Genomic DNA, 144,179 nt, shown 5'->3' with positions numbered 1-144,179 from the left:
GGCAGATTCAGAGTCAGATTCACATTCAGAGTCAGATTAACAGTCAGAGCCAGATTCACATTCAGAGTCAGATTCGCATTCAGAGTCAGATTCACATTCAGAGTCAGATTCACAGTCAGATTCACATTCAGAGGCAGATTCAGAGTTAGATTCACATTCAGAGTCAGATTCACATTCAGACTCACATTCAGAGTCAGATTCAGATTCAGAGTCAGACTAACAATCACATTCAGAGTCAGATTAACATTCAGAGTCAGATTCACATTCAGAGTCAGACTCACATTCAGAATCACATTCAGAGTCAGATTAACATTCAGAGTCAGATTTACATTCCGATTCAGAGTCAGACTAACAATCACATTCAGAGTCAGATTCACATTTACATTCAGATTCAGATTAACATTCAGAGTCAGATTCACATTCAGACTCACATTCAGAGTCAGATTCACATTCAGAGTCAGACTCACATTCACATTCAGAGTCAGATTCACATTCCCATTCAGAGTCAGATTCAGATTCAGATACAGATTCACATTCACATTCACATTCAGAAGGCCGTTATTATCCCAATGCTGGGCAATATGGTTGCAGCAGTAGAACAACGTCAAGGTGTGTACACACCAGAAACCAATCACATGTCCGTTACTCAGGTATGGAATCAATGAACTACACAGAGAAATTACATTTACCATCCACGAAGCTGGGGAATGAGGCGTTGTTCTGTGTTGGTTCAGGCTGAGGTGTGTTGTTGCTGTCCTTCTGTAGGGCCTGGGGCTCTGGGCAGTGGGGCCTGCCAGGCTGCTGCTCTGAGATATCGTGAGGCATCTGGAACAGACAGAGGGGAGATCTTACTAACAACTGGAGCAGACAGAGGGGAGATCTCACTAACAACTAGAAAAGACAGAGGGGAGATCTCACTAACAACTAGAAAAGACAGAGGGGAGATCTTACTAACAACTAGAATAGAAAGAGGGGAGATCTTACTAACAACTAGAATAGACAGAGGGGAGATCTTACTAACAACTGGAACAGACATAGGGGAGATCTTACTAACAACGAGAACAGACAGAGGGGAGATCTTACTAACAACTGGAATAAACAGAGGGGAGATCTTACTAACAACTGGAGCAGACAGAGGGGAGATCTTACTAACAACTGGAGCAGACAGAGGGGAGATCTTACTAACAACTGGAACAGACAGAGGGGAGATCTTACTAACAACTGGAGCAGACAGAGGGGAGATCTCACTAACAACTAGAAAAGACAGAGGGGAGATCTCACTAACAACTAGAAAAGACAGAGGGGAGATCTTACTAACAACTAGAATAGAAAGAGGGGAGATCTTACTAACAACTAGAATAGATAGAGGGGAGATCTTACTAACAACTGGAACAGAGATAGGGGAGATCTTACTAACAACGAGAACAGACAGAGGGGAGATCTTACTAACAACTGGAATAAACAGAGGGGAGATCTTACTAACAACTGGAGCAGACAGAGGGGAGATCTTACTAACAACTGGAATCGACAGAGGGGAGATCTTACTAACAACTGGAGCAGACAGAGGGGAGATCTTACTACCAACTGGAATAGACAGAGGGGAGATCTTACTAACAACTGGAATAGACAGAGGGGAGATCTTACTAACAACTGGAATAGACAGAGGGGAGATCTTACTAACAACAGGAACAGACATAGGGGAGATCTTACTAACAACTAGAACAGCCAGAGGGGAGATCTTACTAACAACTGGAACAGACAGAGGGGAGATCTTACTAACAACTGGAATAGACAGAGGGGAGATCTTACTAACAACTGGAACAGACATAGGGGATATCTTACTAACAACTAGAACAGCCAGAGGTGAGATCTTACTTACAACTGGAATCGACAGAGGGGAGATCTTACTAACAACTGGAGCTGATAGAGGGGAAATTTTACTGAAAACTGGAACAGACAGAGGGGAGATCTGACTAACAACTGGAATAGACAGAGGGGAGATCTTACTAACAACTGGAGCAGGCAGAGGGGAGATTTTACTAACAACTGGAACAGACAGAGGGGAGATCTTACTAACAACTGGAATAGACAGAGGGGCGATCTTACTAACAACTGTAATAGACAGAGGGGAGATCTTACTAACAACTGGAATAGACAGAGGGGAGATTTTACTAACAACTGGAACAGACAGAGGGGAGATCTTACTAACAACTGGAACAGACATAAGGGAGATCTTACTAACAACTAGAACAGACAGAGGGGAGATCTTACTAACAACTGGAATAGACAGAGGGGAGATCTTACTAACAACTGGAATAGACAGAGGGGAGATCTTACTACCAACTGGAACAGACAGAGGGGAGATCTTACTAACAACTGGAATAGACAGAGGGGAGATCTTACTAACAACTGGAATAGACAGAGGGGAGATCTTACTAACAACTGGAATAGACAGAGGGGAGATCTTACTAACAACTGGAATAGACAGAGGGGAGATCTTACTAACAACTAAAGAGACGGAAACATGACCGGACTTCAGATGAGACTTAGCCATGTAGGTCAAATCTGGTGCAATGTTTGTTGTACATGGTCCCTGTCCAGTAAACTAATAACATAAAACAAACCCTGTTGAGTTGGCAGCATCAGGCAGTTACCTGTGTCTGTGTCTGTGTCTGTGTCCTTGTCTGTCTCTCCTCTTGGGACTCCCTCTGTGGCTCTGTGTTCTGATGTGGAGCTGGTGATACATTGACAGCCCTTGGATGGCTCTCCAGGCTGGGAGTGGAGTTAGAAGTAGGCCTTGGGCTGGGGCTGGTGGTGCTCTCTCTGCAATGCTGCTGGGTCTGTCTGCCCTGGCTCTCGGTCTGATAAGAGTGGGCCTGGATGTGGGCCTGGTGGCTCTCCAGGAGGGGAGGGGAGTCAGAGGGGGCAGCATCTCTGCGATGCTGCGGTGTCTGTCGGGCGAGGGGAGTGTGGTCCTGTATTTGGGTCTTGTGGCTGGGAGGGGAGGCAGAAGTGGGCCGGGACCTGGGGAGACTCTCTCTGTAATGCTGCTGGGCCTGAGACTGGTCATTTTGGGTCTTACTGGGTGGGGAGTCGGAGTCGGGCCTGGGGCTGGTAAGACTCTCTCTACGGTGTTGCATGGTCTGCCAGGCCTCTTGCTGCCGAGGATGGTTCTGGGCCTGAGTCTGGTGGGTGGGAGGCGCGTCAGAAGTGATGGGACTCCCTCTCCGATCCTGGATTTGCCAGGCTTGGGTCTGGGCATCTGACTGCTGGATCTGGGCCTCTGACTGCTGGATCTGGGCCTCTGACTGCTGGGTCTGGGCCTCTGACTGCTGGATCTGGGCCTCTGACTGCTGGATCTGGGCTTCTGACTGCTGGGCCTGGGCCATTGACTGCTGGATCTGGGCTTCTGACTGCTGGGCCTGGGCCTCTGAGTGCTGGGTCTGGGCCTGGCTCTCCTGGCTGTGTGTAGGCTCAGTGGTGAGACTCTCTCTGCGATCCTGAGTCTGCTGGGTCTGGGTCTGATGGGTGGAAGGGCAGTCAGAGGTGGGCCTAGGCCTAGGGCTGGGCCTGACGGAACCTTCTCTGTGGTGCTGCAGTGTCTGGGCCTGTGTCGGATGGGTGGGTGCTTGTCTCTTGTGGGTTTGGGCCTGTGTCGGCAGGACCTGTCGGGCCTGGGTCTGGGCCTGTGTCGGGTGGGTGTGGGTCTTTGCCGGATGGGCCTGTTTTGGGCAGATCTGGTGAGGCTGGGTGTGTGTCCGCTGGGCCTGGCTGTGCTGCGTTTGGGCCGGGGTTTGAGGAGGGTGAGGGTGTGGTGTGATGAAGTCAGATCTAGGTATAGAACTGATGGCACCGTCTCTGCAGTCCTGTGTCTTAGTCTGCTGGCTCTGTCGGGCGTCGCTCTGAGCCTCTAGGTGGTGGTTCTGTGTTGGGTGGTTCTGTGTTGTCGGTCCAGTATGGCCCTCTGTCAGGTAGGTTTGGGTCTGGTAGGCCTGTTTTGGGCGGGTCTGGGTGTGGGATTGTGTCTGGTGAGGTTGTGGGGTGCTGGGGCTGGGCCCAGATCTAGGCCTGGGCCTAGGCCTTGGTGGTCTGGGCCTGATGGCAGCCTCTCTGCAATCTTGTGTCTCTGAGCTGCTACTACTGCTCATACATACCTTCATCTCAGATACTATCTGGCCAGTGTCTTCCTCCCTGTCAGTCTCCCTCCCGACCCTTCCTCCTTCCCTCCCACTCCTTCCTCCTCCCCTCTCACTCCTCCCACCTCGTCCTCCTCCCCTCCCCTGCCTCTTCACCTCCTTATGGGCCCTTTGAGGAGCATCACAAGTCCAATCCCTTCCCCCCCCACTTCCCCTATAGGGGGCCTTTTGTGGGGACTCTGAGACACATACTGAGATCATTCTGTCCTCAGGGGTGTCACAGTTTCTCAAAGAGTAGACCTTACCATCTTCCCTGTCCCTTTCACCCCTCTCTCCCTTTCTCATTCTCTCTCCCTCCCTCTCTCCCTCTCTCACCCTCTGCCTCTCTCTTACCCTCTCCCCCTCCCTTTCTCCTGCTCTCATCATCCTCCCCCCCTCCCTCTCTCCTGCTCTCATCCTCTCCTCCTCCCTCTCTCCCACTCTCACCCTCACCCCATCCATCTCTCCCTCTCTCACCCTCTCCCTCTCTCTCATCCTCTCCCCCTCCCTCTCTCCCACCCTCACCCCATCCCTCTCTCCCTCTCTCATCATCCTCTCCCTCTCTCCCTTTCTCATCCTCTCCCTCTCTCTCATTCTCTCCCCCTCTCTCATCCTCTCCCCTTCCCTCTCTCCCTCTCTCATCCTCTCCCCCACCCTCTCTCCCTCTCTCATCCTCTCCCCCTCCCTCTCTCCATCTCTCATCCTCTCCCCCACCCTCTCTCTCATCCTCCCCCCCTCCCCCTCTCTCATCCTCTCCCCCTCCCTCTCTCCCTCTCTAATCCTCTCCCCCTCACTCTCTCCCTCTCTCATCCTCTCCCCCTCTCTCTCTCCCTCTCTCATCCTCTCTCCCTCCCTCATCCTCTCCCCCACCCTCTCTCTCATCCTCTCCCCCTCCCTCTCTCCCTCTCTCATCCTCTCCCCCACCCTCTCTCTTATCCTCGCCCCCACCCTCTCCCTCTCTATCATCCTCTCCCCCTCCCTCTCTCCCTCTCTTATCCTCACCCCATCATTCTCCTGGTGGCTGGTAGTGATTTTCTTTTCCTGCTCTCTGTCCTCTGTCTCTTCAGACTCCTCTGTGTACGTGGTCACATCCCGCTCTTCCTCTGTTTCACCAGTTTCATCTGGGAAATTCTCCTCCTCCTGCCCCTCCACCTCCTCCTCCTGCCCCTCCACCTCCTCTTCCTCCTCCTGTCCCTCCACCTCCTCCTGCCCCTCCACCTCCTCTTCCTCCTCCTGCCCCTCCACCTCCTCTTCCTCCTCCTGTCCCTCCACCTCCTCCTGTCCCTCCCCCTCCTCTTCCTCCTCCTGTCCCTCCACCTCCTCCTGTCCCTCCCCCTCCTCTTCCTCCTTTTGTCCCTCCCCCTCCTCTTCCTCCTTTTGTCCCTCCACCTCCTCGTCCTGCCCCTCCACCTCCTCTTCCTCCTCCTGCCCCTCCACCTCCTCTTTTTCTTCCTTGTCTCCAGCCTTGGGTGTCTGATGTGGATTGTCATTGAACTGATGGTAATGCTCAGAAGATCTACAGGGTTTTCTATCTTTATCCTGCATCTCCTCAGACTCAGGGCCGTACAGTGGCCTTGTGGGTTTGTATTGTGCAGTGGTGCTGTTGTCCCCCTCCAGGCTGTCCCCCTCCAGGCTGTCCCCCTCCACACTACCCTCCACATAGGTACCATCCTCATCTTCTACATAGGTGGAATCCTTGGGGCAATAGGGTCCATCCTCACATTCTTCTACGTAGGTTTCATCTTCATGCCTCACATACGTTCCGTCTTCGTGTTCTATGTAAGTTCGGTCTTCACATTCCACGAAGGTTCCGTCTTGGTGTTTAATGTAGGTTCCGTCTTGGTGTTTCATGTAGGTTCCGTCTTGGTGTTTCACGTAGGTTCCGTCTTGGTGTTTCGTGTAGGTTACGTCTTGGTGTTTCGTGTAGGTTCCGTCTTGGAGTTTCGTGTAGGTTCCGTCTTGGTATTTCGTGTAGGTTACGTCTTGGTGTTTCGTGTAGGTTACGTCTTGGTGTTTCGTGTAGGTTCCGTCTTGGAGTTTCATGTAGGTTCCGTCTTGGAGTTTCATGTAGGTTACGTCTTGGTGTTTCACGTAGGTTCCGTCTTGGTGTTTCACGTAGGTTCCGTCTTGGTTTTTAATGTAGGTTCCGTCTTGGTGTTCCACATAGATACCATCCTGCGGCTCAGGGTAGTACCTCACCTCCATACCCTGGTCTTCCACCCGCAGCACCTGATCAATGTCTTGCTCCACACCTTCCACATCTGAACGCACATTGTCGTACTCTGAGCAGCTGTCCTCCTCCTCCTCCTCCTCCTCCTCCTCCTCCTCCTCCTCCTCCTCCTCCTCCTCCTCCTCCTCCATCTCCATGCTGTCAGGTGTGGTGGTGTCACCGGGCAGGTTCAGAGAGAGCTTGGAGGAGAGACTAGCTCTAGCAGGGACAGGAAGAGGTGAACTGGAGGGACTAATCAGACACGGCTGGTAAGGACTGGCACTGGTAAGGACAGGTGATGGTTTAACAGCCCTGGACTGTCTCTCCTGACTGGATGGGGAGTCAGAGGTGGGCCTGGTGCTGGGGCTTGTTGGACTCTCTCTGAGATGCTGCTGTGTCTGTCGGAGCTGGGCCTGGGCGTCTGACTGCAGAGGGTAGTTCTGGGCCTGGGCGTCTGACTGCCGAGGGTAGTTCTGGGCCTGGGCGTCTGACTGCAGAGGGTAGTTCTGGGCCTGGGCGTCTGACTGCTGAGGGTAGTTCTGGGCCTGGGCGTCTGACTGCCGAGGGTAGTTCTGGGCCTGGGCGTCTGACTGCAGAGGGTAGTTCTGGGCCTGGGCGTCTGACTGCCGAGGGTAGTTCTGGGCCTGAGTCATTTTGCTGTAGGCCTGGGATGGGCGGGCCTGTGTTGGACTAGCAGGGACAGGGACAGGTGCTGCAGGCCCAGGGGTCCTCTCATCATTGTTATTGTCCAGCTCCTCATTGCTGGTGCTCTGCGAGTGCTGAGGAGGACCTTCACTCTTCAGACTCTGAATTCCATCATGTAGTCTTTCAGTTGGGCCTTTGCTGCTCAGACCCCAGGGTTCTTCATCAGTAGGCTCCCCTGTGGATAGGGGGTCAGGGCAGGGTGGAGGGCCCTTACTCCTCAAACTCTGTGGTCTTTCTTTCTGAGGTCCTTCATCATGAGGTCCTTCATTAGACTCCTCTGTGGATCCTGTGGGACCCGGGCTGGGCGGAGAGCTGGGGGCCAATATTCTCCTAATAGTCCCTGGCTTCTTTTCTATGGATCCTCCTGGGCAAGACGAAGGGCTGGGTCCCAGGATTCTGGTGATCTTCCCTGGTTTCTTCCCATGAGCCATGGCTCAGGCTGGCCTATCCCAACACTATCCTCAGTCCTAGAATAACACAGCAATGAACCCGTGGTCAAATTATAATTGGAATTGCATATCGGGTTTACAAGCCAAACCTATGCCTAGGATATAGTTTACTAGTTCTATTTACACAGCTAGACCAAATAAGGGTGTACGGGAACGCATGCAATCCCCAAGTGAGCGAAATCAAATGGTTTATTATTCTAAAACTGCGTCACTACACATCTGTGTTCAATAATACCCGCCAAACACACACATCTAAATGCGAAATGTCCCTGTCCATGGTGTTGAACTGTACGGACGACTGATGCTATTTGTAGTAGGACTTTTTGTTGATCATTATGACGTGTTGCAAATGCTGTTGCTAGTGTGGATTTTATAAAATCTCACACGAGATTATTCAATTTGCACACTGCAGATAATCAGATGATAAACGATCGCGCCAAACTTTTGCCGCAACTGCAGGGGTAGTGTTGTTGGAAAACTGTTCCTCGAGCACAGGACAGGGAAACGCACGTATTCGTTCTATCTCCAACCTATTTCTTAAATCGGATCCGCGTTTTCACTGCACTCAGCATATTATCCCTGTCTTTCGTAAAACGCAGGGATGGTTTTCTCATCCATTCTCTGAAAATCCCGATTCGTCACATTGATCTATAGCCATGTAAATCGCAGACAGACAACCCGTTAAGTTCTTATAAGCACAATTAACATCGACCTTGATTTGAATGATTTCTCATTGAGACTGCATCACGCTGGTGTAGTGTTATAGGCTAATTAGGCGGTGGTGTGTGCCATGATTCCTCTGTGTCATTAGGACCACATCTTTATAATAAGGATCTCAGATGCAAACTGAATATGCTACTGATCTCTTTCTGTTTAAGCTTCCTAATCAAAACAATATAGGCTGATATCCGACTTACCAGCATCGACTGATGATAGGATCTTAGCTCCTTTGAAATTATTGCCTATGTCCCGATCAGAGATTTGCCTTAGAAACCCCGGAATATGGTGAATTTGGAAGCCAGGGGCAAGTAGCCCTGGAACCTGTGTAAGGAATACCCCATGCAGGCTCTATTCTCTCCTTAGTACGTGCGGGCAGCACCCTGATGAAATGGTCTGGTCCATCTGATCTCAATAAAATGATCCTTTATGCCACATGAGATTATACATACATCCTTGACAGAGTCAAAGTGAGTGGCCTATAGCAAACAAAGCACATAGATTTGTTTTATTGGGGTCAAAAAAACACAATACATTTTTCCAGATAGTCAATGCATTGTCTATTCATTTATTTTTTTATGTGCATTTGATGCTGCATTTATTTCTATAGAAGTGGTAGGCTATTTACACCTCATAGGCCTATTATCTTAATTAATAAGAGCCTTAACAATTCATATTTTAAAGTGTTTTATGTTGTGTTATTATTATTATTTTGTGAAAGCACACAATTACCTCCCTTTTCACCAATATATGAAAATCCATCAAATCTATGGATTTGTCATCTACTACTTGAGTCTACTAAACATCCTTTCTCGATTGCTCTAGCGTTGCGCGCGAACCCGGCTGTTCTGTAACAACAAAACACGGGATACTCAAAGAGCTTCATTTCTCATCTAAAACTCTAAATAATTATATTATAATACAATGCATAACAACTATGACCGTTTCTATATCATTCACTGACGCCTGCAAAGGTAACGTGAAGAAAGCAAGAGAACTAGCTAGCTAGCTAACGTTAGCTCAGCCACGCATTGCCCATTCTAGATGAATGATCGGTGGTGAACGGCACCGGTGACACTGGTGAGTGGGTGAGCTACAATGTGAAGGAATTATACGTTTATGATGTGACATTGTAATAAATAATATATGGTGTTAGTGTAGTCTCTATGACAACAATGTTCAGCAGAGAAGGTTTCTCTCACTGTCACATTACAGAAATACTCGGAGTATACCAAGCATTAGAAACACCTTCCTAATATTGACTTTTCATTTGTGTCGCTTAACTCAACGCGAATGTGCCAATTGAATCTCAGTTTACGTAACGGTTAGTACCAGCAACACAAATGAGGGGGAAATTCGGTGGTTGTATTCTATAGGTTTTTATTTTTAAAAAAAATATGAATTTCAGCACCCTGCGGAAGAACGGCAGTTGAACAGGACAAATTTAGGTACAGGTAACCGTTTTCAGATGTGATTTAAACATTTTTTTTTTTACAAGAATCGACTGATGGTGGGTAACTCAGTGTTATTGCTATCAAATCCCGCGACCGCGGTTATCAAAACTCAACTCTGCCTCGATATAAGAGAACGGAGTTAAGCGTTCCTCGGCTATGTGAACTGTAATCTATGCCTCTCTCACTTTACAGATTGGTGGTAGATCTACATTTGCAAGTTACTGTCAAGATAGCTACATAATAGAATATCAGCCCCTGTTTTTGTAGACAAAACGTGAAAACAATGGCAGAGAAAGGAAACAAACGCAAACAGAGAAGCCTGTCAGTAACAAAGAGAAAAGGATACGTCAGTAGTAAAGATGGTAAGAAGAGTGCCAATGCATGTCCTGGTACAGCCTCCATCTCATCATTCTTCAACAACGCCCCGCCACCTAGACTGCCATGTCCTCTGTGTGGTCAGCTAGTGCCACGGTTCAGGATAAACCAACACATTGACTCACAGTGTCAGAACTTTCAGAGGGAAGATGGTGCGTCCATTGATACTGCTTCGGCCTGTAACATTGTTACTACAACAAAGCTGGCATCGTCTCACTCTCCTTCCAGGAGGGCCAGTAAGGTCCATGATCCAGACACAGGGCCTTCCTGTCCAAAGGAGGAAAAGCCTCAGCGAGAGGCCAACACCAGCCCGTACTTTAAAAAGTCTGGTGCTTCTTCTCAGCAGGTAAACACCAGAGAGATGAGCAGTAAGACTGTAGTCAGGCCCATTGACATAGGTAGCAGGCTGTCCTCTAAGCTTTCCAGGAGGGGCCTGAAGCAAAGGCTGAAGTCCCCTGAGGACCTACAGTCGCAGGTTGATGACATCATCACCATCCAGGAGTCCCCAGAGAGAGACAAAAGGTCTGAGGAGCTGAGCAGCTCTCAGAAGGAGAACCACCTCCCTCAAGGATTTGGTGACCAGACAACATGCTTAATGGACACAGAGACAACAAATGTCACAGTGGAAAGTCACAGTACTATTTCACTGGGCAGACCTCAGGTAGAAAGCAGAGAAGAAACTTTGGAATGTTTAGAATCCAAATCTGAATCTAAATTAGAATCATTGTCTCCGGTAGTTTCTATGGCCCCGCGACCTCTGTCCTATGCTCCATCCAGACTGAACAAGAGGAAGAAAGGAGGGAAAGCGGAGGTCTCTGTTAAAACACAGAGGATGTCTACTCGCAGCAAGAAAGGCAGATGTGAGAAGAGAGATGGTGAAGAACCGGATGATGACCTTGCTAGAAACAAACTCCTTACGTCAACAACAACAGCTGATGATGATAAGCAACACGGAACAGAAGAATCTTCAACTGCTCTTTTGAAGAGCAGCACAGAGGTGCCTGAGGAGGAGTGTCAGAGAAGAAAAGTAAAACTAGAGGAAGAAGGAGAACAAGAAGAAGAAGAAGAATCCACAGTGACCGGTAGCAGTGATCAGCTGACAGAGCCTGACACAGACAGAATAACTGATAAGCAAGATTCAGAGTCACCGCGGTTACCGTACTACCTGGGTAACTTCCTGACCGTGCTAGAGGCAGTGCTGGAGAATGAAGACGATAGGATGCTGTTCAATCAAGAAGACCTTTCAGCCATACACGGCTTTGAGCGTCTGTCAGGTGTGTAGAATAGAACAAACATGACTGTCTATGACAAATGTTATGTTTTATATAGCTGTTATAAGGGCTTTATGAATGCATACATAAGGGCTACAGGAAAGTGTTCTGCAAATTTGTTTTTGAACACATATGATTTATAACGCAAGATAATATAAAATCACAATAGAATTACATTTAGTAGTACACGTTTAGCATTTTTGACTACTATTTTATCATCAACCAGTCTTGCTAATTTGCCTTTCCTTCCTCTCAGTGACAGGACAGAAGCTGTATGTGAGACTGTTCCAGAGGAAACTGAAGTGGCTCCAGGTCAACAAGCTAAACTATAATGAGATTAGCACTGACCTGGGACCTGTAGCTCAGGAGCTGGTGGAAGGAGGTTTCCTACAGACAGGTGAATGATTGGACTGGAATTGTTTTATGCTACATGCTAACTGTTGAATGGACTTGAATGGTGTTATGCTAACACTAGGCTGATCTAGGACTTGTATCTCAGGACCTGGTGAAAGGAGGCTTCCTACCAACAGTTGAATGAGTGGACTTCAATGGTATTATGCTAAATGCTAATTGTTGAAAGGTCTTGAATGGTATTATGCTAAATGCTAATTGTTGAAAGGTCTTGAATGGTATTATGCTAAATGCTAGTGTAGTGGATGGCTAAGTGCATTGCTACTGCCTTCCTGGGATCTAGAGGGGCTGAAGCCCTGGATGCAGACATGTCTTTACTGAGTGACTGTGAGTGCTTCTTGAGTGTGTTGTGTTAATGGTGCGGATGTCTGAATTTCCACTCTGTCACGCTAACAGTGGGAAGTCACTCAAATGTTCAACCCTAACCAACCCCTACCATCCAATGCCCAACATCCTCAACTGTTTTCCAGACAGTGACCTCCAAGAGTTGGAGGAAGTGCTGGACCTGCTGCCCGCCCCGGAGCTCCGTAGCCTTGCTAAGACGTTCCACCTGGGGGGCCCTGGGTCTGGTACCCAGAAACATCAGCTGGTGGAGGGACTCCTGAAGCTGAGCAGACAGAGGTCTCTGTTCGCCCTGGCCCCTGGACAGAACAACATTGGGACTGTCATACTAAAGAGGTGAGAGGGGAGGGGCTCTAGTGACATATTCTAGAGTCATTCACAGCAATATGTCCCACCCTTTTTTCTGCTGGCCTTTGATTTATTTTTAATTGAAAGGGATAGGCATTAGTGAATGGGTGACTGATGGAATGGGAGACAGATGGAATGGGAGACGGATGGAATGGGAGACAGATGGAATGGGAAACAGATGGAATGGGTGACTGATGGAATGGGTGACTGATGGAATGGGTGACTGACGGAATGGGATAAAGTGTACAGAAGGGCGTTACATTGGGACAGGCAGGGGATTGCATATGTGACGAGGTCAGCTGCCTTAAACACACAACCGTCCTCAGGCACACTCCTACACTAATAATCTCTCCTCTCCAGGGCCAAGCAGCTAGCTGGTTCCTGTGTACGTCTGCATCGCGGCCCCAGGGCTGTGTTCTCTCGCGTCCTCCTCCTCTTCTCCCTGACAGACGGTCTGGAGGAGGAGGAGACGGCCGGAGGGGGTCAAGGTCAGCTCTACACCATCCTACTGGTCAACTCTGGCCGACTGGCATTCCCTGACTACACCGTACAGCGCAGAGCCAAACTGTTCCTGGATAGAGAAGATCTTATCAGGTTAGAGCATAGACTTACAGTGTATTTGGGTCAGATCTCATTGGTCAGTGCTGTGGACACTGATTGATCAACCTCAAATGTTAATTGTTTATTTAGGTGTGCGTTTCATAAGCTATCTAAGTGTTATTATAAAATGGGATGTTTGGGTCCTAGATGCTGATTGATTGATAGCAGGGAGTTATTCACGACAATCCCCGGGTAATGCCTGTTAACAGTTCAATGCACATCCACTGTCCCACAGCTCAGGCCAGGCAATGCTTGAACTTCATGTCCCCTGGAAAAAAGTATCTCTTGTTCCGGAGTTCCAAATTAAGCAGCAGCAGCTGAAAAGATGAGCTCCTACAAATATTGAAATTTAAATGTTTTTTTAGAGTAAAGTACATCGAAAAAAAATCAAAAGAAAACTGCAAACTGAATAGGAGACCAAACAAGCAGCAAACAAAGAAGAAAGGCTTTTGAAAAAGTAACAATTTTTCATAAAATTATACCGTTTTCTTAGCTAGCTAAGTTGTTTACCTGTTGCTAGGCAGTTGCTAGGGACATTCCTGGAAGAAGCTAGCTAGCTAACAAGGAGTGTCTAGTTGGCAGAAGAGAAGAAGGGACAAAGAAGGGACAAAGTGGGACAAAATAAGGACAGAAGAAAAGGGAAAGGGGACATTAAGGTGAAGCAGTCCTCTAAAGACACAAAAGACAATAATACAAGAAACAACACTTCTATTGCCTCTCCCTCTACAATACGCACTTCCGGGTTGGAGCGAGTAGTTGCATTCCGCTTTGCTCCACAGGTAGTATTACATTTCATTTCATTACAGTACAACAGTTTGATTTGTTTGATCTTAGCTGGCTACATAGCCGTCTTTGTATCCAAGATAATTGTGTAGTCTAGAGTAATTGTCGAGGTTACCTAGCCAGTTAGAGGTTACCTAGCCAGCTACACTTTCAAACAAAGTCAACAACGCAGCCACTGCTAGCTAGCCTATTTCACCAGCCAGCAGTACTATATCATTTTAGTCAATAAGATTTTTTGCAACGTAAGCTTAACTTTCTGAACATTCGAGACGTGTAGTCCACTTGTCATTCCAATCTCCTTTGCATTAGCGTAGCCTCTTCTGTAGCCTGTCAACTATGTGTCTGTCTATCCCTGTTCTCTCCTCTCTGCACAGACCATACAAACGCTTCACACCGCGTGGCCGCTGCTACTCTAACCTGGTGGTCCCAGCGCGCACGACCCACGTGGAGTTCCAGGTCTCAGGCAGCCTCTGGAACTGCCGATCTGCGGCCAACAAGGCAGAGTTCATCTCAGCCTATGCTTCCCTCCAGTCCCTCGACTTCTTGGCACTGACGGAAACATGGATTACCACTGATAACACTGCTACTCCTACTGCTCTCTCCTCGTCTGCCCACGTGTTCTCGCACACCCCGAGAGCTTCTGGTCAGCGGGGTGGTGGCACTGGGATCCTCATCTCTCCCAAGTGGACATTCTCTCTTTCTCCCCTGACCCATCTGTCTATCGCCTCCTTTGAATTCCATGCTGTCACAGTTACCAGCCCTTTCAAGCTTAACATCCTTATCATTTATCGCCCTCCAGGTTCCCTTGGAGAGTTCATCAATGAGCTTGACGCCCTGATAAGTTCCTTTCCTGAGGATGGCTCACCTCTCACAGTTCTGGGTGACTTTAACCTCCCCACGTCTACCTTTGACTCATTCCTCTCTGCCTCCTTCTTTCCACTCCTCTCCTCTTTTGACCTCACCCTCTCACCTTCCCCCCCTACTCACAAGGCAGGCAATACGCTTGACCTCATCTTTACTAGATGCTGTTCTTCCACTAATCTCATTGCAACTCCCCTCCAAGTCTCCGACCACTACCTTGTATCCTTTTCCCTCTCGCTCTCATCCAACACTTCCCACACTGCCCCTACTCGGATGGTATCGCGCCGTCCCAACCTTCGCTCTCTCTCCCCCGCTACTCTCTCCTCTTCCATCCTATCATCTCTTCCCTCTGCTCAAACCTTCTCCAACCTATCTCCTGATTCTGCCTCCTCAACCCTCCTCTCCTCCCTTTCTGCATCCTTTGACTCTCTATGTCCCCTATCCTCCAGGCCGGCTCGGTCCTCCCCTCCTGCTCCGTGGCTCGACGACTCATTGCGAGCTCACAGAACAGGGCTCCGGGCAGCCGAGCGGAAATGGAGGAAAACTCGCCTCCCTGCGGACCTGGCATCCTTTCACTCCCTCCTCTCTACATTCTCCTCTTCTGTCTCTGCTGCTAAAGCCAATTTCTACCACTCTAAATTCCAAGCATCTGCCTCTAACCCTAGGAAGCTCTTTGCCACCTTCTCCTCCCTCCTGAATCCTCCTCCCCCTCCTCCCCCCTCCTCCCTCTCTGCTGATGACTTCGTCAACCATTTTGAAAAGAAGGTCGACGACATCCGATCCTCGTTTGCTAAGTCAAACGACACCGCTGGTTCTGCTCACACTGCCCTACCCTGTGCTTTGACCTCTTTCTCCCCTCTCTCTCCAGATGAAATCTCGCGTCTTGTGACGGCCGGCCGCCCAACAACCTGCCCGCTTGACCCTATCCCCTCCTCTCTTGTCCAGACCATTTCCGGAGACCTTCTCCCTTACCTCACCTCGCTCATCAACTCATCCTTGACCGCTGGCTACGTCCCTTCCATCTTCAAGAGAGCGAGAGTTGCACCCCTTCTGAAAAAACCTACACTCGATCCCTCCGATGTCAACAACTACAGACCAGTATCCCTTCTTTCTTTTCTCTCCAAAACTCTTGAACGTGCCGTCCTTGGCCAGCTCTCCTGCTATCTCTCTCAGAATGACCTTCTTGATCCAAATCAGTCAGGTTTCAAGACTAGTCATTCAACTGAGACTGCTCTTCTCTGTGTCACGGAGGCGCTCCGCACTGCTAAAGCTAACTCTCTCTCCTCTGCTCTCATCCTTCTAGACCTATCGGCTGCCTTTGATACTGTGAACCATCAGATCCTCCTCTCCACCCTCTCCGAGCTGGGCATCTCCGGCGCGGCCCACGCTTGGATTGCGTCCTACCTGACAGGTCGCTCCTACCAGGTGGCGTGGCGAGAATCTGTCTCCGCACCACGTGCTCTCACCACTGGTGTCCCCCAGGGCTCTGTTCTAGGCCCTCTCCTATTCTCGCTATACACCAAGTCACTTGGCTCTGTCATATCCTCACATGGTCTCTCCTATCATTGCTATGCAGACGACACACAATTAATCTTCTCCTTTCCCCCCTCTGATAACCAGGTGGTGAATCGCATCTCTGCATGTCTGGCAGACATATCAGTGTGGATGACGGATCACCACCTCAAGCTGAACCTCGGCAAGACGGAGCTGCTCTTCCTCCCGGGGAAGGACTGCCCGTTCCATGATCTCGCCATCACGGTTGACAACTCCATTGTGTCCTCCTCCCAGAGTGCTAAGAACCTTGGCGTGATCCTGGACAACACCCTGTCGTTCTCAACTAACATCAAGGCGGTGACCCGTTCCTGTAGGTTCATGCTCTACAACATTCGCAGAGTACGACCCTGCCTCACGCAGGAAGCGGCGCAGGTCCTAATCCAGGCACTTGTCATCTCCCGTCTGGATTACTGCAACTCGCTGTTGGCTGGGCTCCCTGCCTGTGCCATTAAACCCCTACAACTCATCCAGAACGCCGCAGCCCGTCTGGTGTTCAACTTTCCCAAGTTCTCTCACGTCACCCCGCTCCTCCGCTCTCTCCACTGGCTTCCAGTTGAAGCTCGCATCCGCTACAAGACCATGGTGCTTGCCTACGGAGCTGTGAGGGGAACGGCACCTCCGTACCTTCAGGCTCTGATCAGGCCCTACACCCAAACAAGGGCACTGCGTTCATCCACCTCTGGCCTGCTCGCCTCCCTACCTCTGAGGAAGTACAGTTCCCGCTCAGCCCAGTCAAAACTGTTCGCTGCTCTGGCACCCCAATGGTGGAACAAACTCCCTCACGACGCCAGGTCAGCGGAGTCAATCACCACCTTCCGGAGACACCTGAAACCCCACCTCTTTAAGGAATACCTAGGATAGGATAAAGTAATCCTTCTAACCCCCCCCCCCCCTTAAAAGAGTTAGATGCACTATTGTAAAGTGGTTGTTCCACTGGATATCATAAGGTGAATGCACCAATTTGTAAGTCGCTCTGGATAAGAGCGTCTGCTAAATGACTTAAATGTAAATGTAAATGTATCTAGACATTATTTTTCGTTTGCAACTGTAAGGGTTTGTATCAACCTTGCTGCCTGCCTCTCTGATCTGTGCAACAATGGTGCCATTTTTCGTTGTTGTTGCCATCTCCACCGTACTCCGCTTCCCGTCGTGCCTAAGAACAGCCCTTAGTCCTGTGGTATTCTTACAATAATCCCTGGGTTTTTCATGCCTTATTGCTTAAAGATCAGAAAGGAGAGAGGGAGATGCATGTAGAAGGGGCACACACAGACATGAAGGGCCTAGACACCAGGCGGATGTGTAGTCTGTAATCAGCAGCGCTACCATTAGACCAGACTCTGATGGCTCCGAAAACGACACAGTCACCCTGTTTCCAGCTCCTAGCCAGCTTTGCAGTATTTTTGTTGTTGTCATTGTGCTTCTTACATTATTTGCTCAGAACATTTCTAGTATTATTACCTACAGCCCAAAATAACTTTTTGGACATTAGATCGGCGGTCACACACCAGAAATTTGATTTCCCTGACCTGGATCCTTTGTTTCTGGATTCTCTGAGGCAAAACGTCGACGCCCGAGAAGTGGGGTCCTAGTCAGGCTCAGGTGGCGAGCAAACCATCCACTGCTTCCGAGTTTATTACTCGCTAACATTCAGTCCCTGAACAACAAAGTAGATGAGCTCAGGGCGAGGATCTTCTTTCAGAGAGACACAAGGGACAGTAACATACTCTGTTTTACGGAATCATGGCTCTCTCTGGATAAATTGTCCCCATCCCCATACGGCCAGCGGGATTCTCAGTTCATTGTCCGGACAGCAAGAAAGAACTCTCTGGGAAAAACAGAGGGGGAGGGATATCAAATCAAGTTTATTTTATATAGCCCTTCGTACATCAGCTAATATCTCGAAGTGCTGTACAGAAACCCAGCCTAAAACCCCAAACAGCAAGCAATGCAGGTGTAGAAGCATCATATGTCTCATGATTAACAACTCATGGTGTGATTGTGGCAACGTAAGTCCTTTTGTTCTCCTGATCTGGAATACCTCCCCATCAAATACCGACTGCATTACCTCCCGAGATCATTTTCTTTAGTTATTGTTACTGCCGTGTAAATACCCCCCCAAGCTGACACTGTGACGGCTCTCAAGGAACTGAGGAACTGAGGCTGCTAACTGGAAACCACATATCCTGAGGCCGGGGACTATTGTAGCTGGGGACTTTAATAAAGGAAATCTGAGGAAAACGCTGCCGAAAATCTATCAACACATCTCCTGTACTACACGCGGAGAGAACACGCTTGACTGTTGTTACTCTCCCTCCAGGGACGACTGCAAGGTCCTCCCCTGCCCTCCCTTTGGCAAATCAGACAACGCCTCCATCCTGCCCCTCCCCGCCAATAGGCAGAAACTTAAGCAGGAAGCACCCGTGGTAAGGACTGTTCAACATTGGTCTGACCAATCGGAATCTATGCTTCAAGACTGTTTTGATCACGTGGACTGGGAAAGGTTGCGGGCCGTCAAACTTATTCAAACCAAACCGTGGATAGATAGCGCCACAGTTTTTATTTAAATCTGCTTGAAAATCTATTGCAAGACCTGAAAATTGTTTTTAATAACCATTTCGACAGAGCTTGAGGAAATCTGAAAAGAATAATAGACACATTTTGCACAATCCAGTTGTGTAAAGCTCTTCGAGACTTAACCAGAAAGACTCACAGGTGTAATCACTGCCGAAGGTGCTTCTAACATTTTTGTTATTTACATTTTTTTTTACATTTAACCTTTAAGAACAATTTCTTATTTACAATGACGGCCTACACTGGCCAAACCTGGACGACGCTGGGCCAATTGTGCGCCGCCCTATGGGACTCCCAATCACGGCCGGTTGTGATACAGCCTGGATTCGAACCAGGGTGCCTGTAGTGACTTCTCAAGCACTGAGATGCAGTGCCTTAGACCGCAGCACCACTCGGGAGCCCTAACATGTATTGAGTTAGTGGGTGGACTACTCATCTAATCAACATATATTTGTGTTAGATGAAATTATATATATATTTTTTTTTTGTTTTAATGTTAGAATGTTAGTTAGAATGTTAGAATGTAATGTTAGTTTTTCTTCCGCTTTGACATTACACTATTTTGTGTAGATCGTTGACAATGACAATTAAATCTATTTTAGTCCCACTTTGAAACACAACAAAATATGTCAAGGGGTGTGAATACTTTCTGATGGCATTGTATATACTGTATTCTAGTTATGGCTCCTCCATGTTCAACTGGTGGAACGCGGTCCTGATGACACCCAGAACAGGGTCAATACGGACCGCGGGTCCCAATGACAATAATATATATTTTTTACTCGCTTCGATCCCTGGTATCATATCAGAATTGCAGGAAATTAGCTTTTAAAACAGCAACAACAAAAAAATCTCTGCCCAATGCAAAATGTGTAGAATTGTAGGACATTAACTTTAAAAACTGCAAAAATGTTCTCTCCTCCAACAAGAGGAGTGTGAACAGTTTGGGGTCGTGAGGTGGGGGTTTGTTACCACGTCGGTAATAGGTAAATAGTTCAAAGGCACTGTCACGACTTCCGCCGAAGTTGGTCCCACTCCTTGTTCACGCGGTGTTCGGCGGTCGACGTCACCGACCTTCTAGCCATCACTGATCCATTTTTCATTTTCCATTGGTTTTGTCTTGTCTACCATCACACCTGGTTTCAATCCCATCAATTACATGTTGTGTATTTAACCCTCTGTTTCCCCTCATGTCCTTGTCGGTGATTGTTTGTTGTATGTATGTGTGCTAGTTATGTTCTGGTGTGCGACGGGTTTTGCACCCTCCTATTTTATTTTGTACATTTTGGTTTTCGGAGGTTTTGAAAACTTATTAAACGGCTCCGTTTGTACCAAGTTCATTCTCCTGCACCTGACTTCCCTGCCACCAGCACGCACCCCATTACAGGCACTTAAATATTTTGTCTTGCCCATTCACCTTCTGAATGGCACACATACATAATCCATGTCTCAATTGTCTCAAGGCTTAAAAATCCTTCTGTAACCTGTCTCCTCCCCTTCATCTACACGGATTGAAGTGGATTTAACAGGTGACATCAAAAAGGGATCATAGCTTTCACCTGGATTCACCTGGTTAGTCTGTGTCATGGAAAGAGCAGGTGTTCCTAATGTTTTGTCCAACTCAGTGTAGATGTATTCATACTCTCACTCTGGGTCCTAGACCTCTGATATTTTCTGTCATAATGTCTTTGTTCTTTTTAACTTTTAGATTGTGTGTATTGTTATTGTGTCTCTAGATATTGCTTCATATTTGGGAGCTGGAAACAACAGCCTTTCCCTGTACCGGTGATAACGTCTGCAAAAAAAACGGTGTACGTGACCGATAAACGTTGATTTGATTGTGTCGTTGGACTCAGCGCCTCTCTGTCCTGTTGTGTCAGGTATGAGGCGGCGATGCGAGCGCTGCAAGAGGTGATCACAGCCATGCAGACAGGCCACTGGGAGGACGCTCTGGTACTTTACACTGCAGCCAAGACGACCTGGCAGGAGATGAGCAAGACGTACGACCTCAGGTGGGGACCACTAGCGTCATATTCATCCCTCTTTGTCAATCTTTGATCTGTGGCCATGCGGATCTCACATTGGACTGCAAAGCCAAATGCAACCCCCCCTCACACACACACACACACACACACACACACACACACACACACAATAATCGCTTGATAAGCAACGTTATCGTTGACATTGATCGACAGCCATAAGCCAGCTAAACCTAAAGTGTGTGTGTGTGTGTGTGTGTGTGTGTAGCCACCAGGAAGAGCTGCCAGTGTTCCTGCGCTGTTTCACCACAGGGTGGGCCTACACACGCATCCTGTCCAGGGGAGTCGAAGTACTACAGAGACTACGTTGCTACAAGGTGGATGCAGACACACACACATCATATACCTCGATACACACTAGGACTGTCCCAGACAAAAACTATATATATTAGTCGACCAAAAAATATATATAATAGTCTGTTCTTTCGACCAATCGACCAATGTGTATTTTTCCATATATAGACACATCCTATGTGTTTTAATCAAATCAACTTTATGCACTGAGCTTGTCTGATGCTTCAAGTGCACTGTTTGATGAAATAATTAATACGCACAGATGACTAGAGGGAATCCGACCTCAATTGATTTGATTGTGCCGGGCCGGGCTCAGACTTGCTGCGCTGTGTAAAAAAAGAAAAAGAGACAACGAGGGACTGTGTGACCCGTTGTCTCTCTGTTCTCCCTGCTATAGGGACCACCACAGAACATCAACAGTGTGTATCACGCTGTCTCTGCTGTAGCAACCACCACAGAACATCAACAGAGTGTATCACTCCTCTCTGCTGCAGCGACCACCACAGAACATCAACAGTGTGTATCACTCCTCTCTGCTGCAGCGACCACCACAGAACATCAACAGTGTGTATCACGCTGTCTCTGCTGCAGCGACCACCACAGAACAACAGCAGTGTGTATCACTCCTCTCTGCTGCAGCGACCACCACAGAACAACAGCAGTGTGTATCACTCCTCTCTGCTGCAGCGACCACCACAGAACATCAACAGTGTGTATCACTCCTCTCTGCTGCAGCGACCACCACAGAACAACAGCAGTGTGTATCACTCCTCTCTGCTGCAGCGACCACCACAGAACATCAACAGTGTGTATCACGCTGTCTCTGCTGCAGCGACCACCACAGAACATCAACAGTGTGTATCACTCCTCTCTGCTGCAGCGACCACCACAGAACATCAACAGTGTGTATCACTCCTCTCTGCTGCAGCGACCACCACAGAACAACAGCAGTGTGTATCACTCCTCTCTGCTGCAGCGACCACCACAGAACAACAGCAGTGTGTATCACTCCTCTCTGCTGCAGCGACCACCACAGAACATCAACAGAGTGTATCACTCCTCTCTGCTGCAGCAACCACCACAGAACATCAACAGAGTGTATCACGCTGTCTCTGCTGCAGCAACCACCACAGAACATCAACAGTGTGTATCACGCTGTCTCTGCTGCAGCGACCACCACAGAACATCAACAGTGTGTATCACTCCTCTCTGCTGCAGCGACCACCACAGAACAACAGCAGTGTGTATCACTCCTCTCTGCTGCAGTGACCACCACAGAACATCAACAGTGTGTATCACTCCTCCCTGCTGCAGCGACCACCACAGAACATCAACAGTGTGTATCACGCTGTCTCTGCTGCAGCGACCACCACAGAACATCAACAGTGTGTATCACACTCCTCTCTGCTGCAGCGACCACCACAGAACATCAACAGTGTGTATCACACTCCTCTCTGCTGCAGCGACCACCACAGAACATCAACAGTGTGTATCACACTCCTCTCTGCTGCAGCGACCACCACAGAACATCAACAGTGTGTATCACACTCCTCCCTGCTGCAGCGACCACCACAGAACATCAACCGTGTGTATCACTCCTCTCTGCTGCAGCAACCACCACAGAACATCAACAGAGTGTATCACGCTGTCTCTGCTGCAGCGACCACCACAGAACATCAACAGTGTGTATCACTCCTCTCTGCTGCAGCGACCACCACAGAACATCAACAGTGTGTATCACACTCCTCTCTGCTGCAGCGACCACCACAGAACATCAACAGTGTGTATCACACTCCTCTCTGCTGCAGCGACCACCACAGAACATCAACAGTGTGTATCACGCTGTCTCTGCTGCAGCGACCACCACAGAACAACAGCAGTGTGTATCACACTCCTCCCTGCTGCAGCGACCACCACAGAACATCAACCGTGTGTATCACTCCTCTCTGCTGCAGCAACCACCACAGAACATCAACAGAGTGTATCACGCTGTCTCTGCTGCAGCGACCACCATAGAACATCAACAGTGTGTATCACTCCTCTCTGCTGCAGCGACCACCACAGAACATCAACAGTGTGTATCACACTCCTCTCTGCTGCAGCGACCACCACAGAACATCAACAGTGTGTATCACACTCCTCTCTGCTGCAGCGACCACCACAGAACATCAACAGTGTGTATCACGCTGTCTCTGCTGCAGCGACCACCACAGAACATCAACAGTGTGTATCACACTCCTCTCTGCTGCAGCGACCACCACAGAACATCAACAGTGTGTATCACACTCCTCTCTGCTGCAGCGACCACCACAGAACATCAACAGTGTGTATCACACTGTCCGTGTTGCTGAACTGCAACATAATTACAGCCATTTCTGACTGAAAAGTTCCGTTACCCGAAATCCCTAATTTATTTAGGAAAATATCCCCTCAACCCTTGCTCTCTTTGTGTGACACGTGTGCATCGAATGCACGTGACCAATAGGGCCTGACCTTAAAGCATATCATAATCACATTAATAAATTGGTTATAACAAACTCTGAACACCGGAACACATGTGACAGCAAAATGGATGCAGAGGTCGTGACAAACCGGGGGGAATGTTTTACTTGTTGCTCAGGAGGTAAAGGGGAAGTCAGATGTGTGGAATAAATTTGACTAGTTGTGGAAAGTTCTGGAGATCAAGAAGGTAAGGAGAAAGAGCTGCGTGCGTATTATGTGCCAAACAGGTGCTGTTGCACCAATGAATGGTGGTTTGTTATTAATTGGAGTTTGCAGGGATCAATGCCTTTTCAAATTAGATATTGGAATTCAGTTCAATCAATGAGGGATGTCATCTCAATTAAACCAATAGTTTTTTTTAAAGTTCCTGGAACCTACTGTGTACACACACACACACACACACACATTCATATACCAAGATATACACACACACACACACACACACACACACACACACACACACACACACACACACACACACACACACACACACACACACACACACACACACACACACACACACACACACAGCAGAGTGTAGTGTATTGTATTGATTCAGATTGGTTGTGTTCCAGGAAGCGGTGAAGGAGCTGCGCTCCCTATTGGCCCAGTCAGTCTACTGTCCAGACAGCAGGGGGCGATGGTGGGACAGACTGGCACTCAATCTCCAGCAGCACCTCAAACTACCTGAACAGGTCAGTCAACGTCAAACTACCTGAACAGGTCAGTCAGCCACTCAACCTCCAGCCCAACCTCAAACTACCTGAACAGGTCAGTTAACCACTCAACCTCCAGCCCAACCTCAAACTACCTGAACAGGTCAGTCAGCCACTCAACCTCCAGCCCAACCTCAAACTACCTGAACAGGTCAGTCAGCCACTCAACCTCCAGCAGCACCTCAAACTACCTGAACAGGTCAGTCAGCCACTCAACCTCCAGCAGCACCTCAAACTACCTAAACAGGTCAGTCAGCCACTCAACCTCCAGCCCAACCTCAAACTACCTAAACAGGTCCGTCAGCCACTCAACCTCCAGCCCAACCTCAAACTACCTGAACAGGTCAGTCAACCTCCAGCCCAACCTCAAACTACCTGAACAGGTCAGTCAACCTCCAGCCCAACCTCAAACTACCTGAACAGGTCAGTCAGCCACTCAACCTCCAGCCCAACCTCAAACTACCTGAACAGGTCAGTCAACCTCCAGCCCAACCTCAAACTACCTGAACAGGTCAGTCAGCCACTCAACCTCCAGCAGCACCTCAAACTACCTGAACAGGTCAGTTAACCACACCGTCTCTTAAGTACTTTGTCCCATGGTTCTTCCTGAACTTATGGACTATTGCACTTTGTTAATGTTTGTCTGGATTTCACTTTGCACTGTTGTTATACGTGGTATTTATTAAACGTGTGTCTTTTTGTCTGTGTCCTAGCGGTAATTAGCATGAATTGAATTGAAATTCCCCATGTATCAATCCCAGGCTATCAGCTCCATCAGAGACGGTCTCTCTGACCCCTTGGTGAGGACGGGCCACCAGCTTTCACTCCACCAGAGAGCCAATAGGATGAAGGAATCCCCCAGCTACAAGAATTACCACCATGTACTCCGTGACCTGCCCACCATCCACGTCAACGACGTCACTCATGTGAGTCACTTCTGTCACTGATGAAATATACGTTATATTCAGAGATGGGTAAATTCTAAGCGATGATCGAGATGACAATCTTTGTTAGCAAGTCGAGATGACAATCTTTGTTATCAAGTTAAGTAAACGATAATGCAAAAAACAACAAAAAAAAAAAACGTTAGTTAAGAGGTGGGTCAATTATATTCCCAAAATAAAAAGGAGAGTAAACTGGGTTTACTTGAGTTCATTACATCACTTCATTACATCACTGATGATGTCTTTTGACTTTCTAAACATCAAGCCGTTTTAAGGGGCTCCCGAGTGGCGCAGCGGTCTAAGGCACTGCATCTCAGTGCTAGAGGCGTCACTACAGACACCCTGCTTCAGTGGTCTGAGGTGCTGCATCTCAGTGCTAGAGGCGTCACTACAGACACCCTGGTTCAGCGGTCTAAGGCACTGCATCTCAGTGCTAGAGGCGTCACTACAGACACCCTGGTTCAGCGGTCTAAGGCACTGCATCTCAGTGCTAGAGGCGTCACTACAGACACCCTGGTTCAGTGGTCTAAGGCACTGCATCTCAGTGCTAGAGGCGTCACTACAGACACCCTGGTTCAGTGGTCTAAGGCACTGCATCTCAGTGCTAGAGGCGTCACTACAGACACCCTGGTTCAGTGGTCTAAGGCACTGCATCTCAGTGCTAGAGGCGTCACTACAGACACCCTGGTTCAGTGGTCTATGGCACTGCATCTCAGTGCTAGAGGCGTCACTACAGACACCCTGGTTCAGTGGTCTAAGGCACTGCATCTCAGTGCTAGAGGCGTCACTACAGACACCCTGGTTCAGTGGTCTAAGGCACTGCATCTCAGTGCTAGAGGCGTCACTACAGACACCCTGGTTCAGTGGTCTAAGGCACTGCATCTCAGTGCTAGAGGCGTCACTACAGACACCCTGGTTCAGCGGTCTAAGGCACTGCATCTCAGTGCTAGAGGCGTCACTACAGACACCCTGGTTAGATTCCAGGCTGTATCACAACCGGCCGTGATTAGGAGTCCCATAGGGCGGTGCGCAATTGGTCTCAGTGTCGTCCGGGTTAGGGTTTGGCCGGTGTAGGCCTCCCATTCTGAATAAGAATTTGTTCTTAACTGACTTGCCTAGTTTAATAAAGGGTACATTTTTTTATAATTTTTTTAAACAGACTTGTTTTGTGTGTGCTATTGTGTCTGTGTGTTTGTGTCTACTAGGTCACTATCCGAGGGCAGCTCTTCCCCCACGAGGGGGGGACAGGGAAGAATGTGTTCCTCATGCCTGCTGAGGAGGAGGGGGCAGAGGGAGGATACTCCACTGTCATGTGTTCTGTGGAAGAGCTGTCACTGGCACACTACCGTCGTCAAGGCTTTGACCAAGGTCTTCTGCTTTACTTCTTTTCTAGTTTCCCAGGGTTTTATTTTTTATTCTTTTAAATCGTCAAGTTTTCATGTTTTAAGTGTATTTGACATATAAACCAGAGCTCTCACAGTAAAAAAACAAAACAATTGAAAACAGCAAGTTCAGTAAAGTTCTCCTGTTGTCACATGAACCTGTACTTAGAAATGTAATCAAATCTAATTGTATTTGTCACAGACTATTTGCATTGCCTCCCCCCCGTCTTTTACACTGCTGCTACTCTTTGTTATTATCTATGCATAGTCACTTTAATACCTCTACCTACATGTACATATTACCTCGACTAACCTGTGCCTCCGCACATTGACTCTGTACCGGTACCCCCTGTACATAGCCTCGCTATTGTTATTTTACTGCTGCTCTTTAATTATTTGTTACTTTTATTTCTTATATATATAGAATTATATATATTTTTTTTAACTGCATTGTTGGTTAAGGGCTTGTAAGTAAGCATTTCACTGTAAGGTGAATGAATACCTGTTGTATTTGGCGCATGTGACAAATCAAATTTGATTCAACAGGTGTAGAATTGACTGTGAAATGCTTCCTTAACACATGGATGGAAGTGAAGTTTGACTGAAACGTCTCTTGGTTATCTATAGGGATCCATGGAGAGGGCTCCACGTTTTCCACTCTGTTTGGTCTTCTCTTATGGGACGTCATTTTCATGGAGGGTATTCCAGACGTCTTCCGGAATCCCTACCAGGTAAACATGCTCAACCTGTCCTTTTGTGGTTCAGTTGGTTGAAGTGTGGCAGTAATGACGCCAAGGTTGTCGGTTCAATTCCCACAAGGCTCACGTATACCTGTACCTACATGCCCTCACTGTCTTGTCAGACTCTCTGGATAAAAGTGTCTGCTACGAGGCATATATTAATATTTCCTCACCCCTCTTGTTCCTCTCCTAGCCCTGCCCACTGGACCTCTTCACAGACTGTTTCTATGGGAACCGGAGGGAGGCGATAGAGACGCGTGTGCAGGTGCTCTGTGAGGCGTCCATTGAGACGCTGCACAACCTGATGGCTGAGGCCTGGACCAATCAGGAGGGGAGGGTGTGTTCACTGGTCAACTGGGAGCGCTTCGCATCCCTGCAGCGGGCACAGGTAACCACAGTTAAGGCTCACTTCAAAACCGATTGGATGACGCATTGTCGAGCACAGGTAACCACAGTTAAGGCTCACTTCAAAACCGATTGGATGACGCATTGTCGGTACAGACAATCTTGTTTGTCATTGACTTACCACGTGGACCAGTTAGGCTCAGTTGGTAAAAGTAGCTTCGGTGCTAGCAACGCCAAGGTTGTGGGTTCACTGGCCTCTTTAGTAATGGAACACTAGTCACTCTAATAATGTTTACATAATTTTGCTTTACCCATCTCATATGTATATACTTTATTCTTATTCTACTGTATTTTAGTCTATGCCATTCCGAAATTGCTCATCCTAATATTTATATATTTCTTAATTCCATTATTTTACTTTTAGATTGTGTGTATAGTTGTGTATTATTAGATACTACTGCACTGTTGGAGCTAGAAACACAAGCATTTCCCTACACCCGCAATAACATCTGTGACAAATATCTCGCCTTTAAAGTTGAAAAGCGTCTGCTAAATTTAATAAATATTGACTTTCAGATTAGGCATTATAAAGCCTATGCTATGATTTCACCTCCATGTATAACGATGTGTTAGTAACATGGTTATTGTGTAATGGTAAATCTCATGTAATTGTAGCCTGGTTAAACTAACCTGCTCTCACATTGAACAAAGTGTTGTTTACCTGGCTAATGTAATGCTACTGAGCTAGTCTAACCCTCGGTGGTCTCCTCTCTTTGCAGAGTCTCGTGTCTTGTCTGGGTGGATCGTTTCTGGGAGGGATGATCACTAGGATGGCCAAGGACTACAGACACTGTCGAGCAGGACTGCCTGACCTAGTGGTGTGGAACACATCCAACAACACCTACAAGGTGAGCTCACAGGACTGTCTAGGCCTGCCTGGGGCTGTGGAATTAAACACATTTATTTGAGATGACTAGAAGGTCTATCTATATGTCCCATGATGACATGTTGATGAGAGGTAAAGGGGCTTAGCGACAAACTGTGAGAAGCAGATCTACTATTCTGTTCTATGAATTCTATCATATTCTATTGTTCCAGCTGGTGGAAGTGAAGGGTCCTAGCGACAAACTGTCCCAGAAGCAACAGATCTGGCTGGATGAGCTACAGAGACTGGGGGCTGATGTAGAGGTCTGTCACGTCACTGCCACCGGGGCCAGAGGAGCTTGGCTGGAATAGGACTGATGAGCTTGGCAAACACCTGCCTTGACCTTTGACTGTCTCACTGAAGTACAGAATTGAATGAAATGTATTTTTATAAAAAATAGCACACTGTACCAGTTTGTCGCAGGACAGAGAAGGTTGAGGGGGGAATAAACACAATGAGCTTTAATGACTGGATTTTATACTATAACTGTCTAATATGTACCGGTAAATAAAATAATATCTCTAACAAATGTAATAAATCTGGTTGAATGTGAAAATGTTAACTTTCTTAGTGTCTGGTGATGCTGGGGGAAAAGGCTTTTTGTCCTATTTAATCAGCAATGAGTAGAAGAATGACCTGAACATTACATGATGTACTTGCGTTATACTTTTTGAAACATTACCTGAAATATCTGTTACAATAGTTGGAATGCATTCAGTTGTACACCTGACTAGGTATCCCGTTATCCCAATCTATCACTCCATAATGATGGGGGAAGGGAGAATCCTCATCCCTACGTCTGACGTCGGGGCGTGAAAGAGAGGGCAGGCGAGGAGGAGGAAGCTGCGATAAACACAGGCAGGGCGTCTGAGCCTAAACAAGGACAAAGTGATCACGGTATCAATGCTCTAACAATGGACTTAGCAGATATGCTTGTCGTCAAATTCTTCTGTTTCGTCTACTTAATAAATTACACCCAGGGTGAGTGAGAGCATTTGTATTTGTTCTGTAAAGCGAAGCTTTAGCGGGCTACATTCACGAAGGGAAGAGTAGCCAAGCAAGACAGCGTTCGAGCGAATGGCTAGCAGGCTAGGCTAAGAAAGCTAACATAGCGGTCCAAGGCCTGGTCGTTGTGAAGATGCCTTGTGTCCCTTTTTGACAGAAACTCCAAACCACAAAGCTATATAGTTGTCAAAATAGATTTTATGTTAAGCTTGGCAGAAGCTATTTTTTTTAAACGAGAATTTACTATTAATATGGATGGTTACGATAAGACTACTAGCTAACTAGCTTGCGGATGTGCCATTGTTATGAGAAATTAGGTGGAATCTGTTGTCTTTTGGCACGAACGAGCAAAGCTATTTGGGCAATCTGATTTAGCTTGCAATATTTACAGTGCTGTCAGTCAGTATTGTTTTTGCACCACGTCAATACTACATTTGCAATGATGGGCTGTACCACTTTCTATCAACATTAGCTAGCATGCTAGCTAGTTAGCCAGCTAATTTAGCATCGTTTTTAGCAACAACAGTTAGCTAACTAGGGATATTGCTAGGTAATTAGCTAACTATGCCTGTTGACAACTTAATATTTTTACATGTTTGACCCAAAGGCAATGGCTCCCTAGTAAGAACATATTCGATCTTTGTTAGCTAGCTATTAGCTTTCCAATGGCAGTAGCTAGCGCCAATATATTATGTTGTAGCTATTCGATGAATACAGTAGTAATGGCTGGAATGGAGTATTTGGAACGGAGTCAAACATGGATTCCATATCTGTGATGTTTTATACCCTTCCATTCCAGCCATTACAATTAGTCCGTCCTATAACTCCTCCCACCAGCCTCCACTGGTAGAACGATACAATAGTATTAATGTGAATACAGCAATTTCCTTATTTTCATGAACACATTCTGATCGCGTAATCGATAGAGGCAACACACTGTATGTTTTCAATGAAATGTTCTTGTTGACATGATGCTAATCACACATAGAATTGATTGAACAGCTTTGAATGTGTTTCATGGTTCACTTAATACTATATAGGCCAACAGCTGTGAAAAAGATGAGCAGAAGATAAGATGTCAAATTAATGAAAACTAAGCCATCAAAAGATGAGTTTCACTAGACCGCTGGTATCTAACAAACAGCATCCAGATTGGTGGTAGTTGGACAAATACAATCTGAAACTACTCAATACGAAATAGCCTAAGTCTCTTAAAGCAATTACAACCACAATGAAACATTTTAATGGTCAGAGTTTAATATTTTATCGTGCAAATGTAGGGAGCAGAAAATAGAAGAGTATGCCCAGGCCTGTAGCTATATAGCAGTGGAGGCTCCGGAGGGGAGGACGGCTATTAATAATGTCTGGAATGGAGTAAATGGAATGGCATCAAACACATGGAAACTGTGTGTTTGTATTTGATACCATTACGCTCAAGTCATTACCACGAGCCCGTCCTCCCCAATGTAGGTGTCATCGACCTCCTATCCTATGTAGTATTTGGCCTACCTACCTTGATGACATCATGAGCTCTACAATGAATAGCCCACGACAGTAGCTGGGAGCAGGCACAGGGATAAACACCTGCTCCTGTTAGTGATGGCAGACCTGGGTTCAAATACTATTCAAATACTTTTCAGCCTTTGCTCTAGCCTGCCTGAGGTGCTAGATGGGTGTGGTTTACACTTTTGGCACTATTTTATTGGTCCATTAAGCCAGGCAATCTCAATTGAGCACAGATGACGTATTTTGGAATAATTTTAAATAGTGTTTGAGCCCAGGTCTGAGTGATACTAATTCGGTTATAATCCATGTTAAAGCCTTTTATGATGACATCCAGTTGATTTATTTATAGGGTTGAGACTGAGATTGCAGTAATCGTCAGGCCTTTTATGGATGTAGACATAGAAATAGGCCTAGATTCTATTTCCGTAATAGATTCACTTTATTTGTTATCATTTAAGGACAGGCGCCACACCCTAATAGATGATGTTTTTGTCAGTTACAGGTGTACTCAGCAGCACCACCTTGTTGATAAATCCTTGGGAGAACCGTGGATGTAGACTAGGCTGTACTCTCAATGAACTACCACTTTTTTGCAACAATGTGATGGCACTTGCCGTCTTTGATAGTTTTAGTCATGGGGGGGGGGGGGGGGGGGAATCCAGACGTTATGGTGGCCTCCACAAATCAGGAATCCTATGTAATTCCAAACAGAATGTGCCTTTTGTTCTGAATAAGTAGAGTATTGTGTTTCCAGGCTTGGCTAGAATAATGTAGGATCATGGATGTTATGTGGGGCTAGTGTGCTATCACGTTTTCAGTCTTGTTTCAAGTAATAGGCTACTATCTTTATATGGCTTGTTGATTATAGCTAGGCCCTCGAAGAAGATAACGAATTATAGAATTGTAGTTTAATGTTCAGCTAACAGCCTGTGGTTTGAAGAGGTGTCCTGTGTGGTGTTGTTGCTCTAGTGCACAGGTGTCAAACTCATTCCACGGGGGGCCGAGTGTCTGCGGGTTTTCGCTCCTCCCTTATACTTGATTGATGAATTAACATCACTAATTAGTTAGGAACTCCCCACACCTGGTTGTCTAGGGCTTTATTGAAAGGAAAAACCAAAAACCTGCAGACACTAGGCCCTCCGTGGAATGAGTTTGACACCCCTGCTCTAGTGGGTCTAAGTTCCTCTGTGTTATCATCTCTCCAGGTTATCATAATGGGAACCCCCTGAACAAGTATGTGCGTCACTACGAGGGTCTGTCCTATAACACCTATGAGTTACATGACAAGCACCTGAGAGTCAAGAGGGCCCTCCACCACCAAGACAAATTTCTCCATCTAGACTTCCACGCACACGGAAGGTTAGTGTCCCAGACTTTTTCACTGTGCTTGTGTGTCCGTTTTGTGATTTTAGTTTATTTTGTTAAAAAGTCTAAATGAAGTACCAGGAGTGAACCTCATCTTCAAGATGAGTCTTGTTCCTCAATAACTGAACCGTTCATGTTCCTCAATAACATAGGCATTATTGTTGTTAAAACTTTTTTTTTTTGTTTAGCCTTGTTTTCATCTTTGATTCTTTTCATAGAATATAGCCTAATTATTAATATCCTGTACCTTCTAAACAAGCCTTGCCTGGCTTTGTGAGAGAGCGTAGTGTTCTGTTCTCTCCCAGCGCTGTGCCCATTCGAGACCCAGTCGAGACCATCTGGCTGTTAGTCTGACCTGGGTTCAAATACTATTTAAAATCATTTCAAATACTTTATCTGTGCTTGATTGAGCTTGCCTGGCTTAATGGCTCATTAGAGTAGGCCCCAAATGGCAAACGCTGCTTATCTAGCACTCCTAGGAGGCCAGAGCAAACGCTCAAAAGTATTTAAAAAACTTCAAATAGTATTTGAACTCAGATCTGTTGCTAGCTTGGCAGGGAGGGGACTAGGCCTCTCATTCTGCCAGTGGCAAAGCCTGGTGCTCCCATTGCTCCTAGCCTCAGATGCTACTGCTTAACAGGGATGGAAAAAGAGGCTGTGGAAACAAATAAATACAAAAGAAGGAGAGGAGGATGTCTGCAGCTGTTCTGAAAAGCAGGAGCCTCTAAATCTCTGAGTCCTGGCTTGGAATTAATTTAGCCTGGTACCAGGGCCCAGTTTCCCAAAACCATCTTAAGGCTAAGTTCATCGTTAGAACCTTCGTAGGAGCGTCGTTAAATCTCAGAGCGGCGTCCCAAAACCATTATTATTAATGTTGAATACGCTCGTAATCTAACGCCTGCCTCGGACCACCCATAGAACAGTTAAGTGTGTCGTTAGATGCCCCCCCCCCCAACGTCACTATATACACACAGATCTCTGCTAAACATAGAATTACATGGTTTATCCATCTCCCTGTGACCGCAGATAACTTCAGAACAGAGTTGACTACAAATACAAAGTTGACAATGTCTTTGCAATTGATACAAACAAGTGACGTATAGAAAGAGGTTTCAAATGAAATCCCCAAATATAAACAGTAGGATATAGGCCTATATCAATCAATCATATTGAAATACATTTGTTCAATCAATTGAGTTGTATTTCAAATAAAAGGTTACTGGTTTACACATATTATCGCAGATGTTATCGCAGGTGCAGCGAAATGCTTACATTTTTAGCTCCAAACAATGCAGTAATACCTAACAATATAAAGCAATATATAAAAGTCCCCAAAAATAAAAACAAAAGAAATGTAAGAAATAACAAGCATTGTCAGAATCCCTAATATAAGCTGACAGACTTACCAGATGAATCCAGGTGATCGGTGCCTTCAAATCTTTGGTATGACTTACTACCATATATGGGCATAAGGATTTATAAAGGCAGGCCCGAGCCGATGACCTCATTTTAAGATGGCTGCTACTTTTATTCCGGTTAGCGTTGTGAAGCATAAACCAAATAAACCCGGAATAGGTTGATTCACACCGAAAGCCGGGACTCTACAGATCATGAGGATGTCTTATTTGTCTGCCTGTGACCTACCGTTATTGATCACCAGCCCTGAGAGTCAAAATGTTTATTTTACACTACGTTTTCACCGAACAGCAAACATCTTACAAGGTAAGCTTTGGTTTGGTCTGTGTTTGAGCTATAGCTACATGGGAGGGGTATTAAATTAATCCTTAGGTTGGTAGGAACAAATCTAGCCTATTATCTGATGTTTGTGCTTCTACACCTGCATTGCTTGCTGTTTGGGGTTTTAGGCTGGGTTTCTGTACAGCACTTTGAGATATCAGCTGATGTAAGAAGGGCTATATAAATACATTTGATTTGATTGATTTGACTTAAGGGCAACATCGAAAGTCCACCGAGTGATAATATCTTTGCGTATCAAAAATATGATTTTGCCTGCTCGCATCCGTATCCCCTGTATGTCCCCCGACACCACCACAATGTTTGAGAGAGTTTGGCGTTGTAGAAATGTAGTTTTTATAGTGAACAATAACTTTAAGGATCTAGTGTGCAAAAACAGTGCAATTACCACATTCAGACACTTTGCAGAGGCTGAAAGGACAGTTGAATGTACCCTGGATACCCCATAACACCACCACAATGTTTGAGTGAGGTTGATATGGTAGAAATTGTGTTTTTAGACTGAACTAATAGCATTTATGGATTGCAAATATGTAATATCACTGGAATTATCTAATTTACAGACATAGTACACTTTGGAGACGTTTAGGGACATAATAATAAAATATCCCGTGACCACACCTGACACCACTTACTAAAATATCTGCCCATTTCTAGTTGTTAGGTCTATCAATCCCATTTTTTTCTTGTTGATATTGTTCACATGTTGTGGAGACCATCTGTGTTTCCAGCTCTAGTCATCAATAATTCACTTATAGCTTGTCAATGAAACATGGTTATTTTGTGTGTGCTTGATCTTGTGTATTCTGAACTATGTCCCTCCTATCTATATTCTGATAATTTCCTCATAATCTCCCAGATGTCTTCTTTCCAAATATATACACGTTTTTGCATGTCAGAAACATGTAATTACACATGAATAGCAGTTACTTTTGGGTATGTTTAAATTTTGCCGTTACATTGAAGAGGTTAAAGTAGGATATTTAAGCCTTGAGACATGGATTGTGTATGTGTGCCATTCAGTGGGTGAATGGGCAAGACAAAATATTTATGCGCCTTTGAACGGGGTATGGTAGTAGGTGCCAGGCGCACCGGTTTGTGTCAAGAATTGCAACGCCGCTGGGTTTTTCACGTTCAACAGTTTTCTGTGTGCATCAAGAATGGTCCACCACCCAAAGGACATCCAGCCAATTTGACACAACTGTGGGGAAGCATTGGAGTCAACATGGGCCAGCATCCCTGTGCAACGCTTTCAATACCTTGTAGAGTCAATGCCCCAACGAATTGAGGCTGTTCTGAGGGCAAAAGGGGGGTGTGCAACTCAATATTAGGAAGGTGTTCTTAATGTTTTGTACACTCGTTGTAAGTGTGTATGTATATATGTATATATATATATAATGTGTATATATATATAATGTGTATATATATATATACCTACTAATTTTAGGGGTTTTCTTTATTTTTACTGTTTTCTACATTGTAGAATACTAGTGAATACATCAACTAGGAAATAACACACATGGAATCATGTAATAACCCAAAAGGGTTAAACAAATCAAAATATATTTCAGATTCTTCAAAGTAGCCACCCTTTGCCTCAATGACAGCTTTGCACACTCTTGGCATTCTCCCAACCAGCTTCACCTGGAATGCTTTTCCAACAGTCTTGATGGAGTTCCCACATATGCTGAGCACGTGTTGGCTGCTTTTCCTTCACTCTGCGGTCCAACTCATCCCAAACCATCTCAATTGGGTTGAGGTCGGGGGATTGTAGAGGCCAGGTCTGATGCAGCACTCCATCAATCTCCTTGGTCAAATAGCCCTTACACATCCTGGATGTATGTTGGGTCCTGTTGAAAAACAAATGATGAGATGGCGTTTTACTGCAGAATGCTGTGCGAGCCATGCTGGTTAAGTGTGCCTTGAATTCTAAATAAATCACTGACAGTGTCACCAGCAAAGCACCATCACACCATCACACCACCACTTCCATGCTTCACCGTGGGAACCACACATGCGGAGATCATCCGTTCACCTACTCTGCGTCTCACAAAGACGCGGCGGTTGGAACCAAAAATCTCACATTTGGACCAGATTTCCACTGGTCTAATGTTCACTGCTCGTGTTTCTTGGCCCAAGCAAGTCTCTTCTTCTTATTGGTGTCCTTTTAGTAGTGGTTTCTTTGCAGCAATTCGACCATGAAGCCGTATCTCAAAGACACACCAACATGCACAGGTTGGAGCAGGGAGTGCCACACTGGGCGCCCGGTTGGAGCAGGGGGTGCCACACTGGGCGCCCGGTTGGAGCAGGGGGTGCCACACTGGGCGCCCGGTTGGAGCAGGGGGTGCCACACTGGGATCCCGGTTGGAGCAGGGGGTGCCACACTGGGATCCCGGTTGGAGCAGGGGGTGCCACACTGGGCGCCCGGTTGGAGCAGGGGGTGCCACACTGGGCGCCCGGTTGGAGCAGGGGGTGCCACACTGGGATCCCGGTTGGAGCAGGGGGTGCCACACTGGGATCCCGGTTGGAGCAGGGGGTGCCACACTGGGATCCCGGTTGGAGCAGGTGCCACAATGGGATCCTGTGGACGAGTTGTTGATGTCTCTGTCCCTGACGTTGAAAAACATCCCCACAGCATGATGCTGCCATCACCATGCTTCACCGCAGGGATGAGGCCAGGTTTCCTCCAGACGGGACTCTTGGTATTCAGGCTATATAGACCTCCTTGTAGTTTTATTTTGGGAGAAGTCACTGATTTTTGGCAACTCAAAATCATTTTCTTTCACTGTTCTAGTGTTTGAGGAGCCATACAGGACGTAATGAATTTCGTTCTTCAATTATTTACAATGGTACTTTTCCCCCCCCCCAACATCGTTTAATATGCAGTAAAGCCGTACTCTTTTTAAGATGACCTCATTTCTCTGTTGGTGTTGGAAATAATGTTTACTGCTCTTTCACCGTCTTTCAGGAGAGAAAAAAGAAATGCAAAAAAAATAAAAAAGTTGAATAAATGTTTTTATCTTCAGCTGAGCCAATGCCCTGGTCTTTTATCTCTGCATCTCGCTTTCATTTGCATTTTATTTTCTCCCGAGTCCTGAGAAATTAAGGCCTAGTTCCATCCAGAGTTTCTTATTTATGTATTTATTATTTAATTTATGTAATCAGGTTGGCCTATGTTATTGAGAACACATAAACACTTTTTTTTTTTACAATAACAACCTGAGCCATAGTATTGCAATGTTCAGACCATAGAAATATATTCTATAGAACAGACATTCTATGCTCAATATTTAAATGTTTCAGACCCACTCCCAGGCCTGAAGGCACATGTTCAGTGCCACATGTTTATAACATTAATACAGGGTCACAGGAGTAAGGGGTTTGAGACAAGAGACCGTTATCATCACGGGTAATTGAAACGTAACTGAAACGTTGCATATCGATGGTGTACTCAGAATGGTAAACAAGTCATTATGAAGGACAGATGTTTCAGAACGTGTCTTCCAAACTTTGCTAGTTTATTCAGATCCGTCTCTCCACAAGCACGAAGCACCTCGTGTCTTAGTGCTACTAGGCCTGTGTCTTTTCTTTGGCTCCGTTCATGGACATATTGTGGACCCCAGGAAGAGTAACTGTTGCAACAGCTAAAGCATGTGACTAAACATATTTGTGTGTATATATAACACACACACACACACACACACACACACACACACATCAGGTGGTTGTTTAATCAACAAGTCAATGTGTTTGTATCTGTCCCTACTCAGATATACCATACAGAAATGTGGCATGAATGACTTGGTACTAAACCTCTGTTTCTTGTCTGTCAGACATTTTAACCTGAGGATGAAGAGAGACACCAGTCTGTTTGCTGAGGACCTGAAGGTAGACATGGGAGGACAGGAGGTGAACTATGACACCTCTCATATCTACACTGGAGAAATATACGGTGAGTACTGATGTTACTACAGTGCATTCAGAGAGTATTCACACCCCTTGACTTTTTCCACATTTTGTTGTGTTACAGCATGAATTAAATAAATAAAAAGTCTTCTTTTTTTTTCACTGGCCTTCACACTTCTTAATGTCAAAGTGGAATTATGTTTTTTTTCTCCCAACATTTTTACAAATGAATTTAAAAAATGAAAAGATGAAATGTCTTGAGTCAGTAAGTAGGCAAGCCTAAATAAGTTCAGGAGTAAAAATGTACACATAAGTTGCATGGATTTCTTTTTTTTTATAATGACTACCTCATCTCTGTACCACTCACGTACAATTATATCTGTAGGTTCGCTCAGTCGAGCATTGAATTTCAAACAATGATTGAACCACAAAAACACTTTTTTTTCTCTCCACTTTGTCATTATAGGCTATTGTGTGTAAACGGGTGAGAATGGTTTATATATGTTTTATACATTTTGAATTCAGGCTGTAACACTGCAAAAAAAAAAAGGTATATTAAGTCAAGTGGTGTGATACTTTTTGAAGGCTCTGTATTTTGTGTGTGTGTGTGTGTGTGTCCATTCTATGAACTCATCTGTATGTGTTCTGTTAGCTGTGTGTTGCAATCAACTTGTATTTTGTGAAAGAGAAATTCCCTTTGGAGGACACAGTTCCATGCATCTATCTAAAAAAAAAACCCAAAAAAGATTGCCTGAGTGAGGTTGCGGTAGTTTTGAAAAATAACTTATTGGCCAAGTCCGGGTATTCTGTCTCTCTCTCCCTTCCCTTATTTTCAGTCCTGTTTCTTCCATTTGGGTCCCCAACAGGGGTTGAAACCGAAAATATTTAAAACAGGGAGGGGAGAGACAGACAGAATACCCGGACTTGGCCAATAAGTTATATTTAAATATTTAAAACAGGGAGGGGAGAGACAGACAGAATACCCGGACTTGGCCAATAAGTTATATTTAAATATTTAAAACAGGGAGGGGAGAGACAGACAGAATACCCGGACTTGGCCAATAAGTTATATTTAAATATTTAAAACAGGGAGGGGAGAGACAGACAGAATACCCTGACTTTGCCAATAAGTTATATTTAAATATTTAAAACAGGGAGGGGAGAGACAGACAGAATACCCGGACTTGGCCAATAAGTTATATTTAAATATTTAAAACAGGGAGGGGAGAGACAGACAGAATACCCGGACTTGGCCAATAAGTTATATTAAAATATTTTCGGTTCCAACCTCCAAAAAGCTAACAGTTTATATTATTTATTTCTGTTCCTTTTTAAACCTCTGAAATCAAATTACTTTACCAATCAGTGCGGATATAGAAGCTTGCTATGCAGCGGGCAAGCTATCTACATGCATTGGACAGACAAGTGTAGGTAGCGAGATGCGACTGAAATTTTTTTTAGAGAGAGACTGAGAGACTGAGAGACTGAGAGACTGAGAGACTGAGACTTGAAGCGCTGAGCATCTTGTTGTTATGACATGGATTATCTGAATTAGACCCATGGAATTATACCTACAGAGGAGCGGCTTCTATGAAGTAATTTTGAATGTCTACTGATCTTCAAAGAGCATTGACCCTTAACGGTGGACCAGAGCTAGCTATCAAGCTTGTGTGTGAAGATCGGCACCAGAATTTTAAATAAAAACACGTTTTACCTTTTTGTAGTTAATACATCCAATGTAAAATGTGAAAACTATAGTATCCTTAACTAGAATTGAAAAGTTTAGTTCATTCTTCTCTCGTGAAAAATCTCCCCCATGTTTGTAATGTCAGTAGGCTACTAGACTATGCTTCAGAGAGAGGGGGAGGGGCAGGTAGCCTACACATACACACATACGGGTAAAGATTTCCTGCTGCAGGCAGACACTGCAAGTAGTTTGTGAGTGACAGAGTGAAGGCTGGAAGAAGTTTCTGAGTGACAGAGTGAGGGCTTTGCATAGGCGCTTTGTTGCATTTTCTGTTGGACTGAGGAAAAACAATACCCGGAATGTAAAATAACATTAATAACCAGTTCCCATGCTTTTAAAATAATGGTTCTGTTCCGGAACAGTACAGATCACTTTCATTCCTGGTTCTGATTCTGTTCCTCAAATGTTTATTTTCCGGTTTCTTGATTTCTCCCGCCCCCCCTCTCCATAGGTGAGAAAGGTACCCTGAGCCATGGGTCTTTGGTGGATGGGAAGTTTGAGGGCTTCATCCAGACGTACCAGGGGACGTTCTACGTAGAGCCAGCAGAGAGATACCTGAAGGACCGGGACGTTCCCTTCCATTCAGTTATCTACCACGAGGACGACATCAGTAAGTACTGTAGTATGTGTGTGTACTGGAGTATACAGCTCCTTTCACTATTAAAAACACAAACACGCTTTGATGTACCCTCTTGTCATCTTTTAATTGTGTAGCTCTCTGGTGACATCCAAGAGTAGCTCTCTGGTGACTATAGATATGGAGTAGCTCACTGGTGACTATAGTATAGAGTTGCTCTCTGGTGACTATAGAGTTGCTCTCTGGTGACTATAGAGTTGCTCTCCGGTGACTATAGAGTTGCTCTCCGGTGACTATCCGGTGACTATAGAGTAGCTCTCCGGTGACTATAGAGTAGCTCTCCGGTGACTATAGAGTAGCTCTCTGGTGACTATAGAGTAGCTCTCTGGTGACTATAGAGTAGCTCTCTGGTGACTATGGAGTATCTCTCTGGTGACTATGGAGTAGCTATCTGGTGACTATGGAGTAGCTCTCTGGCGACTATGGAGTAGCTCTCTGGTGACAATAGAGTATCCTCTGGTGACTATGGAGTAGCTCTATGCTGTGACTATAGAGTATCTCTCTGGTGACTATGTAGTAGCTCTCTGGTGACTATAGAGTAGCTCTCTGGCGACTATGGAGTAGCTCCATGGTGTGACTATAGAGTATCTCTCTGGTGACTATGTAGTAGCTCTCTGGTGACTATGTAGTAGCTCTCTGGTGACTATGTAGTAGCTCTCTGGTGACTATGTAGTAGCTCTCTGGTGACTATGTAGTAGCTCTCTGGTGACTATGGAGTAGCTCTCTGGTGACTATGGAGTAGCTCTCTGGTGACTATGGAGTAGCTCTCTGGTGACTATGGAGTAGCTCTCTGGTGACTATGGAGTAGCTCCATGGTGACTATGGAGTAGCTCCATGGTGACAATGGAGTAGCTCTCTGGTGACTATAGAGTAGCTCTCTGGCGACTATGGAGTAGCTCTCTGGCGACTATGGAGTAGCTCTCTGGTGACAATAGAGTATCTCTCTGGTGACTATGGAGTATCTCTCTGGTGACTATGGAGTATCTCTCTGGTGACTATGGAGTAGCTCTCTGGTGACTATGGAGTAGCTCTCTGGTGACTATGGAGTAGCTCCATGGTGACTATGGAGTAGCTCTCTGGTGACTATAGAGTAGCTCTCTGGTGACTATAGAGTAGCTCTCTGGTGACTATAGAGTAGCTCTCTGGTGACTATAGAGTAGCTCTCTGGTGACTATGGAGTAGCTCCATGGTGACTATGGAGTAGCTCCATGGTGACTATGGAGTAGCTCCATGGTGACTATGGAGTAGCTCCATGGTGACAATGGAGTAGCTCTCTGGCGACTATAGAGTAGCTGAAGAGGATGAAGGTGACATAATGTTACCTCAGGTGTCTCTCTCCCTTTAGATTACCCCCATAAGTATGGTCCAGAGGGGGGCTGTGCCGACCACTCTGTGTTTGAGAGGATGAAGAAATACCAGGCCACTGCCATGGAGGAGCCAAACGAGGTAACAGACTGGGGGGTGTCTGAAATGGCACCATAATTCCCTATATAGGCACTACTTTGGATCAGGGCTCTATGGCACTACTGTATATACATTGAGTGTACCAAATATTAGGAACACCTGCTCTTTCTCTGACAGACTGACCAGGTGAAAGCTTGATGTCACCTGTTAAATCCACTTCAATTCAGTGTAGATGAAGGGGAGGAGACAGGTTACAGAAGGATTTTTAAGCCTTGAAACAATTAAGACATTTTATTTAACCTTTATTTAACTAGTCAAGTCAGTTAAGAACAAATTCTTATTTTCAATGACGGCCTACCGGGGAACAGTGGGTTAACTGCCTTGTTCAGGGGCAGAACAACAGACTTATACCTTGTCAGCTCGGGGATTCGATCTTGCAACCTTTCGGTTACTAGTCCAACGCTCTAACCACTAGGCTACCTGCCGCCCAGGGGACGCTCTACGTAGAGCCAGCTGAGAGATACATGGATTGTGTATGTGTGCCATTCAGAGGGTGAATGGGCAAGACAAATCATGTAAGTGCCTTTGAACGGGGTATGGTAGTAGGTACCAGGAACACCGGTTTGAGTGTGTCAAGAACTGCAACGCTGCTGGGTTTTTCACACTCAACAGTTTCTTGTGTCTATTAAGAATGGTCCACCACCCAAAGGACATCCATCCAACTTGACACCACTGTGGGAAGCATTGGAGTCAACATGGGCCAGCATCCCTGTGGAACGCTTTCAACACCTTGTAGAGTCCATGACCCGACGAATTGAGGCTGTTCTGAGGGCAAAAGGGGGTGCAACTCAATATTAGGAAGGTGCTTGGTGTACTCTGTGTGTATGTAACTATGTGATGATACTCCATGTAAGTATCTTTAGCTCAGTGGATACTAACATACTACATCTTGCATCAGATATTCGACTCGACATCTCATCATTGCTTCAGGCCCAAGAAAATGTATAATACAATGAAACTATAAGATTAGGGATTTCTTATTCTCATGGGGAGCTGTTGGTACAATACCGTCTACAATAATACAGTCTTTAATACTGTCCTTCTCCCCCCCTCGCTCCACCCCTCTTCCTCTCCTCCCCTGCACCCCTCCTCCTCCCAGAAGCTCCATGCAGAGGAGGCGTCCAGTGACCCGGTGTTGCTGAGGAAGAGGAGGACGGCTCAGATAGAGAAGAACACCTGTCAACTCTTCATCCAGACAGACCACCTCTTCTTCAAGTACTACAAGACCAGGGAGGCTGTCATCGCACAGGTACTGGATGATACACACACACACACACACAGTATTCCTCAATAGCACCAAGTGTATTGTTTGTGTGATACCGGGTTCTTTGGGGATGGGGAAACATGTCAACAATGTTTAGAACTGTGTGTCAAGATTCCAATCCAGAATAATGATGTGAATTCTGATGTATCTTGTTGTTGTTGTTGTTCCAGATCTCTAGTCACATCAAGGCTATAGATGCCATCTACCAGGGAACAGACTTCATGGGTATCCGGAACATCAGCTTTATGGTCAAGAGGATACGGGTGAGACCCTAGACAGTTGTTTTACCTGGCAACGTTCAGTCAATCAATCACCACCGGTTCCCACTTCCTGTTGTACTTATGGTTGTCTGTCGTGATGTCATTTCCTGTTACCGCATCCTGTTTGTCTGTCATGATGCCACTTCCTGTTGTACATCCTGTTACCACTTCTTATTGTCTGGTATGACATCACTTCCTGTTTCCCACTTCCTGTTATATGTTTAACATGTGGCCACTTCCTGCTCCAGATCAACACCACTACAGATGAGAGGGACCGGTCCAACCCTTTCCGCTTCGCTAACATCGGCGTGGAGAAGTTCCTGGAGCTGAACTCTGAGCAGAACCATGATGACTACTGTCTGGCCTACGTCTTCACTGACCGGGACTTTGATGATGGTGTGCTGGGTCTGGCCTGGGTCGGAGCTCCTGCAGGTACTGACACACAATTACTGGTCCTGTCTGGCTCATTTGGGAAGACCATGGCGCTCCAAAACTATTTGTGATGCATTATGGGTCTTGAAGGGATGGACCGACCCTCACTAATACCTGTCTGTCTGTCCACAGGGAGTTCTGGAGGGATCTGTGAGAAGAGTAAGCTGTATTCTGACGGGAAGAAGAAGTCCCTGAATACCGGCATCATCACTGTTCAGAACTACGCCTCCCACGTCCCTCCGAAGGTCTCACACATCACCTTTGCCCACGAGGTGGGACACAACTTTGGCTCTCCGGTGAGTTAGATAACATAGCCTGCTGATGGTAGATGCATGGATTACAGCAAAACCTCATCCGGACCTGCAATGGTCTATCTCTTTCTCTGTCTCTTTCTCTGTCTCTCTCTCTCTCTCTCGCACTCTCTGTCTCTGTCTCTTTCTCGCTCTGTCTGTGTCTCTCCCTCTCTGTCTGTGTCTCTCCCTCTCTGTCTGTGTCTCTCCCTCTCTGTCTGTGTCTCTCCCTCTCTGTCTGTGTCTCTCCCTCTCTGTCTGTGTCTCTCCCTCTGTCTGTTTCTCTCTCCCTCTCTGTCTGTGTCTCTCTCCCTCTCTGTCTGTGTCTCTCTCCCTCTCTGTCTGTGTCTCTCTCCCTCTCTGTCTGTGTCTCTCTCCCTCTCTGTCTGTGTCTCTCTCCCTCTCTGTCTGTGTCTCTCTCCCTCTCTGTCTGTGTCTCTCTCCCTCTCTGTCTGTGTCTCTCTCCCTTTCTGTCTGTGTTTCTCTCCCTCTCCGTCTGTGTTTCTCTCCCTCTCCGTCTGTGTCTCTCTCTCTCTGTGTGTGTGTCTCTCTCCTCTCTCTCTCTCTCTCTCTCTCTCTCTGTCTCTCTGTCTCTCTCTCTCTGTCTCTGTGTACCTATGTATGTTTTGTTTGTAACCGCAGCATGACTCGGGGTCAGAGTGCACCCCAGGGGAGTCTAAGACCCAGGATAAGAAGGAGAAGGGGAACTACATCATGTACGCCCGGGCCACATCAGGAGACAAACTCAACAACAACAAGTTCTCCGTCTGTAGTGTCAGGAACATCAGCCAGGTCCTGGAGAAGAAGAGGGGAAGCTGCTTTGTCGGTATGTTTCCACTGCTGTCTATGGTGTTCGAAGCTAATTTGTCAGTACGTTTCCACTGCTGTGTATGGTGTTCGAAGCTAATTTGTCAGTACGTTTCCACTGCTGTGTATGGTGTTCGAAGCTAATTTGTCAGTACGTTTCCACTGCTGTGTATGGTGTTCGAAGCTAATTTGTCAGTACGTTTCCACTGCTGTGTATGGTGTTTGAAGCTAATTTGTCAGTATGTTTCCACTGCTGTGTATGGTGTTCGAAGCTAATTTGTCGGTATGTTTCCACTGCTGTGTATGGTGTTCGAAGCTAAGTTGTCGGTACGTTTCCACTGCTGTGTATGGTGTTCGAAGCTAAGTTGTCGGTACGTTTCCACTGCTGTGTATGGTGTTCGAAGCTAATTTGTCAGTACATTAGTTTAAGATTGGTTGTAGAATTCCGTTAAATGTCTTAAACCAGGATTTCTGGAAAGCCTTGGAATTTTGGGAACGTTTCTGAAATTCTACACTGTATTCAAGATCAAATGTGTTATTTTGAATGTAATTTCGTAACGTGTATGTGTTCTTTCTGCCCCCCCCCCTACAGAGTCAGGCCAGCCCATCTGTGGTAATGGGTTAGTGGAGCCAGGGGAGGAGTGTGACTGTGGATACAGCGATCAATGCAGAGACCAGTGTTGCTATGACGCCGACCAGCCTGACAACAGGAAGTGTAAACTAAAACCCAACAAAGTCTGCAGGTAAGATGGCCCACCTGACAGAGTAGCTGTGGTCCAGGAAGTTAACCTGACCGAGTAGCAGTGGTCCAGGAAGTTAACCTGACCGAGTAGCTGTGGTCCAGGAAGTTAACCTGACCGAGTAGCTGTGGTCCAGGAAGTTAACCTGACCGAGTAGCTGTGGTCCAGGAAGTTAACCTGACCGAGTAGCAGTGGTCCAGGAAGTTAACCTGACCGAGTAGCTGTGGTCCAGGAAGTTAACCTGACAGAGTAGCAGTGGTCCAGGAAGTTAACCTGACAGAGTAGCAGTGGTCCAGGAAGTTAACCTGACAGAGTAGCTGTGGTCCAGGAAGTTAACCTGACAGAGTAGCTGTGGTCCAGGAAGTTAACCTGACAGAGTAGCTGTGGTCCAGGAAGTTAACCTGACCGAGTAGCTGTGGTCCAGGAAGTTAACCTTACAGAGTAGCTGTGGTCCAGGAAGTTAACCTGACCGAATAGCTGTGGTCCAGGAAGATAACCGGACTGAGTAGCTGTGGTCCAGGAAGTTAACCTGACCGAGTAGCAGTGGTCCAGGAAGTTAACCTGACCGAGTAGCTGTGGTCCAGGAAGTTAACCTGACAGAGTAGCTGTGGTCCAGGAAGTTAACCTGACAGAGTAGCTGTGGTCCAGGAAGTTAACCTGACAGAGTAGCAGTGGCCCAGGAAGTTAACCTGACAGAGTAGCAGTGGCCCAGGAAGTTAACCTGGCAGAGTAGCTGTGGCCCAGGAAGTTAACCTGACAGAGTAGCAGTGGTCCAGGAAGTTAACCTGACAGAGTAGCTGTGGTCCAGGAAGTTAACCTGACCGAGTAGCAGTGGTCCAGGAAGTTAACCTGACAGAGTAGCAGTGGTCCAGGAAGTTAACCTGACAGAGTAGCAGTGGTCCAGGAAGTTAACCTGACAGAGTAGCAGTGGTCCAGGAAGTTAACCTGACAGAGTAGCAGTCCAGGAAGTTAACCTGACAGAGTAGCAGTGGTCCAGGAAGTTAACCTGACAGAGTAGCTGTGGTCCAGGAAGTTAACCTGACAGAGTAGCTGTGGTCCAGGAAGTTAAGGGACTCAAACTGAGGAAATAAGACGCTTCGTTTCTTACAAATGTCATTGTAATTAAATTACTAAAATTGACGTGTTTGGAGGTTTATTTCTGTCATTTTGTTAATTTCTGTCAAATTGTGTATTTTCCATAATACAAATTGAAGCCTTTCATCTTTCCCTCCCCCAGTCCTAGCCAGGGCCCGTGCTGTACTCCTGAGTGCTACTATAAGGGCCGTAATGAGAAGTGTCGTGAGGAGTCTGAGTGTGCTCATCAGGGCATGTGTAACGGGGGTACGGCCCAGTGCCCCACCTCTGAACCCAAGGCCAACTTCACCGCCTGCCACGGAGAGACTCAAGTGTGCCTCAACGGGGTGAGTGGATACCTGGCTACCTGTAGTGTGTAGTTAATTACCTGGCTACCTGTAGTGTGTAGTTAAATACCTGGCTACCTGTAGTGTGTAGTTAAATACCTGGCTACCTGTAGTGTGTAGTTAAATACCTGGCTACCTGTAGTGTGTAGTTAAATACCTGGCTACTTGTAGTGTGTAGTTAAATACCTGTCTACCTGTAGTGTGTAGTTAAATACCTGGCTACCTGTAGTGTGTAGTTAAATACCTGGCTACCTGTAGTGTGTAGTTAAATACCTGGCTACCTGTAGTGTGTAGTTAAATACCTGGCTACCTGTAGTGTGTAGTTAAATACCTGGCTACCTGTAGTGTGTAGTTAAATACCTGGCTACCTGTAGTGTGTAGTTAAATACCTGGCTACCTGTTGTTAAATACCTGGCTACCTGTAGTTAAATACCTGGGTACCTGTAGTTAAATACCTGGGTACCTGTAGTTAAATACCTGGGTACCTGTAGTGTGTAGTTAAATACCTGGCTACCTGTAGTTAAATACCTGTCTACCTGTAGTGTGTAGTTAAATACCTGGCTACCTATAGTTAAATACCTGGCTACCTGTAGTTAAATACCTGTCTACCTGTAGTTAAATACCTGGCTACCTGTAGTTAAATACCTGGCTACCTGTAGTTAAATACCTGGCTACCTGTAGTTAAATACCTGGCTACCTGTAGTTAAATACCTGGCTACCTGTAGTTACATACCTGGCTACCTGTAGTTACATACCTGGCTACCTGTAGTTACATACCTGGCTACCTGTAGTTAAATACCTGGCTACATGTAGTTAAATACCTGGCTACCTGTAGTTAAATACCTGGCTACCTGTAGTTAAACACCTGGCTACCTGTAGTTAAATACCTGGCTACCTGTAGTTAAATACCTGGCTACCTGTAGTGTGTAGTTAAATACCTGGCTACCTGTTGTTAAATACCTGTCTACCTGTAGTGTGTAGTTAAATACCTGGCTACCTATAGTTAAATACCTGGCTACCTGTAGTTAAATACCTGGCTACCTGTAGTTAAATACCTGGCTACCTGTAGTTAAATACCTGGCTACCTGTAGTTAAATACCTGGTTACCTGTAGTTAAATACCTGGCTACCTGTAGTGTGTAGTTAAATACCTGTCTACCTGTAGTGTGTAGTTAAATACCTGTCTACCTGTAGTGTGTAGTTAAATACCTGGCTACCTATAGTTAAATACCTGGCTACCTATAGTTAAATACCTGGCTACCTGTAGTTAAATACCTGGCTACCTGTAGTTAAATACCTGGCTACCTGTAGTTAAATACCTGGCTACCTGTAGTTAAATACCTGGCTACCTATAGTTAAATACCTGGCTACCTGTAGTTAAATACCTGGTTACCTGTAGTTAAACACCTGGCTACCTGTAGTTAAATACCTGGCTACCTGTAGTTAAATACCTGGCTACCTGTAGTGTGTAGTTAAATACCTGGCTACCTGTAGTTAAATACCTGTCTACCTGTAGTGTGTAGTTAAATACCTGGCTACCTATAGTTAAATACCTGGCTACCTATAGTTAAATACCTGGCTACCTGTAGTTAAATGCCTGGCTACCTGTAGTTAAATACCTGGCTACCTGTACTTAAATACCTGGCTACCTGTAGTTAAATACCTGGCTACCTGTAGTTAAATACCTGGCTACCTGTAGTTAAATACCTGGCTACCTGTAGTGTGTAGTTAAATACCTGGCTACCTGTAGTTAAATTCCTGGCTACCTGTAGTGTGTAGTTAAATACCTGGCTACCTGTAGTTAAATTCCTGGCTACCTGTAGTGTGTAGTTAAATACCTGGCTACCTGTAGTGTGTAGTTAAATACCTGGCTACCTGTAGTTAAATTCCTGGCTACCTGTAGTGTGTAGTTACATACCTGGCTACCTGTAGTGTGTAGACCTATCATCTAGCTTTGTGCCAATGTATACCAGGCTCCTCAACTCAGCCTAGAATCTGCTCTGACCTGCACTGTTTTTACGGCTGATAGAATGGAATGCTTCTCATGTTTACTGTGAATGTTGTTTGCTATGTTGATCTGTGTCTTGTCCAATTAGTCACCACATATGAATTTTCCTCACAGGGAAATCAAAAGGGATGTATTTTCCTACTAGCTCTGACTTTGCTGATTAGTATTAGAGAATTTCCAGTCATCGGGTGATTTTCAGTACCTATACTGTTCTCTTTGAAGTAGAAAGAAGAATCTATATAAGTTGAAATATTAGACATGTTAAAAAAATCAGAACGTAAGCAGAATCCGTGTGGATGAAGCAAGGTAGACCGACAAGACGTGACTGGTCTGGGCCATATCTGATCTTGTAAAGGCTACTGGACACGCACATGGGTTAATCATACATGGATAACATCGGCCTGAACTTGTGAAGATCTTTGGACAGGAACATTAGCTAATCAGTTATAGGCACCATTAGACCTGCAGTAGGAGTGTGCATGTCACGCCACCAATAGAATCTATGCCCCAATGTCTGAGACAATAAGAGAATGGAAACTAAGCAAGACAACAAGATTCATACAGTGGAGTGACGATGTTATGTAAGGGTAAGACTGTATAAAAGTCGAGTACTAAGAATGAAGAGTCAGTTCTTCCATGGAATTGCTCGGCTTTGTTATTCTCTGTAATAAAGTCTGTTTGAATTCACAAGCTCCGGTATCTGAGAAATATTTGATTCAATATTTCCACGACATTAGCTACTTTATTGAGAAAAAATTTACTTACTATAAATGTGATATGTGGTTGTCCCACCTAGCTAAGCTAAATGCATTAAACTGTAAGTCGCTCTGGATAAATGACTAAAATGTCACATGATATCTCATCCCTTCTATTGGCTCCTCCTCCAGGGCTGTTCTGGCTCCATCTGTGAGAAGTATGGTCTGGAGGTCTGTACCTGTGCCAGCGTGGAGGGCAAGGACGAGACTGACGAGCTGTGCCACGTTTGCTGTAGTGAGAAAAGTGAGTCCTGTTACCACGTCTTCACGGTCCCCTCCTGTTACCACGTCTTCACGGTCCCCTCCTGTTACCACGTCCTCTCGGTCCCCTCCTGTTACCACGTCCTCGCGGTCCCCTCCTGACACCACGTCCTCGCGGTCCCCTCCTGTTACCACGTCCTCGCGGTCCCCTCCTGTTACCACGTCCTCGCGGTCCCCTCCTGACACCACGTCCTCGCGGTCCCCTCCTGTTACCACGTCCTCGCGGTCCCCTCCTGACACCACGTCCTCACGGTCCCCTCCTGTTACCACGTCCTCGCGGTCCCCTCCTGTTACCACGTCCTCACGGTCCCCTCCTGTTACCACGTCCTCGCGGTCCCCTCCTGACACCACGTCCTCACGGTCCCCTCCTGTTACCACGTCCTCGCGGTCCCCTCCTGTTACCACGTCCTCGCGGTCCCCTCCTGTTACCACGTCCTCGCGGTCCCCTCCTGTTACCACGTCCTCGCGGTCCCCTCCTGTTACCACGTCCTCGCGGTCCCCTCCTGTTACCACGTCCTCGCGGTCCCCTCCTGTTACCACGTCCTCGCGGTCCCCTCCTGTTACCACGTCCTCGCGGTCCCCTCCTGACACCACGTCCTCGCGGTCCCCTCCTGTTACCACGTCCTCGCGGTCCCCTCCTGTTACCACGTCCTCGCGGTCCCCTCCTGTTACCACGTCCTCGCGGTCCCCTCCTGTTACCACGTCCTCACAGTCCCCTCCTGACGTTCACATCGTTTTAGGACTTATATTGGAATTGTATGATGTCCTTTACAGGTTTAGCTACACTCCAGATACTTTCCAAATGTTCCTGGGTGTTTCAGAAATCCCGGTTGGAGGATTCCCGGTTGGAGGATTCCCAGTTGGAGGATTCCCGGTTGGAGGATTCCCAGTTCGAGGATTCCCTCGTGATTTTGGGAATCCTCCAATCAAGGATTTCTGGAGAAAAAGGAACTTTTTGTTGAATTGTTCAACCTTACTTGCCAGCTTATATGATAGCTACATTGTAAGACAATGTTTAAAGCTCTTCGAGATTCTTTGTGTAATGAATAGCGTTATAAAATATTACATTATTATTGACACCTGTGATTCTCTCACGTTGCAGTGGACCCCAACACCTGCAGCAGTACAGGTTCAGAGAAGCTGGCCCGGTTCTTCAATAAGAAAGTCACCACGCTGCCCGCGGGGTCTCCCTGCAACGACTTCAAGGGCTACTGTGACGTGTTCATGAGGTGTCGGCTGGTGGACGCGGACGGCCCTCTGGCCAGACTGAAGAAGGCCATCTTCAACCCTGAGCTCTATGAAAACATTGCAGAGTGGATAGTGGTACGTAGCTTACTGACCCGACTCTTCGACCCCTGAGCTCTATGAGAACATTGCAGAGTGGATAGTGGTACGTAGCTTACTGACCCGACTCTTCGACCCCTGAGCTCTATGAGAACATTGCAGAGTGGATAGTGGTACGTAGCTTACTGACCTGACTCTTCGACCCCGAGCTCTATGAGAACATTGCAGAGTGGATAGTGGTACGTAGCTTACTGACCCGACTCTTCAACCCCGGGCTCTATGAGAACATTGCAGAGTGGATAGTGGTACGTAGCTTACTGACCCGACTCTTCGACCCCGAGCTCTATGAGAACATTGCAGAGTGGATAGTGGTACGTAGCTTACTGACCCGACTCTTCAACCCCGAGCTCTATGAGAACATTGCAGAGTGGATAGTGGTACGTAGCTTACTGACCCGACTCTTCAACCCCGAGCTCTATGAGAACATTGCAGAGTGGATAGTGGTACGTAGCTTACTGACCCGACTCTTCGACCCCGAGCTCTATGAGAACATTGCAGAGTGGATAGTGGTACGTAGCTTACTGACCCGACTCTTCAACCCCGAGCTCTATGAGAACATTGCAGAGTGGATAGTGGTACGTAGCTTACTGACCCGACTCTTCAACCCCGGGCTCTATGAGAACATTGCAGAGTGGATAGTGGTACGTAGCTTACTGACCCGACTCTTCGACCCTGAGCTCTATGAGAACATTGCAGAGTGGATAGTGGTACGTAGCTTACTGACCCGACTCTTCGACCCTGAGCTCTATGAGAACATTGCAGAGTGGATAGTGGTACGTAGCTTACTGACCCGACTCTTCCACCCCGAGCTCTATGAGAACATTGCAGAGTGGATAGTGGTACGTAGCTTACTGACCCGACTCTTCCACCCCGAGCTCTATGAGAACATTGCAGAGTGGATAGTGGTACGTAGCTTACTGACCTGACTCTTCGACCCTGAGCTCTATGAGAACATCTAAAATGATAGTTATGTGTCGTTGCTGGCTTGACTCACATTGTATTTTAATATCATACCATTTTCACACTACTGCGCTGGCCTGGTTCTGTATACACCGTATTGTAAAGGAGATATCAGCACAAGCCTAGTACTGGTCAGGTTGGTGTGAAAAGGGTATTTGGTCAACTGACCTTTTTGGTTTTCAACCGATGTAAAGTGGCACACACTGGCATGCCTTTGGAAACTCTCACGTAAACCGCGAAACTTATTCTAATCTTGTTTTTTTATTTATTTTATTTTATTGTACACTCACTTATAAATGTGACCTGTGGAATGTACATGCCATGTTGACTTGGGAGCACCGGCTCAGATAATACATGAAATGTCACACGGTTCCATCTGTGTGGCAGTGTTGGTCACAGAAAATAGGTGCTTTGCAATATGGATCAAGATGAGATGGAGGTCATTTAAAACAAAATAAATTATTTGGAAAAGTTTTTGTGCCGCAGAAAAGTTTATCCCATTTAAGGTGTGACACGGTTTTTTTAAAAAAAGTTAGGAACCACTTCAGTAGATGTCACTATATACCCTTAAATGTAATCTGTGTTTTCCGTTCTAATTCCAGGCTCACTGGTGGGCAGTGTTGTTGATGGGCATCGCTCTGATCATGTTGATGGCTGGCTTCATTAAGATCTGTAGTGTCCACACCCCTTCCAGCAATCCCAAACTGCCCCCACCCAAACCACTACCAGGTGAGTGTCTGTCGTCACCCCCAGCTCTCCCATATTAACCACTACCGGGTGAGTGTCTGTCGTCACCCCCAGCTCTCCCATATTAACCACTACCAGATGAGTGTCTGTCGTCACACCCAGCTCTCCCACCCAAACCACTACCAGGTGAGTGTCTGTCGTCACCCCCAGCTCTCCCAAATTAACCACTACCAGGTGAGTGTCTGTCGTCACCCCCAGCTCTCCCACCCAAACCACTACCAGGTGAGTGTCTGTCGTCACCCCCAGCTCTCCCACCCAAACCACTACCAGGTGAGTGTCTGTCGTCACCCCCAGCTCTCCCATATTAACCACTACCAGGTGAGTGTCTGTCGTCACACCCAGCTCTCCCACCCAAACCACTACCAGGTGAGTGTCTGTCGTCACCCCCAGCTCTCCCATATTAACCACTACCAGGTGAGTGTCTGTCGTCACCCCCAGCTCTCCCACCCAAACCACTACCAGGTGAGTGTCTGTCGTCACCCCCAGCTCTCCCATATTAACCACTACCAGGTGAGTGTCTGTCGTCACACCCAGCTCTCCCACCCAAACCACTACCAGGTGAGTGTCTGTCGTCACCCCCAGCTCTCCCATATTAACCACTACCAGGTGAGTGTCTGTCGTCACCCCCAGCTCTCCCATATTAACCACTGGAGATACGAGCCGTCTTTTCAATGGACTTATTGCCTACTTAGTCTTGTTTTCCTCTGTGGTTGTTTTGTTGGGGTGCATTACAAACCTTCAAATAATTTGGGAAGTGGAGCAGACGAGACAAAGAAGAGCTGTTGATAGGTTGTAAACTAATCTGTCTCCCTCCCTCTATACCAGGCACGCTAAAGAGGAGGAGAGCCCAGCAGCACGCCCGGGACGCCCGAGACGCCCAGGTGCACCAGTCCCAGTCCCACCACGGAGGTGGAGATCACGGCCAGCACCACCCAGTCTCCGGAGGCCAGCGGCAGCAGCCCTCACGCCAGGCCCAGCCACAGCCCCAGCCTCAGAGGCACCACCGCAGCCAGGGCCAGCCCAGAGAAAACTACCAGATGGGTCAGATGAGACGCTGAGCTGTTGAGACACTGGGGCTTCGGGGTTGGGACCGCTCGGGGTTGGGACCGCTCGGTCCGCTGCTCCCTCCATCGACTGCTCCTTGCCTTGGCTCCTCCACGTGCCTATCTATGTAACTGGTGGGACTGGGCTTTGAACCGATTTGTGGGATTTTAATCCGGGTCTTCAGGGTGGGAATCTGACGTCCTGACCGTTTAGATCAACAGGATTTTCTTAGCATTTTTTCTTGATTAGGATCGATGGAATCAAGGGAAAGGGAACCACACTTTAGTTTTTACACGTTTTTTTTAGGATTTCCTCTTGGTCTAATGGTTAAGGTGTTGGGTTGCCACGTGGGAGGACCTGGGTTCGAATCCCACCGGTTTACACCTAACAGTAGGATATAACACTTGCTTCAGTCCTTCCAAAGAACAGCCTTAACTGGTTGTTTACCATCCTCATACCCTCCATCTACAAACAAAACAGAGTTGAGAAAGTGAGAATAAACGGACCCCCCCCCCCCCCCCCCCCCCCAACGACCACCACTGACTGTAGCCTGCAGCACGGCTGACCTCTTCAGTCTTGTTTTCTGTGGCTCTCGATGTGCAGTGGAATCCACCATCAGTCATTTTGTTTGACCATCCACCATTTTTTTATTTTTTTTGTGGAGTGGAAGTGACCATCCACCATTTTGTCTTTTTTGTGGAGTGGAAGTGACCATCCACCATTTTGTCTTTTTTGTGGAGTGGAAGTGACCATCCACCATTTTTTTTTTTTTTTTGTGGAGTGGAAGTGACCATCCACCATTTTGTCTTTTTTGTGGAGTGGAAGTGACCATCCACCATTTTGTCTTTTTTTGTGGAGTGGAAGTGACCATTGGCCATTTCCAATGCAGTAGGTCTTCGGTCTGCCTCTTTTTCCCACCAAATCTTTCTTTCTTTCAATGGAGTGCCAACGAGTGGAGGAATTGACTGGTTTCATCACGTGTAGCTTTACTACCTTCGGTCATGTTTTTACCTCCTCTTGAGTGAGAACACCCGTGTGATCCTTGGCTCCTGGTTGGTTGAAATGTTTTGTCAGCCATAGTAGCCAGGAAGTGAAGTGAAAAACACTCGGAGGAGATTTGCTGTACTTATGACTACAACACAACGTTTCAAATAACTGGGAAAAGAGACGGAGCTCTTCTCTTGGTTTCTCCATGTAGACTGACTGTCTTCTGCATGTGATTGTACAGATTTCAGTGTAACATAAGTGAAAAAAACTAAACTATTTCTTCTACTGTAAATGTACGTATGATTCTTTACTGTTTTTTGGTTAGTACTGTACTCTCAGGACAGTAACACAAATGAAGATATCTGGAATAGTAAATGGGTGAGTTCTGTGGACTGGACACTGTAGTTGGAAATTGACAGCATTTCACCAATCAAGTTCTTCTTTTTCTGCAGTGATGGAATCATATGGATGGAATTCTCTATGGCATTGTGTTTAGGGTCCGGTTGCTAGATGCTAGGGTCCAAGGATTGAACAAAAAGGTCACCACCATTTCCCACTACTTCTCACCTTTGACCTTTTGTGACGTTCAAGATCTCCCTCATCTCATCTGGTAACAACTTGTTCTGATCACATCATGATGTAACGACTTGTTCTGACCCTGTCATGATGTAACGACTTCTGATCACGTCATGATGACATCCTGATGTAACGACTTGTTCTGACCCTGTCATGATGTAACGACTTCTGATCACGTCATGATGACATCATGATGTAACGACTTGTTCTGATCATGTCATGATGACATCATGATTAATGACTTGTTCTGGCCACGTCATGATGTAACGACTTGTTCTGATCACGTCATGATGACATCATGATGTAACGACTTGTTCTGATCACGTCATGATGACATCATGATGTAACGACTTGTTCTGATCACGTCATGATGTAACGACTTGTTCTGATCATGTCATGATGACATCATGATTAATGACTTGTTCTGGCCACGTCATGATGACATGATGTAACGACTTGTTCTGATCACGTTATGATGACATCATGATGTAATGACTTGTTCTGATGACGTCATGATGTAACGACTTGTTCTGATCACGTCAGGATGTAACGACTTGTTCTGATCACGTCATGATGACATCATGATGTAACGACTTGTTCTGATCACGTCATGATGTAACAACTTGTTCTGATCATGTCATGATGACATCATGATGTATCGACTTGTTCTGGCCACGTCATGATGTAACAACTTGTTCTGATCACGTCATGATGTAACGACTTGTTCTGGCCACGTCATGATGTAACAACTTGTTCTGATCATGTCATGATGACATCATGTTTAATGACTTGTTCTGGCCACGTCATGATGACATGATGTAACGACTTGTTCTGATCACGTCATGATGTAACGACTTGTTCTGGCCACGTCATGATGTAACAACTTGTTCTGATCATGTCATGATGACATCATGTTTAATGACTTGTTCTGGCCACGTCATGATGACATGATGTAACGACTTGTTCTGATCACGTCGTGATGTAACGACTTGTTCTGATCACGTCATGATGACATCATGATGTAACGACTTGTTCTGGCCACGTCATGATGTAACGACTTGTTCTGGTCACGTCATGATGTAATGACTTGTTCTGATCACGTCATGATGTAATGACTTGTTCTGACCACGTCACGATGACATCACGATGTGAAGACTTGTTCTGATGACATCACAATGTAACGACTTGTTCTGATGACATCACGATGTAACGACTTGTTCTGATGACATCACGATGTAACGACTTGTTCTGATGACATCACGATGTAACGACTTGTTCTGATGACATCACGATGTAACGACTTGTTCTGATGACATCACGATGTAACGACTTGTTCTGACCACGTCATGATGACATCACGATGTAACGACTTGTTCTGATGACATCACGATGTAACGACTTGTTCTGATGACATCACGATGTAACGACTTGTTCTGATCACGTCATGATGTAACGACTGGGGATAGAAGAATCAGGGGAAAGAAAGGAAAGGGAACTTCACTTTTAGGTTTTACACACTTCTTCTTTTTCTTGATATGTTTTGATGCAGAAGAATAGAACAAATAACCACTAACGGAAAGCTGATGATTCTGCCTGTTATATTAGGTCAGTGATGCGTTTTTTTTAAGAGACATTTTATGGCACGCATTCAAAATGGCACCCTATTCACTATTTAGCCCTATGCACCCTGGTCAAAAGTAGTGCACTATATAGGGTTTAGGGTGCCATTTCGGACATACTATTAATGCACTCTGTACTAAAGTAAGTGTATCAAATTGCTAGGTTTACGTGAGTGTGGAAAATATATACAAAAACGATTCCAGAATGGATTAAAAAAAAATGAGTACAATTGATATCAAACTGTTAATTTTCAATGTGGGCATGGAATTTAAATTTTAAATATGACTACGGTTGATTTGACAAAGGTCTGTACTAAATTGTCTGTTACGTAATTGATCACAACCGATAACTTGCCAATGATAGCTGGGGTTGACTAGTCAGGTCTGTAGTACAGACAGCAGGGTGAGTAGTTATTTCCAACTAACACTATGTATAGAGCTAGAATCTGGATTAAATGGTCTTCCATCCTGTAACAATGTGTGTGGATGCCTGGATTGGGTTCATTATGCATCAAACGGAAGAAAACGGACTGCAACACGGAAGGGCCTACTTGGATTTGTCAAAAAAAAAAAACGTTCATTTTCGTTTTTTCCCCGTTACAAAATGTTTTGAACATGGTTTTCTGCTGTGTGCCCTAATGAAGATGACCCTTTTGTGTTGCTCCATTGTGTCCTTTACAGAGGTGAAGACTGTGGGCTTTTACATTAACATTGGTGTGCCATACATGTCTTTGTACTTGTGGGCGAACGAGTCATATCATTTATGAACGAGTCATATCTTTTTTATCATTACCTTTTTATGTAGGAAAAAACCAGTAGGAAGGTCTCTAAAAGCCATGCACTAGTTTGAATGGAAGCCTGGTCCCAGACCTACTACTGCTGTCTGGCCAACTCCTATGGTTAATTGTCATGCCAAGCAGTGATTTGACTATGATTTCTTTTGCAAAGGAGTTGGCCAGACAAACAGATGTGTGGGTCCTGGATAGAAGTGTCAGGTTTTTTTGAGGAGATGGAGACTACGAGGCAGTAGTACTAGGTGTTTACTCCTGCCCTTTTAATATTACAAAGACTGTAGGTTGGGTTGATGTGGAACAACATTTGGAACATAGCCTAGATCACGTAAACAACTTCAAAGCTAAACCCCAACCATACTGTTCTGGGTCAAATCTGTTCTTTTCACACTATCATGCTGACCCCAACCATACTGTTCTTGGTCATTTCCAGCATGGTTCCAGCAACTATGTTTTAATGTGTAACCAGGCCAGGGCAGTATAACTTGGTTTGGCTCGGTTCAGCTCGGTACTGTGAAAAGGGTAATGGACTCTGTTGGGGACTTAGGCGCTTGTCTGTTTTCCATTGAATCCTGTATTTCACATTGCTGAATAACTGGGAGACTGGATGCTAAATTAATCGACTGGTCGCTAAATTCATCGACTGGTCGCTAAATTCAACATGGAGTTTTTCTGAAGAGAAGGAAGCTGTTAAAAATATATATATCTGACCAGCTAGCACACTCACAGTACACTAAGCCAGACATATTTCCCTGTAAACTTGTACAGTACTTGGAGAATTTAGAGTTTTAATTTGAAGATAAAAATCTAAAATTTTGAAATCGAGGAAAAACTGTTCAGAAACCAAACATCCCCTTCTCAAAACCTTCTGAGTAACACTTGATTTTGAAGGGCACCTACGTAAGTATTTTATAACATTCATAAACCATACATAAAACATTCATAACCAGTACATAAGTATTTCATAGTAGACATAATGTATTAAATGCTTACACACTGATTATGAATGTGTTATAATGTCTTACCCTTTAAATAAAGTGTTACCAACCTCCCTTTCCTGGGTTATTTTCGTATCTATGCTAGTTGAAATGGGATTAGTTTTAAATATAATTTACTTTAATTCTCCACCATCATGAAAATGGTAAAAAAAAAAAAAAAAATTCAGTGTGATGGACTTAAATGTTTCCTTCATTCTCATTTCATTTAAGTCTGTTATCCTGTGGCATGGTTTGGATTTTATTTAATTATTTTTTTTTAAATTTCGTGGTCTTCATGATATAGAAGGTTCTAAACGTAAAACTGAAATGTCCAAAATTGAGTTGAAAAAATGTTGTAGGGGAAATGAAGATCTAGGCCCGAAAGAACACACGATGATTAAAAAGTAAAAAAACTACTGTCTGATTTTAATGTTCACTGTGTTTTATACAGTATCAAACATTGTTGTTCACTTTGAACATTTTTACTAAAGAAATTCAAAAAATGTATTGTGTAATTTTTTTGGGAGTACTTTAAATGCATTAATTAAAAGACTCGTTCAAAATAAATTGGATTTGATTCACTGTATAAAATTTGTTTAGAACTATTACTTGAATAATATTTTTTATTTAGTTCTATTGGTGTTCTATAGTAATTTCTCTCCAGTAATTCAGGTTTGGACTATGGTATTTCAGTGTGAATACAGTTGTAGTTTTGGCCTCGTCTGCTTGCTGTATGTATTTATTTAGTTATAGGCTTGTTATATTTGGTCATAGGGCGCAGCTGGCCAGATATTTTCAACCCTAAAACCACATTGATCTCCTAGATATCCATATCTTAGAGAGGGTATTTAACTCTTGTTTATTCTAGCCTATAATCAAATAAATACAAACCAACTTGCAAGTGTCTTCACTGACATTTTCAACCTCTCCCCGACTGAGTCTGTAATACCTACATGTTTCAAGCAGACCACCATAGTCCCTTTGCCCAAGAACACCAAGGTAACCAGCCTAAATGACTACCGACCCGTAGCACTCATGTCTGTAGCCATGAAGTGCTTTGAAATGCTGGTCATGGCTCACATCAGCACCATCATCCCAGAAACCCTAGACCCACTCCAATTTGTATACCGCACCAACAGATCCACAGATGATGCAATCTCTATTGCACCCCACACTGCCATTTCCCACCTGGACAAAAGGAACACCTACGTGAGAATGCTGTTCATTGACTACAGCTCAGCGTTCAACACCATAGTGCCCTCAAAGCTCATCACTAAGCTAAGGACCCTGGGACTTAACACCACCTCCTGCAACTGGATCCTGGACCTCCTGACAGGCCGCCCCCAGGTGATCAGGGTAGGCAACAACACATCTGCCACGCTGATCCTCAACACGGGGGCCCCTCAGGGTTGCGTGCTTAGCCCCCTCCTGTACTCCCTGTTCACCCATGACTGCGTGGTCAAGCACGACTCCAACACCATCATTAAGTTTTCATGACGACACACCGGTGGTAGGCATGATCACTGACAACGATGAGACAGCCTTTGGGGAGGAGGTCAGAGACCAGGCAGTGTGGTACAAGGACAACAGCCTCTCCCTCAACATGATCAAAATAAAGGAGATGATCAAGACCAATTAGCTGATCGTGGACTACAGGAAAAGAAGGGCCGAGCACACTTCCATTCACATCGACGGGGCTGTAGTGGAGCGGGTCGAGAGTTTGAAGTTCCTTGGTGTCCACATCACCAACAAACTATCATGGTCCAAACACACCAAGACAGTTGTGGAGAGGGCACAACAACACCTATTCCCCCTCATGAAAAATATTTGTCATGGGTCCTCAGATCCTCAAAAGGTTCTACAGCTGCACCATCGAGAGAATCCTGACTGGTTGCATCACCGCCTGGTATAGCAACTGTTCAGCATCCGACTGCAAGGCGCTACAGAGGGTAGTGCGTACCGCCCAGTACATCACTGGGCCATGCTTCCTGCCATCCAGGACCTCTATAACAGGTGGTGTCAGGGGAAGGCCCTAAAAATTGTCAAAGACTCCAGCCACCCTAGTCATAGACTGTTCTCTCTGCCACCGCACGGCAAGCGGTACCGGAGCGTTAAGTCTAGGTCCAAAAGGCTCCTTAACAGCTTCTACCCCTGTTGAACAGGCAATCAAATGGCTACCTGGGCTATTTGCCTTGACCCCCTTTTTTTACATTGCTGCTACTCGCTGTTTATTATCTATGCATAGTCACTGCCCCTATCTACATGTACATATGACCTTAATTACCTCGACTAACCTGTACCCCCGCACATTGACTCGGTACCGGTACCCCCTGTATATAGCCTTGTTATTTTTGTTACTTTTTTAAACTTTTGTTTATTTAGCAAATATTGCCTCACTGCAGTGTTTAAGGGCTTGTAAGTAAGCATTTCACAGTAAGGCAACACCTGTTGTATTTGGCGCATGTGACAAATACAATTTGTTTTGATTTTCATGAAGTACTATATCTGGGGCGGCAGGTAGCCTAGTGGTTAGAGCGTTGGATTAGTAACCGAAAGGTTGCAAGATCGAATCCCCGAGCTGACAAAGTAAAAATCTGTCGTTCTGCCCCTGAACAAGGCAGTTAACCCACTGTTCTGTTCCTAGGCCATCATTGAAAATAAGAATTTGTTTTTAACGGACTTGCCTAGTTAAAAAAATAAAAAATAAATGTTTTGTATTGTAAATCATGATGTTACGGAAACCTATAGGATCGTGTCCATACAGTATGTTTCCCATGGAAATCACCGGGCGATAGCACATGTCAGGACATGTGGTGTGTCGTTGATTGTCAACACAGATCCTCAATACTCTTACAGTGCAGTGGTATGTGCTGTTGTATAGGTTCAATAAACTGCAGGAGCAGCAGTATCTCTCTCTAGCTTTCCATTATGTATCTAATGTACTGGTGTAGGTAGGCTGTGCTGGTCTGGCCATATTCCACAGATCAAATTAGCCTGATATACAGATCTGCTTAACTTTCCACTTCCTGTACTCTGTGGGAGGAGCTCAATTGGTTTTAGCTTGACTACTCGCGTCCGTTCCTCCGTCCTCCCCTCGTATGCTTTTCAAAAATATCAAAAGGTAACGGAGGAGCGGAAATGTGGAAACAAAAGCACTTTTAAGAAATGAGACTCCTGTCGTACTGAATGTTTGGCATATGACACTGAGAACAGGGAGTATATCACAAACTGACTGGTACCCAGGCTAAGAATGAACAGCTACTTATGTCAGACAACTAATCCTTCCAGTCCTTTTTTTCCCTGCACAGCGGGCTTACCTGTTGCTCCTGGCCAAGATGACCTAAGGCAACTCCGGCGACCAAAGAAGATTAAGGAAAGGAGGACTCCAAGCTAGGCTGAAAAGACGGGCTACACGGCCTCCTCTTCCTAGTATCCTGATGGCTAGCTGAAAATACGGGCTACACGGCCTCCTCTTCCTATTGTCCTGATGGCTAACTGAAAATACGGGCTACACGGCCTCCTCTTCCTAGTGTCCTGATGGCTAGCTGAAAATACGGGCTACACGGCCTCCTCTTCCTAGTGTCCTGATGGCTAGCTGAAAATACGGGCTACACGGCCTCCTCTTCCTAGTGTCCTGATGGCTAGCTGAAAAGACGGGCTACACGGCCTCCTCTTCCTAGTATCCTGATGGCTAGGCTGAAAAGACGGGCTACACGGCCTCCTCTTCCTAGTATCCTGATGGCTAGCTGAAAAGACGGGCTACACGGCCTCCTCTTCCTAGTATCCTGATGGCTAGGCTGAAAAGACGGGCTACACGGCCTCCTCTTCCTAGTATCCTGATGACTAGCTGAAAAGACGGGCTACACGGCCTCCTCTTCCTAGTATGCTGATGGTTAATGTCCAGATAAACTTTGTGAACTCAGAACAAGGCTTCAATTGCAGAGGGACATCAAGGAAATGCTGTGTCTTAGTTTTTCCTGAGATGTGTCTTATGGACAGTTCACTCGACTCTGCTATTAAAACCACACCGGCTTCTCCATATTCCGAATGGATCGAACGGCGGCTTCTGGTAAGAGTCCATGGGGAGGGGTATGTTTCCTCATAAGCAATTCCTGGTGTAGTGAAGTTGAAAACATTGTGAGCTCCTGTTCACCTGACCTGGAGTTTCTGACGCTAAATACTGACCCCACTATATGCTGAGGGAATTCACGTGTGTTATTATCACAGCTGTGTACATACCGCATATAAGCTAACATCAAGGCTGCACTCAGCGAACTGTACAAGAACATTAGCCAGCAAGAATCCTCTCAACCGGAAGCAGTCTTTATTGTCGTGGGTGACTTTAACCAAGCCCATCTAAAACCATTTTTTCCAAATATCACCAACAGCATACAGCGTGCTTGACCATGTATACACAAACATCTGTTAAGCATACAAAGCCACCCCCCCCGCCCCCATTTCGGCCAATCAGATCACAGCTCTCTGTTCCTACTCCCCTCCTACAAGCAGCAACTCAAGAGGGACTGGATCCTGAAACTGGATCCTGGAGGAAGTCTAGGATCCAGTTGCAGAGGGTGGTGTCCAGACGGGCAGACCACTGGCTGTGAGGATTGGTAACATCACCTCCTCCACACTGACTCTTAACACAGGGGCCCCCCAGGGGTGTGTCTTCCGTCCTCTGTTGTACTCCCTGTTCACCCACAACTACGTGGCTTTGCACGACACCAACTCTGTCATTAAGTTTGCTGACGACACCACGGTTGTAGGCCTGATAAGCAACAACAACGAGCCAGCCTATAGGGAGAGGAGGTAAGTGAAATGGTGTCACGACAACAACCTCTCCCTCAGTGTCAGCAAAACAAAGGAGTTAATTGTTGACTTCAAGAAGCGGACGATGGAACATGCCCCGATCTGGCATCAACGGCACTGCAGTAGAGAGTCACGAGTTTTAAGTTCCTTGGCGTCCACATCACTGAGGAACTTGTCAATGGACCAACAACACCATCAGTCTTGTCAAGAGGGCACAACAGCGTCTCTACTTCCGGCTGAATCAATTCGTTATGCCAACCCCGTGGTCCTCTCCAAATACTACCACTGCACCATTGGACAATGTATACCATGTGTATCCGGTACATACGACTAATACAACTTAAAACTGAATAATAATTGTGATTATACTAATAATGTTCAATATTCACAGGAAAAGCACAGACAACACCGAAGCCTCTGCCCAATGTGACATTATGGTCAAATCTGTTACTGAACATCTCAAAGCCTCTGAGACCATGATCCAGGATAACAATAGAGTATTGGACCAGGCTAACTATGACTGTCAGGTTATAGGACCAGGCTAACTATGACTGTCAGGTTATGGGACCAGGCTAACTATGACTGTCAGGTTATAGGACCAGGCTAATTATGACTGTCAGGTTATAGGACCAGGCTAACTATGACTGTCAGAGTATAGGACCAGGCTAACTATGACTGTCAGAGTATAGGACCAGGCTAACTATGACTGTCAGGTTATAGGACCAGGCTAACTATGACTGTCAGAGTATAGGACCAGGCTAACCATGACTAAAATATATACTACCGGTCCAAAGTTTTAGAACACCTACTCATTCAAGGGTTTTTCTTTATTTTTACTATTTTCTACATTGTAGAATAATAGTGAAGACATCACAACTATGAAATAACACGTATGGAATCATGTAGTAACCAAAAAAAGTGTTAAAACAAATCTAAATATATTTTATTTTTGAGATTCTTCAAAGTAGCCACCCTTTGCCTTGATGACAGCTTTGCCTGGCTGAACTGACCAGGGGGTACCGTAATGAAGTTATCTGACCAGGGCAGAAGCAATAGAAGAAGCAGACAGTAGCGGTGCCATGTTAGCCATATTACAACCTATGTGTTGTGATAATTACATTGTTTGCTCTATAAACTAGTTATTTCATTTGCCTTGACAACGTGATATACAGGCCTAAAGGCCGAGACAGTAAGGAGACACAGTGGTAGAATAAATTCAACCACACCTTTTGTTTTATCACAAAACCGAAGAGCAAACCCCTGTCCAGGAAGTCCACAAAGCATATTGCATGTACAATAACAGACAGTTACATGACCTACAGCATGGTCAAACAAGTTCATGTTTCCAACATTTTCAGATCACTAAAACAACTTTTGATTTAGAATCATGGAGTTGCAAAGACAACAGGATCTGCCTCCACTATTCCAGCACCATTTCAACGTCATCAAATCACCTCTGCTGAGTCTAATACAGTGACGACTAAAAGATACCAAAAACTATTTAGTCCACTCACCGTACGCCAAATATGATGTGGCTGTCCATGTTTCTGTTTTCTGTATGTGTGCGTTCGTGCAAGTAGAAAAACATGTTGACTCACCCTACTTGTTGAGAAACACCAATGCCATCCTCCTCTCTTTCATGTTGACAAAACAGTCTATCACTCTGTCATACAGTACACACTTTTATTTGTTGTTGTCCTAGGCTACATGGCTAAAATGCTTGCTCGCGAGCCTAACTTCCATTCATGGGCAACGTTAGCTAGTTAACATTAGCCTTCTACAACTAGCTACATATTGAACTTCCATCCTCTCAGGCCAGGGGCACAACAATGTATGAATTAATGGTTTGATCAGAAAGCATCAGATAGATGGCCTACCTACACGTATAGAGACAAAGGGGCGCTGTTTCACTCGCTCGGATACTTTCTCCTGTGAGATACATTCAACCTCTTGCGAATTCAAGGAAAATGATGAAACACAGAGAGACGAAAGATACATTATTTTATATATTTTTTTTAATAATTGGGAAGCCTTGCTTCCCTTTGGCATCCACGAATAGACGCCACTGGAAACAGATCTGTACCATACCTGTCAGCCTGACATCAGTCACTCCCTCTCTGCTGTCCTGGAGACACCCCTGCAGCTGCTCTATAACCCGTCTCTCAGATGCCTTCCCACCCAGTAAAGCAGGGTTCCCCAACTGGCAGCCCGCGGGTGATTTTTCATTTGATCAGATTATCCTGCCCACCTCCAGAGGTAGTCAGACACAATTGTGTCTGGATATCGTACAAGTGTAGACAGATCTGGACAGTGAAATCATTTAAATAATAATTTTTCCCGCTCTCTAAAATTGACAGGTGGCACCGTTGACTGATTACATCAGTATCCTTCTTACAATAAATTAATCATATTTTGAAAGAATAACTGTGAAAATGATTTGCATAAAGGAAAGGACCGGGAAATCTGGTCACAATACAGACACATTTTGTATTCAATGTGTAGACACATCCAGGATATATGGGCACATTGTGCCTTCGGAAAGTACTCAGACCCCTTCACTTTTTCCACATTTTGTTACGTTACAGCGTTATTCTAAAATCGATTAAATTGTTTTTTCCGGGGGCCTCCCGTGGCGCAGTGGTCTAGGGCACTGCATCGCAGTGCTAACTGCGCCCCCAGAGTCTCTGGGTTCGCGCCCAGGCTCTGTCGCAGCCGGCCGCGACCGGGAGGTCCGTGGGGCGACGCACAATTGGCATAGCGTCGTCCGGGTTAGGGAGGGTTTGGCCGGTAGGGATATCCTTGTGTCATCGCGCTCCAGCGACTCCTGTGGCGGGCCGGGCGCAGTGCGCGCTAACCAAGGGGGCCAGGTACACGGTGTTTCCTCCGACACATTGGTGCGGCTGGCTTCCGGGTTGGAGGCGCGCTGTGTTAAGAAGCAGTGCGGCTTGGTTGGGTTGTGCTTCGGAGGACGCATGGCTTTCAACCTTCGTCTCTCCCGAGCCCGTACGGGAGTTGTAGCGATGAGACAAGATAGTAATTACTAGCGATTGGATACCACGAAAATTGGGGAGAAAATGGGATAAAAAAATTAAAACAAAAAACAAAACAAAAAAAATGTTTTTTCCTCATCCTCAATCTACACACAATACCCCATAATGACAAAGCAACAAAAAAAAATTCAGGCCAAAAATAGTTACATCTTGGTTTCATGAGGCCAGAGAATTTTGTTTCTCATGGTCTGAGAGTCCTTTAGGTGCCTTTGGCAAACTCCAAGCGGGTTGTCATGTGCCTTTTACTAACGAGTGGCTTCTGTCTGGCCACTCTACCATAAAGGCCTGATTGGTGGAGTACCGCAGAGATGGTTGTCCTCCTGGAATGTTCTCCCATCTCCACAGAGGAACTCTGGAGCTCTGTCAGAGTGACCAGCGGGTTCTTGGTCACCTCCCTGACCAAGGCCCTTCTCCCCCAATTGCTCAGTTTGGCCGGGCGGCCAGCCAGCTCTAGGAAGAGCCTTGGTGGTTCCAAACTTCTTCCATTTAAGAATGATGGAGACCACTGTGTTCTTGGGGACCTTCAAAGCTGCAGACATGTTTTGGTACCCTTCCCCTGATCTGTGCCTCAACACAATCCTGTCTCGGAGCGCTACGGACAATTCCTTCAACCTCATGGCTTGGTTTTTGCTTTGACATGCAACTGTCAATTATGGGACCTTATTTAGACAGGTGTGTGCCTTTCCAAATCATGTCCAATCAATCGAATTTATCCCAGGTGAACTCCAATGAAGTTGTAGAAACATCTCAAGGATGGTCAATGGAAACAGGAAGCACCTGAGCTCAATTTACAGACTCATAGCAAAGATTCTGAATACGTAAATAAGGTATTTTCTCTTTTTTATTTTTAATACATTTGCTAATATTTCTAAATACCTGTTTTCGTTTTGTCATTATAGGATATTGTGTGTAGATTGAGGATTTTTTTATTTAATCAATTTTAGAATAAGGCTGTAACGTAACAAAATGTGGAAAAGGTCAAGGGGTCTGAATACTTCCTGAATGCAGTGTAATATTATAGATTCAATAAACAAAGGAATGAACAGAAAGTCCCTCCTACCATGATACTTTGTATGAGAGGCAGACGTAGACCTATCCACAGCCTGCATACCTCCTATACTCTTAGAAAAAAAGATGCTATCTAGACCCTGAAACGGTTCGTCGGCTGTCCCCATAGGACAACCCTTTGAAGAAGGCGTTTTGGTTCCAGGTAGAACCCTTTTGGGTTCCATGTAAAACCCTTTACATAGAGAGTTCTACATGGAACCCAAAAGAGTTCTAAATGGAACCAAAAAGGGTTCTACCTGGAACCAAAAAGGGTTGTCCTATGGGGACAGCCGAAGAACCCTTTTGGAACCCTTTTTTCTAAAAGTGAATAACTCCTGACTGTCCTCTGGAAGAACACTAGAGCCTCGTCCAGCCTGTGTAGTGCCTTGTACACCAGGCCCATGTTGAAATAGAGGTCTCCATTGGATCATTGTGGTTTATTCTGTCACATTACAGAACAGGAGCCTTTATGAGTCTGTCTGGTTATAAATGAATGGCCAAAAGTGATGGCATTATGCAACAGGTTTTCTACCAACAAACTTTATCAGTGTGTGTTTTGCGCCAAGCCTGGTTCCATATCTATTTAACTCCTATGGTTGTTGTCATGTAAAGGCTCAAAGGAGTTGTCGAGACAACACAAACAGATCTGGGACCAGGCTCTTTTGCTCCTCGGTGCCATGATAACAAGTTTTACTTAAAAAATACAAGACACCATTTATTTATTTAATTTTTTATTATGCATCCAAGTAATAATATTTGTTTACACAAACAGGAATACATTTGTCACATTGAAATAGTTTGGATACTATTTCCATGACAACAATACAAAATCAAAAACAGAAAAAGCACAACAATAAACAAACATAATAATTGAATATTATACAATGGCAACAAAACTTTTAACTGTCATACATGAATTCATGAATTGTAACAGTAGTTGTTGTTATATTTGTTATTTCTCATGGTTTCCTTAGATACGCACGTGGTCTCTTTCAGTGCACAGAGTATGAAGTGTATGGTCAAAAATTGCAATAAAAGCCTACATTAAAGCTATACCTTCTGAAATTACAACGCAGACATTGCTACAACAACAAAAACGTCATCAAATGGGTCTGGGTTAATTGTCTGCATGAACATCATTTACATAAACCTGACAGATGTGTAGTCCAAATGGAATCTCATTTACATAAAACTAGCAGAGGTGTAGTCCAAATGGAATCTCATTTACATAAAACTGACAGAGGTGTAGTCCAAATGGAATCGTAAAGGGCGAAATATTATATATACATAATATTACTTTTCCAGTGTTGCGGATTGCTACATATAAGCACATCATTATGAACTAACCATTCTGTATCTTTACCTATTTAAACAGTAGCAATAACCTGTTCTACAGGGTTTCTCCATGTAGACTGACTATTGGAGCGCCCATCAGCAGCGGGCTAAAAGGCCTTGTACTGTGATCAGTCGCTCGTAAGTAGCACACCAGTCTGGTTACTAAAGGCTGTGACATGTAACAACAGGCTATAAACCGTACTCTGATCGTTCACTCATACGTAGCATACCGGTCTGGTTACTAAAGGCTGTGACATGTAACAACAGGCTATAAACCGTACTCTGATCGTTCACTCATACGTAGCATACTGGTCTGGTTACTAAAGGCTATGACATGTAACAACAGGCTATAAACCGTACTCTGATCGTTCACTCATACGTAGCATACTGGTCTGGTTACTAAAGGCTATGACATGTAACAACAGGCTATAAACCGTACTCTGATCGTTCACTCATACGTAGCATACCGGTCTGGTTACTAAAGGCTATGACATGTAACAACAGGTTATAACTCTTCTACTCCCTCTACCACAGGATTTCACCATAGCACACTGAGAGAGCAAGCCTGTCCTGTCGTGTGTGTGTGTGTGTCTCCCAACATGACATTCCTCTCCTGATTGACTTTACAGTAACATTGATCTGAACCAGACAGACGGACGTTTTCTTTTATAGTCCTTGACAAGTGAATGAATCTCTCTGACTCTTTAACTCATGGTAATCATCTCATATTTGTCCTTAAGACTGCTGTCCTCCTCCAGATCCTCTTCCTCCTCTTCGTCCTCCTCCTCTTCCTCCTCGTGGGGTTTCTCAGGCTGTTTGTGATGCATCTCGATGAACAGGAAGTAGACCAGGGCCCCGACCACGCCCCCTATCATCGGCCCCGCCACCGGGACCCACCACCAGTAGTCTGACGTGCTGTGTATAGGTAGGCACACACACATATATACACACACATTACAAGAACACATAACACATGCAATAGATGAAGGTATAAGAACACATTATCCAGCTGTCCTTCTGGATAATGCCGTTACGCGTCTAGCCACACTTATAAATACTTTCTTAAGCCTTGTACAGTGCATTCGGAAAGTATTCAGACCCCTTGACTTTTTCCACATTTTGTTACGTTACAGCCTTACTCTAAAAATGGATTAAATAGTTTTTATCCCCCTCATCAATCTACACACAATACCCCATAGTGACAAAGCAAAAACAGTTTTTTTTATGTTTGCAAATGTATTACAAATAAAAAATATGAAATATGACATTTACATAAGTAGATTGAAGCACCTTTGGCAGTGATTACAGCCTCGAGTCTTTTTGGGTATGACGGTACAAGCTTGGCACACATGTATTTTGGGAGTTTCTCCCATTCTTCTCTGCAAATCCTCTGAAGCTTTGTCAGGTTGGATGGGGAGCATCACTGCACAGCTATTTTCAGGTCTCTCCAGAGATATCCGATCGTGTTCAAGTCCGGGCTTTCGCTGGGCCACTCGAGGATATTCAGAGACTTGTCCCGAAGCCACTCCTGCGTTGTCTTGGCTGTGTGCTTCGGGTCATTGTCCTGTTGGAAGGTGAACCTTCGCCCCAGTCTGAGGTCCTGAGCACTCTGGAGCAGGTTTTCATCAAGGATCTCTCTGTACTTTGCTCTGTTCTTCTTTCCCTCAACCCTGACTAGTCTCCCAGTCCCTGCCACTGAAAAACATCCCCACTGCATGATGCTGCCACCACCATGCTTCACCGTAGGGATGGTGCCAGGTTTCCTCCAGACGTGACACTTGGCATTCAGACCAAAGTGTTCAATCTTGGTTTCATCAGACCAGAGAATCTTGTTTCTCATGGTCTGAGAGTCCTTTAGGTGCCTTTGGCAAACTCCAAGCGGGCTGTCATGTGCCTTTTACTGAGGAGTGACTTCCATCTGGCTACTCGGCCATAAAGGCCTTATTGGTGGAGTGCTGCAGAGATGGTTGTTCTTCTGGAAGGTTCTCCCATCTCCACAGAGGAACTCTGGAAACTATTGTAGGTAATACTAAGTAGGGTCTGTAGAATGTACAGTCGGAAGTTTACATACACCTCAGCCAAATACATCTAAACTCAGTTTTTCACAATTCCTGAATGTGAAATGTCAGAATAATAGCTGAGAGAATGATTTATTTCAGCTTTTATTTCTTTCATCACATTCCCAGTGGGTCAGAAGTTTACATACACTCAATTAGTATTTGGTAGCATTGCCTTTAAATTGTTTAACTTGGGTCAAACGTTTCGGCTAGCCTTCCACAAGCTTCCCACAATAAGTTGGGTGAATTTTGGCCCATTCCTCCTGACAGAGCTGGTGTAACTGAGTCAGGTTTGTAGGCCTCCTTGCTCGCACACGCTTTTTCAGTTCTGCCCACAACTTTTTCTATAGGATTGAGGTCAGGGCTTTGTGATGGCCACTCCAATACCTTGACTTTGTTGTCCTTAAGCCATTTTGCCACAACTTTGGAAGTATGTTTGGTGTCATTGTCCATTTGGAAGACCCATTGGCAACCAAGATTTAACTTCCTGACTGATGTCTTGAGATGTTGCTTCAATATATCTACATAATTTTCCTCCCTCATGATGCCATCTATTTTGTGAAGTGCACCAGTCCCTCTCGCAGCATAGCACCCCCACAACATGATGCTGCCACCCCCGTGCTCCACGGTTGGGATGCTGTTCTTCGGCTTGCAAGGATCCCCCTTTTTCCTCCAAACATAACGATGGTCATTATGGCCAAACAGTTCTATTTTTGTTTCATCAGACCAGAGGACATTTCTCCAAAAAGTATGATCTTTGTTCCCGTGTGCAGTTGCAAACCATAGTCTGGCTTTTTATGGTGGTTTTGGAGCAGTGGCTTCTTCCTTGCTGAGTGGCCTTTCAGGTTATGTCGATATAGGACTTGTTTTACTGTGGATATAGATACTTTTGTACCTGTTTCCTCCAGCATCTTCACAAGGTCCTTTGCTGTTGTTCTGGGATTGATTTGCACTTTCGCACCAATGCACATTCATCTCCAGGAGACAGAACACGTCTCCTTCCTGAGCGGTATGACGGCTGCGTGGTCCTATGGTGTTTATACTTGCGTACTATTCTTTGTACAGATGAACGTGGTACCTTCAGGCGTTTGGAAGGATGAAACAGACCTGTGGAGGTCTACATTTTTTTGTCTGAGGTCTTGGTTGATTTCTTTTGATTTTCCCATGATGTCACGCTTAGAGGCACTGAGTTTGAAGGTAGGCCTTAAAATACATCCACAGGTACACCTCCAATTGACTCAATTAGCCTATCAGAAGCTTCTAAAGCCATGACATCATTTTCTGGAATTTTCCAAGCTGTTTAAGGGCACAGTCAACTTAGTGTATGTAAACTTCTGACCAACTGGAATTGTGAGATAGTGAAATGATCTGTCTGTAAACAATTGTTGGAAAAATGACATGTGTCATGCACAAAGTAGATGTCCTAACCGACTTGCCAAAACTATAGTTTGTTAACAAGAAATTTGTGGAGTGGTTGAAAAACGAGTTTTAATGACTCCAACCTAAGTGTATGTAAACTTCCGACTTCAACTGTATATACTTGGAAATGTATCAGTTGACCAATTCGGCACATTTGGGCAAACTCCTGGCAGACTTGATACAAAATATTGTGTGGTGACGTAATTATTCACTGGATCAGTCTGAAACTTTGCACACACCATGCTGCCATCTGTTGGCCAAAATCTAAATTACACTTCGACTCCTATCTGAATGTATGGCCTTTCTCTTGCATTTCAAAGATGATGAAAAATATATATATATATAAAAAATCATGTTTTTTTGTTTGTATTATCTTTTACCAGATCTAATGTGTTATATTCTCCTATATTAATTTCACATTTCCACAAACTTCAAAGTGTTTCCTTTCAAATAGTATTGTAATGAAACAGCAGGGAGCAGGTCTCGAACCCTCGACCTTCCAGCCCGAAGTCCGGCGCGCTATCGACTGTGCCGCAAAAGCATGCTCGTGCGGCAGAGTCGATTTCCGCGCTTATAAACCCAAGGTCGTTACACTACTCCCTCCTTTCAAAGAGCACATCCTCACGCTAGCTTGCGATTCTGCGTCTTACAGGAACGCGCTCACCGGCCAAGCACACGCACTGTCGTGGATGCAAGGTCCGATCACTTCTGACACCAATGTAATGAAACAGGCAGGGAGCAGGTCTCGAACCCTCGACCTTCTAGCCCGAAGTCCGGCGCGCTATCAACTGTGCCGCAAAAGCATGCTCGAACGGCAGAGTCGATATCCGCGCTTATAAACCCAGGGTCGTTACAGTATCAAGAATATACATAAATGTGTCCTTATTTCAGGTCCTGAGCTACAGACAGTTAGATTTGGGTATGTCATTTTTGGCGGAAATTGAAAAAAAAGGGTCCGATCCTTAATTTAAGAACGATGGAGGCCACTGTGTTGTTGTGGACCTTCAATGCTGCAGAAATGTTTTGGTACCCTTCCCCAGATTTGTGCCTCGACACAATCCTGTCTTGGAGCTCTATGGAAAATTCCTTCTACCTCATGGCTTGGTTTTTGCTCTGACATGCACTGTCAACTGTGAGACCTTATATAGACAGGTGTGTGTGCCTTTCCAAATCATGTCCAATCAATTGAATTTACCACAGATGGACTCCAATCAAGTTGTAGAAATATCTCAAGAATGATCAATGACAACAGGATGCAACAGAGCTAAATTTCGCGTCTCATAGCAACGGGTGTGAATACTTATGTAAATAAGGCATTTCTGTTTATTTTTAATACATTTGCAAACATTTCTAAAAACCTGTTTTCACTTCGTCATTATGGGGTATTGTGTGGAGATTGATGGTAAAAAAAATGCTGTAGCGTAATAAAATGTGGAAAAAGTCAAAGGGTCTGAATACTTTCCTAATGCAGTATAAGTGCGGCTCGATGCGGCCATCACAGAATTACCCAGAAGGACAACTGTTCGTTTTTTACAGCACCATTTATAATTTAAATCTCAGTCTACTTTCCAAGCTCCAAAGCTTTGAAAGTTCAATTCAATAGTAGGCAGGCAGTAACCCAACGGGGTAGCACAGAGCATGACAACAGATAATTAGCTAACATTGAATGCATGTGATGTGAGGTGTTGCTGTGCATGTGAGGTTATATAACACCAATCAACACAGGGTTGTTTTTTCACCTATCAATACCAGACAATCAAAGGACGATTTGATTAAAACGGTCAACTAATAATCAAGCTAGTTTTGGAATAGATCCAGTAAGTGGAACTAGAAGTTTGTGACACACTGGTCTAGTCTTTGATCGACATGAGTTACATGAACACTTCTATATGAGTTACCTGAACACTTCTATATGAGTTACCTGAACACTTCTATATGAGTTACCCGAACCCTTCTATATGAGTTACCCGAACCCTTCTATATGAGTTACCCGAACCCTTCTATATGAGTTACCCGAACCCTTCTATATGAGTTACCCGAACCCTTCTATATGAGTTACCCGAACACTTCTATATGAGTTACCCGAACACTTCTATATGAGTTACCCGAACACTTCTATATGAGTTACCCGAACACTTCTATATGAGTTACCCGAACACTTCTATATGAGTTACCCGAACACTTCGATATGAGTTACCTGAACACTTCTATATGAGTTACCCGAACACTTCTATATGAGTTACCCGAACACTTCTATATGAGTTACCCGAACACTTCTATATGAGTTACCCGAACACTTCTATATGAGTTACCTGAACACTTCTATATGAGTTACCTGAACACTTCGATATGAGTTACCTGAACACTTCTATATGAGTTACCTGAACACTTCTATATGAGTTACCTGAACCCTTCTACCTGAAGACTCCCCAGTCTGCTACTGCAGTGAAGTGCCGTGGCCCCGGGTGTCTGGCAGGGTTGAGGGGGTACTTACCTCTAATCTTAGCCGCATATATTATATTATACAGTATTATATTATGAGTTACCTGAACACCTCCCAGCCCCAGCCTGCTACAGCAGTAAAGAGCCGTGGCCCCAGGTCCCTGGCAGGGTTGAGGGGGTACCCACAGTTCAGCCCCATGGACACCCCGATAGCCATGATGATCAGGCCGATGCACAGTGGCTCCATGCCCCTAGGGGCGCCGATGTTCTTCCCATCGTTGATGGCCAGGATACACAACACCAGCATGCCTGTTCCCGCTGCCTGGAGAGTACAATCAAAGAATACAGTATGAAGATAGGCCCGAATCCCTGTTCACGCTTGTCGGCGATGTTGGCTAGCTAAGTGATCGGGGCTAACGGTCGTCTCACTGTGCATGTGAAGGCTGTCAAATTAAAGGCACTTCTTCGATAAAGTTGTTTTTGACTAAAATAAAAACGTATCAGTTTGTCACTCGCGAGGTTGGAGTAATAACATGTTCAATTACTGAAGACATCTTGAATCTTGGTTGTTCCTTTAGATTAAAAAAAAAAAAATCAACAATTAAGGAAGAGCTTTTCACTTCTCTCATTGACTTCTAAAACCCCGGCCGGGTCTGCTTGGTCTGTTTCGGAAAACACTCCCGGAAATCTCTCAATGTTGCGCATCTGGGTTTAGAATCTCTGTGGTAAGATGATTTCAAAAATAATTTTATTGTTGACAACAGCATTGGGTCAATTACATTTCAATTCAGTCAATTCAGGAAGGAAATGGACCCTGGTTGATCATTTAAATAAAAGGACATTCAGTAATACCTGGTGATATTTTCATTTATTTTAATATTCCAGCAGGTTACAAAGAAAATTGTTGAAATGTTATTCTTTATATTTGTTTGGAGAACATAATGTTATTCTTCATCCAGACTGCATCACATCCGGCTGTGATTGGGAGTCCCATAGGGTGGCGCACAATTGGCCCAGCGTCGTCCAGGTTTGGCCGAGGTAGGTCGTCATTGTAAATAATATATATTTTTTAACTGACTTGCCTAGTTAAATAAAAAATGTAAAAATTAAAATATATATTTGTTGGGAGACCGTAATGTTAATCTTTATATTTGTTGGGAGAACATTGGGAAAACATTTCCACTGCCCTGCCACAAAAGGACCAGCTGACATCATGTCAGTGATTCTCTCGTTAACACAGGTGTGAGTGTTGACGAGGACAAGGCTGGAAATCACTCTGTCATGCTGATTGAGTTCGAATAACAGACTGGAAGCTTCTAAAGGAGGGTGGTGCTTGGAATCATTGTTCTTCCTCTATCAAACATGGCTACCTGCAAGGAAACACGTGCCGTCATCATTGCTTTGCACAAAAAGGGCTTCACAGGCAAGGATATTGCTGCCAGTAAGATTGCACCTAAATCAACCATTTATCGGATCATCAAGAACTTCAAGGAGAGCGGTTCAATTGTTGTGAAGAAGGCTTCAGGGCGCCCAAGAAAGTCCAGCAAGCGCCAGGACTGTCTCCTAAAGTTGATTCAGCTGCGGGATCGGGGCACCACCAGTACAGAAGTGTGAGTGCATCTGCACGCACAGTGAGGCGAAGACTTTTGGAGGATGGCCTGGTGTCAAGAAGGGCAGCAAAGAAACCACTTATCTCCAGGAAAAACAACAGGGACAGACTGATATTCTGCAAAAGGTACAGGGATTGGACTGCTGAGGACTGTGTTAAAGTAATTTTCTCTGATGAATCCCCTTTCCGATTGTTTGGGGCATCCAGAAAAAAGCTTGTCCGGAGAAGACAAGGTGAACGCTACCATCAGTCCTGTGTCATGCCAACAGTAAAGCATCCTGAGACCATTCATGTGTGGGGTTGCTTCTCGGCCAAGGGAGTGGACTCACTCACAATTTTGCCTAAGAACACAGCCATGAATAAAGAATGGTACCAACACATCCTCCGAGAGCAACTTCTCCCAACCATCCAGGAACAGTTTGGTGACGAACAATGCCTTTTCCAGCATGATGGAGGACCTTGCCATAAGGCAAACGTGATAACTAAGTGGCTCGGGGAACAAAACATCGATATTTTGGGTCCATGGCCAGGAAACTCCCCAGAACTTGTGGTCAATCCTCAAGAGGCTGTGGTGGACAAACAAAACCCCACAAATTCTGACAAACTCCAAGCATCGATTATGCAAGAATGGGCTGCCATCAGTCAGGATGTGGCCCAGAAGTTAATTGACAGCCTGCCAGGGCGGATTGCAGAGGTCTTGAAAAAGAAGGGTCAACACTGCAAATATTGACTCTTTGCATCAACTTCATGTAATTGTCAATAAAAGCATTTGACACTTATGAAATGCTTATAATTATACTTCAGTATTCCATAGTAACATCTGACAAAAATATCTAAAGACACTGAAGCAGCAAACTTAGTGGAAATTAATATGTCATTCTCAAAACTTTTGGCCACGACTGTACACACAACACATCTTAATGACAAAGCAAAAACTGATTTTTAGATATTTTTGCAAATGTATTAAATATAAAAAACTAAAATATCACATTTACATAAGTATTCAGACCCTTTACTCAGTACTTTGTTGAAACACCTTTTGGCAGCGATTACAGCATCAAGTCTTCTTGGGTGTGAAGCTACAAGCTTGGCATACCTGTATTTGGCGAGTTTCTCCCATTCTTCTCTGCAGATCCTCTAAAGCTCTGTCAGGTTATTTTCATGTTTTTTTCAGGCTGTTTTCAGGTCTCTCCCAGAGATGTTCGATCGGGTTCAAGTCCGGGCTCTGGCTAGGCCAATCAAGGATATTCAGAGACTTGTCCCGAAGTCACTCCTGCATTGTCTTGGCTGTGTGCTTAGGGTCATTGTCCTGTTGGAAGGTGAACCTTCGCCCCAGTCTGAGGTCCTGAGCGCTCTGGAGCAGGTTTTCATCAAGGATCTCTCTGTACTTTGCTCCATTCATCTTTCCCTCAATCCTGACTAGTCTCCCAGTCCCTGCCACTGAAAAACATCCCCACAGCATGTTGCTGCCATCACTTTGCTTCACTGTAGGGATGGTGCCAGGTTTCCTCCAGACATGAACCTTGGCATTCAGGCCAAAGAGTTCAATCTTGGTTACATCAGATCAGATAATCTTGTTTCTCATATTCTGAGAGTTCTTTAGGTGCCTTTTTGGCAAACTCCAAGCAGGCTGTCATGTGCCTTTTACTGAGGAGTGGCTTCCGTCTGGCCACTCTTACCATAAAGGCCTGATTGGTGGAGTGCTGCAGAGATGGTTGTCCTTCTGGAAGGTTCTGCCATCTCCACAGAGGAACTCTGGTGCTCTGTCAGAGTGACCAGAGGGTTCTTGGTCACCTCCCTGACCAAGGCCCTTCTCCCCCGATTGCTCAGTTTGATCGGGCGACCAGCTCTAGGAAGAGTCTTGGTGGTTACAAACTTACTCTGTTTAAGAATAATGGAGGCCACTGTGATCTTGGGGACCTTAACATTTCTAAAAAAAAAAACATTTTAGAATAAGACTAACGTAACAAAATATAGAAAAAGTCAAGGGGTCTGAATACTTTCCGTTTGCACTGTATAGTATTTTTTGGTCCTAACTATTACAGATCATGGCCTTTTAAACCCACCCCTCACCTGCTTTCAGCACATCCCACCTATCTCTGTAAAGCTACTCTCAGCCCATTCCACCTATCATCGTAAAGCTACTCTCAGCCCATCCCACCTATCATCGTCAAGCTACTCTCAGCCCATTCCACCTATCATCGTAAAGCTACTCTCAGCCCATCCCACCTATCATCGTAAAGCTACTCTCAGCCCATCCCACCTATCATCGTAAAGCTACTCTCAGCCCCTCCCACCTATCATCGTAAAGCTACTCTCAGCCCCTCCCACCTATCATCGTAAAGCTACTCTCAGCCCATCCCACCTATCATCGTAAAGCTACTCTCAGCCCATCCCACCTATCATTGTAAAGCTACTCTCAGCCCATCCCGCCTATCATTGTAAAGCTACTCTCAGCCCATCCCGCCTATCATTGTAAAGCTACTCTCAGCCCATCCCGCCTATCATCGTAAAGCTACTCTCAGCCCATCCCGCCTATCATCGTAAAGCTACTCTCAGCCCATCCCACCTATCATCGTAAAGCTACTCTCAGCCCATCCCACCTGTCATCGTAAAGCTACTCTCAGTCCATCCCACCTGTCATCGTAAAGCTACTCTCAGTCCATCCCACCTATCTCCGTAAAGCTACTCTCAGCCCATCCCACCTGTCATCGTAAAGCTACTCTCAGCCCATCCCACCTGTCATCGTAAAGCTACTCTCAGCCCATCCCACCTATCATCGTAAAGCTACTCTCAGCCCATCCCACCTGTCATCTTAAACCAGACTTATGATCTCCATCTGCAATATATATTTTTAAACTGTGCTGTTTTACATAAATTTTGAACCTTTATAATCACATAGTATTTACAGATAGTAAAATATTAATCTTTAATATACAAACGGTGTGTATATTATTTTGTTGATTGATTGACTATGGGTTTCCAAATCTCAAATACAGTGCTATTTGTACGGTTCGTTTCATGTAATTGTATAGATTTTTCAGCCGCTCTTAAACCTGTGACCAGAAACAAGCTACATAGGGACAATACCAAAAGAAGTGATCTAATGATTCGGTCTCTTTGCATCAAAATATGCAGAGCTGGGATAAATAAATAAAATTAAAATAAATGGTTGCATGCCCCATATACAGGACCTAACATTCTGTAGGTGGCAAAAATTTTACATTATCATTTAAATTGAGTGTTGCTTTGTGTATCCGTTCTTAAACGATGTACCATGAAAACGGAACATCGAAAATCTCTTCCCACCTATTTTGCAACCTGTATGGCGCCGCTGTCAACATTTTGGTTCTCAAAAGAAGCTGGTACACAGAGACTTCAGAAAGTATTCATAACCTCTTGACTTATTCCACATTTTGTTGTGTTACAGCCTGAATTCAAAATTTATTAAATATATTTATTTTTTTCACCCATCTACACACAATACCCCATCCCATAATGATAAAGTGAAAACATGTTTTTAGAAATGTTTTTACATTTATTGAAAATTAAATACAGAAATATCTCATTTACATAAGTATTTACTTCCCTGAGTCTCAGTACATGTTTGAATCAGCTTTGCACACGTGGATTGTACAATATTTGCGCATTAAACAATACTTCAAGCTCTATCAAGTTAGTTGTTAGGCTTCCTTCAAGTTAGGCTTCCTTCATTTAACTCTGTCATTTAGGTTAGTATTGTGGAGTAATTACAAAGGTGTTGATTGATCCTCAGTTTTCTCCTATCGCAGCCATTCGTACTAGTCTACTGGAGAACCAGTTCGTATTTAAATATAAACATTTGTATGACTGAAGCTTTTAGTGGGAAACTAATTTTCATTATATAAACATGCACGTTTAATTTAGTCTGGTTGGCATTCCAAATCAAGTTAAATATTTTTTGCTCATATAATTTAAAAAAAAGCACCATAAAGAAATAAGTAAACTGTGATATGACTGAAAAGTTAATCAGTGTGATTTTCCATAAAATACAGGTATTTTCCCTCTCCATGGTTGCAAGATCTTGTTTATTTTTTCGCTAACTTTCTATTGAAATTTGTTGTAGTGAGTTAATTTATATATTTCGGGATATGAATGCCAAGTATGTCTTCTTCACCGTCAGACCATTTTATCGATAAACTACAGGGTGATGTAAAAGTTGTGTATTTTAATGATGCCATAAGTAATATGGTACACTTATCATAATTAGGTTTTAGTCCAGAGAGGTTAGAGAAATATTCCAGATTCTCAATAAGATTGTGCATCCAGTGCAGGGATCCCGATTCCAGATTTAAGAGAGAACTTGAGTCACTGGCATAGATTGACACTTTTGTTTTTAAGCCCTGGATTTTTAACCCCTTGATATTATTGTTGGTTCTGATACCTAACATTTTGATGGCCAGAGCCAATAGATACTGAGACAATGTACAACCTTGTTTTTGTCCTTTTGACAGTTCAATACTTTCTGAGACGTAGCCATTATTTACTATTTTACACCTAGAGTTACTATACATAACTTTAACCCATTGTATAAGAGATTCTCCAAAATAAAAATATATCAATTCTAGTTGTACTTTATCAAAGGCCTTTTCAAAGTCAGCTATGAATACCAGGCCTGATTTCCCAAATGTTTCATAGTGTTCTATTGTTTCAAGTACTTGTCTTATATTATCTCCAATGTATCGTCCATGTAAACAACCTGTTTGATTAGGATGAATAATATCCGACAATACCTTTTTAATTCTATGCGCCCTGCATTTTGTTAACATTTTTGCATCACAACACTGAAGTGTAAGGGGCCTCCAATCTTTTTAATAATGGACTGGATCTTTATATTTCCCACTGTGATCCTGTTTCAGTAATAATGAAATCAGACCTTCTTGTTGAGTGTCTGATAATCTACCATTTTATATGAGTGGTTAAAACACGTAAATAGTGGATCTTTGAGTACACCAACAAAACGTTTATTATAACTCGAGCTCTGGAGTTTTTCCAGACTGTTCCTCCTCTGTAATTTGGACTTCATATGAGTCTTTCTGTATTAGCTGTTAATTTCACATTATTATTAGGGGAAAAAGTCATTGTAAGTAACATCCTTCAGTGGTGATGTTATTCTTTATATTTGTTGGGAGAATAATGTTATTCTTTATATTTGTTGGGAGAACGTAATGTCTAAGACAGGATGCAACACCATCGTGATTGTTACTGTGTTGTGTCTGTGTTGATGTTAAAGTGTTTTAAGTAGGTAAGTGTGAACATCAGAACAAGGGTCATTGGCCCCAAAACCCAGCTAACGAGGGGATGTGATGTGTAGGAAAGTGGGACAATCAATTTGCATTAGCAACATGTCCCAGAGATCTGGGGATGTAAAGGTTTAATGGCCTAACTCTGACAAAACATTGTGTAACTACTGGTAACTAGAGCAGGCTGGAGTACCAGAGGGGTTGTCTCTCTCTCAACCCCTTGATTTTGTCTCGCCTGGTTTGCCTAGGTGGTGTTCATTAAGGCGCGCAACGGACATTTTTTGCAACAAAAAACTAAAATGTGTAGGTAGTAGGTAGGTAGTCCCTCAGAGAATTTTCATCTTTGTGGTGCCTAATGAACATAATGCTGGTCGCTCCCCCTGGTCGCCCTCCCTGGTCTCTCTCTCCCTCCCTGGTCTCTCTCTCCCACCCTGGTCTCTCTCTCCCACCCTGGTCTCTCTCTCTCCCCTTGGTCACCCTCCCTGGTCTCTCTCCCTCCCTCCCCTGGTCTCTCTCTCCCCCCCTGATCTCTCTCTCTCTCCCCCTGATCTCTCTCTCCCTCCCCGGTCTCTCTCTCCCTCCCCGGTCTCTCTCTCCCCCTGGTCTCTCTCTCCCCCTGGTCTCTCTACCCCCTGGTCTCTCTACCCCCTGGTCTCTCTCATCGTGACCCTTGACCTTGTCTCACCTGATCTATGAGGCCATCTACGATGGTCAGAGACCTGGCACAGTAGGATGCAACACACACACGCACACACTCTTACCTGGTCTATGAGTCCTCCGAGGATGGTTAGGGACCTGGCAGGGTAAGAGGCAAAGATGTGACCGGTGGCGTTAATACCAGTCACTGATAAAATCCCATTGGTGAAGTCCATGAACGCATCTACATGGATGACAATGTCACAGTTAGAAAACAAAACTTAGCCATTCAGAAGATGAAAAGATAACAGCACATATTGATAAGACGATGGACGTTTGCTTCAAAAATTGATCTTCTATTGCACCTTGGTTAGAAAGCGAGATAGCGACAGCTTCTGTACTTCCAGAGCACATGACAACAGTTCATAACAACAGTTCATAACAGAAGTTCATAACAGAAGTTCATAACATTGGTTGTTCATAACAAACATGTAAAATATGTTTGTTTGGCAGGAAATATGAGTTAAGCCAGTTGACCTGATTTGTTACAATACGTCCCAAGGCTTTTAAACATGTGCAATCTGTTGGAACAGTTCCATGGGCATTTGGTCATCAACAACTCTGCAGCAACAGATCACCGTGGTGATAGCAGAATGCAGAAATGTATTGTTTGTTGTATCACAGTAAGCTTTTATTAAATAATCGCATTTGGGAGCAGAAAAACAGTGAGCAGACATTCCCTTTTTCTATTGGCTTATTCTACTGTCCAACTCCTGTTATTACTTTCGACGTGCGTAACAGAATGCAGACATGACCACACTACTCACCATAATACAGCCCAAAGACTGCAGCAGCTCCAGCGAAAGCACCAAGGAACTGAGCAATGACATAGACGGGGAACTTATAGAACTTGAGTTTTCCCAGGATCACCATGGCCAAGGAGACAGCAGGGTTCACATGGGCTCCTGGGAGAGAAGAGAGAGCCAGGCTCTATCTCAATGATTCTTCCTTGTGATTCCTCCCCATCCTATCTCCTTGCCTCCTTCTCAACCATATTGAAGAAGGTCAAAAAGGTACTTCCCCCTCAAGATCTTCTTCTCCAATAAGTTTTGAGAAGGAAGCCGAGGAGAAATGACGGAAAGACGAATTGAGAATGAGCCAGTGAAAGAGGAGAGAGGTTGGGGAGGTTGGAAAGATAGCCGTCTACACTATTAGATGAAGAGACATATTACAGATATATGCTCTCACTATAACGTAATTCCAGCGGCTGAAATTACTGCTAAGTGACATATATTAAGACCAGCTATACTCCCGGTCTCTTTTCACAATATTTAAAATGCATGAGCATGATCTTAAACCTGCATGATGTTACTGTTGTTGTTGGTACGCAATTAATCTCATTTTCAATCCCTCTCTGTGAACTATTTGCTGTATTCACGATCAGCCTTGCAGTGTGTTGGAGCTGAGATAGATGTCTGTCATAGAGAGGCCACTGCCTAAGATCAATGGAGTTTGTAGGACATTTACTGCCCGAGGTTATGAATGGCCTGGATGGGGCTGGAACAAAGCAGGGCTATGGGTGAGAAATCAATCGCTAGTTCAGATGTATTAACTGTGAACTGGAGCTGGCACGTTCTGCATCGGTCTAGAACGTGAGCTGACAACATGACTGTTGACAGGGTGCAGGGGGGTTATGTTGTCAGATGAACTAAATTACTCTAAAGGAAATGCCTCGTGTTACAATGTTATCATCAAACAATTCAAATGTCTTAACGTTTCACTTCAGTAAGCCTCCAGTCAGAGTGTGTGTGTGTGTGTGTGTGTGTGTGTGTGTGTGTGTGTGTGTGTGTGTGTGTGTGTGTGTGTGTGTGTGTGTGTGTGTGTGTGTGTGTGTGTGTGTGTGTGTGTACACAGTAGGTTCCAGGAACTTTAAAAAAAACTATTGGTTTAATTGAGATGGCATCCCTCATTGATTGAACTGAATTCCAATATCTAATTTGAAAAGGCATTGATCCCTGCAAACTCCAATTAATAACAAACCACCATTCATTACATAATAGTACAAATGCATTGTGAATCTTTGTTTTTGTCTGTACCTCATTCAGCCATGTATTGGGTTGGCTGATAATTTCACTGGGAGGTAGACATCTTTGATACAGCTTTACTGCAACATTAAACTCCGGCAAAATGGCAGAGAGAGTTTGTCACATTAAAAATGCACCGTTGCTTCAGAACAGGCTTCTTTTTTTTTTAAGTATATTTTTAAACGCACTTAATTGTAGTGTGATTATTATAATGTGATATGATAATTACCTGACACTCCTCCGGCCACGTACACTGCCATCATCAGTCCTACAGAGAAGCCTATATGGATGGTGAGAGTCTCCCCCATGGCATTACGACTCAGGACCGTCTGAGCAACAGACCCAACGCCAAACAACTAACACAGGAGATGAGGAGAGGGAAGAAGAGAGGGAGAGGGAAGAAGAGAGGGAAGAGAGGGAGAGGGAAGGAGAGTTAGTCCGGGTCTAGCCAAGCAAATAGTATTGTACTGAATGGGATTAATGTCTATCAGTTACATTTAGTTTGTAAGAATTTTAATTAATTCTGATTACACTTTACTCACTTTACTAATTTTTACTAACCCTAATCCAATCATAATCCTAACCCTAATCCAATCATAATCCTAACCCTAATCCAATCATAATCCTAACCCTAATCCAATCATAATCCTAACCCTAATCCAATCATAATCCTAACCCTAATCCAATCATAATCCTAACCCTAATCCAATCATAATCCTAACCCTAATTTAATGATAATCCTAACACTAATTTAATTCTAACCCTAACCTAATTGGGGTGGCAGGTAGCCTAGAGGTTAGAGTGTTGGGCCAGTAACCGAAAGGCTGCTAAATCGAATCCCCAAACTGACAAAATCTGTCGTTCTGCTCCTGAACAGGGCAGGCCGTCATTGTAAATAAGGATTTGTTCTTAACTGACTTGCCTAGTTAAATAAAAAATAATACTAATCTAAACCTAATTTGATCAGAATCCTACCCTTAATTGAATCATAATCCTAATGTAATCATGTGAAATAGCATACATTTTTTTATGTAATTGCTCAATAAGATAACTGGTATTGAGAGGTTACAAATTGCCCTTGTAAGGCAATTTCTCACCAAAACACATATTGAATATGAAACCAGCAGTACTTACAACCAAGATAAAAGTCCCCAGAAACTCAGCCAGGAACTCCTTGAGTATCCCATGTTTTAGAGCATAGCGTTGCCTCATAGTTCTCCTGTGTTTCATCTCCATGTATCACCGTGCCAACGCGCTGTCAAAACTGACAGTTGTCCAACAGTCTCAGTGTCTCTAGAGCATCGCTAGATTCCCACCATCTCCAGACACTCCCACGTCCACTACCCCTACCAGACACTCCCACGTCCACTACCCCTACTAGACACTCCCACATCCTCTACCCCTACCAGACACTCCCACGTCCACTACCCCTACCAGACACTCCCACGTCCTCTACCCCTACCAGACACTCCCACATCCTCTACCCCTACCAGACACTCCCATGTCCTCTACCCCTACAAGACACTCCCACCTCCTCTACCCCTACAAGACACTCCCACGTCCACTACCCCTACCAGACACTCCCACATCCTCTACCCCTACAAGACACTCCCACTACCTCTACCAGACACTCCCATGTCCTCTACCCGTACCAGACACTCCCACGTCCTCTACCTCTACCAGACACTCCCACGTCCTCCACCTCTACCAGACACTCCCACGTCCTCCACCTCTACCAGACACTCCCACTACCCCTACCAGACACTCCCACGTCCTCTACCCCTACCAGACACTCCCACTACCTCTACCAGACACTCCCACTACCCCTACCAGACACTCCCACGTCCTCTACCCCTACCAGACACTCCCATGTCCTCTACCCGTACCAGACACTCCCACTACCTCTACCAGACACTCCCACTACCCCTACCAGACACTCCCATGTCCTCTACCCGTACCAGACACTCCCACTACCTCTACCAGACACTCCCATGTCCTCTACCTCTACCAGACACTCCCACGTCCACTACCCCTACCAGACACTCCCACGTCCACTACCCCTACCAGACACTCCCACGTCCACTACCCCTACTAGACACTCCCTCTACCCCTACAAGACACTCCCACGTCCACTACCCCTACCAGACACTCCCACGTTCACTACCCCTACTAGACACTCCCACGTCCACTACCCCTACTAGACACTCCCTCTACCCGTACCAGACACTCCCACATCCTCTACCCCTACAAGACACTCCCACGTCCACTACCCCTACCAGACACTCCCACGTCCTCCACCCCTACCAGACACTCCCACATCCACTACCCCTACCAGACACTCCCACATCCTCTACCCCTACTAGACACTCCCACATCCTCTACCCCTACTAGACACTCCCACATCCACTACCCCTACCAGACACTCCCACGTCCTCCACCCCTACCAGACACTCCCACATCCACTACCCCTACCAGACACTCCCACATCCACTACCCCTACTAGACACTCCCACATCCTCCACCCCTACCAGACACTCCCACATCCTCCACCCCTACTAGACACTCCCACATCCACTACCCCTACTAGACACTCCCACATCCTCTACCCCTACTAGACACTCCCACATCCTCTACCCCTACCAGACACTCCCACGTCCACTACCCCTACCAGACACTCCCACGTCCACTACCCCTACTAGACACTCCCTCTACCCCTACAAGACACTCCCACGTCCACTACCCCTACCAGACACTCCCACGTCCTCCACCCCTACCAGACACTCCCACATCCACTACCCCTACTAGACACTCCCACATCCTCCACCCCTACATGTCACTAGTCTACACCCATTCAGCATGTCTCAGAGTGAGACCAGGGGGGTAAAAAAGAAAATAGGCATTTTGGGGCTAAAATTAGTTCAATAGATATTGAAAGTTCTGGATGAGAGCGGTAAAAGGATAATGACATTAGAACATTTTAATACTTTCAAACAGTAACATAATTTAGTTTTACTTTATGATTTTCCAACATTATACTTTTGCAGTGACTTACGTTAACTGCTGCAAATATTTCTAAAAGCATATTGTTAGTAACAGTATGTTATTGTTCTTAGAAAACAACACACAGCAGCAGAGACGGTACACCATCTGGCAGAAGTGTGCCTGTTACAACGGGGACACAGCGCCTCCTACTGGACAAAATCAGTAAAAGTTTACAGTGCATTCCAACACGGTCTCCCATCCAAGTACTAACCTGTCCCGACCCTGCTAAGCTTTGAGTTTATTATGAGTAAGTATATAAAGTAAAAAAAAAATTAAACTGAGTCTCAAAAGCAAGTAAATTGAACCAAACATAGCAGCCTACAATTTGTATTAATTATGCTAAAATCAGTTGTATTTAACAGTAGAAAACAGCACATTAATCAGATACAGCACCGACCAAATAGATGGACATCGACAAGCTCTGTTGATTGTTGGATCTCTAAACAGCAGAGCTACTACAAAAGCTAAAACCAGGAAGAGGCTGACAATTTCAGCACGCAAAGCAGAATAACCAAATATAAAGGACAACCTGTAAAGAAGCTATAGATTGACATGTCAAAGCTGAATCCGCGGCACCAAAACTTTACTTTTACAATAAAATCAGGGGAGAGCGCGAACGCAGTCCCCCACTACCAGAAATTATGCAATCGAGATTTCCACATTTGAGAAATTCGCAGGGGTCAGCACAGCCGGAGTGCAATGGCTGAGCCTCGCCCTGGGTGAACCGCCTTCTTGATCACGGTGTCTCCCTTGCCAGGTAAGTATGAGTTGTACACGATCAATGTGGGATAGTCCTTCCAGGGCGAACGTTTTAGGCTACTGGTTTACGCACCACGGCTATTGAGAGAAAAGCAAATAATTGAAATGGACGTTCAGTGTTATTTTGTCTGCTTGTAGATGGAAAGGTGAAAACACGTTTGAACTGTTATTTTACTCGTAAAAGATTAGTGTTTCGCCCTTTTCCCAGGATGCAATTCTGTATAAATTACTATTAAAAACTTTTTTTTATTAAACGTGTCTGATAGCTGAAACTATAATAAATTATTAGAAATGTCCCGGAGTAGATCCAAAACTATTCTGAAACACACATAAAGCCAAGTGAATGGAATTTGTGATTTTATTTAGCCTTTCTCGTCTCGTGGTTATTTTGTCTTCGAGAGAAAAGCCAGACTGCAATTCCACTATAGACCACTAGTGGCCACACTCCCCAGTTCCACACAGCCACCCATGCAGGCACATTGAAACAGGGAGGGCTGATGGAGTTAGTTTCTACTCTTTCTTGTGGTGTAAATGTCGAGACGGTGCGTTAAATACCTGACTAAACTTTAGCGTTCTTATAGATTGAACTGAAAGCCAATGTATCCTATTGAACCCATGTCAGCCATTACCGGGGTGTGTTTGACAGGTCATTACAAAAATGGCTGCGGTCCGTAACGTTAACGGTAAGAAACGACCGGCACAAGTAAGAGTATAAAAGAGTAGCACGAGTAAATTTATAGCAATCAAAGTGAGATTTTAAGTCAAGTGACAAGTGGATTTTGCACCCCTCAAACACGGGAAATAGATGGTTGAAAAAGACAGATCCTCTGGAGGGCGGGGCTTGCGCGTTGATAGAGCAACTCTTAGAACAGGGATAGGTGTGTGTGTGTGTCGTAGGATACAGGGGTTGGAACAGGTTCAGGGAACATGACAGAAAATAATGACCTTTTCTGCGGAACAGAACCAGAACAGGGAACGAAAGTGATTTATAATGTTCCTGAAAACAAACCATTATTTGAAGAACATGGGAACTGGTTAATAACGTTATTTTACATTCCGGGCATTTATTTCCCAATTCAACTAAAAACGCAACGAAGCATTTATGCAAAGCCCTCAACATCACCCAGTGTCTGCCTGCCAGCTGAAAATCTTTGCTAATGTGTGTATGTAGGCTACCTGCCCCTCCCACCAAAGCATAGTCTACTGTAGCTACTGACGTTACAGGCGTGATTCAGAAATTAGGGAGAGAGATTTTTAATTAGAGAACAATGGATAAACTTTTTCAATACTAGTTAAGGATACTATAGTTATCACATTTCACATTGAATTTATTAACTACAAAAATGTAAGACGTGTTTTTATTTGAATTCTGGTGCAACTGCACAAGCTTGTTAGCTAGCTATCATGCTAGATAGCTCTGGTCTGTCTGGCTCTCAAACTCAAGGCGGCATTATGTGTAATGGAACTGAGAGTCATGACCAAGGGCTAGCTCTGGTCCAACGTTAGGTAGCTCTGGTCCAACGTTAGTTAGCTCTGGTCCAACATTAGGTAGCTCTAGTCCAACGTTAGGTAGCTCTGGTCCAACGTTAGGTAGCTCTGGTCCAACGTTAGTTAGCTCTGGTCCAACGTTAGTTAGCTCTGGTCCAACGTTAGGTAGCTCTGGTCCAACGTTAGGTAGCTCTGGTCCAACGTTAGTTAGCTCTGGTCCAACGTTAGTTAGCTCTGGTCCAACATTAGGTAGCTCTGGTCCAACGTTAGGTAGCTCTGGTCCAACGTTAGGTAGCTCTGGTCCAACGTTAGTTAAGCCAACTCTCTGAAGTTCAAAGTTCATTCATATCCTCGTAGATATAATTCTGTTATATCAGTCATTCGGTGCCAGAAGAGTAGCGTTTTAAGTGTTTTTTACTAAATGTTCTAAATGGCGGAAAATCCATCAGGGTGGACCTTATGGGTTCTTAAGGCAAATTTGTTCCATGTGAGGAGAGGAATCAATGTAACAAATTTTGTGACTTTAGGTAAAACGGGTTAAGGGTGGTGAGCTTTCAAAGTTTGCATTTTCAATCTCTTGTTACAGCGCCACCATCTGGTCAATCAGTATAATTTAATGAATGCCGGATCTCTATGGCAAGACGCATCATTCACCAAAGTTTCGTCAAAATCGGGCCAATGCTGTTTGAGCTATCCTGTGTGATTAACTTATAGACATAACTTGATTACATTTATTTTACAGTAAAGTTTTAATGTCACGTGCACAAGTTCAGTAAATGCCTTTCTTGCAAGCTCTAAACCCAACAATGCAGTATTGAATAACAATGTAATACCAAAAATTACACAAGGTAGATCAAAAACACAATAAATAAAAATAAGAAACAAACTTGTACACAGCTATGATAATAACACACGTGAATTAACTTGGTATATAGTGGGGTCGGTATTTAGCATCAGAAACTCAAGGTCGGGTAAACAGGAGCTGAGTATGTTTTCAACTTCGGTAAACCAGGAATTGTTGATGAGGAAGCATACACCTCCCCCTGCTCTTACCAGAAGCCACATTTCGATCGCTACAGAAAACTGAAAAGCTGTCTGGTTGAATAGCAGAGTCGAGTGAATTCTCCGTAAGCCATGTCTCTGTAAAAACAAAGACATTCCCTAACGTCCCTCTGTGATTCAAGCCTTTCTCGGAGTTCACAACGTTTATTTTAGAAAACAACACACAGCAGCAGAGACGGTACACCATCTGGCAGAAGTGTGCCTGTTACAACGGGGACACAGCGCCTCCTACTGGACAAAATCAGTAAAAATGTACAGCGCCTTACTATTTCCACGCAGTCTCCCATCCATGTACTAACCAGTCCCGACCCTGCTAAGCTTTGAGTTTATTATGGTAAAGTATATAAAGTTAATGTCTTAAAACTGAGTCTCAAAAGCAAGTAAATTGAACCAAACATAACAGCATACCATTTTCATGCTAATATTGACAATTGACAAACAGTTCAATGCTCCACATATTTGTAACAGTAGAAAACAGCACATGAATCGGATACAGCACCAACCAAAGCGATGGACATCGATAAACTCTGTTGATTAAACAGCAGAGCTACTACAAATACAAACACCAAATTGTAAATAAACATGTAAAAGCTTAGTTTACTTCAGCAAAGGCTATATAAGTCGCACCTGAGGATTACTTTAACAATAAAACCAGGGGAGAGCGCGAACGCAGTCCCCCACTACCAGAAATTATGCAATCGAGATTTCCACATTTGAGAAATTCGCAGGGGTCAGCACAGCCGGAGTGCAATGGCTGAGCCTCGCCCTGGGTGAACCGCCTTCTTGATCACGGTGTCTCCCTTGCCAGGTAAGTATGAGTTGTACACGATCAATGTGGGATAGTCCTTCCAGGGCGAACGTTTTAGGCTACTGGTTTACGCACCACGGCTATTGAGAGAAAAGCAAATAATTGAAATGGACGTTCAGTGTTATTTTATCTGCTTGTAGATGGAAAGGTGAAAACACGTTTGAACTGTTATTTTACTCGTAAAAGATTAGTGTTTCGCCCTTTTCCCAGGATGCAATTCTGTATAAATTACTATTAAAAACTTTTTTTTATTAAACGTGTCTGATAGCTGAAACTATAATAAATGATTAGAAATGTCCCTGAGTAGATCCAAAACTATTCTGAAACGCACACAAAGCCAAGTGAATGGAATTTGTGATTTTATTTAGCTTTTTTCGTCTCGTGGTTCTTTTGTCTTCGAAAGCCAGACTGCAATTCCACTATAGACCATTAGTGGCCACATTCCCCAGTCGCACACAGCCACCCATGCAGGCACATTGAAACAGGGAGGGCTGATAAAGCGTTAGAATAACAGAGTATTGTAGTTCAACCACACCACCTCTTAACAAATTGGTAAACTGAAAGAATGTTACTGTTAAAAATAAAAGTCAGTTGCTCCCTGATAATACAAGAGAAGTGTACAATCTGCTGGGAAAAATACTGAATGAGCAAGAGTCATCGAAATTGTTAATTAAAAGGTTTAAAAACAATTCTGATAAATGCAACAGTTGGACAATGGATAAAGATACTCCTAACGTTTTACAATTGTTCAGCGGTGGAAAAAGTACCCAATTGTCATACTTGAGTAAGAGTAAAGATGCCTTAATAGGAAATGAATCAAGTAAAAGTGAAAGTCAGGATTTAAATATACTCAAGTATCAAAAGTATTAATAATTTAAAATTCCTTATATTAAGCAAACTTAATTTATGGATTGCCAGGAGCACACTCCAACACTCAGACATTATTCAGAAACAAAGCATTTGTGTTTTGCCAGCAGCATACCACCCTGCATCCCACTGCTGGCTTGCTTCTGAAGCTAACCAGGGTTGGTCCTGGTCAGTCCCTGGATGGGAGACCAGATGCTGCTGGAAGTGGTGTTGGAGGGCCAGTAGGAGGTGCTCTTTCCTCTCGTCTAAAAAATATCCCAATGCCCCAGGTAGGGTGCTGTCTTTCGGATGGGACGTTAAAACGGGTGTCCTGACTCTGAGGTCATTAAAGATCCCATGGCACTTATTGTAAGAGTAGGGGTGTTAACCCCGGTGTCCTAGCTAAATTCCCAATCTGGCCCTCAAAATGGTCACCTAATAATCCCTAGTTTACAATTGGCTCATTCATCCCCCTCTCCCCTGTAACTATTCCCCAGACTGTTGCTGTAAATGAGAATGTGTTCTCAGTCAACTTACCTGGTAAAATAACAGATAAATAAAATAAAAGTGAGTCTGCCAGATTAGAGGCAGCAGGGATGTTTTCTTGTTAAGTGCGTGAATTGGACCATTTCTGTCGATTGGACATTAGCCATCAGGATACTAGGAAGAGGAGGCCGTGTAGCCCGTCTTTTCAGCTAGCCATCAGGATACTAGGAAGAGGAGGCCGTGTAGCCCGTCTTTTCAGCTAGCCATCAGGATACTAGGAAGAGGAGGCCGTGTAGCCCGTCTTTTCAGCTAGCCATCAGGATACTAGGAAGAGGAGGCCGTGTAGCCCGTCTTTTCAGCTAGCCATCAGGATACTAGGAAGAGGAGGCCGTGTAGTCTGTCTTTTCAGCTAGCCATCAGGATACTAGGAAGAGGAGGCCGTGTAGTCTGTCTTTTCAGCTAGCCATCAGGATACTAGGAAGAGGAGGCCGTGTAGTCTGTCTTTTCAGCTAGCCATCAGGATACTAGGAAGAGGAGGCCGTGTAGCCTGTCTTTTCAGCTAGTCATCAGGATACTAGGAAGAGGAGGCCGTGTAGCCCGTCTTTTCAGCTAGTCATCAGGATACTAGGAAGAGGAGGCCGTGTAGCCCGTCTTTTCAGCTAGCCATCAGGATACTAGGAAGAGGAGGCCGTGTAGCCCGTCTTTTCAGCTAGCCATCAGGATACTAGGAAGAGGAGGCCGTGTAGCCCGTCTTTTCAGCTAGCCATCAGGATACTAGGAAGAGGAGGCCGTGTAGCCCGTCTTTTCAGCTAGTCATCAGGATACTAGGAAGAGGAGGCCGTGTAGCCCGTCTTTTCAGCTAGCCATCAGGATACTAGGAAGAGGAGGCCGTGTAGCCCGTCTTTTCAGCTAGTCATCAGGATACTAGGAAGAGGAGGCTGTGTAGCCCGTCTTTTCAGCTAGCCATCAGGATACTAGGAAGAGGAGGCCGTGTAGCCCGTCTTTTCAGCTAGTCATCAGGATACTAGGAAGAGGAGGCCATTTTGCTACACCCACAATAACATCTGCTAATCATGTGTATGTGACCAATAAAATTAGATTTGAAATAAAGGTTAAATAAATGTAAAAAAAATAATATATATATATATATGTTAGCTGCATACATTCCCTTTGGATGGTAATATAAAACGACTCAATATCACCATCTGTCGGCCTTTGGGTAGGCTGGGGGGTTGGGTAGCCAACTCCCACCTAAATATGTATCCTCAAGAGAAACTTACCCAAACATTGCATTTTCCGGGCTAGGCCTACTCCTTCCATTCGGTATACTCAGTCACTACGATAAACTTCTTAATGTACATGAAATACTGTAATGAAACAGCAGGGAGCAGGTCTCGAACCCTCGACCTTCCAGCCCGAAGTCCAGCGCGCTATCGACTGTGCCGCAAAAGCATGCTCGTGCGGCAGTCGATATCCGTGCTTATAAACCCAGGGTCGAAGTTTTGTAACTTACTTGGTTCATGGTTTTGTGGTAGAATTAACCAGTTACACTCCATCTTTAGCTTTCCCTTTGCAAACTTCCAAATCCGCTGCATGTGTAACCGGTGTGAAATGGCTATCTAGTTAGCGGTGGTGCTCGCTAATAGCGTTTCAATCGGTGACGTCGCTCGCTCTGAGACCTTGAAGTAGTTTTTTCCCTTGCTCTGCAAGGGCCGCGGCTTTTGTGGAGCGATAGGTAACGATGCTTCATGGGAGGCAGTTGTTGATGTGTGCAGAGGGTTCCTGGTTCGAGGCCAGGTAGGGGGGCGAGGAGAGGGACGGAAGCAAAACTGTTACACATGGTCGAGTTAATTAGTCTGTCGCAGTTCATTATCAAAACGCCAGGTTTAGACAATATTCCACAGAAATAATACCATAGTGTAGATGAACGACATCAGCAAGTTGTGAGTTACAAGTAGTTTACTCTTACCCCTGATTCCACTGGCATGGCTACAGGTAGAGTAAATATGAGAGGTTCCTAACCATGGGCGTGGATTGCATGCATAATACCCTGACTACACTTTTTGACGCAGATCGCGCTGCAAGTCCTGCCTCTCCCATCTCCTCATTGGTTTATAGAAGCAGGTACCCACGTGCCATCTCCTAATTGGTTATACCCACGTGGGTGATTGAAAGATGTGGGTGATTGTCGTGGTAATACTATGAAAGTTTAGATGCCAATCACCATATAAGTTAAACAATGAAAAAGCCTGGAAGGAGGAGAGATGACTAGAAACGATTCGGTTGACTGTTTTTGTGTGTGGCTTAATTGTCGGAGTAGAGGACCTTGTGCATTTTATGTAAAATAACAACCTAATGTTTATATCCCAGGACAGATTAGCTAGCAACAGCAAACTAGCTAAATAGGACAAATTAGCTAGCTAAATAGGACAAATTAGCTGGCAAGTGCAAGCTGATGAGCTAAATTGCCATACATGTTTAATGCTTTTCGACCTGTCCCCAAATTAATGTCATTGGTTCAGAGTTTGTTTTGATATTTTAACCTGCGTGTCATGATCGCGTTTGGTGTAGGGAGACAAAATACATTTATGTACGATGGCGCACGCGCGCAGCCGGTTTGGGTTCCGTGTAAGGTGTGAAATGGGGGAGGGTGTGTGTGCGCGTGAGTCCCACACTGTGTAAGAAATTCTGAGATGTACCTTTGAATTTTGCAGATACGTAGCCTTCCTTAAAATCTTAAATTTCACACAACTTAGTAATAAATAACCGTAATTTATTCATAGGTTAAATACATTATGCAAATACAAAATTATGGATTACACAATAACGTTTATTGACTGCTTTATGATAGTGAAAAGCAGGGGCCCAACTTTGGTTTTAGAAGTGGGGGGGGGGATTTTTATATATATATATTTTTCAGTCAGATCAACACTCCAAACAGCCTGCCCCGACTGCTCGGAGGCATCTGCATGGTCCTAAAGCACACAGGTGCCTCGTTTTGTATCACATTCCAATGATAAAACTGGGGGGGACAAAAATGTCATTTCAGAATGTGGGGGGGACATGTACCCCCATCCCCAGGGAAAGTTGTGCCCCTGGTGAAAAGCAAAAAAACATATTTTATTATTAGCGATCTTTCTTCTGGAACTGCATGGAACTCTGTAGTTTTAGAATACCCACTAGAGGTCAGTCTAGAGCAAAGGGTTATGAAATCACCAGTTGAGTTGTACAGGTGAAATATCGTTAATGAGAAACTTCTGTAGTGCTTTTCATTCCCATGTCCTCAGTGATTTACCGACCCGTTGTGAGAATCAGGATATATGTGACTTGACTGCTTGTATTTTTCCCCACCACGCTGTAGTCAGTGCATGACAACATATCACCAAGGAGTACTAAAAGTCAGTCAGTCAGTCAGTGTTGATGTCATCCACACCCTTAAGGATCATCAGGAGCGGTGCTGATTTCTGTTGCTTGCGCCTGAACAAGGAAAAGAGCAGGAGAAGCCTTATAAAAAAACGACAACAGTGCAGGTGCAGTGTACAAAAACTGAAGTGAAATGAGAGAACAACCTGGTCTCAAGACTATTTCGTATTATTCTGTTCGTAATTTACGAGACACTCCATTTAGTATCGTATGTTACGTTTCGTATGGTATGTATTCATTGGTGGATGTCCATAATCCATTTCATATGATATGTTACAAATTCTAATTTGTTGTGGCTAACATTAGCTAGGTAGCTAGTGCTAATGCTAACGTTAGCTAGGCTAGGGGTTAAGGTCAGGGTTAAGTTTAGGAGTTAGCTAAGCCTAACCCTTACACCTAACATGCTAAGTAGTTGCAAAGTAGCTAAAAAGTAGTAGAAACATTGCTAATTAGCTATAATGCTAAAGTTGTCCCTGATTACATTCGAACGCTGTGTTGCTAGATGTTCGCGTGATACGCCCACCCATCCAACCCGACCAAATCAATTTTGTCTTAAGTAACCTTCGGTCTTATGTAACCATAACATACTAATTTGAGTGTGTCGGATTTACGTTTACTATCTTACATCTAGTCTATGAGAACATGCTGGAAAGATAGATACCCACACATTGTTGCATTCAACCTCACCTCATCTCCGAGCGCAGGGTGTTGAGCTGACTGAGGACCTGCTCATTGGTCTCCATCCGTTCATCCAGATCTCTCTGTAACTTCCTCTTCGAGTTCTCCAGTCGCTCTATCTCCTGCTCAGCCCCATCCATCTGTCTCTTCGCAGTCTTCAGCCTCTGGTTCAGCTAGGAGAGGAGAGAGGGGATGGAAATAAAGCTGGCTCGGGGCTAGTACTTTTTTTTTTAGACCAGACTAGTGAAAAAGTACAAAACTAGCCCAGTAAAATGATGTCTTTCAGAACAGCGCACAGCCCAAATTCTGAACCTGAATATCATCCAGGCTAGTAGAAATCACAGTCTACTAGCCAGGCTGGCCAGTGCCCAAAATCCTTATATTCCATCTCTGGTTATAGTTCGTTGTTATAATTTATTGATGATGTGTTGTTGTAAATTTATATGTCCATTGTTGTGTCTGTAATGGCTGTATTAGAACTTATGTCTTTAGCCCCTTGACGAAGAGGAAGTTAGACTACATCGTTTTTAAAATAATTCATAGATGTTGTTTTTAAAGTTTGTCTGTATGTCCATTGTAGTGTAACAGTGTTGCTACCATCCCTCTCCTTGCCCCAACCTGGGCATAAACCAGGGACCCTCTGATCACACCCACAAAGCATTATTACCCATCGTTCCACAAAAGCTGCGGTCCTTGTGGAGCAAGGCGAAACAACTACTTCAAGGTCTCAAGAGCGGGTAAAGTCACCGATTGAACGTTACTAGCTAGCCATTTCACGTTGGCTTCATTAGTACTTGTCTAGTACTTCAGATTCTGGGTCAGCTACAAGAGGTGTACGTCAGCTAGGATCTTTATGAATTGGCCAATGCAAAGTCCACAATGAATGTGAATTATTTTGTCTTCCTGTAACACTTTATCTGAATTTGCCACCTGACATTCAGAGACATTTGTAATGTCAGGATTATGACTGTATTACAACACTTATGACCTACAGTTCAAATAAAGTGCTAAAGTAATTATTTTGACTAAGTGTTCCATGTTACCTGGTCTTTCTGGTTCTGTATAGACATGTGCTCATCGTCCACCTGTATCGTCATCTCCTTCACTTTTCGCTCTAGTTTCCTGTTGGCTTGTTGCAGGTTGATGTTGTCTCTGAGAAGAAAATATGAAACCCTGTTAGAAACTCCATCATAGCCCTCAACACCATCTAAACATTCAAACCTGTTAGACACTCAATCATAGCCCTCAACACCATTTAAACATTCAAACCTGTTACACTCAATCATAGCCCTCAACACCATTTAAACATTCAAACCTGTTACACTCAATCATAGCCCTCAACACAATCTAAACATTCAAACCTGTTAGACACTCAATCATAGCCCTCAACACCATTTAAACATTCAAACCTGTTACACTCAATCATAGCCCTCAACACCATTTAAACATTCAAACCTGTTACACTCAATCATAGCCCTCAACACCATTTAAACATTCAAACCTGTTACACTCAATCATAGCCCTCAACACCATTTAAACATTCAACCCTTGTACCGTAGATGCCTTGTCATTGCTGTAGTGACGGTGATGTATTTAAACCTCAGCATTATAAACCAAGGGAAGAATCTAACTGCCAGCATAATAGTCCAGGGTTGAGCACACTACCAACTATTTTCACATCTCACCTCTCAGCTCTCCTCTCCCTCCAGCCTCCCCTCTACCTCCCCCTCCCTTCCACCTCACCTCTCAGCTCTCCTCTCCCTCCAGCCTCCCCTCTACCTCCCCCTCCCTTCTACCTCACCTCTCAGCTCTCCTCTACACCAGCCTCCCCTCTCCTTGCAGCATCTTCACCTCACCTCTCCCTCCAGCCTCCCGTCCACCTCCACTCTCCTGGCAGACTCTCCTCTCCCCTCCAGCTCCCCTCTACTCGCATCCTCGCCAGCCTCCCCTCTCCTTGCGGCATCTTCACCTCACCTCTCCCTCCAGCCTCCCGTCTACCTCCACTCTCCTGGCAGACTCTCCTCCAGCTCATCTCTTCTCTCCCCTCCAGCGCACCTCACCCCTCCAGCCTCCCCTCTACCTCACCTCACCCCTCTACCTCACCCTGTCAGCCTCCCCTCTACCTCACCTCTCCACCTCTACCTCACCCCTCCAGCCTCCCCTCTACCTCACCCCTCTCGCCTCCCCCTCACCCCTCCAGCCTCCCCTCTACCTCACCCCTCCAGCCTCCCCTCTACCTCACCCCTTCAGCCTCCCCTCTACCTCACCCCTCTACCTCACCCATCCAGCCTCCCCTCTAACTCACCCCTCTACCTCACCCCTCCAGCCTCCCCTCCAGCTCACCTTTCCACCTCTCCCGTCCAGCTCACCTTTCCATCTCTCCCGTCCAGCTCACCTTTCCATCTCTCCCCTCTAGCCTCCCCTCCTGCTCACCTCTCCCCTCCATCTCACCTCTCCTCTCCTGCCAGCCTCCCCTCTACCTCACCCATCCAGCCTCCCCTCTACCTCTCCCGTCCATCTCACCTCTCCTCTCCCGCCAGACTCCCCTCCAGCTCCTGGACCCTTCCCTCCAGTCTGGAGACCACAACATCCTGGTTGGACCTCTGGGAGCCCTCTAGACGAGACACCCTGCTCTTCAGCTCCTTATTCTGGAGGAGAACAACAAAAGGGTGAGCACATATAAAAGAGACAGGAAGCATGGGGAATGATTCAGGGGGTACCATATACAAGCAGGTTTAAGAACCAATGGTTCAGGGGGGTGACATACAGCAACTTCAACCACCAATGGAGAGGACTACATGTGAAGAGAGATGGGTGAGGAGGAGAAATTGAGAAAGTCCAGTACCTGTCTCTCCAGAGTGATCTTGTCACACTCCAGGTCCTGTTTGACTGCACTCTCCTGCAGCAGCTCAACTCTTATCAGCTCCATCTGTCAGCAGAGAAAACCATGTACAGACATTCACTACACACACACACACTGATGAATACACCTTTCACATGAGAAAGGGACACTCCCAGTCCATTGATGGACAGTTATTAAAAACAGTGACGCTGTCAGAATCTCCCTCGTCAGAAGAAGACGTCATGTAAAAACAAAACAAAAATCTACGGCCATCTTCAAAACAGTGATGCTGTCAGTAATGGTTCATTCACCAAAACCAAAGGGAATAATGCATTTACTTTCATCTCCAGGACCCAAACACTGTATCCTCTACTGCCAGTCAGACAGGACCCAAAGGCTGTATCCTCTACTGCCAGTCAGACAGGACCCAAACACTGTCTCCTCTACTGCCAGTCAGACAGGACCCAAACACTGTCTCCTCTACTGCCAGTCAGACAGGACCCAAAGGCTGTATCCTCTACTGCCAGTCAGACATAACCCAAACACTGTCTCCTCTACTGCCAGTCAGACAGGACCCAAACGCTGTCTCCTCTACTGCCAGTCAGACAGGACCCAAACGCTGTCTCCTCTACTGCCAGTCAGACAGGACCCAAACGCTGTCTCCTCTACTGCCAGTCAGACAGGACCCAAACACTGTCTCCTCTACTGCCAGTCAGACAGGACCCAAAGGCTGTATCCTCTACTGCCAGTGAGACAGGACCCAAACACTGTCTCCTCTACTGCCAGTCAGACAGGACCCAAACACTGTCTCCTCTACTGCCAGTCAGACAGGACCCAAAGGCTGTATCCTCTACTGCCAGTCAGACAGAACCCAAACGCTGTCTCCTCTACTGCCAGTCAGACAGAACCCAAACGCTGTCTCCTCTACTGCTAGTGAGACAGGACCCAAACACTGTCTCCTCTACTGCTAGTGAGACAGGACCCAAACACTGTCTCCTCTACTGCTAGTGAGACAGGACCCAAACACCGTCTCCTCTACTGCCAGTCAGACAGGACCCAAAGGCTGTATCCTCTACTGCCAGTCAGACAGGACCCAAAGGCTGTATCCTCTACTGCCAGTCAGACAGGACCCAAAGGCTGTATCCTCTACTGCCAGTCAGACAGGACCCAAAGGCTGTATCCTCTACTGCCAGTCAGACAGGACCCAAAGGCTGTATCCTCTACTGCCAGTCAGACAGGACCCAAAGGCTGTATCCTCTACTGCCAGTCAGACAGGACCCAAAGGCTGTATCCTCTACTGCCAGTCAGACAGGACCCAAACACTGTATCCTCTACTGCCAGTCAGACAGGACCCAAAGGCTGTATCCTCTACTGCCAGTCAGACAGGACCCAAACACTCTCCTCTACTGCCAGTGAGACAGGACCCAAACACTGTATCCTCTACTGCCAGTCAGACAGGACCCAAAGGCTGTATCCTCTACTGCCAGTCAGACAGGACCCAAACACTGTCTCCTCTACTGCCAGTCAGACAGGACCCAAACAATGTCTCCTCTACTGCCAGTCAGACAGGACCCAAAGGCTGTCTCCTCTACTGCCAGTCAGACAGGACCCAAACACTGTCTCCTCTACTGCCAGTGAGACAGGACCCAAAGGCTGTATCCTCTACTGCCAGTCAGACAGGACCCAAACACTGTCTCCTCTACTGCCAGTGAGACAGGACCCAAACACGGTCTCTTCTACTGCCAGTGAGACAGGACCCAAACACGGTCTCTTCTACTGCCAGTGAGACAGGACCCAAACACTGTCTCCTCTACTGCCAGTCAGACAGGACCCAAAGACTGTCTCCTCTACTGCCAGTGAGACAGGACCCAAACACTGTCTCCTCTACTGCCAGTCAGACAGAACCCAAAGACTGTCTCCTCTACTGCCAGTGAGACAGGACCCAAACACTGTATCCTCTACTGCCAGTCAGACAGGACCCAAACACTGTCTCCTCTACTGCTAGTGAGACAGGACCCAAACACTGTCTCCTCTACTGCTAGTGAGACAGGACCCAAACACTGTCTCCTCTACTGCTAGTGAGACAGGACCCAAACACCGTCTCCTCTACTGCCAGTCAGACAGGACCCAAAGGCTGTATCCTCTACTGCCAGTCAGACAGGACCCAAAGGCTGTATCCTCTACTGCCAGTCAGACAGGACCCAAAGGCTGTATCCTCTACTGCCAGTCAGACAGGACCCAAAGGCTGTATCCTCTACTGCCAGTCAGACAGGACCCAAAGGCTGTATCCTCTACTGCCAGTCAGACAGGACCCAAACACTGTATCCTCTACTGCCAGTCAGACAGGACCCAAACACTCTCCTCTACTGCCAGTGAGACAGGACCCAAACACTGTATCCTCTACTGCCAGTCAGACAGGACCCAAAGGCTGTATCCTCTACTGCCAGTCAGACAGGACCCAAACACTGTCTCCTCTACTGCCAGTCAGACAGGACCCAAAGGCTGTCTCCTCTACTGCCAGTCAGACAGGACCCAAACACTGTCTCCTCTACTGCGACCCAAAGGCTGTATCCTCTACTGCCAGTCAGACAGGACCCAAACACTGTCTCCTCTACTGCCAGTGAGACAGGACCCAAACACGGTCTCTTCTACTGCCAGTGAGACAGGACCCAAACACTGTCTCCTCTACTGCCAGTCAGACAGGACCCAAAGACTGTCTCCTCTACTGCCAGTGAGACAGGACCCAAACACTGTCTCCTCTACTGCCAGTGAGAGACCGCTCTCTCCAACTCGCCAGTAAAGGGAGAATAAATAATAGGTGACATCATTGCTCAGAATAGTTAGCTCTTCTTTGTCTTTTCGGGGAAACCAAAACAGAGTTGTGTCAATTAGTCTGAACCGATCTGCTCCCATGGCCTACTTCACCAACAAACACACACACACACACACACACAGCTGTGTCAGCATTTCACAAACATACTGTATACAAACTCAGTAAACTTGAGAACAAAACTGCCCAATTTTTTTTTTTTTATCTCTTAACTTCCTTAGCCAGCAACTAAAGGCAGAGCAGGAAACGTGAGCATTCAGACCTAAATGTGTTAATGTAAAGTCTGAGTCATCTAGCATGATTCTATGACCCAGTCTACATTGTATGCTTGGCTGTCTGCCATTGGTGGAGGAGGGCCCTGTGTGTGTGTGTGTGTGTGTGTGTGTACTGGCCTGTTGTTTCCCATGGTCCACTCTGTCCATCAGGAGATCTGCACTGTTCCTCTCCTCACTCAGATCACATTCCAGGTGGCTCACCTCACCCTGGGAAAGAGACATGCAATACTTATGTAGTGCTTATGGATGTGTTATTTAAGGGTTATGAATGTGTTATGAAGTCCTTGTGTAGGTGCCTTTATGTATTAGGACCATCCCGCATTTAAATGACTTTCAGCTTATAAAGGCTTCATAAGCACTACATAAATGTGTTACAAAGCATCTATAACCGTACTTCATGCTTTAAAGGGTTCATTATTTGTTGCGTAACTGTGTGACATAATCACCAATGTCAAATGTGACATAAGTTTATAACCCACTATGTCGAATATGCTATAAACGTGTGCTTTATAAAGGGTAGCATGTTGTGCTGAAGGATGGCATACGCTCTAAAGTGATGTCATACGATCTAAAGTGATGTCATACGCTCTAAAGTGATGTCATACGCTCTAAAGTGATGTCATGTTAGTCACATTACACCTAATCTCGTTCCCAGACACTTCCGGCCCAAACGGTCTGGTGGACTAACACATCAAATTTGTCATTCATTAGTTAGGGTTAGGTTTCCTCACCCCCTCCCCTCCACCTCACCTCACCTCACCTCTCCTCTCCTCTCCTCTCCTCTCCTCTCCTCTCCTCTCCTCTCCTCTCCTCTCCTCTCCTCTCCCTCCCCTCCAGCTCACCTCTCCTCTCCCCTCCCCTCCAGCTCACCTCACCTCTCCTCTCCCCTCCCCTCCAGCTCACCTCACCTCTCCCCTCCCCTCCCCTCCAGCTCAGCTCACCCCTCTCCCCTCCAGCTCAGCTCACCCCTCTCCCCTCCAGCTCAGCTCCCCCCTCTCCCCTCCAGCTCAGCTCACCCCTCTCCCCTCCAGCTCAGCTCACCCCTCTCCCCTCCAGCTCAGCTCACCCCTCACCCCTCCAGCTCAGCTCACCCCTCCAGCTCAGCTCACCCCTCTCCCCTCTAGCTCAGCTCATCCCTCTAGCTCAGCTCACCCCTCTAGCTCAGCTCACCCCTCTAGCTCAGCTCACCCCTCTAGCTCAGCTCACCCCTCTAGCTCAGCTCACCCCTCTCCCCTCCAGCTCACCCCTCTCCCCTCCAGCTCACCCCTCTCCCCTCCAGCTCACCCCTCTCCCCCCCAGCTCACCCCTCTCCCCTCCAGCTCACCTCACCACCAGCTCACCTCTCCTCTCCCCTCCCCTCCAGCTCAGCTCACCCCTCTCCCCTCCAGCTCAGCTCACCCCTCTCCCCTCCAGCTCAGCTCACCCCTCTCCCCTCCAGCTCAGCTCACCCCTCTCCCCTCTAGCTCACCTCACCCCCCTCCCCTCTAGCTCAGCTCACCCCTCTCCCCTCCAGCTCACCCCTCTCCCCTCCAACTCACCCCTCCAGCTCACCCCTCTCCCCTCCAGCTCACCCCTCTCCCCTCCAGCTCACCCCTCTCCCCTCCAGCTCACCCCTCTCCCCTCCAGCTCACCCCTCTCACCACCAGCTCACCTCACCACCAGCTCACCTCACCTCCAGCTCACCTCACCACCAGCTCACCTCACCACCAGCTCACCTCACCACCAGCTCACCTCACCTCCAGCTCACCTCACCTCCAGCTCACCTCACCTCACCTCCAGCTCACCTCACCTCATCACTAACAACTAAAACAAAGAAACATTATAGACATGTTTAAATGACACATTTGCTTTTATTTGTATATTTAAAAATAAAAAAAATACAAGTACATGAAATCCAGCAATGTAATTACATTGAACATTACACAGGGCTGAATAGTGTAGCTTGTCCCTGAGCTGGTGGACCAATGGTTCTTGCCCATCAGCCTGCTGGAAGTACTGTAGGCTGATTCCAACCTTAAAAGTAACAACAAAGAAAGTTAGCAGGTCTGTTAGGAAATGTCTTTGTCACACCATCTGCATAAGGTCTGTGGGGCGCCAGAAACTCTAAATGGAGGGATGGGGAAACTCGATTCAATTCGTATTATTATATTCCTCTTTCATTTACAAATCTCATGATGTGAATATGAGACATGGCTGTATCTAGGCGGATTTGTATTTAGCTTAGCCTGCTAGCTAGCTAAACTTTGGTTAGCTACCAAATTGCTGTGAAGGTCACCATAATTATTTGAAATTACAATTGGAGGTAGCTACAGTATGTAATCTAACACTGAACTACTACAAACTCATTTAAAATTACAATAAATAAAAAAGTTAACTTACTTGTTTTTTTTTGCTGTCCAGTGGCAGCACAAGTGGGCATTTGATTTGCAAACTGATCACATGATCAGCAATACAAAAAAAGTAATTCCGGAATTTTGGAAATGTTCTAAATAAATTAAATGTTATTTGTCACGTGCGCCTTACCGTGAAATGCTTACCAACAAGCCCGTAACCAACAATGCAGTTAAGAAAATATTTAGTAAATAAACTAAAGTAGAAAAAAAGTAACAATAAAATAAACAATAACGTGGCTATATACAGTCGGTACCGGTACCGAGTCAATGTGCGGCCGTACAGGTTAGTCGAGGTAATGGAGGTCATGTGTACATGTAGGTAGGGGTAAAGTGACTATGCATAGATCATAAAGAGCGAGTCCCCCAAGTAATAATAGAAAAATGTCAATAACCATTCGTGATATGAAAAATAACATTAACATTGATTCATATTTAAGTGACTTTTGAATTTAAAAAAATTGGGTTTTAAAACATGTACCATGGTCAAATAAATGCCCCCAATGCGAATCACTGTATACAGAATACATATTGGCTTATAGATTTAAAAAAAGCCCTACCAATGTTTTTTACTGTGCGTGACTGTGTAAGTCATCCTGTAGCAAAGCATTTTGGGGGAAGTTGAGGTCAGGTCCAATATTGACTATGCACCCAGGAGGGAAAGAGGTTGGGCCATCCTAGAAATGTTTTAGTGAAATATAATATATAGAATTTAGCAGACGCTTTTATCCAAAAGAGACTTCCAGTCATGCGTGAATACATTTTAACGTATGGGTGATCCTGGGAATCGAATCCAATATCCTGGCGCTGCAACGCTCTACCAAGATGCATGGTTATAAATGCTTTGTGAAGCCTCAATTTATGATTTATTAAGCCTTTATTAAGCAGTGCTTATGTCACCCTTAATAAAAGCACAGGATTATGCCATACGTGACATAGTGGGTTATGTCACACCATTAAGCCACATTTATGAACCCTTTATAAAGCATGGCAAATAGTTATAGATGATTTGTAACACATTTATGTCGTGTTTATGAAGGCTTTATGAAGCTGCACGTCATTAAAAACAGGACCCCATAGCTTTACAACTATTAAGACATTAGTTATATTTGTACAGACTGGTCCATCAACTCTGACTGTTGTTCTGTTACAAGTGAAAACAGGACCTTTGACCTTTCAGTATCAAACAATGGTGAGTCAACAGTGAACTCAATGTTTTGCCATCAGTTAACAGTTAATTTTCCAGCGAGAATTAGCCAGCGCTGCTCTTTTCCACTCCATGTCAGTCTACAGGTATAAATAGAGGCAGCAGGTAAACAACACAAAGGAGACATATCATACAAAAACAGACTGGGACGCTTCTAACACAATCTGAAGGGAAGAGAGAAAGAAATTAACAGGGGTCTATGTCCAACAGTGTGTCCTGCAGTACAGGGGTCTATGTCCAACAGTGTGTCCTGCAGTACAGGGGTCTATGTCCAACAGAGTGTCCTGCAGTACAGGGGTCTATGTCCAACAGTGTGTCCTGCAGTACAGGGGTCTATGTCCAACAGTGTGTCCTGCAGTACAGGGGCCTATGTCCAACAGTGTGTCCTGCAGTACAGGGGTCTATGTCCAACAGTGTGTCCTGCAGTACAGGGGTCTATGTCCAACAGTGTGTCCTGCAGTACAGGGGCCTATGTCCAACAGTGTGTCCTGCAGTACAGGGGTCTATGTCCAACAGTGTGTCCTGCAGTACAGGGGTCTATGTCCAACAGTGTGTCTTGCAGTACAGGGGCCTATGTCCAACAGTGTGTCCTGCAGTACAGGGGTCTATGTCCAACAGTGTGTCCTGCAGTACAGGGGTCTATGTCCAACAGTGTGTCCTGCAGTACAGGGGTCTATGTCCAACAGAGTGTCCTGCAGTACAGGGGTCTATGTCCAACAGTGTGTCCTGCAGTACAGGGGTCTATGTCCAACAGTGTGTCCTGCAGTACAGGGGCCTATGTCCAACAGTGTGTCCTGCAGTACAGGGGCCTATGTCCAACAGTGTGTCCTGCAGTACAGGGGTCTATGTCCAACAGTGTGTCCTGCAGTACAGGGGCCTATGTCCAACAGTGTGTCCTGCAGTACAGGGGTCTATGTCCAACAGTGTGTCCTGCAGTACAGGGGTCTATGTCCAACAGTGTGTCCTGCAGTGCAGGGGTCTATGTCCAACAGTGTGTCCTGCAGTACAGGGGTCTATGTCCAACAGTGTGTCCTGCAGTACAGGGGTCTATGTCCAACAGTGTGTCCTGCAGTACAGGGGCCTATGTCCAACAGTGTGTCCTGCAGTACAGGGGTCTATGTCCAACAGAGTGTCCTGCAGTACAGGGGTCTATGTCCAACAGTGTGTCCTGCAGTACAGGGGTCTATGTCCAACAGTGTGTCCTGCAGTACAGGGGCCTATGTCCAACAGTGTGTCCTGCAGTACAGGGGCCTATGTCCAACAGTGTGTCCTGCAGTACAGGGGTCTATGTCCAACAGTGTGTCCTGCAGTACAGGGGCCTATGTCCAACAGTGTGTCCTGCAGTACAGGGGTCTATGTCCAACAGTGTGTCCTGCAGTACAGGGGTCTATGTCCAACAGTGTGTCCTGCAGTGCAGGGGTCTATGTCCAACAGTGTGTCCTGCAGTACAGGGGTCTATGTCCAACAGTGTGTCCTGCAGTACAGGGGTCTATGTCCAACAGTGTGTCCTGCAGTACAGGGGCCTATGTCCAACAGTGTGTCCTGCAGTACAGGGGCCTATGTCCAACAGTGTGTCCTGCAGTACAGGGGTCTATGTCCAACAGTGTGTCCTGCAGTACAGGGGCCTATGTCCAACAGTGTGTCCTGCAGTACAGGGGTCTATGTCCAACAGTGTGTCCTGCAGTACAGGGGTCTATGTCCAACAGTGTGTCCTGCAGTACAGGGGCCTATGTCCAACAGTGTGTCCTGCAGTACAGGGGTCTATGTCCAACAGTGTGTCCTGCAGTACAGGGGTCTATGTCCAACAGTGTGTCCTGCAGTACAGGGGTCTATGTCCAACAGTGTGTCCTGCAGTACAGGGGCCTATGTCCAACAGTGTGTCCTGCAGTACAGGGGTCTATGTCCAACAGTGTGTCCTGCAGTACAGGGGTCTATGTCCAACAGTGTGTCCTGCAGTACAGGGGCCTATGTCCAACAGTGTGTCCTGCAGTACAGGGGTCTATGTCCAACAGTGTGTCCTGCAGTACAGGGGTCTATGTCCAACAGTGTGTCCTGCAGTACAGGGGTCTATGTCCAACAGTGTGTCCTGCAGTACAGGGGTCTATGTCCAACAGTGTGTCCTGCAGTACAGGGGTCTATGTCCAACAGTGTGTCCTGCAGTACAGGGGTCTATGTCCAACAGTGTGTCCTGCAGTACAGGGGTCTATGTCCAACAGTGTGTCCTGCAGTACAGGGGTCTATGTCCAACAGTGTGTCCTGCAGTGCAGGGGTCTATGTCCAACAGTGTGTCCTGCAGTACAGGGGTCTATGTCCAACAGTGTGTCCTGCAGTACAGGGGCCTATGTCCAACAGTGTGTCCTGCAGTGCAGGGGTCTATGTCCAACAGTGTGTCCTGCAGTACAGGGGTCTATGTCCAACAGTGTGTCCTGCAGTACAGGGGTCTATGTCCAACAGTGTGTCCTGCAGTACAGGGGTCTATGTCCAACAGTGTGTCCTGCAGTACAGGGGCCTATGTCCAACAGTATGTCTTGCAGTACAGGGGCCTATGTCCAACAGTGTGTCCTGCAGTGCAGGGGTCTATGTCCAACAGTGTGTCCTGCAGTACAGGGGTCTATGTCCAACAGTGTGTCCTGCAGTACAGGGGTCTATGTCCAACAGTGTGTCCTGCAGTACAGGGGTCTATGTCCAACAGTGTGTCCTACAGTACAGGGGTCTATGTCCAACAGTGTGTCCTGCAGTACAGGGGTCTATGTCCAACAGTGTGTCCTGCAGTACAGGGGTCTATGTCCAACAGTGTGTCCTGCAGTACAGGGGTCTATGTCCAACAGTGTGTCCTGCAGTACAGGGGCCTATGTCCAACAGTGTGTCCTGCAGTACAGGGGTCTATGTCCAACAGTGTGTCCTGCAGTACAGGGGTCTATGTCCAACAGTGTGTCCTGCAGTACAGGGGTCTATGTCCAACAGTGTGTCCTGCAGTACAGGGGCCTATGTCCAACAGTGTGTCCTGCAGTACAGGGGTCTATGTCCAACAGAGTGTCCTGCAGTACAGGGGTCTATGTCCAACAGTGTGTCCTGCAGTACAGGGGTCTATGTCCAACAGTGTGTCCTGCAGTACAGGGGTCTATGTCCAACAGTGTGTCCTGCAGTACAGGGGTCTATGTCCAACAGTGTGTCCTGCAGTACAGGGGCCTATGTCCAACAGTGTGTCCTGCAGTACAGGGGTCTATGTCCAACAGTGTGTCCTGCAGTACAGGGGTCTATGTCCAACAGTGTGTCCTGCAGTACAGGGGTCTATGTCCAACAGTGTGTCCTGCAGTACAGGGGTCTATGTCCAACAGTGTGTCCTGCAGTACAGGGGTCTATGTCCAACAGTGTGTCCTGCAGTACAGGGGTCTATGTCCAACAGTGTGTCCTGCAGTACAGGGGTCTATGTCCAACAGAGTGTCCTGCAGTACAGGGGTCTATGTCCAACAGTGTGTCCTGCAGTACAGGGGTCTATGTCCAACAGTGTGTCCTGCAGTACAGGGGTCTATGTCCAACAGTGTGTCCTGCAGTACAGGGGTCTATGTCCAACAGTGTGTCCTGCAGTACAGGGGTCTATGTCCAACAGTGTGTCCTGCAGTACAGGGGTCTATGTCCAACAGTGTGTCCTGCAGTACAGGGGTCTATGTCCAACAGTGTGTCCTGCAGTACAGGGGTCTATGTCCAACAGTGTGTCCTGCAGTACAGGGGTCTATGTCCAACAGTGTGTCCTGCAGTACAGGGGTCTATGTCCAACAGTGTGTCCTGCAGTACAGGGGTCTATGTCCAACAGTGTGTCCTGCAGTACAGGGGTCTATGTCCAACAGTGTGTCCTGCAGTACAGGGGTCTATGTCCAACAGTGTGTCCTGCAGTACAGGGGTCTATGTCCAACAGTGTGTCCTGCAGTACAGGGGTCTATGTCCAACAGTGTGTCCTGCAATACAGGGGTCTATGTCCAACAGTGTGTCCTGCAGTACAGGGGCCTATGTCCAACAGTATGTCTTGCAGTACAGGGGCCTATGTCCAACAGTGTGTCCTGCAGTGCAGGGGTCTATGTCCAACAGTGTGTCCTGCAGTACAGGGGTCTATGTCCAACAGTGTGTCCTGCAGTGCAGGGGTCTATGTCCAACAGTGTGTCCTGCAGTACAGGGGTCTATGTCCAACAGTGTGTCCTGCAGTACAGGGGCCTATGTCCAACAGTGTGTCTTGCAGTGCAGGGGCCTATGTCCAACAGTGTGTCCTGCAGTGCAGGGGTCTATGTCCAACAGTGTGTCCTGCAGTACAGGGGTCTATGTCCAACAGTGTGTCCTGCAGTACAGGGGCCTATGTCCAACAGTGTGTCCTGCAGTACAGGGGTCTATGTCCAACAGTGTGTCCTGCAGTACAGGGGTCTATGTCCAACAGTGTGTCCTGCAGTACAGGGGCCTATGTCCAACAGTATGTCTTGCAGTACAGGGGCCTATGTCCAACAGTGTGTCCTGCAGTGCAGGGGTCTATGTCCAACAGTGTGTCCTGCAGTACAGGGGTCTATGTCCAACAGTATGTCTTGCAGTGCAGGGGCCTATGTCCAACAGTATGTCTTGCAGTGCAGGGGCCTATGTCCAACAGTGTGTCCTGCAGTGCAGGGGTCTATGTCCAACAGTGTGTCCTGCAGTACAGGGGCCTATGTCCAACAGTGTGTCCTGCAGTACAGGGGTCTATGTCCAACAGTGTGTCCTGCAGTACAGGGGTCTATGTCCAACAGTGTGTCCTGCAGTACAGGGGCCTATGTCCAACAGTGTGTCCTGCAGTACAGGGGTCTATGTCCAACAGAGTGTCCTGCAGTACAGGGGTCTATGTCCAACAGTGTGTCCTGCAGTACAGGGGTCTATGTCCAACAGTGTGTCCTGCAGTACAGGGGTCTATGTCCAACAGTATGTCTTGCAGTGCAGGGGCCTATGTCCAACAGTATGTCTTGCAGTGCAGGGGCCTATGTCCAACAGTGTGTCCTGCAGTGCAGGGGTCTATGTCCAACAGTGTGTCCTGCAGTACAGGGGTCTATGTCCAACAGTGTGTCCTGCAGTACAGGGGCCTATGTCCAACAGTGTGTCCTGCAGTACAGGGGCCTATGTCCAACAGTGTGTCCTGCAGTACAGGGGCCTATGTCCAACAGTGTGTCCTGCAGTACAGGGGTCTATGTCCAACAGAGTGTCCTGCAGTACAGGGGTCTATGTCCAACAGTATGTCCTGCAGTACAGGGGTCTATGTCCAACAGTGTGTCCTGCAGTACAGGGGTCTATGTCCAACAGTGTGTCCTGCAGTACAGGGGTCTATGTCCAACAGTGTGTCCTGCAGTACAGGGGTCTATGTCCAACAGTGTGTCCTGCAGTACAGGGGTCTATGTCCAACAGAGTGTCCTGCAGTACAGGGGTCTATGTCCAACAGTGTGTCCTGCAGTACAGGGGTCTATGTCCAACAGTGTGTCCTGCAGTACAGGGGCCTATGTCCAACAGTGTGTCCTGCAGTACAGGGGTCTATGTCCAACAGTGTGTCCTGCAGTACAGGGGTCTATGTCCAACAGTGTGTCCTGCAGTACAGGGGTCTATGTCCAACAGTGTGTCCTGCAGTACAGGGGTCTATGTCCAACAGTGTGTCCTGCAGTACAGGGGTCTATGTCCAACAGTGTGTCCTGCAGTACAGGGGTCTATGTCCAACAGTGTGTCCTGCAGTACAGGGGCCTATGTCCAACAGTGTGTCCTGCAGTACAGGGGTCTATGTCCAACAGTGTGTCCTGCAGTGCAGGGGCCTATGTCCAACAGTGTGTCCTGCAGTACAGGGGCCTATGTCCAACAGTGTGTCCTGCAGTACAGGGGTCTATGTCCAACAGTGTGTCCTGCAGTACAGGGGTCTATGTCCAACAGTGTGTCCTGCAGTACAGGGGTCTATGTCCAACAGTGTGTCCTGCAGTACAGGGGCCTATGTCCAACAGTGTGTCCTGCAGTACAGGGGTCTATGTCCAACAGTGTGTCCTGCAGTACAGGGGCCTATGTCCAACAGTGTGTCCTGCAGTACAGGGGTCTATGTCCAACAGTGTGTCCTGCAGTACAGGGGCCTATGTCCAACAGTGTGTCCTGCAGTACAGGGGTCTATGTCCAACAGTGTGTCCTGCAGTACAGGGGTGTATGTCCTGCAGTACATGGGTGCCTCACGGATGTGTTTTGAGTTCAGTCAGTCAGTCAGTACCTCCATGACATGGACCTGTCGGGAGTGGTTCTCCTGGGTGTGTGTGTGTTCCTCTCCCACACACACACACACACACACAGTAACATTACCTCCACAGAAACATTACCTCCATGAGTTTGACCTGTCGGGCGTGGTCCTCGTGGGCGTGTGCGTTCCTCTCCTCCAGCTCCTCCACCTTCCTCTCCAGCTGTCTGCCTCTCTGCTGGGCCTCCTCCCACTCTCTACGACCCCGCTCCAGACCCTGCTCCAGGGGAAGCAGCTGAACACACACATCATATTATAACACACAGAACATATTGAACACACACACACACACATCATATTATAAACACACAGAACATATTGAACACACACACACATTATATTACATACACACAGAACATATTGAACACACACACACACACACACACACACACCATACAACACACAGAACATATTGAACACACACACACACACAGAACATAGGTAGACAACTCTGGTTCAAACCCAGTCAGAGACAGGTTCAGGGACATAGAACAACACACACACACACACACACAACATAGATCATCACACACCATAACATAACACACGACATAGAACATAGCACATCACCCACGCACACAGATCTTAACACACGACATAGAACATCACACACACACAATAACACACACAGAATGTAACACACGACATAGATCACCACACACACACGACATAGAACATCACACACACACACACACACACACACACACAGAACATCACACACACACAATAACACACAACATAGATTACACACACACACAGAACATGTTGAACATCAACATCAGGTAAAGTGTCTTGGATATCCTTCATCTCAACATGTTTACAGCTGAACTTTACTTCACAGTCTCCTCTCCTGATAAACCTTTTAGCTCTAGAATGACTGCTCAGCTCCTTATCTCTGAAGCGTGAGAGACAGAAAGAGAGAGACAGAGAGAGCGTGAGAAAGAGACAGAAAGAGAGAAAGAGACCGAGAGAGAGCGTGAGAGACAGAAAAAGAGAGACCGGGAGAAAAAGACAGAGAGAGAGCGTGAGAGACAGAAAGAGAGACCGAGAGAAAGAGACAGATTTATCTCTAGAATCACTCCTCACCTCCTTATCTCTGAAGCGTGAGAGACAGAAAGAGAGAGACCGAGAGAGAGCAAAAGAGAGAGGGACCGAGAGAAAGTTGAATTGAATAGAGAGCGAGCGAGCGAGAGACAGAGTATAATCAGAGATCATATCAGAGAATATGATCCATCCATTGGTGACTCATCAGGGGGGAAAAATGTGTGCCACACCTCTTCCTGCAGTTTTCTGGCGGTCTGTCGGGATTTCTCCAGCTCCACTCCCTTTTCCTGCAGCTGTTGTTGGAGCTCAGACAGCGCGGAGTGGCTCTTCTCTCTGACTTCATCAACCTGGAGCTGGAGCTTCTCAGTGGACGCCTCACAGCCCTCTACTATAGTACTCATCTGGAGGGAGGAGGGGGGGCGAGAGAGAGAGACAGAGGGGGGGAGAAAAAGAGGGGGAGGGCAGAGAGAGAGATGGAAGATTAAGACAGACTGAATGGTATTCATTTAACATTCCCCCCCATGATAGATACAGGTTTTAAAGAAAATTCATACAACCCCCCTATCATTTGTACTGGTGACAACTCCAAGGTAATGCATGACTATTATAACTATTTAAAAACCCAGCAGCTCTCTAGGATGGCAACCAATAAAGTGGAGGTCGATAAAATCTTCAGCTCCTCCGCATAGAAACACAGTGTTCTTCTCAGTGACCTATGACCTAGCCCCTCTCTCTCTCTCTCTCCCTGCCTCACCTCCTTCTGCAGTTCCTCCACAGTGCTGTTCTGCAGTCTCCTCTCCTCGTCCAGATCACTCTTTATCCTCTTCAACTCCTCTGTTCTTCTCCTCTCCTCCTTCAGCCTCTCCTTCACCTCCCTGTGCTGGTGGTTCAGCTGGGTCATCTCGCTCTGTGGGCACACACACACACACACACACATACACAGAGAATGTACTGTGTTATTGTGTGGCAGAACTACCACAACAACAACTACCACAACAACATGTTTTCGAAGTTGGACGTACTCTGTGCTAAGGAGATGTTTACCAGCGAGTTCTGAATACGGTATATTCCATTGACTCCAGCACCTGAGATACAGTACGACCTGTACGGTCCTTGTATCCACTCACCTGTACATTCTCCAGACGTACGAGAAGGGCTTTGTTTGCCTGGGACATCTCCTCTTCCTTCTCCCTCACCTCCACTAGAGTCTCCTCAACCTGCCGTTTCTCCCTCTGTGGAATCACATCTGTAATAAATATACCTTCAATACCTGGCCATGCATTTTCACAGAACATCTAAATTCATTCAGTCTATATTTTGCGTGCTTTCTTTATCTCTCTCTACCTCACCTTGAGTTGCTCTATGCATTTCACCAGCTGTCTCTGCAGGGTTTTGGAGTCCTTGATGACGAGGTTAAGCTGCTCCACCCTGCTTTCCAGCTCCTCCACCTTGGTTAGTGAGGAGACGGGACACACCATCACATCAAATGGACAAGAGGCAACTGATCCTAGATCAGTACTCCTGCTCTGAGATATTTTATGAATACGGACCCTGATATGTTTTTCTGGATATATTGTACAGAGCATTATGGGTATTGTAGCACATCATTTTGGGTTCTGTAGTATAGAGCTTTGTAGGTATTGTAGTACATCATTATGGGTTCTGTAATATAGAACATTATGGGTATTGAAGTACATCATGGGTTCTATAGTATAGAGCATTATGGGTATTGTAGTACATCATTATGGGTTCTGTAGTATAGAGCATTATGGGTTCTGTAGTATAGAGCATTATGGGTACTGTAGTACATCCATCTGCAGTACCTGTCCCCTCAGTTCCTCCCTCTCCTGCATCAGCTGAATCACCTGTCCCCGTGCCTCCCCTCTCTCCTCCTCCATCTCCCTCTTGTCCTGGCCCAGCACTGTGTTACTCTAGCAGGGAGAGAGGAGGTAGTATACACAGGGGATGGGTGGAATATTAGTAGAAAAAACCTAGGATCAAACTCACAACCTTCTGCATGCCAACACATTGAAACTCAAAGTCAACTAATATGACAAATGTAAATATTTATAGCCACTTGGGACACTCAGTCACTCAATCACGTTCTACTCAGGTGGTTTTCAAAGTAAAAGTAAAGATACCTTAATAGAAAAATGAAAGTCACCCAATAAAATACTACTTGAGTAAAAGTCAAGTAAATATAAAGTCAAGTAAATTTTAAATATACTTAAGTATCAAAAGAAAAAGTATAAATCATTTCAAATTCCTTATATTAAGCAAACCAGACGGCACCATTTTCTTGTTTTTTTTTCAATTTACGGACAGCCAGGGTCACACTCCAACACTCAGACATCATTTACAAACGAAGCATGCGTGTTTAGTGAGTCCACCAGATCAGAGGCAGTAGGGATGACCAGGGATGTTCTCTTGAGGAGTGTGTAAATTAGACCATTTTCCTGTCCTACTAAACATTCAAAATTAAACGAGTACTTTTGGGTGTCAGGTAAAATGTACGGAGTAAAAAGTACATTATTTTCTTTAGGAATGTAGTGAAGTAAAAGTTGGCAGAAATATAAATAGTAAAGTAAAGTACAGATACCCCAAAAAACTACTTATGTAGAACTTTAAAGTATTTTTACTAAAGTACTTTAGACCACTAGTTCTACTAGCAGTAGCATGTCCCATATCTCAATTCAATACCTCTTTCACCTCCTCAACTTCCTCTCGGAGCTTCTGCACCTCCTTGTCGCGCACCTCCTTCATAATGCCCAGCTCCTTGTCATGACTCTCCACCTCCTCGTTCAGCGCTCCCTTCAGGGCGGTCAGCTCCCTCTCCCTCCAGTGTAGCAGCACCTCCTGCTCCTCCTGTACCTGAATGAGCTCCTGGAAGTCCAACCGCACCTGGGCCAGGTCCTAACACAGACACTGAGTTAATTGATATAATCCAGCTGGGCCAGGTCCTAGACACAGACACTGAGTTAATTGATATAATCCAGCTGGGCCAGGTCCTAACACAGACACTGAGTTAATTGATATAATCCAGCTGGGCCAGGTCCTAGACACAGACACTGAGTTAATTGATATAATCCAGCTGGGCCAGGTCCTAGACACAGACACTGAGTTAATTGATATAATCCAGCTGGGCCAGGTCCTAGACACAGACACTGAGTTAATTGATATAATCCAGCTGGGCCAGGTCCTAGACACAGACACGGAGTTAATTGATATAATCCAGCTGGGCCAGGTCCTAACACAGACACGGAGTTAATTGATATAATCCAGCTGGGCCAGGTCCTAACACAGACACCGAGTTAATTGATATAATCCAGCTGGGCCAGGTCCATACAATAGTCTGAACTCAAAGTATACACTTGGAATAAACGGAATGTTTTGAGCAAGAATATCAATTCGTCCCCTTACCTTTAGAAGGAGCGGTTTCTCTGTGTTTACCTTTAGAAGGAGCTGTTTCTCTGTGTTTACCTTTAGAAGGAGCTGTTTCTCTGTGTTTACCTTTAGAAGGAGCTGTTTCTCTGTGTTTACCTTTAGAAGGAGCTGTTTCTCTGTGCTGTCTGCCTGTGTTGTGTGCGATCCAGCTGGGCCAGGTCCTAACACACACTGAGTTAATTGATATAATCCAGCTGGGCCAGGTCCTAACACACACTGAGTTAATTGATATAATCCAGCTGGGCCAGGTCCTAACACACACTGAGTTAATTGATATAATCCAGCTGGGCCAGGTCCTAGACACAGACACTGAGTTAATTGATATAATCCAGCTGGGCCAGGTCCTAGACACAGACACTGAGTTAATTGATATAATCCAGCTGGGCCAGGTCCTAACACAGACACGGAGTTAATTGATATAATCCAGCTGGGCCAGGTCCTAACACACACTGAGTTAATTTATATAATCCAGCTGGGCCAGGTCCTAACACACACTGAGTTAATTGATATAATCCAGCTGGGCCAGGTCCTAACACACACTGAGTTAATTGATATAATCCAGCTGGGCCAGGTCCTAGACACTGAGTTAATTGATATAATCCAGCTGGGCCAGGTCCTAGACACAGACACTGAGTTAATTGATATAATCCAGCTGGGCCAGGTCCTAGACACAGACACGGAGTTAATTGATATAATCCAGCTGGGCCAGGTCCTAACACAGACACGGAGTTAATTGATATAATCCAGCTGGGCCAGGTCCTAACACACACTGAGTTAATTTATATAATCCAGCTGGGCCAGGTCCTAACACACACTGAGTTAATTGATATAATCCAGCTGGGCCAGGTCCTAACACACACTGAATTAATTGATATAATCCAGCTGGGCCAGGTCCTAGACACAGACACTGAGTTAATTGATATAATCCAGCTGGGCCAGGTCCTAGACACAGACACTGAGTTAATTGATATAATCCAGCTGGGCCAGGTCCTAGACACAGACACGGAGTTAATTGATATAATCCAGCTGGGCCAGGTCCTAGACACAGACACGGAGTTAATTGATATAATCCAGCTGGGCCAGGTCCTAACACAGACACGGAGTTAATTGATATAATCCAGCTGGGCCAGGTCCTAACACACACTGAGTTAATTGATATAATCCAGCTGGGCCAGGTCCTAACACACACTGAGTTAATTGATATAATCCAGCTGGGCCAGGTCCTAGACACAGACACGGAGTTAATTGATATAATCCAGCTGGGCCAGGTCCTAACACAGACACGGAGTTAATTGATATAATCCAGCTGGGCCAGGTCCTAGACACTGAGTTAATTGATATAATCCAGCTGGGCCAGGTCCTAGACACAGACACCGAGTTAATTGATATAATCCTGTGCTTCAACCTTTCCAACCTCTCCACCTGATAGCTGTTGTGTGGTGAGTGTTCCTGGCACCAAAATGGCCGCCATGCATCACTGAGGTGGGTGCTACACATTGATGGTGGATGAGGTGAGTTTCCTCCTACTATGTAAAGCGCTTTGAGAACCTCAGTTGGTAGAAAAGCACTATATTAAATATAATCAATTATTATTTATTATTATTATGTGCGTCTGTGTGTGTCACATGGCTGGGCCAGATCCTACTATAGACAGGTACATATTAAAGACAATTTGTATAATACGGTAGAAGGAGGTTTCCTGACCCAGATTAAGACCTGGATTACAAATCATCAAGGGAGAATCTTCACTGAAAGTCTGTCGTTGTCCAGAACTAGACTTAATCTCAGTCCAGGTAACCCGATTTATAAAAACATACAATAGTCTGAACTCAAAGTATACACTTGGAATAAACTGAATGTTTTGAGCAAGAATATCAATTCGTCCCCTTACCTTTAGAAGGAGCGGTTTCTCTGTGTTTACCTTTAGAAGGAGCTGTTTCTCTGTGTTTACCTTTAGAAGGAGCTGTTTCTCTGTGTTTACCTTTAGAAGGAGCTGTTTCTCTGTGCTGTCTGCCTGTGTTGTGTTCTTAGCCAGGTCCAGCTCATCATGCATCTCAGACAGCTGCTGCTGAAGGTCTTTCATCTCTGTGTGGCCCTGCTCTCGCTCAGTCTTCACCTGGACTAGCCTGGCAATAGAAATAATACAACAGAATAGAAATAGAATCTTATTTGCACTCGATAGGGAATTTAATATTACCGAGCACCAAAGAAACCATACTATGTCAAGACGTTGTGAGGCAATTAGCGAAATGCTTACACCTGTTCAATTCTTTCAGATCCTTTTAATTTCACCTTTATTTAACCAGGTAGACTAGTTATTTCACCTTTATTTAACCAGGTAGACTAGTTATTTCACCTTTATTTAACCAGGTAGACTAGTTATTTCACCTTTATTTAACCAGGTAGGCTAGTTATTTCACCTTTATTTAACCAGGTAGGCTAGTTATTTCACCTTTATTTAACCAGGTAGGCTAGTTGAGAACAAGTTCTCATTTACAACTGCGACCTGGCCAAGATTAAGCAAAAGCAGTGCGATCACAAACAACAACACAGAGTTACACATGGAATGAACAAACATACAGTCAATAACGCAATAGAAAAAAAATCTGTATACAGTGTGTGTTCAAATGAGGTAAGGAAATAAATAGGCCAATAGTGGCGAAGTAATTACAATTTAGCAAATGAACACTGGAGTGATAGATGTGCAGATGAGGATGTGTAAGTAGAGATACTGGTGTGCTACAGGAGTTCTTAGGGGATAGGGACTAATAATAATCATCAAGGTGGATTATGGTCCTAAACACAATCCCCAAAATGACTTCTAGAACCCTATGCACTTGTGGAAATGTTCTTACTCCTCTATGGCGACCTCAAGCTCCGCCTCCATCTGAGCCAGCCTATCCCGTAGCGTGGAGAGTTCTTCCTGTCTCCTGTCCAGTTCCTCCTGAATGGTCTTCATGTATGTCTGGGCCTTGTAACACACCTCCGCCAGACTCCGACCACTCTGCAGGACACACAGTTCATTCAACTAAAGTAGGTAAAAAATAACCACATGTAACGATCACCACAAAAATAACGCCATCTGCAAAATCAGTACTAGTGAGAATAAACGTGTCCGAGCTGGACTCCATGCACATAAGGAGAAAACAAGTACAAATCTCTTGCTAAAAGTACTATATCGTACTGTATTGTATTGTATCGTACTGTACTGCATTGTATTGTATCGTATTGTACTGCACTGTATTGTATCGTACTGCACTGTATTGTACTGTATTGTACTGTACTGCTCTGTATTGTATCGTACTGTATTGTACTGTACTGCACTGTATTGTATCATACTGTACGGTACTGTATTTTACTGCACTGTATCGTACTGTATCGCATCGCACCTTATTGTACTGTACATTGTACTATATTGTGTACTGTATATTGTATTGTACTGCACCATGGTCTTATGCTCCAGCTGTGTCTTCAGCTGTGACACCTCTCTCTCCAGCTCTGCTCCTGTCTTCTGAAGTTCCTTGGCCTCCTTGGCCTTAGCAGCATAGTCCTACAACAGGTCCAACAACACATCACCAACCTGCTTCCGCCTCACAGACAGACACAGTACTTTACTTTTCTTTACACTGAAATACAACACGGAAATACATAGGTATTTACACAGATATGAATGTATTAGTATAACACGTAAGATTGTAATGCTTCTATATGGAAGTATCAACCATCTGTGTATACTACAGCAGTGGTTCTGAAACGTTTTGGCTGGGGATCCCCTAGGGCATCGCAGCCATCCATCTGAACCATGTCTGGGCTGGGGATCCCCTAGGGCAGCGCAGCCATCCATCTGAGCCATGTCTGGGCTGGGGATCCCCTAGGGCAGCGCAGCCATCCATCTGAGCCATGTCTGGGCTGGGGATCCCCTAGGGCATCGCAGCCATCCATCTGAACCACGTCTGGGCTGGGGATCCCCTAGGGCATCGCAGCCATCCATCTGAACCATGTCTGGGCTGGGGATCCCCTAGGGCATCGCAGCCATCCATCTGAACCATGTCTGGGCTGGGGATCCCCTAGGGCATCGCAGCCATCCATCTGAACCATGTCTGGGCTGGGGATCCCCTAGGGCATCGCAGCCATCCATCTGAGCTATGTCTGGGCTGGGGATCCCCTAGGGCAGCACAGCCATCCATCTGAACCATGTCTGGGCTGGGGATCCCCTAGGGCAGCACAGCCATCCATCTGAGCTATGTCATCCAACCTTACCCTGATCTCCTCCTCCACGTTCTCTGCAGTCTTCCACTTCAGTTGGTTGACTCTGTCAAATACCAGGTTCACCTTCGTCTCAGTGATGGAGGTTTTTTCAGTAGTCCTGAGGGAATACCAACAACCAGACACACGGAGTTCAATGACACCAGCATACCCCAGTCATATAACTAGCATACAGAACAACATACCCCAGTCATATAACTAGCATACAGAACAGCATACCCCAGTCATATAACTAACATACAGACCAACATACCCCAGTCATATAACTAACATACAGACCAACATACCCCAGTCATATAACTAGCATACAGAACAACATACCCCAGTCATATAACTAGCATACAGAACAGCATACCCCAGTCATATAACTAGCATACAGAACAACATACCCCAGTCATATAACTAACATACAGACCAACATACCCCAGTCATATAACTAGCATACAGAACAGCATACCCCAGTCATATAACTAGCATACAGAACAACATACCCCAGTCATATAACTAGCATACAGAACAGCATACCCCAGTCATATAACTAGCATACAGAACAACATACCCCAGTCATATAACTAGCATACAGAAAAGCATACCCCAGTCATATAACTAGCATACAGAACAGCATACCCCAGTCATATAACTAGCATACAGAACAGCATACCCCAGTCATATAACTAGCATACAGAACAGCATACCCCAGTCATATAACTAGCATACAGAACAACATACCCCAGTCATATAACTAGCATACCCCAGTCATATAACTAGCATACAGAACAACATACCCCAGTCATATAACTAGCATACAGAACAGCATACCCCAGTCATATAACTAGCATACAGAACGACATACCCCAGTCATATAACTAGCATACAGAACAACATACCCCAGTCATATAACTAGCATACAGAACAGCATACCCCAGTCATATAACTAGCATACAGAACAGCATACCCCAGTCATATAACTAGCATACAGAACAGCATACCCCAGTCATATAACTAGCATACAGAACAGCATACCCCAGTCATATTACTAGCATACAGAACAACATACCCCAGTCATATAACTAGCATACAGAACAGCATACCCCAGTCATATTACTAGCATACAGAACAACATACCCCAGTCATATAACTAGCATACAGAACAGCATACCCCAGTCATATAACTAGCATACAGAACAGCATACCCCAGTCATATAACTAGCATACAGAACAGCATACCCCAGTCATATAACTAGCATACAGAACAGCATACCCCAGTCATATAACTAGCATACAGAACAACATACCCCAGTCATATAACTAGCATACAGAACAACATACCCCAGTCATATAACTAGCATACCCCAGTCATATAACTAGCATACAGAACAACATACCCCAGTCATATAACTAGCATACAGAACAGCATACCCCAGTCATATAACTAGCATACAGAACAACATACCCCAGTCATATAACTAGCATACAGAACAACATACCCCAGTCATATAACTAGCATACAGAACAGCATACCCCAGTCATATAACTAGCATACAGAACAGCATACCCCAGTCATATAACTAGCATACAGAACAACATACCCCAGTCATATAACTAGCATACAGAACAGCATACCCCAGTCATATAACTAGCATACAGAACAGCATACCCCAGTCATATAACTAGCATACAGAACAGCATACCCCAGTCATATAACTAGCATACAGAACAACATACCCCAGTCATATAACTAGCATACAGAACAACATACCACTTATATAGATACTGTGTGTGGGAAATCTGCAGGTATTCTGTATGTAAGATAATGAAGGCTACAATTCAAATCAAATTGTATTGGTCACAAACACATGGTTAGCAGATGTTATTGGTCACAAACACATGGTTAGCAGATGTTATTGGTCACAAACACATGGTTAGCAGATGTTATTGGTCACAAACACATGGTTAGCAGATGTTATTGGTCACAAACACATGGTTAGCAGATGTTATTGGTCACATACACATGGTTAGCAGATGTTATTGGTCACATACACATGGTTAGCAGATGTTATTGCGAGTGTAGCGAAATGCTTGTGCTTCTAGTTCCCGACAGTGCAGCAATATCTAACAATTCCACAACAACTACCTAATACATACAAATCTAAGTAAAGGAATGGAATAATAATATATAAATATATGGATGAGCAATGTCAGAGCGGCATAGGCAAAGATGCAATAGATGGTATAGAATACAGTATGTACATATGAGATGAGAATGCAAGATATGTAAACATTATTAAAGTGGCATTATTAAAGTGACTAGTGTTTCATTTATTAAAGGGATTTAGCTTTGTGCTACAAACACAGAGCCCTGACAGAGCCTCCATTTCCAGGCTTCCTCACGTTCGTTCAAGACCTTGAGAGAATGATAACGGCAGACTAAAACGTTTCAAACGTTGATATTAATATGTGCCATTTACACTGACGCTTTAATCCAAAGCGATTTACAGTCATGCGTGCATACGTTTTACATACGGGGGGTCCCCGGGGAATCGAAACCCACCATCATGGCCTTGCAAGCTCCATTCTATACTAACTGAGCTACAGAGGATCGACATATTTCAGATGTTGGCAGTTTTATATAACTCACGACAGTGAGGAGGTGAAACTGATATTCCATTGTTGGCTATTTGGAAGGGTGTTCATCATCGTAGTCTGTATTCCTGAACTGGCGTGTGTGTGTTTGTGTGTGAGCACACACACACACACACACACACACACACACACACACACACACACACACAGCTGAAACAGCAATCCTTTATCAGATTAACAACTGTATGTCACATTCTCTCCCTCAGATCCTCAAAGGCAGGATATGAGAGGCAGGATATGAGGAATGTGTAATGGTCACTTGGGATCAGGATCGGGGGTCATTATTAAGTTCCATTTTAATTCAGTCAATTCAAAAAGTAAACTGAAATTCCAATTCTCCTCGTTGGAATGGAATGGGATCGGAATTGATCCCAACCCTCTTTGGTTGAAAACATTCTAGCCGGCATCTTTCCAAGGAAGTTATGTCACACCTCAAAAAACCTCCAGGTCATGTAAAGGTTAAATAGGTAAAAGAATCATGACAGTACTCAGTGGTTAATTTAGTCCAGTGTTACTCACCCATCATTGAGGTAAGTGAACAGTATCATTTTGGTGGTGTCTTCATTTGGTTGTGGTTCAATTGAGACCTCGTGCTGACCCCTCTGACCTTCCAAAAGATCTGGAGTGATGATCTGATTAAGTGAACACACAACAGAATATCAAAGTGTATCAATCAATTAATCAATCGATCACAAAAGTTAAAAGAATGCTTTACAGTAACCCGACCGGAACCCTCAAAGAGCAAGCAAAAGCACAGTAGCAAAGGCACAGTTGCAAGGAAAAACTCCCTAGAAGGAATCAAGTAAAAACTGTTTAAACCGAGTAAAACCTCTAAAGCTAATCTCTTTACCTGAATGTCTCTCTCCTCCTCCTCCGTGTGGTTGAGAGACATGGATCTGGTCATGGAGGTCTTCTCCACTCCGTACAGCACATTCACTGCTCTGGATGACCTCCCGCTAGGCTCCTTCTCCTCCCACTGTAGTTTATTAAACATCACAGTGGAGGGTCCGTTGGCCCCTCTCACCTTAGGTGACCCTGGGGCACTGGTGGATCCGCATGGAGTCTCTCCCCTGGCCACTCTGATGACCGAGGCAGGGCTGGAGGGGTCCAATGGGTATGAGTGACACTGTTGTCTGCTGTCCACGCTATGTGACCTCCTCCGGTCCTCTGGGGCTATCCTCCCTCTCCTAGGCCCAGCTCGGCCCATCTGTTGGGGGCTGTCGAACTGGTTGATCAGGCTACCTATGGAGGAGATGGGCTCTGTGTCCACTGAGTTTGGGGATCTTCTGGGGATGTTGGTGACCTCATTTGGGGGGCTTAGTAAGGTGGCCAAAGAAGAGTGGTGGAGCGCTGGGGCTGAGACAGGGGCAGGGCCTGGGCATTGGGTCTGGGTGGGGGCTGAGACAGGGGCAGGGCCTGGGCATTGGGTCTGGGTGGGGGCTGAGACAGGGTCAGGGCCTGGGCATTGGGTCTGGGTGGGGGCTGAGACAGGGGCAGGGCCTGGGCATTGGGTCTGGGTGGGGGCCGAGACAGGGGTGGGGGCCCTCTCTACACCCCCAGCAGGCAGAGGGATCCTGGCTGCTCCTGGTCTAGACCCTGCTGCCTGGATCAGGGTGGCCTCTGCCCCACTCTGGAGATCCCTGGTGAGATGTCCCGGCCTAGGTATAGAGGCTGTCTGAGTGGGGGGAACAGAGAGTCTTCGGGTGGAGACTAGGAGGGGGCTGAGGCTGTTCCTGTCTGGGTTGTAGGGTTTCAGCAGCTCTGGGTGTCTCTGGAAGTTCAACACCGTGTTAGATGTCGGCACGGTCCTCTGTGACTGCTGTAAATGTGACTCCTGGAAGTCGAACATGAATGCAGCGGACGCCAGCGGAATCCTCTGTGACTCCATAACCTCAGTCAGAGCACCTCCACGAGCATACTCCCTCTGGTGGTTGGGAAGTCTGCGCTCCACATTGGGACTACCGAATGAAGATTGCTCCACATTGGGACTACCGAATGAAGATCGCTCCACATTGGGACTACCGAATGAAGACCGCTCCACATTGGGACTACCGAATGAAGACCGCTCCACATTGGGACTACCGAATGAAGATCGCTCCACATTGGGACTACCGAATGAAGATCGCCCATCATTCACCATGAAGGTGTACTCTGTAGACTGACTGTGGGCGTTGACAAACACTTCCTGGTGGTCCCAGTTCCTGCTGTAGCTCTCCAGGCCACCAGATGGCAGAGCTGCTCTACTATCCCCGTTCAATACAACGTAAGGAAGACCCTCAATCCCCTGGACTTGTACCCTAACCCCGAACATGCTGCTGCTGTCGCTGTGAGGTCGAGGGCTGCCTCTGGGACCAGGCCTAGGCTGCTGCATGTTGTAGCCCTGTTGTATTCTACTGAAGTCTGGAGAAGAGCCACTCACTCCGTGTCTGTGAGACTCCATTTATAGAGAGTCAACTTAGAGACAACGTTAAGACAACGTTGTGTGTTTGCTGGGTCCACACTAGTCCTGAAATGAACAGAGGACCTCCCTCAGAACTGAAGAGGTTCACAGCTATAAAAGACGCCAAATACAACACGTTAGAGGCTGATGCATTATTAGTTGACTGACCATTACCACGGTTCTTCTTAACCCGGAGGCTCCAATAACCACCCGTCTTTACAACAGTTTAACCCCAGGGAAAAATACATCACTTTCTATGGCATCAGCTGGATGAGGTGACTGTTTACAAAACAGAGACTAGTCATGTGGACCAACTAACAACAATGACATCCCAAGAGCATCTGATGTCACTCAGACAGCTGCACTAACCAGTTAGCCACAGAGAGAGAGGGAGAAAACACCAACATCAACACACAGCACATTGATATAGAAAACAGTTTATTCAGTGTGCTAACAGTGTAACTATTGTATACAGGACACTACTGCTGCATGACGACTACCATTGGCCGTGGTCGCGCCAACCAGACTATCGTCATCCACACACACACACACACACACACTCCGACCAGACTTTTGTCATCTACAGTTTATGATATGATTATGAAAGAAAATCAGTTACGGAACAAAACTAAAGCACACGTTTGTTTTAGAACAATGTAAATTGTTATTGAAATAAACAACATGCAAAAGTACTGTATTCTAATATAGGTGACAGTTGTTACCCGTGTTACAGCCCACCGGGCACCGGGCAACAGACGTCAGTTCAACAAGTTTTGATTTACATTTGGTTGATTTATCATCTATTGTGAATTCAACAACAAAATGTCACCATGTCATTGGATTTAGGTTCAAAGTTAGGTGAAAAAAATACAAACGGACTTTTTTGCAAATCCACGAAGTTTTCCACATTGATTCAACATCACCACTTTGATTTGGGGGGGGGATGACGTGGAAACAACGTTGATTCATCCAGTTTTTGCCCAGTTCTTTAATGAATTTTTTTTATTTTTTTATTATTTTTTAATTGTTCACATTTAACCTTTATTTAACTAGGCAAGTCAGTTGAGAACAAAATATTTTTTACAATGATGGCCTACCCCGGCCAAACCCGGACGACGCTGGGCCAATTGTGCCAAGCCCTATGGCACTCCCAATCACGGCCGGTTGTGATACAGCCTGGATTCGAACCAAGGTGTCTGTAGAGACGCCTTAAAAACGGAGATGCAGTGCCTTAGACCGCACGGGAGACCCTTTGTAATTATTAACCAATGTGTATCCTTCACAAGTACTTTATCAACCTCTGTTTGTACGATTGTAATTAAAGACAAAGGATATATGATATGCATGGATAATCCTCTACGCAGTTTTACCAGCGGATAATAAAACACCACTACCTTTACTAGCGGATCAAACGTGATGTTCTTGAACGATAAAACAATGCCGAAACGAGAATCACTTTATAAATCACTGACTGTGCAATTGGTTTGAGTAACAGTTGTTAGACAGTTTAGAAAAGTGTCCCAGTGCGCAAAAATCTTTGTGATTGTCTTACCTAAATTCGCGCAGTTCTGTTAAAAGCAGTGCCCTGGCTGAAGTGCCAGTGTTGTGGGAGCTGTTGTATGGCGCTCGGGATTCCCCCTCCCTATTCCAGTCTCTATTCACAAGTACGTGTTCCCCCTAGCGGAATTGTTCAGCTATTCAAGAAATTGCGCGGGTGTTCATCATCATCATCATCATTATGATCATTAACTCCCCGAATAATACATACCGGATGTCTTTTCTGAGAAAAAAAATGTAGGGAAAAATAAGAAATACTTTTATGTTTTACATTTCCTGTAGATGACATAGGTGACACTCATCAACATAACTGTACATACCAGAAAGGTATGGGTTTTACAAAGACATCCCCCATTATGGAATTCTCCAATATACACCAAGTTGTGGCTTGTTTAGCGTATCATTATTTACAATGTCTGGTAAAATATATGACCACAAATAATTTCTGAATTTTTGGGGGGGGGGGGTTTAAAATTAAAAATCTGTAATTCAGATATTTTGTTATTAGTAATTGTAGAAAAGATCAACTACAGCAAGTTAGTAAAAAGTAATCAATATTTTCTATAAAAATTGAACAATTAAGTATTAATCCATCTGTAGCCTAACCAAAAAGTGCACTTAGCTCCAAAAAATCTGACTCTGCCTAAACACAAGCATGTACATACAACTAAAAGGCTCTGCATGGTCAAGCCGACATCTGCAGTGGCCATACATCACTTCGTGGAGCAGAGTAGAGCTGTTGTGAAGGAAGTTGTCAAGGAAGTGAGTTTGTGTTTATGCAGGACCTCCAGCCCTCACCTTCCGTCAAAACATTTGGGAGGACCACGGAGATCGATTTAGCCTCCTCGTGCCTCCGGAGCCTCCGCCATTGCGTCACACCCTCCATACGGAGCCTCCAGCTCATATTGCTGGAGCAAGCATAAATTAGTTTCAAGCCTTGTTTCAGCCTTAATAAAGCCAATTTAAGCTTGATCTGGCATGCGGCCCAGAGTCTCAATATGGAGAGTGTGACTCAATTGCAGTACCTCTGGAGGCTCGAGGAGGGCAAATCGAGCTCCGTATGGCGATGCCGTGCGCCTCCCAAATTTTGGAACAATGCGAAGGGATCCGTATAGCTCCGGATTGACATGATTGGTTGACGGTAAGTGGGGCGGTACATCCTGTATAAACACAAATTAACTTCCTTGACAACTTCCTTGACAACAAAAAATGTAGAACTTTGACGACAGGCTATCAGAACAAGTTCACAAATAAAAAACATCTTTCTGATACCTCGTCTAGGGATTTCTAAGACACAAAAAATGAGTTTGAACTCCTGGAAAGAGATCGGGGAGGTAATGGGGAGAGAAGGGTAAAGAGGTCAATGGAATGAAGACTGTGGAGAATAGAAGGACACTGGATTGGCACACACACATAGCTAGCATACAGACATCAGAGGTGGTAGTCAAAGCATTTTTTCCTCAACATAGTGTGAAATACACAAATAAACAATAGCGTTAAATGTAGACTAGTTTTGCTGGGGGGGCAATGGGGAGATTCGGGATGGAGATGCAACCTTTTTACTTCATGCTATTTTGGCTGAGTTCCTATGTCAAGCACCGGGAAACGGACTCCAACATCTCAGTAGAGATAAGATCCTGTCTTTTCATTTAGCCAGTTGCTTGTAATTAGCTGGATGCTTATAGAGATTAGCCCTGAATCACTGTGAGTTGTGCGGTTCAGACCAATTTATTGGATGCGTATGACAGCACCACGAAGTGCAACAAGTATGAAAGCTCAATGCTTTCTCTAAATGCTGTACGGCCACTGCAGATGTTGGATTGACCATGCAGAGCCTTATAAGAGATCAATACTGACAGAGGAGAATAAAAAATGATGAAATTAACATTGTTTTACACAGGACAGTATTGTTGTTGTTTTTAGTTTTTTTCACTGTACATTTTTCTTTCACTGTACTAACGAATATAAAACATTTTGTACAAAACATTTGCTGGTTACAAGTAAGTTTAGGCACAAGTGAAAGTCGATCAGGAGGAAATTGTCACTACTGTCGTGATTAATTAGTTGCTGCAACACTTTATCCGCCCCCCCCCCCTCCTCCTCCCCCACGAGAATCCTTCTGTTTTTTCGCTACTGGGTCCCAGAGATAACACTGAATGTCATTGGATGGTCTTTCACCATCTTGAGATGATCCTTCTACACACTTCATCTGTAGAAAGAAAGAAAAATTTTGTTGATAACGTTTCTCACAATATAGATGATATCAACTTGGATCAACACACGCTTTCATAGAAGAAGAAGACTGCGTTTAGACAGGCAGCCCAAATCTGATCTCTTTCCACCAATCACATCAGATCTTTTCACAGCATATCATTTTAAGACCTGATCTGATTGGTCAAAAGACCAATCAAAGTGACATTTAAAAAAAAAATTTTTTTAGAATTGGGCTTCCTAAACACAGCCAAAAAAAGAAGAAGGAGAAGAAAGGGAGATCTTTGTACTGTACCTGTTTTAGATGCTTAGACATGATGGCCCATGGGGTTGGTAGCGTCTAGTCCAGGATGTAGTGATGCCTGGTGTTGCTGCAGGCCCTGGGCATCTGTTAACCCAGCTGACATCTTCTCCTGCTCCCTCCTCCTCAGACAGGCTGTCTTAGGGTTCAGGTTACGCTCTAGAGGTAGCAGATCACACGGACATCAACATTAGGACTGTCCCATAGACCAGACAATGAACCAGGACATCAACGTTAGTACTGTCTCATGGACCAGACAATGAACCAGGACATCAACATTAGTACTGTCTCATGGACCAGACAGGGAACCAGGACATCAACGTTAGTACTGTCTCATGGACCAGACAGGGAACCAGGACATCAACATTAGTACTGTCTCATGGACCAGACAGGGAACCAGGACATCAACATTAGGACTGTCTCATGGACCAGACAATGAACCAGGACATCAACATTAGGACTGTCCCATAGACCAGACAATGAACCAGGACATCAACGTTAGTACTGTCCCATGGACCAGACAATGAACCAGGACATCAACATTAGGACTGTCCCATAGACCAGACAGGGAACCAGGACATCAACATTAGGACTGTCTCATGGACCAGACAGGGAACCAGGACATCAACATTAGTACTGTCCCATGGACCAGACAATGAACCAGGACATCAACATTAGGACTGTCCCATAGACCAGACAGGGAACCAGGACATCAACATTAGGACTGTCTCATGGACCAGACAGGGAACCAGGACATCAACATTAGTACTGTCCCATAGACCAGACAGGGAACCAGGACATCAACATTAGGACTGTCCCATGGACCAGACAGGGAACCAGGACATATCCTCTTCTACGCAGCCCCTCCCATCGATTCATGTTCCACTGTAGTGAAGTACGTACTCATTCAACTTCTATTTATACAGATTATTTAGATAATAACTATATCTCAATGTATCTTTCCGTCTTTTCTACATCTCCTTCTCAATCTCTTATTGGAGGAGAAAATACAATGTTCCTCTTCTCAGACCTTCGAGGAAAGATTCGAGGAAAGATTCGAGGAAAGATGAATTAAGAAATAGACATAATCTCTTTTTGCAAGAGAGACCTGTTCAAGATGGTAGCAGTACTGACCTCTGACTTGTTGTTCTAGACTAAGTATTACATCCACGGCCTGGTGTAAAACAAGCAGCTTGGTCTGGGGCTTCTCACTCTTCAGGTGCAGCTGGGTCATGTGACCCAGCTCTTTGAATGCCTCGTTGATGTCACGGACACGAAGGCGCTCGCGGGCGTTATTGGCCATCCGTCGCTCTCGTTCCCGCTCAGCCTTTTGCTCCGGACTCAGGTTGTCCTCATCCTCATGGATGCTGCTGAAGGGGAGAAAAGAAAGTGGGGGTTAGTATTAGAATTGGCAGTTGCCATGTGGCGCCCTCTGGTGGGAATTATTTGAACACTTTTGATTTTTCTTTTTTTGGGGGGGGAGGTTGAGTTGGAATTCTGATTATGCTTGCCCCCCAAAAAATGCGTTGAATATTGAGTTCATTACCAGTTTTTACCACTCAAACAGATATATAGGGAGCTACCCAGCCAGCAGGCAAAGCTGGTTGAAATGACATCATAACAACCATTTCCACTGCTGGGTAGAGGGAGAATAGCCTCGTTCTAGATCTGTTTCAACTCTGACAAGACAGCACAAACTGATCTGGGACCAGGCTAGAGGCAGAAAGATAGCATAAAGCTGATCTGGGACCAGGCTAGAGGCAGAGAGAGATAGCATAAAGCTGATCTGGGACCAGGCTAGAGGCAGAAAGATAGCATAAAGCTGATCTGGGATCAGGCTAGAGGCAGAAAGATAGCATAAAGCTGATCTGGGACCAGGCTAGAAGCAGAAAGATAGCATAAAGCTGATCTGGGACCAGGCTAGAGGCAGAAAGATAGCATAAAGCTGATCTGGGACCAGGCTAGAGGCAGAATGTTATGCTGATGAATGAGGACCCAAAAGCGACGTAATAGTAACAGAGTCTTTATTCCAGTAATAAACAAATAATGATTCTCCTGGATATTATCAATGGTCAAATCCTCTCGTCAATAGAGAGGAACGACTGGAGACGCGACCACAGACTGCAGGTCGCTTCAGGAAGGCACTGGCCGTAGCTGACATAGACACCTGCTCACACGCAGCATCTGAAGAAGGCAAAGAACACGACAGGGCGGAACAAGGACACAGGAACAGCAAACATCAAACAAGAATCCGACCAGGCAGAAGCGGAAAACAGAGGGAGAAATAGGGACTCTAATCAGAGGGCAAAATAGGGGACAGGTGTGAAAGAGTAAATGAGGTCGTTAGGAGAATGAGAAACAGCTGGGAGCAGGAACGGAACGATAGAGAGAGAAAGAGGGAAAGAACCTAATAAGACCAGCAGAGGGAAGCACAGGGACAAGACATGAAGATCAAAGACAAAACATGACACAGAAAGATAGCATAAAGCTGATCTGGGACCAGGCTAGAGGCAGAAAGATAGCATAAAGCTGATCTGGGATCAGGCTAGAGGCAAAGAGAGATAGCATAAAAGCTGATCTGGGATCAGGCTAGAGGCAAAGAGAGATAGCGTAAAGCAATTTTTGCTGTCCTCACCTGGTCATGCTGTCTCCTTGTGTCTTGTGTGACACGCTCTCCTCGTCGGAGCGATGGCTGTGGCTGTCAGAGCTGTGGCTGTGACCCTGGCTGTGATGGCTGTGGCTGTGACCCTGGCTGTGATGGCTGTGGCTGTGACCCTGGTTGTGATGGCTGTGATGTAGCTCATACTGCTCATCTTTCTCCAGACCCTCCGACTTCAGTTCCAAGCCACCTAGTCCTGCAGGGAGACCCGCTGGGAAGGAGTGGCCATGTTTATTCTGCAACACAGGGTGGTGGTTGTTGTTGTTCAGATTGACAGCCTCTACCTGTACACACACAAGAGAATAGGTGCAATAAATATACACATACACTACATGGCCAAAAGTATGTGGACATACCTTCAAATTAGTGCATTTGGCTATTTCAGCCACACCCGTTGTTGACAGGAGTATAATGTCGAGCGCACAGCCACGCAATCTCCATAGACAAACATTGGCAGCTCTAGATAAGAGCGTCTGCTGTATTACTAAAAGATAAAAATGTGAATCTCTCTCAGACAAGGTGACTTTCATCAATATATTCAGCTCTTATTTTTTCTTAATGGGTATTATGACTCATACTGTGGTACTCTATGTGTATGTAGTAAGTAGTACGAGCAAATCCAAATGAGGAAAAAAATGGGCGGTTGTATTCAATAAAAGGTTTTATTAAAAGTTTCAATTTGAGCTCCCCACGGAAGGACCGTTGCTCATGTAGTGTATTTTATTATCATCTACTTAGTGGGAAAACGGTCAATAAAAAATAAATACATTACACATACGTTGCCTTCATTTCCTTGACGCTACCCCCAATGACAAAAAGGTAACTAAACCAACATCTGCGCCCTCTTCCCCCCCCCCATTCTCCACATATCCCCTGAGTGATTGGATCAGAGAAAATCCAAATCCCTCCCTCATAACTCCCCTAAACATATCCTTAATGGGGCCTAGTGGTTAGGGCATTGGGCTAGTAACCGAAAGGTTGCTGGATTGGAATCCCTGAGCTGACAAGGTAAAAATCATGTCGTTCTGCCCCTGAACAAGGCAGTTAACCCACTGTTCCCAAGTAGGCCGTCATTGTAAATAAGAATTTGTTCTTAACTGACTTGCCTAGTTAAATAAAAGGTCAAATATTAATTATTTTTTAGGAATGATTCATTTTTAACTGACACATCCCTGGAAAATAAAAGTGACTGAATTAATTGAATAATCCTCCTAGGGATTAAACAGGTCCATATCCTCTGAATGTAATGTAGGCTTACTTCCATTACTCTGTCCTCTGTCTGGATTCAATCACCACAGACAAAAGACTAGGCCTAACACACTGATCAGACCTGGGTTCAAAAAGTATTTGTTTTCTTTCAAACACTTTGAGCATTTGATTGAGCCTGTCTGGAGTACCGGATGGGCAGGGTTTGCACTTTTTGGAAACCATTCTATTGGCTCTACTATACCAGGCAATTCAAATATTTGAGAGAAAACAAATGCTATTTGAACCCAGGTCTGACACTGCTACCTAAGTGCCATGGTGGAGGCATTCCCCTTCCCCTTGTCCATATCGTTACCTGGTCAGTATCCACACATAGATAGACTTTTCAGACCGCAGCAAATTAAATTGAATGTGGCGTTCACCATTTTTCTCTATTTCCAGAACATTAACCCTCCCGTTAGGATAATGGCGCCGGAGGGGATGGCTGCCATTTTACGGGCTCCTAACCAACTGTGCTATTTTGTTTGTTTTTTCACATTGTTTGTAACTTATTTTGTACATAATGCTACCCTCTCTTATGACCAAAAAGAGCTTCTGGTTATCAGAACAGCGATTACTCACCTTGAACTGGACAAAGATTTTTTTCTTGAATGAATCCAACGTGAAGGATATACTACTTCCCCCAGACCCAAATCCCTGTCATTCGCGTGAAGAAAATACGGAAATACAGGGGGCGGAGGTCGGGGTGGCTTGTGAGAATTGGTCGGCGAGTGAGTAACCCTCCTCTACCATTCGTTCTATTGGCCAATGTGCAATTACAGGAGAATAAACTGGATATTCTCAGTTCGAGACTATCCTACCAACGGGACATTAAAAACTGTAATATCTTATGTTTCACAGAGTCGTAGCTGAACGACGACATGGATAATATAGAACTGGCTGGTAAGACGAGGGGTGGGGATGTGTGTCTATTTGTCAATAACTGCTGTTGCGCGATGTCTAATATTAAAGAAGTCTCGAGCTATTGCTCGCCTGAGGTAGAGTACCTCATGATAAGCTGTAGACCATACTATCTACCAAGAGAGTTTTCATCAATATTATTCATAGCCGTCTAATTACCACCACAAACTGATGCTGATACTAAGACCGCACTCAACGAGCTGTATAAGGCCAGAAGCAAACAAGAAAATGCTCATCTAGAAGTGGCTCTCCTAGTGGCCGGGGACTTTAATGCAGGCATACTTAAATCCGATTTTCCTCATTTCTACTAGCATGTTACATGTGCAACCAAAGGAACAATAACCCTAGACCACCTTTACTCCACACACAGAGATGCATACAAAGCTCTCCCCGCCCTCCATTTGGCAAATCTAACCATAACTCTATCCTCCTGATTCCTGCTTAACTTAAGCAGGAAGTACCAGTGACGGAAGTGGTCAGATGACGCGGATGCTACGATACAGGACTGTTTTGCTAGCAAAGACTGGAATATGTTCCGGGATTCATCCAATGGCATTGAGGAGTATACCACCTCAGTCACCGGCTTCATCAATAAGTGCATCTACGACATCGTCCCCACAGTAACCGTGCATACATATCCCAACCAGAAGCCATGGATTGCCGGCACCGTCCGTACCATAGAGTTTCCGTTTTCAAGGAGCGGGACACTAATCCGGACACTTCTAAGAAATCCTGCTATGCCCTCAGACGAACCAGGCAAAGCGTCAGTACAGGACTAAGAGTGAATCCTACTACACCGGCTCTGACGGTCATCAGATGTGGCAGGGCTTGCAAACTATTACGGACTACAAAGGGAAACCCAGCCGCGAGCTACCCAGTGACGCAAGCCTACCAGGCGAGCTAAATGCCTTTTATGCTCGCTTCGAGGTAAGCAACACTGACACCTGTATGAGAGCACCAGCTGTCCCAAACGACTGTGTGATCATGCTCTCCGTAGCCGATGTGAGCAAGACCTTTAAACAAGTCAACATTCACAAGGTCGCGGGGCCAGATGGATTACCAGGACGTGTACTCAGAGCATGCGCTGACCAACTGGCAAGTGTCTTCACTGACATTTTCAACCTCTCCCTGACCGAGTCTGTAATACCTACATGTTTCAAGCAGACCACCATAGTCCCTGTCCCCAAGAAAGCGAAGGTAACCTGCCTAAATGATTACTGCTCCGTAGCACTCATGTCTGTAGCCTGAAAGGCTGTTCATGACTCACATCAACACCATCATCCCAGAAACCCTAGACCCACTCCAATTCGCATACCGCCCCAACAGATCCACAGATGATGCCATCTCAATTGCACTCCACACTGCCATTTCTCATCTGGACAAAAGGAACACTTATGTGAGAATGCTGTTCATTGACTACAGCTCAGCGTTCAACACATAGTGCCCACAAAGCTCATCACTAAGCTAAGGACCCTGGGACTAAACACCTCCCTCTGCAACTGGATCCTGGACTTCCTGATGGGCCGCCCCCAGGTGTTAAGGATAGGCAACAACACATCTGCCATGCTGATCCTCAACACTGGGGCCCCTCAGGGGTGCGTGCTTAGTCCCCTCCTGTACTCCCTGTTCACCCACGACTGCGTGGCCAAGCACAACTTCAACACCATCATTAAGTTTGCTGACAACACAACAGTGGTAGGCCTGATCACCGACAACGATGAGACAGGCTATAGGGAGGAGGTCAGAGACAACAAACTCTCCCTCAATGTGAGCAAAACAAAGGAGCTGATCGTGAACTACAGGAAAAGGAGGGATGAACAGCCCACAATTAACATTGACAGGGATGTAGTGGAGCGGGTCGAGAGTTTCAAGTTCCTTGGTGTCCACATCAACAAACTATCATGGTCCAAACACACCAAGACAGTCGTGAAGCGAGCACGACAACACCTTTTCCCCTCAGAAGACTGAAAAGATTTGGCATGGGTCCCCAGATCCTTAAAAAGTTCTACAGCTGCACCATCGAGAGCATCCTGATTGGTTGCATCACCGCCTAGTATGAAAATGCTCGGCATTGGACCATAAGGCACTACAGAGGGTAGTGCGTATGGCCCAGGACATCACTGGGGCCAAGCTTCCTGACATCCAGTAAATATTTTCTTAACTCTATTTCGAGAAACTGCATTGTTGGTTAAGGGCTTGTAAGTAGGCATTTCACGGTTGTATTAGGAGCATGTGACAAATACAATTTGATTTGATTTATGGAAAATATGTCGAAATGACATATGGAAAATACGCATACCATAGCTGGAGGGTGTCTGGTGTGATTTGTAGAGCAGTGATGGCAGGGTACACACACAGACACACACAGACACACACACACAAATTGCTGTTTTCTGTTTTCTCAATGACATTCAATTCAGCATTGAGTTTGACCACAAGTCAAGTCACTATGACAACACACCAGAGGATTTTAATGGATCCGTTTTGACTTCTTCTATTGCTGTTAACGGAATGTAAGCCAAAAGTAACTGAAAGTAATCAGATTACGTTACTTAGTTTGGGTAAACCAAAAGCTACGTTACTGATTACAATTTTGGACCGGTAACTAGTAACTGTAACGGATTACATTTAGAAAGTAGCCTACCCAACCCTGCACCCACACACACACACCAATAGCCTTTCCCTACACGCTTCCCATACATAAAACAGACACAATCTGAAACACTTTCACAAAGTAATGAATGGGTCTCACCATGGCTGTGTCATGTGCCATGGTGGGTCTGTGTCCATGGTTAGCCTGGTTTAACAGGCTGTGGATGTCAGAGGGCAGGCTGGGGATGGGTCCTGCCGCATGGTTACGCAGCACATAGATCACATCATCCAGTCTGTCTAGACGATCCTCCAACGGAGACTAGAGAGAGAGGAGAGAGCGGAGAGAGGAGAGGAGAGGAGAGGAGAGGAGAGGAGAGGAGAGGAGAGGAGAGGAGAGGAGAGGAGAGGAGAGGAGAGGAGAGGAGAGGAGAGGAGAGGAGAGGAGAGAGAGAGAGAGAGAGAGAGAGAGAGGAGAGAGAGAGAGAGGCGAGAGAGAGAGAGAGAGAGAGAGAGGCGAGAGAGAGGAGAGAGAGAGAGGGGAGAGAGAGAGAGGAGAGAGAGAGAGAGAGAGAGAGAGAGAGAGAGAGAGAGAGAGAGAGAGAGAGAGAGAGAGAGAGAGAGAGAGGAGAGAGGAGAGAGAGAGAGAGGGGGGTGTTATTATCATGCTGAGAATGAAACATTGCAGTGCTTGAGGCTATAATAATATAATAAGATTAACTCAGCAAAAAAAGAAACATCCTCTCACTGTCAACTGCGTTTATTTTCAGCAAACTTAACATGTGTAAATATTTGTATGAACATAACAAGATTCAACAACTGAGACATAAACTGAACACGTTCCACAGACATTTGACTAACAGAAATTGAATAATGTGTCCCTGAACAAAGGGGGAGGTCTAAATCAAAAGTAACAGTCAGCATCTGGTGTGGCCACCAGCTGCATTAAGTACTGCAGTGCAACACCTCCTCATGGACTGTACCATATTTGCCAGTTCTTGCTGTGAGATGTTACCCCACTCTTCCACCGAGGCACTTGCAAGTTCCCGGACAGAGTACAGGCCTCGGTGTAATGCTCATTCCTTCGACGATAAACACGAATCAGACCATCACCCCTGGTGAGACAAAACCGCGACTCGTCAGTGAAGAGCACTTTTTGCCAGTCCTGTCTGGTCCAGCGACGGTGGGTTTGTGCCCATAGGCGACGTTGTTGCCTGTGATGTCTGGTGAGGACCTGCCTTACAACAGGCCTACAAGCCCTCAGTCCAGCCTCTGTCAGCCTATTGCACTGATGGAGGGATTGTGCGTTCCTGGTGTAACTCGGGCAGTTGTTGTTGCCATCCTGTACCTGTCCCGCGGGTGTGATGTTCGGATGTACCGATCCTGTGCAGGTGTTGTTACACGTGGTATGCCACTGCGTGGACGATCAGCTGTCCGTCTTGTGTCCCTGTAGCGCTGTCTTAGGCATCTCACAGTACGGACATTGCAATTTCTTGCCCTGGCCACATCTGCAGTCCTCATGCCTCCTTGCAGCATGCCTAAGGCACTTTCGCACAGATGAGCAGGGACCCTGAGCATCTTTCTTTTGGTATTTTTCAGTCAGTAGAAAGGCCTCTTTAGTGTCCTAAGTTTTCATAACTGTGACCTTAATTGCCTACCGTCTGTAAGCTGTTAGTGTCTTAACGACCGTTCCACAGGTGCATGTTCATTAATTGTTTATGGTTCATTGAACAAGCAAGGGAAACAGTGTTTAAACCCTTTACAATGAAGATCTGTGAAGTTATTTGGATTTTTACGAATGATCTCAGGTCCTGAAAAAGGGACATTTCTGTATTTAATGAGTTGGATCAATTCAAAGACAGCAGCATTTAGATAAAATGTGACTCCAGCAGACAAAAATCAATGATAGAATGTGTGGGTACAGTATTCGAACATTCTTCGTGACCTATCAAAACTTATCAAACAAAGATGTGTCACAGAGCTCCATGTCCTTACCAGTGATATAGGTGAGGCCTGGTAGCTGGAGGAGAGAGAGGCTTGGTTAGCTGGGGGACCCGTTGCAGACCCTGTGTGTGGAGATGGAGACCTCTCTGGTGTGGAGGAGTTTTCACTGACGCTAGTGTAGTCAGGAGAATACATCTGAACACAGACAGAGGAGTAAAAGGGGGAGATAGAGGAGGGGTAGAGGAGGGACAGAGGATGGGGAGGGATAAAGGAGGGGTAGAGGAGGGACAGAGGATGGGGAGGGATAGAGGAGGGGTAGAGGAGGGACAGAGGACGGGGAGGGATAGAGGAGGGGTAGAGGAGGGGTAGAGGAGGGACAGAGGACGGGGAGGGATAGAGGTGGGGTAGAGGAGGAGTAGAGAAGGGGTAGAGGAGGGATAGAGGACGGGAGGGATAGAGGAGGGGGAGGGATAGAGGAGGGGGAAAGGAGGGGTAGAGGAAGGACAGAGGAGGGGAGATAGAGGAGGGATAGAGGAGGACGGGAGGGATAGAGGAGGGGGAAAGGAGGGGTAGAGGAGGGATAGAGGAGGGGTAGAAGAGAGATAGAGGAGGGGTAGAGGAAGGACAGAGGAGGAGGGATAGAGGAGGGATAGAGGAGGGGGGATAGAAGAGGGGTAGAGGAGGGATAGAGAATGGGGAGGGATAGAGGAGGGGTAAAGGAGGGGTAGAGGAGGGATAGAGGAGGGGGAGGGACAGAGGAGGGGGGATAGAGGAGGGGTAGAGGAGGAATGGAGGAGGGGGAGAGGAGGGATACAGGAGGGGGAAAGGAGGGGTAGAGGAGGGATAGAGGAGGGGGAGGGACAGAGGAGGGGGGATAGAGAACGGGTAGAGGAGGGGGAGAGGAGGGATAGAGGAGGGGGAAAGGAGAGGTAGAGGAGGGATAGAGGAAAGATAGAGGAGGGGGAGGGATAGAGGAGGGATAGAGGGGGGATAGAGGAGGGGTAGAGGAGGGGTAGAGGAGGAATAGAGGGGGAGAGGAGGGGTAGAGGGGGGATAGAGGAAAGATAGAGGAGGGGGGGTAGAGGAGGGATAGAGAAGGGGGAGAGGAGGGGTAGAGAAGGGGTAGAGGAGAGGTAGAGGAGGAGTAGAGGAGGAATAGAGGAGGGGGAGAGGAGGGGTAGAGGAGGGGGAGAGGAGGAATAGAGGAGGGGGAGAGGAGGGGGAGGGGGAGAGGAGGAATAGAGGAAAGATAGAGGAGGGGTAGAGGAGGGATAGAGGAAAGATAGAGGAGGGGTAGAGGAGGGATAGAGGAGGGATAGAGAAGGGGGGAGGAGGGGTAGAGGAGGGATAGAGGAGGGATAGAGAAGGGGGAGAGGAAGGATAGAGGAGGGGTAGAGGAGGAATAGAGGAGGGGTAGAGGAGGGGTAGAGGTGGGATAGAGGAGGGATAGAGGAGGGGTAGAGGAGGGGTAGAGGAGGGATAGAGGAGGGGTAGAAGGGGGATAGAGGAGGGATAGAGGACCGTGAGTAGCAACTCCATGCATCATTTTAAAAGCACAACTTGTAATTTCTCTGTGTGGTTTTATATCCACCACCTCAGGCCTTGTAGCATGGCTCGTAACCCGAGCTGACTCAATAATATTTTACTGGTTGGACAGATGGCCAATAAACAGTCCAGCACCATGGCCCAGGGCTGGGTTGATAATAATACACAGTGGTTTGTTCTAGGGACATTTCCCTATTGATCATTGTGGCTTCACTTTGAGGTTGGCTTTGTAAGTAGTCCCAGTACATACAGAAGCCAGTGCTTTCCCCAGGGTTGCTCCGGTCTGAGACCATCCTGTAGAGGGGTTTCCTGTGGTGTTCTCTGAGCTGTTGGCTGACAGGGAGTGAGATGAAGCAGGGTTGCTACGGTGGAAGGTAGACATAGGAGGAAGACCCCTGTTCACCTCTACAGGTGAGACTGAATGGGGAGAATAGACCTGCAAAGCAATCAAACACATACACATGTTACATTTGTCTTGGTGACGGTGCAGCAGAGTACAGTACATATACACTGAGTGGACAAGACATTATGAACACCTGATCTTTCCATGACATAGACTGACAAGGTGAATCTAGGTGAAAGCTATGATCCCTTATTGATGTCACTTGTTACATCCACTTCAGTGTAGATGAAGGGGAGGAGACAGGTAAAGAAGGATTTTTAAGCCTTGAGACAATTGAGACATGGATTGTGTATGTGTGCCATTCAGAGGGTGAATGGGCAAGACAAAATATTTAAGTGCCTTTGAATGGGGTATGGTAGTAGGTGCCAGGCGCACCGGTTTGAGTGAGTCAAGAACTGCAACGCTGCTGGGTTTTTCACACTCAACAGGTCACCGTTTGTATCAAGAATGGTCTACCACCTAAAGGACATCCAGCCAACTTGACACAACTGTGTGAAGCATTGGAGTCAACATGGGCCAGCATCCCTGTGGAACACTTTCGACACCTTGTAGAGTCCATGACCCGATGAATTGAGGATGTTCTGAGGACAAAAGGGGGAGGTGCAACTCAATAGTAGAAAGGTGTTCCTAATGTTTTGTATACTCACTGTATATACAGTATATTTTTACATATTTGTCCCAAACTTTCTTACTTTTTAATATGTACTATGTTTTTATCATATGACAAATGAACTAGAAACTTACCAGGTGATTGTGTGATGGTTGCAGGTTACTGTAGCTTCCTGATTGGTGGGCTGAAGCCCCTCCCATTCCTCCATAGCCAGCCTGGTTCATTCCGTTGGAGTTCCACATGTCAGGTGAACTGTTAATCCCCTGTTGTTCGCCACAGGAGGAGGGGTGTGAGGAGGAGTCAAGGTTGAGGTCGTGGTGACTTGGAGATTGATCGTAAACCTGAGAAGAAGAGGGGGAAAAACAGCTAAATTAAAGATTGTGAAGTAAACATCTAGAATACTGAAACAATGACTTCAAAAAGTGACTCTTCCTCGTCACTGGAAGCGATCATTGACCTAGTAGAGACTAGAGACCAGACATACAGTACACACTGAGGACAAAACCTTCTCTTTCCATGACATACACTGACCAGGTGAATACAGGGGAAAGCTATGATCCCTTATTGATGTCACTTGCTAAATCCACTTCAATCAGTGTAGATGAAGCGGAGGAGACAGGTTAAAGAAGGATTTTTAAGCCTTGAGACAATTGAGACATGGATTGTGTATGTGTGCCATTCAGTGGGTGAATGGGCAAGACAAAATATTTATGCGCCTTTGAACGGGGTATGGTAGTAGGTGCCAGGCGCACCGGTTTGTGTCAAGAATTGCAACGCCGCTGGGTTTTTCACGCTCAACAG

At 45.6% G+C, this 144,179-nt stretch overlaps 6 protein-coding genes and 2 non-coding genes across 8 annotated transcripts; 3 read left to right on the top strand and 5 right to left on the bottom strand.

Annotated features, from left to right (window-relative positions):
- Positions 1-9,925: 9,925 nt before the first annotated feature.
- fan1 (FANCD2 and FANCI associated nuclease 1) lies at positions 9,926-29,213 on the top strand. Its single transcript, XM_038999179.1, has 13 exons — positions 9,926-11,358; positions 11,612-11,752; positions 12,237-12,444; positions 12,817-13,050; positions 20,706-20,837; positions 21,076-21,184; positions 24,239-24,358; positions 25,141-25,305; positions 26,529-26,691; positions 27,333-27,436; positions 27,639-27,833; positions 28,570-28,698; positions 28,889-29,213. Exons 1-13 carry the CDS (start codon positions 9,993-9,995, stop codon positions 29,024-29,026), a joined length of 3,204 nt encoding a protein of 1,067 aa, XP_038855107.1. The 5' UTR covers positions 9,926-9,992; the 3' UTR covers positions 29,027-29,213.
- Positions 29,214-29,555: 342 nt separating this feature from the next.
- Positions 29,556-59,798, top strand: LOC120052330 (disintegrin and metalloproteinase domain-containing protein 10-like). Its single transcript, XM_038999178.1, has 16 exons — positions 29,556-29,696; positions 32,432-32,585; positions 38,180-38,298; positions 40,451-40,609; positions 41,982-42,082; positions 43,200-43,349; positions 43,535-43,627; positions 43,873-44,056; positions 44,189-44,352; positions 44,989-45,172; positions 45,746-45,896; positions 47,131-47,314; positions 50,209-50,320; positions 51,440-51,660; positions 53,244-53,370; positions 54,214-59,798. Exons 1-16 carry the CDS (start codon positions 29,630-29,632, stop codon positions 54,444-54,446), a joined length of 2,403 nt encoding a protein of 800 aa, XP_038855106.1. The 5' UTR covers positions 29,556-29,629; the 3' UTR covers positions 54,447-59,798.
- Positions 59,799-69,063: 9,265 nt separating this feature from the next.
- Positions 69,064-86,505, bottom strand: LOC120051736 (aquaporin-9-like). The gene is made up of 6 exons (XM_038998621.1): positions 86,287-86,505; positions 85,382-85,508; positions 83,896-84,033; positions 83,194-83,312; positions 75,646-75,863; positions 69,064-70,538 (listed from the first exon to the last, which is right to left on the bottom strand). Exons 1-6 carry the CDS (start codon positions 86,386-86,388, stop codon positions 70,328-70,330), a joined length of 915 nt encoding a protein of 304 aa, XP_038854549.1. The 5' UTR covers positions 86,389-86,505; the 3' UTR covers positions 69,064-70,327.
- Positions 86,506-86,787: 282 nt separating this feature from the next.
- On the top strand, positions 86,788-87,543 carry LOC120051670 (extensin-like). The gene has a single exon (XM_038998562.1). The coding sequence runs from the start codon at positions 86,788-86,790 to the stop codon at positions 87,541-87,543; it is 756 nt and encodes a 251-aa protein (XP_038854490.1).
- Positions 87,544-88,795: 1,252 nt separating this feature from the next.
- On the bottom strand, positions 88,796-88,959 carry LOC120053118. The gene has a single exon (XR_005477478.1). It is a non-coding gene; the product is annotated as a U1 spliceosomal RNA (small nuclear RNA).
- A 3,196-nt stretch (positions 88,960-92,155) lies between these two features.
- LOC120053106 lies at positions 92,156-92,319 on the bottom strand. The gene has a single exon (XR_005477469.1). It is a non-coding gene; the product is annotated as a U1 spliceosomal RNA (small nuclear RNA).
- Positions 92,320-96,465: 4,146 nt separating this feature from the next.
- Positions 96,466-100,702, bottom strand: LOC120051735 (cingulin-like protein 1). The gene is made up of 5 exons (XM_038998620.1): positions 100,590-100,702; positions 100,268-100,392; positions 98,788-98,896; positions 97,754-97,917; positions 96,466-97,120 (listed from the first exon to the last, which is right to left on the bottom strand). Exons 1-5 carry the CDS (start codon positions 100,671-100,673, stop codon positions 97,051-97,053), a joined length of 552 nt encoding a protein of 183 aa, XP_038854548.1. The 5' UTR covers positions 100,674-100,702; the 3' UTR covers positions 96,466-97,050.
- A 2,931-nt stretch (positions 100,703-103,633) lies between these two features.
- On the bottom strand, positions 103,634-127,393 carry LOC120051669 (cingulin-like protein 1). The gene is made up of 15 exons (XM_038998561.1): positions 125,804-127,393; positions 125,473-125,585; positions 122,305-122,410; positions 121,490-121,594; positions 120,900-121,048; positions 120,026-120,170; positions 117,301-117,513; positions 116,424-116,531; positions 115,950-116,048; positions 115,728-115,832; positions 115,355-115,507; positions 114,831-115,001; positions 113,639-113,791; positions 103,805-103,898; positions 103,634-103,644 (listed from the first exon to the last, which is right to left on the bottom strand). Exons 1-15 carry the CDS (start codon positions 127,391-127,393, stop codon positions 103,634-103,636), a joined length of 3,315 nt encoding a protein of 1,104 aa, XP_038854489.1.
- Between the last annotated feature and the right edge of the window lie 16,786 nt (positions 127,394-144,179).

Source organism: Salvelinus namaycush, chromosome 8 (genome assembly GCF_016432855.1).
Source record: "Salvelinus namaycush isolate Seneca chromosome 8, SaNama_1.0, whole genome shotgun sequence".
NCBI classification, from domain to species: domain Eukaryota; kingdom Metazoa; phylum Chordata; class Actinopteri; order Salmoniformes; family Salmonidae; genus Salvelinus; species Salvelinus namaycush.
This window is presented reverse-complemented; position numbering and strand designations above follow the sequence as displayed.

Bases quoted from the DNA above. Each gene is read 5' to 3' on its own strand.
- fan1 (XM_038999179.1), top strand. From the start codon at position 9,993: ATGGCAGAGAAAGGAAACAAACGCAAACAGAGAAGCCTGTCAGTAACA. The intron at 26,692-27,332 runs GTCTTCTGCTTT...GGTTATCTATAG, and splicing joins TCGTCAAGGCTTTGACCAAG to GGATCCATGGAGAGGGCTCC. The intron at 28,699-28,888 runs GTGAGCTCACAG...CTATTGTTCCAG, and splicing joins CATCCAACAACACCTACAAG to CTGGTGGAAGTGAAGGGTCC.
- LOC120052330 (XM_038999178.1), top strand. From the start codon at position 29,630: ATGGACTTAGCAGATATGCTTGTCGTCAAATTCTTCTGTTTCGTCTAC. The intron at 38,299-40,450 runs GTGAGTACTGAT...CCCTCTCCATAG, and splicing joins CTACACTGGAGAAATATACG to GTGAGAAAGGTACCCTGAGC. The intron at 43,628-43,872 runs GTGAGACCCTAG...TTCCTGCTCCAG, and splicing joins TTATGGTCAAGAGGATACGG to ATCAACACCACTACAGATGA.
- LOC120051736 (XM_038998621.1), bottom strand. From the start codon at position 86,388: ATGGAGATGAAACACAGGAGAACTATGAGGCAACGCTATGCTCTAAAA. The intron at 84,034-85,381 runs GTAATTATCATA...CTTCTCTCCCAG, and splicing joins CGTGGCCGGAGGAGTGTCAG to GAGCCCATGTGAACCCTGCT. The intron at 70,539-75,645 runs GTAACTCATAAT...ACCTATACACAG, and splicing joins TGGGGCTGGGAGGTGTTCAG to CACGTCAGACTACTGGTGGT.
- LOC120051670 (XM_038998562.1), top strand. From the start codon at position 86,788: ATGTCCTCTACCCGTACCAGACACTCCCACGTCCTCTACCTCTACCAG.
- LOC120051735 (XM_038998620.1), bottom strand. From the start codon at position 100,673: ATGGAGCTGATAAGAGTTGAGCTGCTGCAGGAGAGTGCAGTCAAACAG. The intron at 100,393-100,589 runs GTACTGGACTTT...GTTCTCCTCCAG, and splicing joins AGATCACTCTGGAGAGACAG to AATAAGGAGCTGAAGAGCAG. The intron at 97,121-97,753 runs GTGAGGTTGAAT...TTCCTTGTTCAG, and splicing joins ACCCTGCGCTCGGAGATGAG to GCGCAAGCAACAGAAATCAG.
- LOC120051669 (XM_038998561.1), bottom strand. From the start codon at position 127,393: ATGGAGTCTCACAGACACGGAGTGAGTGGCTCTTCTCCAGACTTCAGT. The intron at 122,411-125,472 runs GTGAGTAACACT...GTATTCCCTCAG, and splicing joins TTCACTTACCTCAATGATGG to GACTACTGAAAAAACCTCCA. The intron at 120,171-120,899 runs GTAAGAACATTT...TTCTATTGCCAG, and splicing joins CTTGAGGTCGCCATAGAGGA to GCTAGTCCAGGTGAAGACTG.